Genomic DNA, 143,589 nt, shown 5'->3' with positions numbered 1-143,589 from the left:
CTCCCACAGTCCAAAAAAACACATTGGTAGGTGGATTGGCGACTCAAAAGTGGCGACCCTGAACTGGATAAGGGTTACAGATAATGAATGAATGAATGCCTCTACAATATTTAAATGGAACATGACAAGGTCCACAATGACATACAAGTTAAATCTCAGATCTCTCTTTCTGTCTCTCTCTCTGTGTATGTGGGGGGGTCTAGATATTTATTAAACTGTAGGGATCAAAATCAGTTCACACACTGTGGGGCTTGTCCTTATGGGGGACAAATATCATGTCGAAATAAAATAAATCACTACATGTCAAGGTTAAGTTTAGGGTTAGTGTTAGTAGTAGTTATGGTTAATTTTGCTGTAAGTCTCCATGAAATGAATGGAAGCCTATGTAATGTCTCCTTAAACCATGGAGCCAAGACTGTGTGTGTGTGTGTGTGTGTGTGTGTGTGTGTGTGACTTTACACCAAATTCCTGAATTGCCTGAAAGCAAGTGAATGCTCCGTTTAGTAACAGATACGCACTGATGGTGTTTTATAGGCATCAGTTGGTTCTGCCTGTTTCTGAGCGCACACAGTGATTGGCTGATGGTTTCGCCTGTGGTCACTAATGCCACAGCACACATACGACACAGATGGATAGGGGACGTCCTGAGCATCAGAAGACACTGATGACACATGAAGCACATGCTCCTGGGTCAGAAGGGACGTGTGTAGAGCATCACTTCACAGTTACGCTCATTCACTATGCCGTGTTTTCGGACTTGCGTATTTTACACTTGGAATTGCGTAGATGTCCATGAAGCACTCAGACTCATGTGTGCCCAGAGGCTGCGGCTGATACCAGCTGCGAAATCCGTGCAAAGCTTTCGAATCTTTCAGATCTGATTCTGAAAAGATACTGATTTAATTCACAGATATTTCAGTTTCTCTTCTGCTGCTTCGTAGGTTAAAACAGTCATCAGAACCCTTTATTAGACACAAGTTAATCGTGCTGGATTTGTTTGGCAGAGCGTTCCTGGCTTAGCGATGATACTGATGTGTGTAAAAACCTCAGCACTGTGTCTGATACACCCGTAATCAGAACGTGGGCCTGTGCTCAGAGTGTGATCAGAGATGTAAATGTTAGAGGCAGAGAGGAAGGTCTCATTGGCTCCCAGCGCCGCTCCAACCCTTCGCTCCTGGACCATGAGTGTGTGTGGCACTGGTTTCCTAGTGTGGGGGGCCCTTGAGCAAGGCACCGAACCCACAACTGCTCCCCGGGTGGGTGTGTGGTCACTGATGGGTTAAATGTGGAAGACTCATTAGTTGTACAATGACAAGTACATTTCTTTTCATTACATTTGGACCAAACAGCCCAGATTTCAACATGTAAATTTAATCTAAATAAACTCCATGACTTTAACAGATTTAACAGAAAAAAACACTGTCCGTTTGGCGGAGGTTGGTACATCAGTAAAAGCAAAAGTGATAGAGATTTCCATGTGAGTTGTGTAAATACAAGATTACAGAACCGACTAATCACTGTTTCAGTTTTCAGGTGCAACATTTCAGTGCTGCTGTGGCAGTGGATTGAGAGCTTGTGAGCGGAAGGCGGCTGGATTGATCCCCTCCTCGACTGGCGGAGAGTGAGGCAAGGGGAGTGAAGGAAGAGTGCTGTCTTTTCCCTCAACACTTACGGCTATTTTGGACCAACTAATGTGTACTAAAACATTACAAATACTATTTTAAACTATATTATAATATATATATATATACCACTGGCGGATCTTTCAAGGAGGGGAAGCTCAATTTCGGCCTACATCATAAAATGTGTTGGTTTATTTATACGTAAATTCTACCCTCCGTTCCTTTTCAAGAAAATGGTCTGTGACCCTGTCGTACCAACAAGGCGTCTTTACCAGGGACTTGACTAGTGTCCTCTCAATGGCCAGCAGAGCTAGGCTGCTTAAACGGCCTTGGCCCATGTGAAGTGTGTCCGCCTGTGCTCCCATGGATCTTTACACCAAAGGATCGCTGATTCGCTCATTTCGCTGTCAATCAAAAAGGGATTCAGCCTCAGACAGATCATCCAATCATCATGCAGAAGCTGAGCGTCTGGGCCGGCCGAGGCCAGCCCACTGCCCCATAGACCCCCAGAGACGCTGAGCGTCCGATGTGCGGGACAAAGCCCAGCATTTATCCAATGACTCGTCTCGTTTCACTACACTTTGCTGCTTCGCTATTGAACTCTGTGGACGCTCAGTGTCCTCACTGTTTAAAGCACTGTGAAGCTGCGGGAATGATTGAGAGGAAAGCCGCGTCTTTACCAGTGATAAGAAGCTGATTCTGAACAAAAGTTGAGTGCGTTGTAGTGCATATTTATTCAATGACATGTACACACAACAGTATATATTTGATCACTTATTTTTTTACATTTTAGGGGAAGCTGAGCTTCTCTTGCAGTCTTAGAGCAATCGCCTCTGATATATACTTAATGTACACTGACCCTTTGAATATAATCTAAATATATTTACATGGTTAGAAGTCATAGTCATATAATAAATATTGTGACTTTATTGGTGACTATTTTGACACAGTCTGTTTATTTGTATTAGTGAAATTTATGTTTATTTTATATGTTTTATTTAATTTTCACACACTTTGTGTTTTAGAGCTTTGTCCTTCACCTCAGAGAAATATACTTCAGTTGTAGAGTGGTGAATAATAACACATGACTTGTTCACTCACTGTATATTAAATATGACTTAACATTATTTAAAAAACCTTATTAGTAGTGATTTAATATAAATTAGTGGTTCCAAAATAACATCATTTAAGTGCACTTTGTTTTTCCACAAGGGGCTGTACATTCTGTTTTCATTTCATTTCATGCTCTTTCCAAAGCCTTTTCTTGACAAAGTTGTTTTGTAGAAAGTGGTTGCTGTTAATAAAACAAACAGACGTCAAATGAAGAATCAAAGCAGAGCTCCATGGAGCAGCCAGTTCAGTGTTGTTTCAGATGACAATGAGCTGTTTTGCTAAATATGGCACACTTACCTCACAGAGCTGTAATGCTGATTAGTGTATATTATTCTTATTCATTTAAAAATGAGAGAAACTGAGAAGAGCATGTGCTGACAAACAAATCTGAGGCCCACGATCTACTGGGTGAGTATGTGTGGTTAATTTAGGGGCAATAGGGCCAGTGTTTTCTTAAGTACATGTGTCTGTGAGGAGTGTGTTGTGTTCTCCCTGTGTCTGCGTGGGTTTCCTCCAGGTGACTGTCTGTGAGGAGTGTGTTGTGTTCTCCCTGTATCTGTGTGGGTTTCCTCCAGGTGACTGTCTGTGAGGAGTGTGTTGTGTTCTCCCTGTATCTGTGTGGGTTTCCTCCAGGTGACTGTCTGTGAGGAGCGTGGTGTGTTCTCCCTGTGTCTGTGTGGGTTTCCTCCAGGTGACTGTCTGTGAGGAGTGTGTTGTGTTCTCCCTGTATCTGTGTGGGTTTCCTCCAGGTGACTGTCTGTGAGGAGCGTGGCGTGTTCTCCCTGTGTCTGTGTGGGTTTCCTCCGGGTGACTGTCTGTGAGGAGTGTGTTGTGTTCTCCCTGTGTCTGCGTGGGTTTCCTCCGGGTGACTGTCTGTGAGGAGTGTGGTGTGTTCTCCCTGTGTCTGTGTGGGTTTCCTCCGGGTGACTGTCTGTGAGGAGTGTGTTGTGTTCTCTCTGTGTCTGTGTGGGTTTCCTCCGGGTGACTGTCTGTGAGGAGTGTGGTGTGTTCTCCCTGTGTCTGCGTGGGTTTCCTCCGGGTAACTGTCTGTGAGGAGTGTGGTGTGTTCTCCCTGTGTCTGCGTGGGTTTCCTCCGGGTGACTGTCTGTGAGGAGTGTGGTGTGTTCTCCCTGTGTCTGCGTGGGTTTCCTCCGGGTGACTGTCTGTGAGGAGCGTGGTGTGTTCTCCCTGTGTCTGTGTGGGTTTCCTCCAGGTGACTGTCTGTGAGGAGTGTGTTGTGTTCTCTCTGTGTCTGTGTGGGTTTCCTCCGGGTGACTGTCTGTGAGGAGTGTGGTGTGTTCTCCCTGTGTCTGCGTGGGTTTCCTCCGGGTGACTGTCTGTGAGGAGTGTGTTGTGTTCTCCCTGTGTCTGCGTGGGTTTCCTCCGGGTGACTTTCTGTGAGGAGTGTGGTGTGTTCTCCCTGTGTCTGCGTGGGTTTCCTCCGGGTGACTGTCTGTGAGGAGTGTGTTGTGTTCTCCCTGTGTCTGCGTGGGTTTCCTCCGGGTGACTGTCTGTGAGGAGTGTGTTGTGTTCTCTCTGTGTCTGTGTGGGTTTCCTCCGGGTGACTGTCTGTGAGGAGTGTGGTGTGTTCTCCCTGTGTCTGCGTGGGTTTCCTCCGGGTGACTGTCTGTGAGGAGTGTGGTGTGTTCTCCCTGTGTCTGTGTGGGTTTCCTCCGGGTGACTGTCTGTGAGGAGTGTGGTGTGTTCTCCTTGTGTTTGCGTGGGTTTCCTCCGGGTGCTCCGGTTTCCTCCCACAGTCCAAAAACACACGTTGCTAGGTGGATTGGTGACTCAAAAGTGTCCAGAGGTGTGAGTGTGTGAGTGAATGTGTGTGTGTGTGTGTGTAAGTGTGTGTCACCCTGTGAAGGACTGGCGCCCCCTTCAGGGTGTGTTCCCGCCTTGCGCACAGTGATTCCAGGAAGCCTCCGGACCCACCGCGAACCTGAACTGGATAAGGGTTACAGACAATGAATGAATGAATGAATGAAGTGCGTGTGAATGGCTTTCTTTTGAATGGGTTTCTTTTGAGACTCTGAATGCTGAACAATGCTGTGAGTCTGTCTCCTGGATCCCCCCAGCTTTAGTGTGTGTGTTGGCAGTGGTGGGCTCTCTGAGCAGCAGAGGGTCCTGTTTGATTTGGCTCGGCATTAATAAGTTCTCGCTCATTGGCTGCGGAAATTACAGAAATAGTAATTAAGGAAATGGGATGATTTTATTGGCCGCGTTGTTTATATGTTAGCAGATGTCAGGCAGCTGTGCTACTTATTTTCTGAGTGCACTGCAACATGCATAAAAACACTGGGTGGCAGAAGGCCTGCTGTATGTGAGTGAGAAATATTTAGCATATTAGCATACACGCTTAGCATAGATAAACATATAACTTACATGTGGTCTGTAGACTTTGGTCCATATTTTAAATACATCAGCATCTCCATCTTTCATGGATCCTTAATGGATATTATTCAAACTGTTTTGGGAAATGTAGGGAAGGAATATAAAACACTTCTGTGGCCTGAGCCCATGAAGACTGGATGGAAGGAGCTCTCTAAAGCCAGGGAAGAAGCCAGAGTTTCAGCCTGGAATGTGGACTGGGGTGGGATTGCACTACATGGCCCTTGTTGCTCATCTCCAGCCCTGAGTACCTTCGAGCTCATTGAGAAACTTAGCCTTTCGGCTTGTAAACAAACCAACATTTTATATTTCTCTCCGTCCATCCACGCCCCTATCTCTCTGTCCATTCTTGGGGGCTCGGAAACACAATTCCTTTGTTGGTATGTTGTCTCAGCCAACAGTTAAATTGGGTATACAATACCTCATCATCGTCATCTTCTTTTCCACTTCCCTGTCAGGGTCTTGGTGGCAGAAGGGTGAGCAAAGAAGCCCAGACATCTCTGACCCCTCTGCTTTCATCAGCTCCTCCTGGGGTCTCCCCAGGCGTTCCCAGGCCAGCCAGGATATATAATCCCTCCAGCATGTCCTGGGTCTAATGCGGGGCCTCCTTCCACCTGATCATGCCTGGTATACCTCCAGTGGGATGCGTCCAGGAGGCATCTGTATCAGACACCCAGGCCAACTCAGCTGGCTCCTCTCAAGGTGAAGGAGCAATGACCCTAAAAGGGAGTATGTCTGAAGTGCTGTTCCGAAAATCCACATTCAACTCAAATGTACGCTGGAGGTCAGAAGCTAAGTGTTGTCTTCTAAAACATTACAAATACCAAGAATATAGTTAGTTCAGTTTAAACAGTGTTCAACCTCAATAAAGCGCTAGAGGTTTTTCCCACACAGCTTCAAGCTCTGGCTTTTCCCAAATGTATTAAATATCCCCATGATTTCTTTAACACTTTCCTAACAGTCTGGAATTCATGGCTTACAAGACCCACTCTCGACAAAGTCCACACACACACACACACACCTCAGTTGTCACCTATGTTAGCCTCCGCAGTATAATATGTGGGCACCATTTAAGTCATTTAAGCCTTGTTAGCATGTGTGTGAGGGGGTGTTTAGAAGCTTTAAGAAATATCCTGGGAAAATATGGGGCACAGCACTCCAAACACAGTCGCAAAAATGTGGATTCAGACAGCCAGGACTTTTTACATCACAAACCTATGCAATCAATCCCATCACTTTGCGAGGATGGGCGCTTTTTTTTTTTTTTTTTTTTGTCTCCTAGGGCTCCCCCAAGTGTAATTTGACGTTTACAGCACTGGTTTCCTACCCTCCTTCAAAAGTTACATAGTGCAGTTCCTGCCGTCCCTTTAACAGCTCAGTGAAGTGTCACAATGATTCTGAAGCTGTAATTTTAAGGTAACAAATATTACGCAGTGTTTCTATAACCGATGACCAGAGGAAGACTGTGTGTGTGTGTGTGTGTGTGTGTGTGTCTCACTCTCCTGATCTGGGGTTGTGTGGGGGTTGTTGTGTATTGTTTTGCTATGTTTTTTCGTGCTAAGGCAGTGATGCTCCTGCATCTGGAGTACAGTCAGAGTGCATCAGTCCATTAGCATTGCCTGTGATCTGGAGACTGCTTTAATCTAATGCTGTAAACTCCACTTAATTACATCCTCCGAAACAGCGCTCTTAATTATAACAACAATAATCCTCCAGGAAAAGTGGCCGTTTCTGGCCGGGGCAGTCCGTCAGTGCTGTTGCAGCCACGGAGAGGGTGAGGGGCTCCGTGTTTGAAGTCTTCCAACTGTGTTCATCCTTTCCACTTAGCCATTAACTGAAGTTAATAAACTGTCAAAATCATTTATTCACCACGCTTCATCACAGGGGCGTGGACTAAACTCCTCTGTTTTACTCTGTAAACAACTTAATTTATGGGAAGCTGAAACTGGTAAACCACACTTAAGGCTGAGACTTAAACTACCGCACTGAAACACTTAAGAGCATTCTTCATCCAGACATTTTCCAGCCCAAGACATGAAACAGAGAGTTAGAAACAAAGCTACATTTTTAAGAGAAACAGAAAAAGCTGGAAGTTACAGCTGTTTTAGAAAAATTAAATATTAATATTAATTGTAGTTCAGTACGTAAAGGTATGTGTTTATTGTGTTTTTAATGTATTTACTACAATAATTATTTATAAAACCATAATAATTAAGTTTGGATACTTACTTACACAACAGTTAGTGTCACTGTCACACAGCTGTGAATAAGTGTGAGTTACTGGGTGAGTGTGTGATGACCTGTGATGGAGTGACGGCCCGTCCAGGGTGTGTTCATGCCTTGTGCCCAGTGATTCTGGTGGGCAGTGATTCTGTGCACTGTCAGGCTGCGTGAGCCTCATGAGTGCAGGGTTTTCGGAGCTGTGCAGTTCAGCTCAGCACAGCCCGGCGGTGCACACCGACAAACGTGTTGACAATAATAACACATTTCTGAGAGAACACATTTCAGAGACTGGTGCTGGAGGAACAAAAAAGTTCTACACGGTTGGCCAGCTAACAGGCACACACCACAGCAGATGGTTTTCCAGCAAACTGAGGCTCAAAACATACATATTTAGAGATAAAGCCTTGACCCGTGAGCACAAACTCCAGTGAAAGGTCTTCTGAGTATTTTATCTGTTTTCAGCTTCATTTCTCTCTTTTAACTCAGTGCTAAACTCTGCTGTGGCTCTCTTAGATGCACAAAAATTAACTGTATGGCATTGTACTTAAAGACCCAAGACAGAAATTGGACACATCAACCACGTCATAAACGCCACCCATTAAAGATAACATGCACATTTTTAAATACCACGGTATTACAGTTACACTGCCCAATCCTAATTCATACATTCATCTTCTCTTATTGTTTTACCCTGCTCAGGATCCTGAAATTACTAAGCCTCACTCACTCACCCTGTCACTCACAACTATGGACACTTTCACATACTCATCCATTCACTTCCAGACACGCTCACACCTGTAGAAAACTTCACACAGCCATGTCACCTATCAGCAAGTGTGTTTGGCCTGTGGGAGTAAACCAGAGCACTGGGAGCAAACCCACACAGACACAAGGAAAACACACCACTCATGAGTAAAATAATGATTAAGAAAACTATATGGCAGTGTTTCTGTATGTAGCAGCAATGGTTACATTGTGACCAGGACATGCTATAGTCTCTGAATCTACAAGGTGGACCAGCGAGGTATGAGTGTCTAAAGAATGGACCGTGAATAGACACAGGGTACACACAACATACACACCACCACCACCACCATGTCAGCGTCACTGCTGCACTGAGAATGATCCCCCACCCAAATCACACTCTGTGGAGCTCCTGTAACGGTCCAGATGCCTGGCCATTTAAAAAAAAAAGGGTGAGAAGGGACTAACAAAGTATGTAGATCAATAGATGGACTACAGTCTGTAATTGTAGAACTACAAAATGCACCTGTATGAGTTTAGGAACAAGGAGGTGGTTTTATTGTTGTGCCGATGGGTAGGAACTATGTTTTTGTCCCAGGCGGATTTGAACCGATTTCAGCGGCGCACCGCGGTCTGTTGTGGAGAGCTGCTTTAACATGGCGTCCGGATCAGAGGTAAAAACATCTCACAAAACTCAACAAAACAGCAGTTTAAACCGCTTCAGTTCGATTAGTCTCTTCCGCGTTTACAATTTAAAGCGGTGTACTGTCGAGGAACGGTGTGAGTTGCGTTCTAATCGAATAAGGTCTTTAATATTTTGCTCTGTTTGTGTGTTCAGGACGCGTTAGCATGGAGGCTAAAGCTAGTAATAGCCGTTGGTTATGAAGTCTTTACTCCAGAATTCCTTTAAACGGCATTAAGATATTTAGATACCTCCAGTGATCCTAAATAATATTAATAATGACCACAATGAGAACAACCGACGTTAATTTCTACACTCAATGTTTATTCTCTCAGCTCCACTGACCACACAGGAGCACTTTGTAGTTCTACAATTACACACTGTAATTCATCTGTTGCTCTGCAAACTTTGTTAGCTCCCTTCCCCCCTGTCCCTCAGCGCTCAGGACCCCCACAGAGCAGGTGTGACGTGGTGGTGGATCATTCTCAGCGCTGCAGTGACACTGACGTGGTGGTGGTGTGTTAGTGTGTGTTGTGCTGGTGTAGAGTGGATCAGACACAGCAGTGCTGTCACTTCTCGCCTGAGAACAGTCCACTAACCAAAAATATCCAGGCTGTGTCCACTGATTAAGGACTAGAGGACAACCAACACACACTGTGCCCTATTGATTAATGGATTAGTGATGGGCTTTATGATCAATGCACAACCGTACAATTAAATTTGTCTTCTTAATTTAACTCTTCCATGGCACTAAACACACACACACACACTCATTAGTGATTAGCAGTGGGCTGCCATCGTCACGGCCAAGGGAGCATTTGGGTTTCAGGTGCCTTTCTCAAGGGCACTTCAGCCATGGATGTTCTCAGTGGTCGTGGGGATCCAAACGGCGACCTTCCGGTGCCAAGCACGGTCCTGATTTGTCCAATTAAAAAGGGTTCCTAGGGTCAGAGGAGCTGTAGTGTACAAACAAGGAGGTTGTAATTGTATGGCTGATCTGTGTACATTACTCATCTATAACCCGATCTATGGCTTCATCTTCAAGTGATTTAAAGATCCGTTTCTCTGTCGTGTTTTTTTGTGCAAAGGTATCTGCTCCAGTCAACGATGAGGAGCCCAGCGAAACTGTATCATCCCTGAAGAGAGAGGACAGGCTGAGGAAGTTCAGAGAGCTTCATTTCAAAAGGGTAAGACTAGAAATCACATTTACAGCATTTATCAGACACTCTTATCCAGAGTGACTCACAAAAGTACAAATAGGTTAGAGTCCAGTCTCCCTTTGAGCTCAGACACTGCCCGAACCAGTGCTGATACCTAGAGAGAACTAAACATAGTAAGCACAGTACAAAGCATCTAGTCAGTGCTCAGGCCTAGAAAGAAGTTAATTGCAGTATAAGTGTAGTACCGTCTGCTATAGTGGGTCATAAAGATATGGGTCTTCAGTCCGTGTTTGGAGACCGAGAGAGGGGCCGCTGTTGGCACAGCCAGTGGAAGTTCATTCCACCATCTTTTTTTCATAGTGTTCACAACATTGAAATTATTGCTTAAAGGTGAAATACACAAGGATCAAACTCCTCAGCAGCTGTGGATGTGCAAGAAGGGGAAGTAAGCGTATTACCGTCATCCAGGTTTCTTCTAGAATTCTCTTGTGTTTGCAGAACGAGGCCCGAAAGCTGAATCATCAGGAGGTGGTGGAGGAAGACAAGAGGCTGAAGCTTCCCTCAAACTGGGAGGCTAAGAAAGCCCGCCTCGAGTATGAGCTGATGGTCGACGAGAAGAAAAAAGTAAGTTGATGGCAAACATTCATTCATTATCTGTGACCCTTATCCAGTTCAGGGTCGCGGTGGGTCCAGAGTCTACCTGGAATCATTGGGCACGAGGCGGGAGCACACCCTGGAGGGGGCTTGATGACAAACATCATTAATTTTAGTACAGAAAAGAATGCTTTTTAAAAAAATAACACTGATTAGAGCTGCACCCCTCTGATACACTTGGCAATATTAGCACTGATATTCCGTACTTCTTTGTCCACACACTCAGTACAGACTTTTATATAGAAGAAATAGTGGTGTTTTCCCCTGTGTGGAACCTGCACGACTCAGCTCGGCTCTTTTACTTTTCCTGTGGCCAAATCTGATACCTGGTCCCTGTCACTCTGTACGTTTTAAGTCCCTGTTTACACCTGGTACGAATCGAGCCGTGTAGGCACTAGCTCATAGTGGAAAAATGACCAGATAAAAGCGAGTCGAGCCGTGCCAAGTTGAGTCAAGCCAATCGCATGCAGTGGAAAAGCACCGTAAAATGTCAACAGTTCTGTATAGTAAACAACAGTGGTGCATTATGGTACTAGCCCTGGGGAATCATGATTAGGTATGGCCTTTTTTTTTTTATAAATACCCCCCCCCCCCCCAATACTTGTTTGGCCAACACTTATTAAATATTCCTGATAAGAAATTACAAAACATATAGGCCATATCTCACTGGGTGTGCTGAAATGAATCTGGCTGTCTGTGTAAACAGGTGAGTACATGCAGATCAGCTCCAGTTTGTAATAGCGAATAGAAACGGTTAACGTTAACTCTGTAGTCAGTGCCCTCATGAAAAAAGAAATTCTGTATAAAAATGTTAGACTGGTGACTTATTCAAAATTGCAGCGTCACCTTAAAGGGGATGAGTTCACCCTCTTTTCCACAAGTGAACACAGCTCTGGGTCTTAATGAAGCACCTGTTTTGGTCAAAATATCAAAAGGATCAAACACCACAGCAGGTTTCAGCACCTTTTCCTTTAGTTGATAATGAGTGAGGGTTCGTTTGGTGGTTAGCTGGTGCTCAGATGGGGGTGGAATAATTCGAAAGGTCTTGGCGTAGTGAATAGTGCCATAGCTTAGTTGTGCAAAGTAGCAACAAAACCAGTAGAGCACGGAAGGTGAATGGTGGATCTGGGAATGACATCACACCCAAGCTGAGCGTGTTCCAGTTAAACCCTGTGCCACTTTTATCTTGTTCCCAGTTAGCATTGTTAGTGATACATTTTGATAACAGTGCGTTATATGATGTTCCATGCATTCAAACACCATGGAAACATGTTCACATACAGCAGTTGAACACAACCGTGTGCACGACTGATTTAATGCCACTCTAAACTGTAATAACACTACTGCTTTTGCACACTGTTGATGAGTGGATCCTGGATCCTGAACTCAGGCTGCGGAGGCTTTCTGAGTAGGACATCTGACTTGAGGCTGTTCCCGTTTAAATATTCTACTTGGAACTCTGAAAGTACGACATCCGAGTTCAGCTGGAGCGCAGCAGTAGCAGTTTACGGTGGAGTGGAACGTTTGAATGATCAGCCTCACAGTGAATCATTTACCTGATTTAAGAGCAGTGTTTCACCAGAAAGTTATGAAACCACACCAATCTCACTCAAGCTTATTTTATATGAACATATTTAAAACGTGTTTTTCTTTGTGTTGGTTTACAGTTCGTAGGCTTTAATTTGGAATCAGAATCGGAAATTAGCTGCTTTTACTTAAAACACTAGACTATCAAGGCAGGTTCACAACGTCTCTGCAGGACGTTTCTACGTACAGCTGAGTTCAAATGTTGGAATCAGTGGAGAGAGTGAGAGAGAGAGTGAGTTCCTGCTATTTATTAGTTGCTAAATATTTACTGCCGTGCCTGAGGCCTGTCTCATGAACCACACTGAACATCCAACAAACATGGCTGCGGTTGACTTTTATGATGACGATTTACAGCTCGGTGTTAACCCAGGTTTATCTACTGAAGCTGTGATTAAACACTACGTGAGCACACGGCAGCTTTTATGAAAACAGCAAGCCGTGTGAATTTAGTCGTTTTTTTTGTTTTGTTTTGATTTAAATGCCCAGTACATTTATTATTTATTTATTATATGAATATTTTTAAGCAAAAGTCGCTCCTTTCATAACTTCTGAGAATGCGCTAAATCTGTTTTTTCCATGTGATACTTTCCCATGAAATCCGGGCAGTATTATCCTTTTCATCAAAGGCCCTGTTTCTCTGTAAGCCTTTATTAAGCTGTATTTTACAGTTTAGTCTCATGAGATGAATTGAAATGCAACATTCTGCATGTGTATTTCCTCTTTACTGGTAGGAGAGTGCTTCAGTTGCTGACCTCATACAGCTTTAGGAATGGAGGGAACACTCTGCCTGTAAATGGCTGGATGGTGTTAGTGTAATAGACCACCAAGCATTACTATGCACATTCACTTATTAAAGCTGAAATGTGTGAGGTTTTAGTTAAAAGAAGTAGGATAATTGTGTGTGTGTGTGTGTGTGTGCGCGCGCAACAGCTAAAAAGTGAGAATGAGCTGGGTTCTGGTGTTTGTAAATGTTCAGACCTCGTTGTATATTTTTAAAAGCTAAGAGCTCTGGGTCAATTATTTGTGAGGCTTTGAGAGTATTTTATGAGCTGGTGGCACAGCAGGTAGTGTCACAGTCACACAGCTCCAGGGGCCTCCACACAACTCCACAATTCCCGCTCCGGGTGACTGTCTGTGAGGAGTGTGGTGTGTTCTCTCTGTGTCTGTGTGGGTTTCCTCCAGGTGACTGTCTGTGAGGAGTGTGGTGTGTTGTCCCTGTGTCTGCGTGGGTTTCCTCCGGGTGACTGTCTGTGAGGAGTGTGGTGTGTTTTCCCTGTGTCCGCGTGGGTTTCCTCCGGGTGACTGTCTGTGAGGAGTGTGGTGTGTTCTCTCTGTGTCTGCGTGGGTTTCCTCCAGGTGACTGTCTGTGAGGAGTGTGGTGTGTTGTCCCTGTGTCTGCGTGGGTTTCCTCCGGGTGACTGTCTGTGAGGAGTGTGGTGTGTTTTCCCCGTGTCCGTGTGGGTTTCCTCCCGCAGTCCAAAAACACACGTTGGTAGGTGGATTGGCGACTCAATAGTGTCCGTAGGTGTGAGTGTGTGAGTGAATGTGTGTGAGTGTGTGTGTGTTGCCCTGTGAAGGACTGGCGCCCCCTCTAGGGTGTATTCCCACCTTGCACCCAATGATTCCAGGTAGGCTCTGGACCCACCGCGACCCTGAACTGGATAAGGGTTACAGACAATGAATGAATGAATGAATGACTGAGACTTGATGACAGTAGTTGGTAATTCACTTCTGTCCTCAGAATTCTCGCATTCTTTTATGCCTTTGACTCTTCAATTTCTTGCATTTTTAAAATGTTTCAATTTGCACTTGCAGCGGTCAGACTGATCCGTATTCATTATCAAATTCATCCTCTTGGGGCCCAAACACAACTAGTGTTGTCAAATGTTGTTCCCTGTGCTGGGTGTACTTACACATTTCTACCAGAGAGGTCCCCAAAACTCCAAAAGTTGCTTAAATGCAGCTTTAAGGGCAGTTCATTCAGAGGTTAACAAAAATGTGTTATATTTTGATTTGTGAATGTGTCGTAGCGGTTCAGAACATTTAACTCACTATATTAGCACTGGTTCCCCTTTTAAACAATTTGATGTGTCTACGTTAGGAATGTGCTGCACGTGGGGAGGACTACGATCGCGTGAAACTGTTGGAGATCAGCGCTGAGGATGCTGAGCGATGGGAGAAGAAGAAGAAAAAGAAAAACCCTGACCCTGGCTTCTCAGGTAAAACTGGGTTATTGTGGTGGTCCAACCTCTTAAATTTAAAAGTAGCAATGTAGCCTTCATCCATCTTTTTCAAATGTTGCTGCTGATGTTTCTCTGTTGAGGAAAGGAGGCCATGTTACAGTCCCAGATTCAGAATGTGTCTGTGGTCCTTCACCAACCTCAGGAGCTGAGCTTACTGTAATAGAGCTGGCTCAGGTCACTTCAGTCTTTGAGTTTTCTTATTACTTCTTAAAGCCTTGTCTTTTTTAACAGTCAGAATAATTAATGTGAAATAAATCTGATTAGCAGAGTAAAAAACGGACCCATGTTCCGACTGCAGTCTAAAGTGAAATCATTTTCTTTAAATTAAAGTCCTGTCCTCTGTTTATAACCAAGAAGTCGAAGAAGATCTGGCTTTAATTCTGAGCGCTGGATGTAGAGCGCCAGACTGTTATTCAGTTGTGGTTGTGGTCAAGTGCACAGTGCAGAGTTTGGCCGTCTCTGATTGGTCTAACTCTGAGTATGTAAAAGTGAAATGTCCCCATTTAAACTGAAGACTTTGTTTTTGATAAAGCAGGATAAAAATTAGTGGCAGCTCTTTCACTTTTGAAACTCGAACTCTTTCAAACTGCAATTTCGGTGTAAAAACAATCTTGAGCGAAGATGAAGAATTCCTATTGTTAATATACAGAAAATGTAAATACTCTCTGACTAAATAAAAGCACATGTTTATCCTCAGATAAACGGCTAAAATCGTATCAGATATTGTTTTGAACCGAGACCAGGTGAAAACCAATGCCTTTAAAATGATACGCAGAACCAGCAGTTAAACCTAATCTTATAAAGTTGCAAAAATACAGAAGAATACAATTGAAAACATATTTTAAAATACAAAATCACCCAAAGGAACTCGTCAGTGTTTGTTGTGGGGTGAGAATCGGAGGCCGTCTGTTCTCTGGTACAGCACTAAATAGTGACTTGACACTAATGAGAACATGTTATTCAAAGGTGGACAAAGCTCCAGAATTGAGTCAGGAACACGGATGAATCTTAAAATGGGGCTGAATTCAAACGCTCTGTCGCGTGCACCCAGCTTAAGAGAGGATTAACATGTACTCTGTATAAAAGCCCTTGGTTGAACTGCGAGTTCCCCTTGAGCATGAGTCATTATTTCTCTCTGCAGTATGGCTGCCATGTGGCGAGATTAAAGGATGCAGAAATTAAACCATGCAGAGCTTATTTTTTGACACCTGTTTGTGATCGGTTCTGGTAATTGGGTAATTACAGTCTGCCCTCCATCTCTCACTCCTCTGTCATCTCTCTCTGGCTTTTATGTGATCATTTCATTTCTTCGTTCCTTTTCTTACTTCTCCTTTCTCTCCGCAGGATACGCCGAGGCCCAGCTGAGGCAATACCAGAGGCTCACCAAACAGATCCGGCCCGATATGGAGGAATATGAAAAACAGCGAGAGGAGTAGTAAGCATTAGCATCTGCAGAGTTATGCTGCAGCACTGGCGTTACACAATTCCTTTAGAGCAGAGGTATTCAGACTCTTTCCACTGGTGTTTTGAGAGCTTGGAGTCCTCCTCAACTGAAACAAACTGGTCACTGTGCAAAAACAAACACAGTTCACCTGTACAGGAGGTCCTCGGGTTAGCACGTCAGTCCCGAGTTACGATGTTTCGTGGTTACGATACACATCCCATTTACTGTATAAAGCCCTGTTTCAACTTAAGTGGTTTTGCGTCGTAAACATCGTAACGTGAAATTCGTGTGTGGTGTGCGCGGCGCGGCGGAAGAATACACGGTTACGCGGCTCGGGACCGAGGAGGATAGGTGATAGGAGGAGGATAAGCTCTTACAGTATGTCATTTATGTACAGTACGTACGTATGTTCCGACTTACACTGAAAATCAGTTTACGACGCGACGTAGGAACGGATCAACGTCGTAGTCGAGGACCCCCTGTACATTCACCCCATTTGTCCAGGATTTTTATTCTTTAATAGTAACATTCTACAAACTAAAATAAATTAAACAGACTCACGTGACTAGAAGAGCTTCTCCTCTTTTCTGCTCATGGGAACAGAACACACACTCCTGCTCTGGGGGGGGGGGGGGCTTTCTCTCCTCATCCAGTGGTCCATCAGCTAAAGTCCACGATGCTGCGTTTCTCACCTGACACTAATGATGACTCTCTATTATAAAAATTAAATAAATCACATTTTAAATTAGACCAGAGTATGACTAATGAGTCTTTTAGATATTTATTATTTGCAGTCTTACCCTATGCTCCCCATTGCAGTTTGAGTTGAATACCCCTGCTGTGTTTTGTATTTTATTATAGTGTTAACCTTTAGAAGTCATAGTTTTCACCGTCTTATCGTTGTTCTTAACATGTATTCTTCCCACAGCTGATTAAAGCAAGCTGACATAATCTCTCGGATTGAAATGCAGATTTTTAACCTTCTGTCCACACCAACTTCAGTTTGAGGGTTGAATTTATCGGCCACGTTTGTCTGTTACTGACATTCAAACAGATGGAAAGTCAGACGTCTCAGAACTGGAATACAGATTGAAAATTTAGTCTTAGCACAGTTCCTTATACAAGGAGGCAATTAATTTAATAATTCTATATTAATAAGAATGTTAAACACATACAGTGGAACCTCTACTAACCAGCGCTTACACTAACGAACTTTCCAATATACGAACCGGGCATTTGAAAATATTTTGCCTCCACCAACGAACCACTACTCTAGAAACAAACCCGATCCTCCGCCGAGTCGGCAGGGCAGGAAATGGCCACTGACCCAATAGATGCCCAATAGATTAGCACATTGTAGCTTTAGCAATTTAGCATTAGTGTAAATAGCAGACACTGAAATTCGTGCTAAGTTAAGCCGTATCTACGCTTCGTCTCCCCACATTCACCGCCTACTCTCCGTTATTCCACCCACCCCCCCACCTCCCGTCATACAGCCAGTGCCTGTGTTACTCCTCCAGCCAGTCGTCACGTCTTCAAGGTAGCGATGTGTAACCACTTACAACTTTATTATTTCTTTTTTATTACTGTTTCCACTGTATTTCTCTTTTATTTTTAGTAACGCTACATGTATTTTTACTAATTTGAGAGTGTTGTAAACATATATCAGTGCAGAAAGGGTGACTTTCGGGGGGTGGAACGCATTAATTGTTTTTCCATTATTTTAAATGGGGAAAATTGACTCGAGAAACGAACTTTTCCACTTACGAACCGGGTCACGGAACGGATCAAGTTCGTAAGTAGAGGTTCCACTGTACAAGAATCTTTAAATGGTTTGTCAGTCATTTGTAAAAGGGCATAAAAATATGTATGAAGCTGTGTAAAATCAGTGCCCATCACAATGACAGTAACTCCGCTTCTATGAGGTAATGTAAAGCTGCCCTTCATGCTTTAATTCATCGCTTTTGAAGATGTTTGTTAAACATAAAAGCGTTATTGCTGATTTCCGTCATGCTGTAGAGTAAATAATGAGGTCATGGTGTGATGACAGCGATCAGTGACGATAAACTTGGAGCTTTTATCGTCTAAACACAGCTTTAGACAATAACCTCCGCTCGTCTGTGTGTTTTCTCAGTGGTGAAGACTTCCACCCCACTTCCAACAGTCTGATCCACGGCACTCACGTTCCCTCCAAAGACGCCATCAACCGCATGCAGGAGGACATCGAGAAACAGTAAGGGAGGGAGAGGAGTGGGAAGTGTGTGTGTCTGTCTGTGTCACACAGAAGTGGTTGCGTGTGTGAAGATCTGGGGCATCTCCCATATTTCTTAATGGGCCACAATGGGCTTAATGTGCTGAAAGTTTCCCAGATAAAACCCAATGATCTTATCGGCTGTGAAGGCACTCCAGGCCCCACATATCTCAAACTCCATCACTTCGCTCATTTTCCACACTACTGAGTTGGTTTTTTGTTGTTGTTAATATGTTTCTTGGTGTTTTTTTTAATTATTATTCCTGGGTCTGTATTTGGCTGAATTATGGTTAGGTCTTAAAACAGAGAAGCACTATTCAGATTAGGTTTTCATGGGAAAGTGTAACTAGGGCTCGGCAGTATATCAGCTTATATAAAACGAGACAGCCGTGCCAGTGTTAAAGTCTTTCCTCTGTCACAGTCTGTGCCCAACCGTGGTCTCACTGTCCCTCTGCACGCAACCCCCCCCCCCCAACCCTTAATTATGGCACCGATTCTACTAACACTGCTTCAGGGAGGAACACTGTCTTCCCCATATTCATGCAACAAAAGCCCATTTCACATGTGAATGTTAAAGAAAATCGCTAGAGAAACTGTGGAGTATCGGGTCCGGAAATGTCCCGGAGTTGTCCTTTCACACAAGCAGCGCACAGTGGGAGATTTTCTGTGTGAGACGCATTCTCGCAGCCGGAAATTCTCAGGTGTCTCTTAGGTGCGTGTGCAGCTCTTGCAGGGAATACTCCTGAACATCACCGGCTGTATTCACACATGCGCTCTCTCAGAGCTTCTACTAGGGCAAGAGCAGGATGAAGTCCACGTAAAGTCCAGGACAAATGTTGCAGTCGTCTGTGTTCACAAACTCCGGATGGTTTCTGGGTTACTGTGCATGTGTGAACGGGACTGTGGTCACAGACACTGCTGTCCTCTTCTCACCAGGTCTAAAGTTGTTTCAGAATAAGTTTCCAAAGCCATGTTGCAGACTGTTCTCTTAATAGTAAAAGCAAGTGTACAAAAGTAAAACTAGTCGCCCTGGTTTTCCATAGGTTTTAGTTTTCTTGACACAAGCTTTGAGTAGAAACATCATGTTTCAGGTTTTATTAGACTTTTTTTGAGATTTCTTATTTTCTATTTTGTCAATAATATAACAAAATATACTTCATTTTCTGACAACAACAGAACAGTAATTATTTCTATGATTTACAGTTTGGATTTTAAAACAACAATCAAATAATCGTCCATTTTTCCCCCACACTCTTTTTAAATTAAAAGTAGCATTACCAAAAGAAATGTTTCCTTTAGCATTACCAGAAGAAAGTTTCCTTTATCATTAGCATTAGCTTTACCAAAAGAGGTTTCCTTTAGCATTAGCTTTACCAAAAGAGGTTTCCTTTAGCATTAGCTTTACCAAAAGAGGTTTCCTTTAGCATTAGCATTACCAGAAGAAAGTTTCCTTTAGCATTAGCATTAGCTTTACCAAAAGAGGTTTCCTTTAGCATTAGCTTTACCAAAAGAGGTTTCCTTTAGCATTAGCATTACCAAAAGAAAGTTTCCTTTGGCTTTAGCATAACCAAAAGAAGTTTCCTTTAGCATTAGCATAACCAAAAGAAGTTTCCTTTAGCATTAGCATTAGCTTTACCAAAAGAGGTTTCCTTTAGCATTACCAAAAGAAAGTTTCCTTTGGCTTTAGCATAACCAAAAGAAAGTTTCCTTTGGCTTTAGCATTGCCAAAAGAAAGTTTCCTTTCTTTGCATTTTATTTTGATCACAGTCTTTTGCTTTTAATAAAAGTGCTTGCAACACAATATGTTGTGTATCGACTTTCAGCCTAAACATACTAAGATAAGTTCTTGGGCCCATGTTCCCCAGCCATAGTTGGAGCTATAACTATAGCTGCGTGGTTTTGTTCTGTCCAAATTCACCATCTCTATCATTTTTACAGACTGTACACCCCGGTGTCTAACAGCGTTTACTTACTGTAAAAGAAGCTGTGACCTGGAGTCACGATGATTTATATTAGAATAAGTGTGATTTTAAATGGGTGTGTGTGTGGGTGGGGAGGGACGTGCAGTCAGAAAGGTATGATAATTCCTTCCTTAAGATACACACCACAGTTCCTAGGCACCTCGTCACTTTTCTGGAAAGGCTTTACACTTGAATACACCGGAATAATGCTGTCAGGATTTGAGGGCATTCAGCCACGTAAACATTAGTGAGGTCAACTACTGATGGTGGATGATTAGTTCTGGATCACGAACACCACAGTGGATGTGTGTGGGGGGTTTTTTTTACACTCATTAGTTCAGTTGGAAAGTTTTGAAGCACACGAAGCAATTAAGATAGACATATTTACATTATGGTGCCTCAGTTTCTGGCCAAATCTGTGTGTGCATTGGTCCTCTGTTTTGTATGTGTTTATCTCTAGCTATAGATGTGTAGATTTGTGTGCAAACACTACACTGGTGTGTGTGTGTGTAGTGGAGGGAGGATATGCTCTGCAGTAGATTAGACTCTTTCTGCTCTTCTGTTTTTTGGGGGAGCTGCTTTTAGCTCCTGTGAGAGATTATACAGGGTTGTGGCTGCCAGGGCATGACGCACAACCACACTTTGAAGATGTTCAAACAAACTAAGTCTGTGTTTGTGTGTGTGTGTGTGTGTGGTTAAAGAGGTGTATTTTATTGGGTTTAAAGACTGACACCATTAAAGTCACAAAGTCCAGCATTAGGTTTGTAATCCTCCTAAAACTAAGTGTGTCTGTGGTTAAAGACGTGTACCTTAAACACTTACATTTAAGCAGTACATTTAAACTTGAGTCAGGACCTTTCAGGGCTTCATACTGAGATTGTTTTAATGTCTAAAAGTTTGTAGATGTCCTGTGTAGTGAGTAAACACAGCTGGGCTTTGGGGGACTTGTGGACGGAGATGATTAATGAATATTGAAATCTATAGCCTTTACAGAAGAAAAGGAGATTTTATAGTAGCAAAGAATCTATCAAATGTCAATAACCTATGAGGAGTTTCTATTAGAGTAGGTTAACATTCAGTGATGAGGGCATTAGTGAGAGTCAGACGCTGATGTTGAATGATTAGTTCTGGAGCACTTTCACCACTCCAACTCTTCCCAGAGGTATTGAAGGGTGCAGTGCTCTGGTGTGTTACACCCCTCTTGCCCACACTGAGCATGCCTAAGCTAGGTTCATAAGCAGCCGTTCAAGAACATCCAGTAGAATTTGCTCATTATAATGTGTCTGCAAACATTTGGGCATGTTTTTTCTGTTGGAGCTGAAGCTCTGAATTATAATACTGAATTTCAGGGTGCAGTGTTTAAAAATTTAGATTGAATTAAATATATATATATATATATAGGGTGGCACGGTGGTGCAGCGGGTAGTTGTCGCAGTCACACAGCTCCGGGTGACTGTCTGTGAGAAGTGTGGTGTGTTCTCCCTGTGTCTGCGTGGGTTTCCTCCGGGTGACTGTCTGTGAGGAGTGTGGTGTGTTCTCCCCGTGTCTGCGTGGGTTTCCTCCGGGTGACTGTCTGTGAGGAGTGTGGTGTGTTCTCCCTGTGTCTGTGTGGGTGTCCTCCGGGTGACTGTCTGTGGGGAGTGTGGTGTGTTCTCCCTGTGTCTGCGTGGGTTTCCTCCGGGTGACTGTCTGTGTGGTGTGTTCTCCCTGTGTCTGCGTGGGTGTCCTCCGGGTGACTGTCTGTGAGGAGTGTGGTGTGTTCTCCCTGTGTCTGTGTGGGTTTCCTCCGGGTGACTGTCTGTGAGGAGTGTGGTGTGTTCTCCCCGTGTCTGCGTGGGTTTCCTCCGAGTGACTGTCTTTGAGGAGTGTGGTGTGTTCTCCCTGTGTCTGTGTGGGTTTCCTCTGGGTGACTGTCTGTGAGGAGTGTGGTGTGTTCTCCCTGTGTCTGTGTGGGTTTCCTCCGGGTGACTGTCTGTGAGGAGTGTGGTGTGTTCTCCCTGTGTCTGTGTGGGTTTCCTCCGGGTGACTGTCTGTGAGGAGTGTGGTGTGTTCTCCCCGTGTCTGCGTGGGTTTCCTCCGAGTGACTGTCTTTGAGGAGTGTGGTGTGTTCTCCCTGTGTCTGTGTGGGTTTCCTCCGGGTGACTGTCTGTGGGGAGTGTGGTGTATTCTCCGTGTCTGCGTGGGTTTCCTCCGGGTGACTGTCTGTGAGGAGTGTGGCGTGTTCTCCCCGTGTTCGTGTGGGTTTCCGCCTTTGGTCAAGGGTTAAATTGTGATGGTTATAATGTTTTGGTGGTTGCATCTCTGTGGGCTGTTCCTGGTGTGGAGTGGTTAGCACCATCAACAGTTGTCCAAGATACGCAGTGAACCAGCGACAGGGTCTGTAGTGCCAAACAGGTTTTGTCAGATCTACCAGAAGAGCTGCTGTAGCTTGGTACTGTCTTAACTTCTGAAAGAGTTAGTGCTGCTCTATAGAAATGGGTCAGAACATGTGCCCGGGCCGAGCCCTTGGCTCACTCATGCGTCACAGAACCTTGAGCATCCCTGTCCCTGTTCTCTGGTTGTGTGGTTCCTTGGACCTCACCAGGAACTTTTAAAATCCTAAATATGACTGTCACAGCATGCCTCAGATCCTTATATTTGTCCGTTTCCCCTCCTTCCAGCATTAACCTCTGACCCTTCTGAACTCACAGCATTATATATCCTCCACCATTTTAAAAGGCGCCGCTGCACCCAGATCATCAGTGTTATTCACTTCACCACAGCAGTGGTTTCAATCTTGTGAAATCTTAATTCCTGTGCACTGTACTCTACATAACTATGACCCAACGTCCCGACACTGTGTTAAAACAAGGCCCATCTTTATCCTCCTTCCAGAATCGAGAAGCGTTCCAAATACAGTCGCCGCAGAGCGTACAACGACGACGCCGACATCGACTACATCAACGAGAGGAACGCCAAGTTCAACAAGAAGGCAGAGCGCTTCTACGGCAAATACACGGCGGAGATTAAACAGAACCTGGAGAGAGGAACAGCAGTGTAGCCCCCAGCGCACTGTCATCACGGACCACTCTCTTCTGTCGTTATATAAAAGGGGGTGAACCTCTGTTGTGTGTGTGGCTTTCATTAACGTCGCTCCGTCTAAAAGCTGATGCATAAAAGGACTACGGTCAGTCTGTGTGTCATTTGATTTTTACCGAAGAAGCCTTCTGAAGGCAGGGCTTGTCATTTTCGTACAAATGCTGAACTGGATGCTCATTTCCTCAATTGTTTTCTGTGAACATTTTTATGTCGTCTTTAATAAAATACGATGCCCGTTTTTAACACGAGCCGTCTTTGCGGTCAGGCGTGGGGCAGCGTGGGAGAGAGAGAGAGAGGGAAAGGCTGAGCGTGAGAAGTCGACGCTTTCCTTTTTCTTCAGGGCGTGAAGAGGCTATGAGTTAAAGCATGTAGCCTTTGGAAAAGTGTCAGCGTGTAGGTACAGCGGGAGAAAACAATTCGCCAATTCAATTAGACCATTATCTCGCCTATCTCCCCATCAGGGCTAGATGCCTCCGAGCACCAAGATATCAGAGGGAGAGACTTGTGACCTGAACCAGCTTCAAAGTAGACTACAGCTGTTCCCAGGCTTCCTCGAGTCCCTCATTTCCCGTGTAACACTACCACAGTGTCCAAGCGCCTCCTAAAGGTAGAAGCTGGGGGTAGCAGTTCTCAGACAAGGTCATGGTTTGGTAGATGATCTGCTCGAAGGTGTACATCAGAATCAACCAAGACACGGCTACAGCTTTGATTAGTGTCATTAGGCAAAACATGGAGAACAGAGCTTTGATGTTGTATTAAATAGACAGCCAGTCCTGTTCAAAGATGGCCACCGCCGGTCTAATAACTTTAATTTCTAAGAGGGAAAAATAAATAGCACATTGTTTAGAGGGATGACCCTTCTCTTTGTTTTCTGATGGAACATTTTATATATAATCAACAGTACCTTTTTAAGAAAGTGAGTAAATACCTTTAATAAAAGTAATGTCTGCAGAAGTGTGTCTTCAGAAGTGTTTATTTTGACAAAAGAATACATTAAATATTAAGTGTACAAATGTTCAAAAGCATTATTAGGTAATGTGTAATTCACATTTCAAACATACCATTGCTCATACTTGTTGTCATGGTAACAAGCTTAGCATTAAAAATTACATTGTTCTTGTTTTAATTCAATTGTAAAGTTTTTTTATAAATATTTTTTTGTTTTGGGTTTGGGTTTTTTTGTAGAATAAAGACCAATGTCATTTTTAATGCTGTGCAACAATCGGCATAAAATTACAGCACACAAAAACAATGCTTATACCTTTGTACACTTAATAAAACCAACTGAATCAAGAAAAATGTTTCTTGGTGTTGCTTTTAAAGCAGAGGAAATGTATTGTTGTTTATGACCATTTCCTGTTTCACAGAGTTATAAATATGAGGTGAGACACAGGTAAAATCCCTTCATCATTCAGCAGCAAGCGCAAAACCCACAAACTCTCGGCTCAGATGAGAACAAAAAATCTGCTGAACCACAGAGATTAGAGAATGGCTATAAATACGTGGGCGATTGAACTGACCCCCAATCACAGCCGCAGTAAAGTCCCGAACCCACGGGTCAGGAGCTGGACGTATTGTCCTCTCTCACACCGAGGTGGATGCTGACGGAGCCGAATCGAAAACCAAAGGTCAGTTTCACAGCAGCAAAGTTCAGTTGCATCTTGGGGCTTTGCCATTTGACAGTGATCAACACCTCCTTTGTGACCGTGAGGTTTGGGACATGTTCCACGAAAAGAAGCCCTTCCTGAGACCAACAGTAATCCCAGCGTCTGAATTTAGAAGACCATTGGGATTATATCTGTACTTGTTCTGACCAGATGTGAGAAGAATAAAGTATTTTGGTCATGAACACCACCATCGATATCTTTTAGGAGGTAAGGGCTTCATGGTATGAAGAACAACACCTCAGACTCACTGTAAAAACATGGTGGTGGCCCTTTGATGACAGTGAGTCCAGTCATTACCGTAATGTTTTAACCGTGTTATTAAAGGAAACCTTATTTTGTTACTAAAGTCTTTATTTTTTTATCACGAGGCTTTCCCATTTGTTTAGAGTAACACTAGTTAGTATTTGTACCTTACATTTACAGCTTAAAATTCATTGTGGTGCTCCACTGAGTTGTATTAGGGGAGAATACACCCTCTGCGGTTGCTAGTCTGGGCTCAGCACTGCAGAAAACGCACCGTGTTACATTTGAGGGAGGGTAAGAAATCGCTCTCCTACTCTGGCTCAATTTCAGGACAGGGCTGTAAAAGTGAATTATATTCAGCAGCTGTAGAGGGCGCCCAGGAGCAAAAAGTGCCCAAACTTACCTCAACAAGACCTGTGTTTTTAAGCACGGAATATTCTGCAGTTAATGATTTGTTTTTAAGATTGATATATATATATATGCTAATTTTAGCTTGTGCATCATTGTGGCGCTGAAGGTAAAGTCACAGCTGCACAGCTCCAGGGTGCATTCTCTCTGTGTCTGCATGGGTTTCCTCCCACAGTCCAAAAACACATTGGTAGGTGGACTTAGTGCTGTGATGGACTGGTGCTCTGTCCAGGGTGTGTTCCTGCCTTGTGCCCAGTGATTCCAGGTAGGTGCCAGACCCACCACAACCCTGAATCTGATGAATGAGTTACAGAAAATGAAAGAATGAATGAATAATTTTAGCTAATTTTCAAGAGGCGTGCCAGTATTTCTGGTTTTAACTCTGATGTTTGTCGTCTTTACACCATTTTAAACTCAGTGTAGGCCAATCGCAATCATTGCATTATCAATTTATGGTACAATATATGGCTGTTTTTGCCGTAATGTTTGCTGTTTACATGGTTACAGGCAGTCACCCGGAGGAAACCCACACAGACACAGAGAGAACACACCACACTCCTCACAGGCAGTCACCCAGAGGAAACCCACACAGACACAGAGAGAACACACCACACTCCTCACAGGCAGTCACCCGGAGGAAACCCACACAGACACAGAGAGAACACACCACACTCCTCACAGACAGTCAACCGGAGAAAACCCACACAGACACAGAGAGAACACACCACACTCCTCACAGACAGTCACCCGGAGGAAACCCATGCAGACACAGAGAGAACACACCACACTCCTCACAGACAGTCACCCGGAGGAAACCCACACAGACACAGAGAGAACACACCACACTCCTCACAGACAGTCACCCGGAGGAAACCCACACAGACACAGAGAGAACACACCACACTCCTCACAGGCAGTCACCCAGAGGAAACCCACACAGACACAGAGAGAACACACCACACTCCTCACAGACAGTCACCCGGAGAAAACCCACACAGACACAGAGAGAACACACCACACTCCTCACAGGCAGTCACCCGGAGGAAACCCATGCAGACACAGAGAGAACACACCACACTCCTCACAGGCAGTCACCCGGAGGAAACCCACACAGACACAGAGAGAACACACCACACTCCTCACAGACAGTCACCCGGAGGAAACCCACACAGACACAGAGAGAACACACCACACTCCTCACAGGCAGTCACCCGGAGGAAACCCACACAGACACAGAGAGAACACACCACACTCCTCACAGACAGTCACCCGGAGGAAACCCACACAGACACAGGGAGAACACGCCACACTCCTCACAGACAGTCACCCGGAGAAAACCCACACAGACACAGAGAGAACACACCACACTCCTCACAGACAGTCACCCGGAGAAAACCCACACAGACACAGAGAGAACACACCACACTCCTCACAGACAGTCACCCGGAGGAAACCCACGCAGACACAGGGAGAACACACCACACTCCTCACAAACAGTCACCCGGAGGAAACCCACGCAGACACAGAGAGAACACACCACACTCCTCACAGACAGTCACCCGGAGGAAACCCACACAGACACAGAGAGAACACACCACACTCCTCACAGACAGTCACCCGGAGGAAACCCACGCAGACACAGAGAGAACACACCACACTCCTCACAGACAGTCACCTGGAGGAAACCCACACAGACACAGAGAGAACACGCCACACTCCTCACAGACAGTCACCCGGAGCGGGACTCGAACCCACAACCTCCATCATGCTGCCCCTATAAGTTATATATAAAAATATATTATTTATATAATCTAATATTTCTTTTGTTTATGTTGTAAATGTGATTATTTTTAATATATTTAAGTTTTGCTAACATTCATTTGCTTTTAAAGGGGTGTAATTGCATTATTATATTATCATTATATTTTGCAATTATTTCTGGGACAATATACCAGCCACCACACATTACAACTGTGACAGGCCTAACTCAGTCCTATAATGGTTTCGTTCCCTGTGGAAGTTAATTTATTTAAATGTAGACCCAGACTGTATACTAACACGCTGTAAGTGAAAAACAAAGCTCCACAGCTCAGAAGCTGCCTCCAACTCGCTTCATTAGTCGTAGCATTGGGTGGTATTTCATCCCAAACAGCCCTCATGAGGTTTGAGTTTAGATCCCCCTCCCCGTGCTTTCGCTGTGGGAGTCGAACAAGCAGCACACTGTCCCCATCTGCATAAGAATGAATGTTATGAATTAGGTCTGGTGGGGCTCTGGGTGGGGGATAATTGTTTTTTTTTTTCAGGGGCTGCTTTTAAAGCCCTGGTGTGTTGAGAATTAGAGCCATGCCTTGTTTATGATTTCTCTCTTTTGTTCTCAGAGGCAGTATTGACTGGAGAAGAGAGGGAGGGGGGGTCTTCGCCATTGAATCCCTTTGATATTGCTTCAGGATGAAGGTCAGGGACCTTTGGAGTGTAAGTGTTCGGAGGTAAGACCTGGAGGTTCATCAGTTTTCAACACTCTCGGACATTCTTAGTCTTGTGAGAGACACTTCATAAATCGCTGAAGACACAGGATACATTTCGAATGCAGCTGTCCTTTCCGTTTCTGTTCTCAGGCGAGAGTCACACTTCGCAGCTGTTTGGAGGCTTTTAAAGAAGTCCTCCAGCATTTTTCACCCTCGTCCTCATGCTCCGTACGTAGCACATGAAGAGATTAAGACAAGAAAGCAGCCCCTTGTACGCGTGTAATAACAGTCAGGGACCAGGTGCTAAAGCAGCAGCAGACCACTGGATTTAGTTTTTTAAAAAGCGTGTTTTGAATCAGTATTTCTGTTTGTTGTCTTGCTGATGTTTGTGCTCAGAGGAGAAGCACAAAGGAGTACAGCAGTGTCAACATCTCTCATGGGGAGATGGCCTCACTCTCTCTTCCTTTGCTCCTCCATCGCACGAGCACAGCGCTGGCAAAGTGGTTGGTGATGATCTCTAACGTCATTTATGCGTTTTCTGTGACCGCTTCATCCAGTTCAGGGTCGGGGTTGTCTGGAGCCCACCTGGTACCACTGAGCGCACGACAGGAACACACCGCTAGTCCATCACAGAGCGTCACACACTCACACACACCTGTGGAGTTTACACACACTCACCTTCTCACTCACACTATTTCACCAACTCGTGAGGTTAAACGGAGCAAAACAGACGAGCGAAAACGGCTAAAAACCAGAGCTTCTGCTCCTCGCTCCTCACTGCTGTGCGCTCGGGGTCGGGGTGAACAGCGAGCGGCTCATTATCATTTAAAGGAACAGGTGCTGAAAGCGGGCATTCTGAACAGGGGCTGTTTACACAGGGGGAGAACACTGCTGTGGGGTTTGATCTTTGTGGTGTTTTGACCAAATCAAGTCACAGATGGTTCATGAAGAACCAGAACTGTGTTCACTTGCAGAAAATGGGGGAAATATGTCCCCTTTATGGTTCTGAATATATTACAGATATCTGATGAGATCATTACTTTACACCATTGACTTTCACATGAAGTTACTTTAAAAGTTAGGGAGGATATTGCCTCGTCCTGTACATATGTGTACTGTCGTAAGACAGCAAGATTTTCACTTGTCATTCACCTGTACTGTCCATTAGTGTCTATTCAGCTCTTCTCCATCCACCTGTCATTCCCTCAAACGGAGTTTTGTCCGGGGTTTGTGCGGCTGGACAGGGACAGGGTGTAGACGGATAGACGGATGGGTTTTCTGAAGGTGTTTAACTTCGCAGGGCCCTTAAACGGTGAAGGATAGCTGGAGTGGTACGGACGGATCCCGGCGCTGGGACAGGCGCCTGTGAGAGGAGATTACACTCATGTGACGGGCTCAAATAGCTGCCTGGCATCCGTGGCATTAGGGACAACTAATTAGACATCAAATGGTGTTTGCCTGTGAGGGGAGACTCGTAACATTTTTCTCAAGCCAAATTCAAAAGGCGTCTTGTGTGTCCAGAACAATGGGCTCTTTTATGCGCGTCTGTAAACATGCGGCCGTTTTTTTTTTTCTTCTCCCTTTTTTCCCCCTCCTTCTCTCTTTTCTCTGTGCGATGTGAGGATGTGTCAGGATTCTTCTGTGGCTTTGCCAGGACGTTCCACATTTAGGGATTGTGGAATCTCCCTATGGCTAACTGCAGGCCTGAGAGAAAATAGGGGCCAGAGGATGTGTTTATTGCTGTGTGTTTGTGGGGGGGGCTGTATCTGAGAGTGGTGTCTTCACAGCGCTCCAAAAACAACACCCCAGTGCTTCATGTTTGAATTACAGACCAAATCCATAAATAGATAAATACTTTATCATATGATTAAATATTGCCTTAAAAAACAATAAATATAATTTTTAATAAAATATATTTTGTGACTGATAGCACGGTGGAGCAACTGGTAGTGTCTCTGTCACAGCTCCAGGGTCCTGGAGGTTGTGGGTTCAAGTCCCGCTCCGGGTGACTGTCTGTGAGGAGTGTGGTGTGTTCTCCCTGTGTCTGCGTGGGTTTCCTCCGGGTGACTGTCTGTGAGGAGTGTGGTGTGTTCTCTCTGTGTCTGCGTGGGTTTCCTCCGGGTGATTGTCTGTGAGGAGTGTGGTGTGTTCTCTCTGTGTCTGCGTGGGTTTCCTCCGAGTGACTGTCAGTGAGGAGTGTGGTGTGTTCTCCCTGTGTCTAATAAACATTGAATATATATTATATGCTGTTGTATTCAGTCTTTCTAAAAATATTCTAAAAATGTTTGCATTTACATACATTTTGCATTTTCAGTTTCAACTGTTCAAAAAAGTATATAATAAATTGTCATTTAAGAAAATTAAATACACACTGATCAGCCGTAACATTATCATCACCTGTTCTACACTCACTGACCTTTCTCTTACACAGGAGCACTTTGTAGTTCTACAGTTACAGATTGGAGTCCATTTGTTGCTCTGCATACTTTGTTATCCCCATTTCCCCCTGTTCCACCCTGTTCTTAAATATTCAGGACCCCCACAGAGCTGTGTCCACTCTACATCTACAAGGTGGACCAACGAGGGAGGAGTGTCTCTTAGAGTGGACACAGCTCTGTGGGGGTCCTGAATATTTAAGAACAGGGTGGAAGTATGCAGAGCAACAGTTGGACTACAGTCTGTGATTGAAGAACTACAAAGTGCTCCTGTGTCGTCAGTGCAGCTGAGAGAATGCAAAATAAAAGTAAAAACACGGAGGTGGTCATAATATTATGCCTGGTGTGTGTGTGTGTGTGTGTGTGTGTGTGTGTGTGTGTGTGTGTGGGGAGGTGTGGGGGGGGTTGTTTATAAAGCATTCCCTTATCCATTAAATTAGAAAAAATAGCAGTATGTTATCAGTAACCGCTGAGCCTGGGCCTGAGGTGGTGTGGGGTTCGCGAGGCCAGGGAGAGTGGAGGCACTCAAAGTCCTCATAAATATCTCTCAGTGATGAAGAGAGGCCAGGGGAAACAGGGCAGGGTTTGATCGCTGTGGTTGAAAGCAGTGCCTGAGTCCACGCAGCTGAGGCCTTACAATGGGCTTCATCAATTCCTCTTAAAAATATTTTATTGACTGAAAATAAAACTCTCAGCTGGGAACACTGTGTGAATGTTAGCTTTGACTCGCGTAACTAACACTATTCAAACTAACCTCCTCTGTGCCCCGGAGACCTGACAAGAGGTAAACCTTGTGATCGTAATGAAAAGAAATAAACCATTTCCAACAATCACAGTGTCCCTCACATTATATCAGCGACACTGAGAAAAACACAAGGCACAGTGGCCTTTAAAGGGGACAAATCTGTTTCTACGTGCATTCATGTGGGGATCTGGAGCCTGGAAACTGTGAAACAAGGCCACCCAGGCATTTCTTTTTGTTGTCTACCTACGTCTGAAAGCAGGATAAAATGAGCCGTTCTGATTCTGCTCCTCTTCTGACGTCAATTGCCTTGCATGTCTATGTGAGAGCGCAAAGACGAGGTTAAATGCAGCAAAACAGACACAACAAGCGCGGAGAAATAAGAGCACTGAGTAAAACGGAGAAAACAAGAACGGAAAACAAAGAGAACAGAGCGAAAACTGGTAAAAACCAGAGCTTCTGCTCCTCGCTCCTCACTGCTGTGCACTCGGGGTCGGGGTGAACAGAGAGCGGCTCATTATCATTTAAAGGAACAGGTGCTGAACACCTTATTTTGGTAGGTAACAAATCTGTTTAAAATACACCACCTTTCAAATTTACTTTAATCAGAAACAGCAGTAATATTGATTAATATGAGCTGGTGAACCTTGTGAACTGTGCCATGGAGCTTCTCTGTACTGCACCTGGGAGGAGAAATAGACCTAGAGGAGTGTGGTGTGTTCTCCCTGTGTCTGCGTGGGTTTCCTCCGGGTGGCTGTCTGTGAGGAGTGTGGTGTGTTCTCCCTGTGTCCGCGTGGGTTTCCTCAAATGTGTGAGTGTGTGTTGCCCTCTGAAGGACTGGCGCCCCCTCCAGGGTGTGTTCCTGCCTTGCATCCAGTGATTCTGGGTAGGCTCCGGACCCACCGCTGCCCTGAACTGGATAAGCGCTTACAGACAATGAATCAATTTTTGAATGCACTGTACTTGTAGCCTATTTTTCAGTGAGTGTTTGACAAACACGGCCATAAAACCTCTCCTGGACCTCTTCCTTTCGTACCCAGTGCTGGTTTTCGTTCAGAGAATCCGTTTTTTCTTAAAAGGAAAGTCCATTGGAGAGGCAGCTGAATTTTTGGCACCAGGCAGCACACATTCTCGCCCCACACACTCAGCAAAGTTACTTTTGTGCCTTTAACTCTTCAGACAGGTGAGACTATGGACAAAGACTAATGAGGACTTTAACAGTTTTACCTGCTTTAACCTGAACATCAATAACAAGGACAACAAAGTCATATTCTACAGGTTCTTTACTGCCACATAAACATGGCCTGTGTTTACAGAACCACACAGTAAAAGTAGTTATAAACACACACACACACACACACACACACACTAACACATCTCCAAACGCTGAACACACTGTAGTGTTTAGTAAATTTAATTCATTTAAAGCAACGACCTCTTCCTTGATTTTAAGACACAACTGTAGGGGGAGCCCAGGAGCAAAAATGTCTAATCGTACGCAGTATCCCTTTAAAGTGCAATAATTGTGGACAAATACGTCCAGGTGTCCGCACACTGTGTTTATGACCATATAGAAAAACAAGAAGCAAAATGACATGCTGTGGAGTATCTGCACATGAACCTAGGGGGTCCATGCCCAAAGGTCTGGAGAACACCAGCTAATACCTCTGAGGTGAGCGGAAGGAGTGTGTGTGACTCAAAACTCATCAACCCACAGCAGCACCTGACCTCACTAACCCTCTTACGGCTGAGTGCCATCAAACACATTAACAAATGTTACACCAGCAGCTTTCCCCGCCTTAGCCGTCAGTCATAAGAAGATTGTGAGTTCAGTCCTTAATTAATCCTCCTGAGACGTCTGAGGGCAGGAGAATATGTGGATAGAATGGCCCTCCAGACTCCTCCCATTTCTTTCTATTGGCTAGCACAGATCTGGGATGTTTGCCTTCTTCTCAGAAAACTGTTCATTAAACTGTTCCGTTTAAAACTAGATTTCTGGTTGAACCAGTTCTGTTCAGGATTCTTGGAAACCTGGGACTATTCAGCGAACCGGCCTGTTTCCACCAGCTCTGGGGTTACTCAGTCCCACAGGTGTTAGCTGAATTGAGCGCCAGCGGCTCTGACTGTTCTGGGCCGTCCCGAGGAGCATGAGAACAGTGGAGAAAAGTAGCAAATGCACTTTGTGTTGCTCTGAATACTGCCCCAAGTGGAGCATGTCCATGTTTTATTTGCATTTGTTTATTTCTACAACACTCTGTAAACAACCCGTCCAGCTCCACTGCACAATAACTTTATTTGAGGCTCTGAGCTCTTTCTGGAGCGTCTTCATCTCGTCGCGCCCACAGATGTCAGCACAGTTGACGTTGGGGAACATACTCTTCGTTGGGTGCAGCTGAGAACAAATTTCTGGTTCTCAAGCCAATTTGTTTTTGGAAAACTGTTCCAAATTAGGTTTGTGGACTGGAACCGAACCAGTTGAACATTGGTGTGAAAGGTCTATGTGTGAGATCGGGGGAGCCTTGCTGGCAAATGGAATCGGAGACGACTATAAGTCTAATAATAGAAAATTGGAGACAGAGATACTCAAATGTACCCATCAACCTGTGAAATCCTGCAATGACATTCCTTCTTTACCTCTTCTGCTGAAACAAGTCCATCTCCGACAGATTAGTGGCATGTTCCTTTACCACAAAATCGCACAGAATGTTCACGTGGGCAGTGGCTGTGACCACGGACTGTTCTTTTACTCACAAGTCACTATCCACAGCTTCACAGGCGAGATTTCCGCGTCTGTCAGCGATGTTGTGGAAGCTTCTAACGCCTGTGCGATGTGGTTTACCTCTGACTCCAAGACAGACGGCATGTTCCGATCTTATCTGGGTGTGGAACAGGAGACAGAGAAATGGACTCTGATTCCTCAATGCGATTGTGCTTGTGCTTCCATCTGTTGCTGGGCTCATAAATAAGTCTGGGGTTGGTCTCCAGCGCTCGGGAAGTTCTTGCGCTTTGTGAATGCAAATGAAGAAAGAACACGTGGAAAAAGAAACCCAAACATTGATTGAAGTGAATGCCATAGGCCTGTCACTGTCCTCCACTGGCTCCACTGACTGGCTGCTCCCTGCCAACTCCTGGAACATCTGCATGAACATGCACGCGTCCGTTCCCTGCGTGGAAGCCAGTGTGTGAGGGAACAGCTTGTGAGGAAAGAACAAAGGCGAGTTAAAACGCTGCACACCTGCCAAACCCAGAGCTTCAGTCTGACACATTCACAACTACTGGGTGATGTATTTATTGCATTGGCTTCATATTAGAACAACACCATTAATTAACACCGCCAAACATCAGAGGGAACCTGTTAGAGTTACCGCATTAAGACCGCAAGTGCATGAGCTGCACATCTGACACATCACGTCTCCACATCTCAATAACAAACAGCATACATTCACGCGCCCTGACAGCTTGACATAGGCGTAATCCTGACAAGTACACGGTGATCCGGGAATCACATGACACTGGGTGTTTATGAGTTTAAAACAAAGCCACTTTTGAAGCCACAAAAAAAAACAGTTGTGAATTTTAAGCAGCTACTAACAATGAAGTTATGTGAAGCAGATGCAGATGGGCCCCTCACATGTGCACTTCATCAAACCAATGGGCTATTAAAGGAATAGGACTCTCATACATTCATAGCCCGCCTGGTGTGATCCCACAGAGAAGCTACTGTAGAAAGGTGTCAGAGCAGTCCAGCTGGCTCTGGATGGGGATGCGGCGACCCCTTCGCTCCCCACGTGCAGTGAGCCTTGAGCGCCCATGACCCTGTCTCTAGTTCACGTATGGTCCTCTCTCAGACCACTTACGATACGTACTAACCCCAGGGGGGGGTTAAATCAAGGAAGATTTCTCGGATTCGAGAGATAACAACTAAGTCCAGATGTAAGCCTGTCCAACTGGAAAAGAGCCAAGGGACATTCCTGATTCCTGTTTTTGTGGAATAAGGGCGACACAGTCTGTTATTTTGGAGATGATATGACCTGTAAAGAGTGGTCACAGTCAAAGTGGCTCAGACCCTTACACTCACCCGTTTCTCCTGCTTCAAACATCAAATTCCAGAGCTGGCTGTTCACTTGCTGCCTGCGATATTTCCTTCCCTCAAAAGGTGCAACCGTAACAAAATGTCATCCATGTTTGGCCGCCACTGTGAGGGGTCACCCAGCAGAGCTCTTTAATGTGGATATGGACCCGGGATCCAAGCCTGTTTCCAATTCTGAATTTCACTTGCCCTCACCCACTTCCACTGACCATTCGGACGTACGCACACCTACGGAACTTAAGTGGGGACTCACCGCAAACGCAAACAAGCATCCCGCTGAATTCAGCTACTTGGTGATTTCTCACGTTAATTTTGCGTCTGACTCTACGCTGTGATGTCGAGTAAAAGATGGAGATTTCACTGAGTGATCACGGTATAAAATGTATATCGTCGTTGTCAAATAACAAACACGTATCTCCTCCCAAAACAGTCGAAAGAAAACATCTTCTTAACTTTCAATTGAAGTCAATGTAAAAAGATTTTGGAGCATTTCTATTGGTCCGTTCCTCGTGATGTTTTTACACGATGTGAAGGACTGCTGATGCGTTGAAGTGATGTAGTAATTAAACATCGACAAACATTGAGATACATGTTTTTATTGGACAGTGACAGTACAGCAATGTATTTTGTTTTCTTCTGTGAAGGTTTTTTTATATTTCAGCTTACACTTTTCAACATTGCCATGAAAACTGCCGCAATTAATTCTTTCAGACGTTCTGCTTCTGAAACAGACGTCAGTTTTTGACTTGTTCCCAGGCCCCTCTGAGGGCAGATTTAACACACTTCAACACACAGAGTAATGGAACAACCCTTAAGATGGCGTCAGGGATTCCCCCGAGGGCAAGTGGGTGAGGACATGTTAAAATCCACAAATAGAATCCACACTCAGGGTATGACTGCAACTGCTAATGCACCTCACTGGTCAGGCATAGAGTCATACCGGCCGGACATTTTAAAATCCCAGCCTGGAACCTAGTGGCCTTAGTGACTAATACAATCCACACAGTCCAACTGGCCCAGGTTTAACTCCGGTAGCAACCCTCCCAATCCATCCAGGCTTGAACCAAACAGGAGAATACTGACCAAAACACACCAAACTCCACACGGACTGTAACCCGAGGTAAGGCCTTAACCCCAGGCCCTAGAGCTGTGCAGCAGTGGCATCACCGTCACACCACCACGGGGTTAGGGCCTTACCGCTGTGCCACTGGCTTCAATGGGCCAGCTTCAACATACCATTAGTTCATTACACCAACATTCAATAACCTTTGTATACCTCAGTTTCATGGGAAACAGAACAGAACGCACTGTTACGATTCTGTTCATGGGTGGTGTAAACCTCCATCGCTGGCAGAGGATCGTACGATACATGTCCAAACATCTCTGCTGCAGTAAAACCTCAGGTCTACTTAAAACACTTAACACTAGATGTTGCAACATTGCTGTGAGGATTTAATTGCATTCAGCCACAGGTCTAAGTGCTGAGGTGTTGATGGTAGATGATTTGCTGTAGATCCCAAACACCAAAACACAGCTCCAGCTCGTCCAGAAGGCACAGGCTCGTTCTGATGGGCTTTGTTCCTTTCTAATTGAGGCTTGACATTGGGTATGGTGGAGGAACACACCACACTCCTCACAGGGACCCAAAGGTCCACCTCAGGATCCTGAGACCCTGGAGTTGTGTGGCACCAACATTTCCTGAAGCACCATTGACTCTTCTTAAATAAAGCATCATCGAATGCGGTTTCTGCAAACAGTCACCACTTTAGGCAGTTGAATTTGTGATGTTTATATTGTAATTTACTTTAAACAACTCGTATATCAAGGCTTTTGCTTATATTTTCCACCTTACAGGGCTGTTTTTTTGGTGTTTTATTAATTAGATTTTTATTAAAACAAGTATCATTATAAAATTCTTTGTTCTCGTGGAGTTTTCTAGAGACTTCTTGCGTTTCATTTGTAGAGCAGTGTCGCCCCCTAGCGATTCACATCTGGTCATAATCACAATCCCTAGTACATTTACTGAGGGCTGTGGCGCTGCAGAACTGTGTTCTCCTGAGTGATCCATCACGAAACTTTGAGGTGAGTTGGAGATTTGTGCCTGACTTAAAATGCCATCAAAACCTCATACCAATGTTCCAAAGTTTAGTATAAAGCTGGTGTTACAGCACTAAACAGCCTTGGTTTCAAAGGAAATGTAGAATGTGTTCAAAAACCTTTGGTGCCCAAGTAATAAAATGAATCCATCCAGTCTGTAACTGCATTATCCAGCTCAGTCTACTCAAAATCCTCCTGCAAAAGACAGGGACACACCGTGGGGAGGGTGCCAGTCCACAGGGCATCACATACTCACCCATCCAATCACACCCTTGGACAATTAAAACACTCACCCAGTCACTCTCACCTGCGGAAACTTACGTTTAGATCCTGGGTGGAAACTGGTGCACCTGAAGGAAACCCATGCAGACACATGGAGAACACACCACTCTTCCCAGCTGACCCAAGGTGGGGTTTGAACCCACAACCCCAGGTCCCTGAAGCTGTGACTGTAACACTCCCTGCAGCACCAGTGTTGCCCAAAGTACTTACAAATACGATTGAATGCTAAAATGTGTCATTTAAAACAAAAATGGAAGTCCTCAGTAGGCCAGCTTGTCCAATAAGAGCCGAGGGATAGCCCCCGTCCCAAAACGTTTAACTTATTTGGGTCACTGAGATATCTGGCTTTGGGGAGCAGTCCTCAGATTCACTTGCACGATAATGGAAGGCTAAGTGGTGCTTTCAATTTTCTGAGGAAACTGATCAAAAGACTGCTCTACCACAGCCCTCTAAAAGACAATGGTTTCTCTCTTATGGTTTTACCAGTTTATCTTTGGTCTGACCATCATTGAATATTTATCATCGCTCAACGTCAGTTGAAACAGCTTCAGAGTTGTGTTTAGCTTAAGACCCTTTAGATAAAATAAAGCAAATATCGTTTTTTAAAAAACAAAAACCCAAGACAATCCCTGGGCCAACTGTATTCATCAAGACAGAAAGAGTTCAGTTAGTATCCACTACTTAATGTTTTCTTCTCCTCATATTGCAGTACATTCCTTTCCAGTTCCATTACTGCTTCATCTCCATGTAGAGTATTCGAACAATGATGAACGAAGGGTCTGCACTCTTGGGTTTATAAATAAAGACTCAACACAAAGACTCAAACACTTCGACTGTCAGATTTTATTTTTTATTCAGGAATGTCTTGTTAACCACAAAAAACAACACTATACAACACTAACTCCCACCTGTTTGCAATCCTCTTGTCTTCCTCCAACAAAATCACTTTACATCTGAAAGAAAACACGTCGGATGAAACAAACATCACACCCCCTCCCCGTTTCCCTCTGTACAGACTATTTACAGTATTTACAGAGTCCATAAAGGTTCCGCCCAGAGATGGAGGGAGGGTCAGTGTTTGTTAGGAGAGGATTTCTTGATAGGGACCCACTGTCCGTATGGCTTCCTGTTCCCCACGCTGTCTGCTCTGGATGTTACCTTACTCTCCGCCACATGGAAAGTCGGGCTGCTCGAGGGCTTGGCCACTGTGTTCTGAGGGAGGAGAATAATTATTGATTGATTAGTGGAAAGGACAGGAACACAGTGTATTATTGATGTTTATAAACATAATTCTGTGTCTAAAGACTTACGTTTATGCTGAAGTTGATTGGTTTTCTCGTTGGAGACATTTTAGCATCTTCCTTGTCGTCTTCATTTGCCACGTCTTGGACCTACAGAGACAGGGAGAGGAGGGAAGTTAGATCAACCTCTTGATGCTCCACACGCACACGACATCTCACTCTATCCTTCTCTACATGCACAAAGATACATGGGAACAGGCCGACTTAAAGGTGGCCCTGAGTCTGACACTGTTCTGGTTTCTAACTCCATCAACAGTTTGTGATGTTGACAGAGGAATGATATCAATACAAAAGGCATAAAGTAATAAATGATAAAGCAAAAGAAAATGAGGTCAAAAATCCTTCTCTGAGTAGAATGATGAAGATGCGTGAAAGTAATTTTTCCAAACCCCATCCAGCGCTCGGAGCGCAGACGTGTCTTTGGTAAACGTGAGGCTGCTCTTCTGATTTAAGGGTCAATAAAAGCCAGTCTGTACGCCTGAGTTCCTTCAGACACACGGATTCTGGTGAATAACAACGCACCCAATTCAACAGCAAAGAAACATGATCAAATTCCTGTAGCTATCCTTGTGAAAGATGTATGGATTACCATTAAAAGCCTAAAGAGTGTGTGAAAACAAGTGAAACGCTGTGTTACAAGTTACAGTAGTTTACTGTGTGTTAAAAATATTGTGGAGAAAGTCTAGCACTAGTAACATTTGCACTGAAGTTACTTGACCTTTATGCAACACAAGATTTAAAACCTTCTTGTCACTCAAAAGTTTCCCCCTCTTTCTCCCATTCCAAAGGGTGGAGGAGTGCAGACCACTGTCATGTGATCTACAGGAACAGAAATGATACAGAAACAAAGCAGTTGAAGCGCTCCTGAAGACATTGAGGAAGGTAAAAATAAAAGTGTTACTCTCTCTTGTACGCACAGGGGTGCATACACACACACATTCTCTCACACACACACACACACTTGTACATACTCATGTTTTTACCATTACCTACTCCCGTCATGACAGTATGTAGCTGTTGGTGGTCTATATTTTTGCCTTCATCACGCTTCCATTAAATCCATCAGCCAAAAACAATCACGTCTGAGGAGATAATTTACACGATGACCCGGGTTGGGTTATACACAGCAACATTACACTACTTTCAAAGTTTAAACATCCTCACAACGAGCATGCAACTAAACCACATGCTAAAATAAATCTGAAAATCTGTTCTATTTATTCAAGTCAAGTACCTCTTTGACAAAGGTTCTTATAAATCGTAGAGGAGATGCATCTATCTAACGCTCACCTGCTCAGGTCTCCTCAGTGTCTCCGGCTCTGCTCTCACCCGTTCTTCAGGCTTACGCTCTGGTTTCCTCTCTCGCTCTTCCAAAGTCTTCACACTCTTGGGCAACTCCAGGTTCTGGACGCCGAGAAGTCTCGCTGCGTTCTCTTTAGCAATGTTGAGGAGATTCATTTTTTCTGTTGGAGGACAGAGAGGAAAATCTGTTAAATTCTGTGTTCCTGAGTATGGTCACCAACCCTTGTCCTGGAGATATAGTTATATAAAGAATTTTGCTTTAATGGCCCAGTAAATCAAGTGGAGTAATCATCTGATCTCTCTCTAGAAGAAGGGCTGGCGACCATTTGTTCAACTAAAGCAATAGTTTACCAAAAAAAAAAACCAAATGAATCCACCCTTTTCTGAAAATATCTACCTTTCCGACTCAGTCGAACAGAAGAGCGCTCGGGAGACCTCGACCTACTCCTGTAGTCTCTGTACCTCCTCCTGGGTGAGGGTGAGAACCTGCACCTGTACCGCCCCACAAACATGCCCCCCACCCTCCTGTGGCTGGAGGATCGGGATCGGGACCTGCGCCAGCGTTTGGAGTAGCGGCCACGTGAAGAAGAGCGGCTGCTGGAGCGAGAGTGTGCCCTGTGCCGGGATTCCCGGTGGCGATAGGGAGAGGGGCTGCGTGAGCGAGAGCGAGCCCGGTAGCGGCGTTGGTGGTGGTGGTAACAGCGGGATCGGTCAGAAGCGCGGTGGCATCTTGGGTGAGAGCGGGAACGTGAGCGGGATCGCGAGTCACTGTCGGAGGAAGAAGATGACGACGATGAGGAGGAGGAGGACGGAGATGAGCGGGACCTGCGCCGATGTCGCCTGTGACGTCGACGTGACCCATGAGACCCATAGGAGGAGCAGCTGCTCTGATTGCTGGAGTACGAACTGTCCCGGCTGCTACTGCGGCTGCTTGAGCGAGAGGAGTTGGTCTCCTGGTCGAAAATCAGCCTCATTCCCTCGCTGATGCGAGCCTTTTGGGCCTGGTTGCCGTCCTCGGTCTTCATTGTTAAACCTGTGGAAGGTATAGATTGTTAAAATTTCCCCAAACCTACTTATTTAGGAAAAAACGTATTAGCAAAGAATTTACACTATAACACTATATATAACATTAAATTTAATACACACTTATGCTTATATTATTTCACCCAGCAACAAACCTGTTCTAGTGCGTAACAAAACAACTGTGACCTACAAATAACCATTATTTGTAAAATCAAGAAAATGTAAATATTCAGAGAAAGATGTGGAAATATTAGTTACAGGCATTGACTATTATTTAAAATAACAATACACCAATCGAAAAAGCACGGTGTTCCGCTGAAGGACTGCAGGGCGGTGGGGAATGTTCTAGCAGAGCTCTAACAAAACAGTCCGCTTATGTAACATTCCCTCCCCCCACCGCAGTCTGTTTGCGTAACAACAAACAATGGAAAAACCCCTGGCCTGAGCATCTCACACCTCACACTAATTAAATCATCGGAGATTTCATCAAACGTAGAATACCTGTGTGAACTGCATTCATCTAGGATCAATTTTCCTGAACGGTGATGACATTAAACCAACTAGACCACGTTATACTTGTTTTTCAGAGCGCTATCGCTACATAATGCAATCCCAGTTTCACAACAGCCACTCTGAATAAATGACTCATCTAAATTCACGATTGTTAAAAATGAGCAGAGAATTAAAAAAAATTACACTTGAATCCCCCCTTTAGACCAGTAACCTACTCTCGTTAACGGTACTTTTAACCCTCTACCAACATTTTTCATGGAACTAGCGTTAGTTGTCCAACATAAACCAAATTTATCGTTAGTATACGTTAGACAGTAGTTTAATTATTAACGTTTAAATTGTGATGAAATCTATTTGTATTCGAGGGTTGTTCCCGTTTCCCGTTCCACCTTAAATGCTGTTAAGGTAGAAATCGCTTAGATTAAACGCCGAGTCATTTAATGTGAACTGAATGGTTGGAATAAGACGATATTATAGCCTTAGAGAACATTAAAAAACCAAAAACATCATTAGTAAACAGTCATATGTTATCGTTAGCTAGTGTAGCGTTAGTGCAGAACTACTCTAGTCAAACGAATCGAAACCAAAACATGAAACAAAGCATTAAAAACAGTAATTACTTCAAAAACACGACAAATATACCTCGTAAAACTCTGGAAATTCTCGAAAACCCCAAGATAAACGCTGTTTTCTCGCGATAGGCTGAGAGAGACGAACAGCTGCAGCTCACCAACGGACGTCTTCTCTGGAATCTGACTGAACCGAATTTTCCAGAAGGGTAATGCTACAGAGGGAGGGGCTAAAGGACAGAATAACTGCCAATCATTTAACTGCAGCCAATCAGATACTTGTTCGTTGTTACATCGCTTTGCATTCAACCAATCACCAACCAGAGTTGTTGTTCAGCTGGCTATTATTTTTAAAGGCCAACTCTTCTCGAACTTGCCAGAAGCTCACCCCCCCACCCGTCTGCTACTCCCAAGCTACATAGAGCGTACTTTTAGCCCCTACACACAAACTGTTCATATTTTTCCTGATAGATTACTGTTTTAAATTCTGTCTCGTGTACCAATTTTGGAATTTGAATATACTACGCTATTTGGTTAAGGAAACTAACATTTCATAACGTATTACATAACTCATACATAGTGTACTATAGGGTCGAGGGCTATTTCTGAGTTTAGCAAGTAAAGTCTGTCCCGTAGACAGAGCTAAGAGGAGCTAAAAAACAAAACATGTCAATTGTACAATCTTAAACATTGGGTTCAAGTCATCTCGCTAACTAAATAACCATTCTTTGTGGAATACTCCCCTCTGTTAGCTTGCCAAACAACCACACATATGAAATTATTTGATAAAGACCTGCTCACTACAGTACATGCATTATACAAGAATAATTAACAGGTTGTATGAACACAAAATATATGGTGAAATGTTAAAGTGTTGAGAAGGAACTTTTATCATACAATATTTATTTCCAAAAATCTTTTTATTACATATTTTATCATCTTTGTATCTGAATTTTTGGGCAGTTTTTATGTAAAAATGTCCTCTTCGCTAAAGAAACCTCAGTGTGATAATATTTACAGGAGTGTATCCTATAAAAATTAATACAATGTAAAATGTGCCATAAATATTGCATGGGCCACGTTTAATTTTTTCCAGAATGTTTCTGCGAATCATGAGTAGCGTTAAATCAGATGTGCCGATGTATTTAAAGAATGTTTTTACTTTTTTTCAAATGTATTATTTTTTTCTGTCATTTTATATTTCTTTATTTGGGAGTGACGCATTTATACTTTTAACTCGCTCCTCACTGCTGTGCGCTCAGGGTCCGGGTGAACAGCGGAAGGCTCATTATCATTTAAAGGAACATGTGCTGAAAGCGTTGATTCTGAGCAGGGCTGTTAAAACGGGGAGAACACTGCTTTGGGGTTTGCTAATCCTTGTGTTATTTTGACCACAGATGTTTCGCTAAGACGCTGTGTTCACTTGAATTACAGGTATATGTCCCCTTTAAGGCACCTGATGAAAAGCCTCCAGGTGTGTTTAAATTTTGGTCTTAAAGTTCTTTGTGTATTTTAGTGTATGCAACCTGAGTATACAACGATCAGCCATAACATTACCACCTCTCACACATAATCCACTGTATACAAGCATATTGTAGTTCTACAATTACCTTACCCCTTATCCTTCAATGGTCAGAACCACCAGGGATTTGGATTGTGGATATTTTGTGTTGGTGGACTATTCTCAGTCCAGCAGTGACACTGAGGGGTTTAAAACTCCAGCAGTCTCTGCTGTGTCTGATCCACTCTACACCACCACCACATCAGTGTCACTGCAGCGCTGAGAATGATCCACCACCAAGGGAGCTAACAAAGTTTGCAGAGCAACAGATGAGTTACAGTCTGCAATTGTAGAACTACAAAGTGCTCCTGTAGGTCAGTGGAGCCGAAGGAACAGACAGTGAGTGTAGAAACAAGCAGGTAGCTATAATGTTATGGCTGAGGGGTGTATTCAAGAGGAGGTTTGGGGAAGACGCCTCCGTGTTTACAGTCTCCTCTTAGAGACAGTTATCGCGAGATTTAGCGTCGCAGTAACTTTTAGTCCTGTGCCCTTTTGCACGGAAAACGTGGTTAAAGGCGTGAGTCTGCATTTTTATCTGTGTTTCTAACACACAGTGACCGTGTGCGGCTGAAGAGTGTGTGAAAGAGACTCCTCTGTCTGCAGAAAAATGGAGGTTATCGACATCCTTCCCGCCAATTTCGGCTACGTGATCCTGACCTACCTCTACAGCTGGATCATGCTGTGTTACCTCGCTGTGAAAGTTGGAGCCGCCAGAAAAAAATACAATGTGAAGGTAATGTTTGTGTAAAAGCTTTAACGTGTTGTTAAACAGATTGAGGAAAATCACGTTCATTTCCTGGAATAAAATAAAATAAATAAATAAATAAATCCTGCTGGTGAATGGCCAGTTTGCTCATTTCCAAAGGCAGAGTCTAAAATCGCTCCTGGTTCCGTTTGTAGTGCACTAGTCTGACACGAATAAATAACGGATTCTACACAGAAATAATGTACTGTACGTGTAAAGAAGGCGAAATCAATTTAAACGTAAGCTAAAGCACTTCTTCTCTAAATATTACTGCATTATTTGTGGTATAACGTTAACAGGTTCCTGACCTACAAAGTGCCCTACGTAGGGACCAGACATGCGTTTGAGTCGCGCCCTTAGAGAAAAGTTAGCTAACAGATTTTTTTACAGAAAGCCAACAAAAACAACACATTTCCGCCAGTTTAGCGCAGTTTCTACTGCACAATGTACACAAAATGGACCTTAACGTTTGCATAAGTCCGTTTACCATCAACAAACAGGCTTTCTAAATAAACTAAGCCTTGTGAAAGACCTAATAATTCATGGTGTTTTAGGCTGCAGCCCTGAGAAATATACACCACCCAAATCATCAGTGCTCTGTGGGGGTCCTGACCATTTGAAAGTGTGTTAACGTTTGGACTGCAGTCTGTAATTGTAGAACTACGATGGGCAAATATGTGTGAAATGCTGATAAAGGAGGGGGAGGTTTAATGTTGTTGCTAATTGTTCTTTGCATTCAGATACAGTACTGGAATGTGCTGCTCGTTATCACACATAAAGCGTGCATACCATACCACACCCAGTCAGTTTCGGCCCTGGGCGAGCTGAGACAATGTGAGGAATGAGAGATTTATAGGGTTTCAGTGTTTTTACATAGTTATACATTTATTTATTTGTCTGTTAATTTATGTATCTGCTTGTCTTTTAATCAGGAGAGAATTAGACATAGAATATTAATAATTCTAAGGCATTATACCCAAATGAATATATTTTTTGGCTCAGTTTTATCCACATTTGCAGGAACGCTGTATGAAATAATCAGAATCATTAGGTTTTTCTACGAGGGGCCATTTCACCGGGACCAGTTCCTCTCTCTATTTATTTATTTATTGTTATTTCTTTCTGTAGGTCCTCTCTTGTGCACTATGTACAGTACCGTGACAATGCAGTTTCCTTTGGAATCAATAAAGTGTTGTTTTCCTTGTCTCACAGCCCCCCACCATTGTTTTAAGCCGCGCTCCATGGGCCTCGTTTCATCACGGCACAGGATTTTTACCACATTCTAAATTCTCGGTTTCTGACATAGGCCACTTGGAATAAAGACTTTTCTCACGTCAGAAGCCTGAGACATAAACACTCAGCAGAACACACGATTAATTTTCTGTTCCTGATTCTGCTGCAGTTTTTATTTATTTTTTTATTTTTTTATTTCACTGTCGTTGCACTTTTAAATCTCTCTGAATGGCTTTGTTCTCCACTCAAATTTGTAAATCATTGCGTCTTTATTGGTATAAATCTGATGTTTGAACACCCCTCTGTTTGTGAACTGAGAAAGCGTTAGGAAATCACCCATAGGTGAATCTGTATTTGTTCTTGGGTGTTTTTCCAAGCAGGGAACGTCTGAGGAATCGTGGTAAGCGTAGGCTGTATCTGAATAAAACTCTTGTCTGTTTGCAGTACCCAACCATGTACAGCGATAAGGAGAATGTGTTTAACTGCATCCAGAGAGCTCACCAGAACACACTGGAGGTCTACCCACAGTGGCTTGTTTTCCAGACCATCGCTGCACTCGTGTATCCAGTGAGTAGATCACACAGCGGACTGGGGTTCAATTCCCTGCTTCAGCACCAGCACCACACTGTAGCCATAAGCCCTTGGGGAAAAATCTAACATGATTAAAATTGTTAGTTCGTTAAATATTGTGAGTGTGTTGTTGCTTTTATTATATGTATAAATTTATTCAAAGATGAACAAACAAACTTAAACTAAGGGTCAGTGCCATTGACAGGGATTAAGCCATAGGCCCAATCTCCTTTGTTTATAAATGTCACCGTGCCCCTTGGAAATTAGTTACAAGGTGTAGGGGTTAAAATCTTCCCCTGTGAAACAGAAAGACCCTAAAACGTTATCAGAACACAAATAAAACAGAGCAGCGCTTCATTCCCAAGCGACTAGTGCCGCTCTGTAGCAGCTCTGCACCAGTCTGCAGTGATATCAGAGGAGCTGCTGGACTTTAGTTACATTTAGGGCCTCATTCTCCTTCAGAAGAGTTCCACAATCAGAGATAAACCCCCTCCTCTCTCTTCTGGGATACGGGGCTGAGCTGAAATTAGCTTCTTATTCAAAAGAGTTTTCTTCAGATCTTCCAGTTCCACTATAAACGTTGCAGCAGCACAGCGTTTCTCAAAGTGAGGGGAGTGTAATTATTGCAGGTGGGGCACATTTCTTTATTAATGACCCTGTCTTTATTAATGTCTTTCTTTTTTTCTCCAATAAAACTTAGTAAAAAGCACTCCCTCAGAATGGATTCATTAATAGCCCTTAAACATGTTAAAAGAACATTAAATAGGACCCCAGAAAAATGTAGTTTGCCTAGAACCAAAATGTGCTTTTATTCGCAAACTTTTATTTTGAAAATGTGCCACCGCAGCGAGTCGGACACAGGGTGGTCTTCTTTCAGCCTTCGTTAAGGCCCCTGTTCAAATATAAATCTGCTCCAATCATCAGCTTCACCTCCGCTTCACCGTCAGAGTCTGGTTTATAAAGTTAGTGTCGACCAGCTCTGGTCTGAGGTCAGTGACGAGAGCACAACAGAGAACAGACGGATCATTACAGTTATGAAAGAGGCTTGTATTTAACTGTTAAACAGAGGAGGATCTGAGAGTCAGTGAATGTTAATATCAGCTGTGTTCAGAGCGTGAGGAAGAGCTCTAAACCTGCAGCAGGTTAACGTTAGTCTCTGGCTGTGTCCCAAACCGCACACTGCTGCTCTGAACAGTGCGAATACACACACCGCCCTCAGCAGTGTCTCTGTAGTGTAGTGTGTTAAGGTCCACAGTGTGTTGTTTGGGACACAGCCTCACTCTCTAACGTTAATGTTAATCAAATGCTGTTCCACATCGTTATAAACGCAGTATTTTCCTGCCGTATCTAAGGGAGTCAGCTTATAGCTAATACCTTGTGTATGAAGTGGGCTTTGACTCAGCGAATATGTCCCCCTCAAATATCAAACTCACTCCTACTCCCTGCACTTGCCTTTGCTCATTTTTGATTAAATATCAGGCCAATGTTCTGTATTATTGAATGTTTGAACATCTGTGTTAATGTTATAGCTGGTGTTATAAAGTTAAGCTACTGATTCAGAGACAGAAGCTGATGTTACTGAAATAAATTAGGAAATGTTTATTTTATTACCATTTTTTGGGGCGCTATGGTACAAGTGGGGCATGGAAATTCCCCTTCGTCTGAGGTGGGGAATGGTAGAAACAGTTTGAGAACCACTGCAGTAGCATCAGATGCCAGAATGTAAAGGCTTCACCATTTTAATGTGGAACTGAATGTTTACAGCTAACTACCAAGACATCAGCTGCCACTAGCGGTGCTTTATGCTTGTTGAGTATAAAGGGTCTTAATACATTGAAAATACACTGATTATCATCGGTTTTAAAGGAGACAGTTCTGACATTTGTGGGTCTCTTTAGTCACTTGTGCAGCGTCTTGCTCTTGATTCACTAGGCGTTCGTTATTCTCAGACTGGAGCGTGCCCTTGACCCAGTTCTTGACCCTAAGAATTCGTCCAACACCTCTTTCTCTTTCCACCACGAGTTGAGACATGCTTCACGCGAAGGAAAGAGGTTAGTTTTGAGCAGAGATTTGAAGAGAGTTCCAGAGTTTGTGCGCGGTGACGGTGAAAGACCTACCACCCATTAGTAGAAGGTCTAAGAGAAGGACTTTTTCTTACAAGTCCAGAGTTAGAAGATCTAAGACCCTGTGAGGGACAGTGTGAAGAAATGAGATCAGAGAGGTGTGTAGAGCCTTAAAAGTTAGAAGAAGAATTCCGTATTTAATCCTAGACTCTACAGAACATCAGTGCAGAGGGATGTGAGCTCTACGCTTGGTAAAAGTAAGAGCCCTAGCAGCTAGGAGAATTCTGGATGTAGTGGAGACGACGGATCAGTTTAACTGCTGTCAGTTAAAGTTTAACAGGGCTGTTTAGTTTGCTTTGTCCAAGGCTCTGTTTGCACTCGTCTAACAATATCTCAGACAAACACAACAGACTTTGTCCTGGATTTAATCCGCTTCTTTATCATTCTTCTCTCTCTTTAGACTGTGGCCTCTGTGCTGGGGGTCATCTGGGTGACCAGCAGGTTCTCCTACGCCTGGGGCTACTACACCGGCGGTGAGACTCAGTTTATTCTGTCCTTATTTTGTGTTTGTACCTCATCAGACGTTTGTTCTCCATTCCTAGAAGTGAATAAAAACTCCCACTGCTCTTTACATGGTGTTAAATGGGACATATTATGGAAAAGAAAGAGTGCATTAGCACATTGATTTAGATCTGGAGCTCCTGCCAAACTACACACTGTGGGGAAAAAAACACAGGCACGTCAGAGTAGCACACACACACACACCAGCATTGGTAAGCACTTTTTACACACACACTAAATGTACAGATTCTCACGATAGTGAAAAGCCAAAAACGTGAAAAACAGGAAACTGATTATAGATTAATGTTTGTTTGGTTGAAAGGTGTTATACACATTTTCAGATTTTTATCATTTAAAAATGCAAATGAACTAATGTGTAAAAGCCATAAAGCTGCATTACAATCCACTTCTGTTCATCAGTTAAAGCCCTAAAACATATCTCTGTTCAGAATTACAGATGTAGAAGCACCAAGAAAAGTTTGTTTCCAGTTTGTTGCCCTTAAATAATGCGCAACATTTGGACGGAGAATTTTCTTCACTTGTCTTACCAATGAGGGAAATTGATGACCCAACGTCATTTCCAGTACTTTAAGATGTCCACCACGGCTTTCGATCGCTTGCTTTGCCGCGTCGCCCCTCACATCAGGCGTGAGAACTCACACAGTGCCTGCCTCTTCGTCGTGTCCATATGGAAGTGGTTGTATCTCGTACTGCCCCCACAGTCTTCAGGGGTATTGCTCCGTCTCGTCCGCATCCATAAGCTTTCAGAGAACGTGCAAATTACGTACGATATGAATGTAGAGTACAGACAGAAGGCTCTGTCCGGATCCGTGTTTAACATTGAGCATAAATGAGCCTTAACACCACCCACCCTTCCCTCAGAAACCCTGCACCAGGCTGTTTTCTTGGGTTTGTGTTTTTCAGAATGGAGACCTTAAGTCATGTTTCTGATCAGTGATCACTGTTCTGATCACATGTTTCTGATTCAGCCACATCACGTGCACACGCTAACGCGGCTATACACTGGATCTTCACTGGAGACAGTCTTTAAAGGACAGCCCTTTTGTATTTCACTAGGGCGTGTGTATGTTAAGAGTAGTATGTAAATAGAGCACTGCAAAATGAAAAGGTTAGAAGTGAAAATCATTTGAACCTCACAAGGAAAGTCTGTTATTGCACATGTATCCCACAGGCCGTGAGAGTGGAGAATTCATGCTGTGGCCATGCCCTAACCTTCGCACTTATTAAAGGGTTAATCTACCAGGCAAGGATATAGATAGATAAGGTTTAAAAAACCTAGGTGTTGGCCCTTTTTTATTGTCCTTGTTTACAGCTCTACTTTCAGCCTCCACTCAGGCGTCAGGTGAAGACTGAAGGGTCAGAGTTGTTTATTTAGTGAAAATGACCCTTCGTCATTGACCCTTTTACCATTACTTTTTGAGCCCAAAACTTGTAATGCACTATAAAACCATATGCTCCTGTCTACACGTAATTTTACATACTCTATAGTCTGCAAATCTTCACCACAATGAGGAAACTGCTTGTCTCTGACCCAGACGTTGACTCCAGGTACTCCGAGATCCAGACAGGAACACAGAGAGGTGTGTAAACACAGTAATGAGAAGCTAAAGCTGTCTCACACTAAACCACGTCAGTTGTGAATAGAATCTTTTTCACACGATTAACAGCCAGTGTTTCAGCTTTTGTGAAACGTTTACTGCAGTGAATCCACCTGAAATCCCAGATCAAACAAATATAATAAAGTAGCCATGGGCCGTCTGTATACAGAATGGAAGGAATGGGTTTTATACAGCGGTGGTTCGTAAACTCAGGGGCGCAACCCCTCAGTGGGTCGTCAAATAACGGTAGGAGTCTTGAGATGATTTTCTCTCTAACTGTATTAAATAGGGTATTTTTTTAAATAATGTTTTGACCATGTAAATCTCTCACTTTTAAACGTGTTGAGGCTAGACATGTTTTCTAGAAAATGGGCTGGATGCTCTGTCTACACAAACTCAGATAAATGCTTAAGTTGGTGAAAAGATTGCAATGTCAGCATCCCATCAAGTGGTTTGTGGTGGGTGTAGGGGAGGGTCTGAATGTCTGGCACATGTAGACCACATTCATTCATTCATTATCTGTAACCCTTTTCCAGTTCAGGGTCACGGTGGGTCCAGAGCCTACCTGGAATCATTGGGCACTAGGCGGGAATACACCCTGGAGGGAGCGCCAGTCCTTCACAGGGCAACACACACATTCACTCACACACTCAAACCTACGAACATTTTAGTGTCTCCAATCCACCAACGTGTGTTTTTGGAGTGTGGGAGAAAACCGGAGCACCCGGAGGAAACCCACGCAGACACAGAGAGAACACACCACACTCCTCACAGACAGTCACCCGGAGGAAACCCACGCAGACACAGAGAGAACACACCACACTCCTCACAGACAGTCACCCGGAGGAAACCCACGCAGACACAGGGAGAACAAACCACACTCCTCACAGACAGTCACCCGGAGGAAATCCACGCAGACACAGGGAGAACACACCACACTCCTCACAGACAGTCACCCGGAGGAAACCCACGCAGACACAGGGAGAACAAACCACACTCCTCACAGACAGTCACCCGGAGAAAACCCACGCAGACACAGGGAGAACACACCACACTCCTCACAGACAGTCACCCGGAGGAAACCCACGCAGACACAGAGAGAACACACCACACTCCTCACAGACAGTCACCCGGAGGAAACCCACGCAGACACAGGGAGAACAAACCACACTCCTCACAGACAGTCACCCGGAGGAAACCCACGCAGACACAGGGAGAACAAACCACACTCCTCACAGACAGTCACCCGGAGGAAACCCACGCAGACACAGGGAGAACACACCACACTCCTCACAGTCACCCGGAGGAAACCCACACAGACACAGAGAGAACACACCACACTCCTCACAGACAGTCACCCGGAGGAAACCCACGCAGACACAGGGAGAACACACCACACTCCTCACAGACAGTCACCCTCCAGGACCCTGGAGCTGTGTGACTGCGACACTTCTGCTGCGCCACCGTGCCTCCATGTAGACCACATTTCTTGCTTATTTGCACTTGTTAAAAAAGAAGCCAAATTATCTTAGCTTCTGCTTTCAGTTCTGTGGTGTGGTTAATGATTGAGGGAGATTAGCCGTGATGGTGTGCTGTTAAATCAATGGGTTGGAAAGAGGGGGTCGCAAGATTTTATCTTTTTTTTTTTTTTCTTTTCTTTTTCTTTAGAGGCTTTGACTGGATGTTCAAATGCTTTACCTTCTTTTGGACATGTCAAATAGCTATTTTTGTGGTCGATATATTTTCCCAGAAGTAATAGTGATAAACAAGAATATAATCGTCATTTACAAAAAAACATTTGCCACTGATATCCCGATAATAATGAAGCATAAGAAGCAATTAAACTCCTTAAAAACAATCAACTTTTAACAAAAATATATTGAGAATATTCAGACATTATAATTGGAATATACAAACGTTTAAAGATGTTTAATGCAGGGATCAGACTACACAAATGTAGTCAAAAAAATCGAGTTTTGCACGATTTTGTTGTGTCCGACAAATTTCTCTCGTTTCAACCGAATAAGAGCTCCGGGGACAAGTAACAGTAGTGCGACATAATCAGAGATCAGCGGTGTGGCTCTGGGACGCTCCACGACACTACGACGAAACGTCTTTCACGTTGGTCCGATATTTCCTACGCCATGTTCCTTGACGATGACCAGTTGGAGGACAGAGAGCTGTGTGGCACCCATCTGTAAACACAAGTTCTTATTTTCAAGACAGACCGTCCGTACTGTCCTCTCCAAAACACACGGAAATGGTTCTACTCCTGTGTTTCTTCTTCTTTTTGGAACACAAAAAACCACCAGCATCACACACTGCTTCTGTAGCTGTGATCGACAGTTTCTTAACACACCTCCTGACACCATCTGAACTCGCAGAATAACGCAAACAAAGAATGGTGTCAAACGTGTGGCGCTGCCAGTCTCCTGACCAAGACACGGCACGAATTTATAGCCCTAATCTGTCAGAGTCAACGTCGTGAAAGACAACAAAATGGTGCAGTCTGATCCTGCCATAAATAAACCCATTGTTTTCAGACAAATTCACGTAACATCTTCAGGACAGAGAAAACTAGAGCCTAGAGCGAGCAGCCAAAATACTGGTGGCGTTCATTCTGATTGTCCATATATTGTACAATAAGTCGAGAAAAGTTCGATGCAACCCTTTAGCTATTAGATAGAGAGGAGAAAACACAACACAGATACAGTCCCTGGACATCACAGGGCATCACACACTCACCCAGTCACTCTCCTATGGAGAATGTCATACAGTTAATTCACCTGCCAATGTGTGTGTTTGGACTCTGAGGTGGAACCGTAGAACCTGGAGGAAACCCATGCAGACAAGAAGAAAGCACACCACACTCCCCTCAGAAAGTGACAACATCTCAGTTTCTTTCAGAATGAAGGAACTCAAACGGGAGTTCTTTTCGCGGTACAGCGTCTGCTTTTCTGAGAATGTTTTACACTAGATCTTTAAAAACCATTCTGTTGTCGGAGCAGATAAGACACTTTCAGCCACTCAGACTACGGCTGAGACTGAAAATGGTGATATAAGAGTCGTGCAGCAACATGTTCACTATATTAATGTGGAACTGAGTGTGTTCTGTGTCCTCATTGTTGTCTGTTCTCTTCCCACTCTCTTTTTAGACCCCAGCAAGAGGATGAATGGGAGCTATGGTTACATCGGCCTTTTCGGCGTGATGATTCTGACCATTTCTGTTGCCCTGCAGCTCCTCGGATTCATTTAAAAACCTCAGAGCACTTCGCTTTTAAAGCACTGGACAGGGTTTTTACTTAAACGCATTTTCTTTCCAAGTCTTGTATCCATTTTTATTTCTTCTGCTTTTCCAGAGAATGTGAACATGAAGACCACGCTGTAGACCAGAATTTCACTTTTTGTTTCATTGTTTAAAACGTTCATGTAACATGTTTATCAGTCTAATGTTTCTTATCCAAACCACAATAAAATAAATGTGTGTCTATGATGAAAGATGCTGCATGGTGTTTGTGTCAGTGACATCAAGCTGTCCGGTCAACACGGCCAACGAGTTACGCATTTCTCCAGAGATACTTTTATAAGAGAATCCACATATATACTTTTTGTAAATAGGAGGTTTTCCTTTTGAGGGAGAGAGAGAATATACTTTGGAATAGTCAGACACCATGTTTAATTATTATTCAGTTTACTCAATACAGTGTGTCAATTTTACTTACATTAGTAAAGTTAGTGGGCGGCACAGTGGCGCAGCAGGTAGTGTCTCAGTCACAGCTCCAGGGTCCTGGAGGTTGTAGGTTCGAGTCCCGCTCCGGGTGACTGTCTGTGAGGAGTGCGGTGTGTTCTCCCTGTGTCTGTGTGGGTTTCCTCCGGGTGACTGTCTGTGAGGACTGTGGTGTGTTTTCTCTGTGTCTGCATGGGTTTCCTCCGGGTGACTGTCTGTGAGGACTGTGGTGTGTTCTCTCTGTGTCTGTGTGGGTTTCCTCCGGGTGACTGTCTGTGAGGAGTGTGGTGTGTTCTCTCTGTGTCTGTGTGGGTTTCCTCCGGGTGACTGTCTGTGAGGAGTGTGGTGTGTTCTCTCTGTGTCTGCGTGGGTTTCCTCCGGGTGACTGTCTGTGAGGAGTGTGGTGTGTTCTCTCTGTGTCTGTGTGGGTTTCCTCCGGGTGACTGTCTGTGAGGAGTGTGGTGTGTTCTCTCTGTGTCTGCGTGGGTTTCCTCCGGGTGACTGTCTGTGAGGACTGTGGTGTGTTTTCTCTGTGTCTGCATTGGTTTCTTCCGGGTGACCGTCTGTGAGGAGTGTGGTGTGTTCTCTCTGTGTCTGCGTGGGTTTCCTCCGGGTGACTGTCTGTGAGGAGTGTGGTGTGTTCTCTCTGTGTCTGCGTGGGTTTCTTCCGGGTGACTGTCTGTGAGGAGTGTGGTGTGTTCTCTCTGTGTCTGCGTGGGTTTCCTCCGGGTGACTGTCTGTGAGGAGTGTGGTGTGTTCTGTGTCTGCGTGGGTTTCCTCCGGGTGACTGTCTGTGAGGAGTGTGGTGTGTTCTCCCTGTGTCTGTGTGGGTTTCCTCCGGGTGACTGTCTGTGTGGGATTTTTCAGGAAGGGGAAATCAAAGGGCTGCTTGGTGAAGAAATGTGAATTTCAGAAAATGAAAGTTGACACAAAATTATTCAAGAAAACCTCGTAAGACCTGCTACTGGTTAATTGTCCTTGTGAGATAAACCACACCTAAAGCTGAGTCAAACTCAACTCTCCGTTCAAATCTGAAACTACAGCCGTTTGTGGTCATCCTTCCACTGTAAAGAAAATCTCAACACTATGGGCCTGAACAAATATGGAAGAAATAATGTTATAAACACTATCAGAGTCTTGGAGAGGAGCTCTATAAACTTTTATAGGTTTTCATTTTGCTTCATATGCTGTCAGTCTTTCCACTGAGACTTTATTTCTGTTTTTATTGCATTCTTGAGTATCTCTGCACTTGGGTCCATTTTCATTTGCATTGATAAGATTTCTGCAGTGTCCTTTGGGATCCACAAGTGTTTAATCTTAATTCAGAACGTAAAATGTCAGCACTGCACTGGAGTTACAAAATACATTTGAGGTTGAGCTCACACCGAAAAGCTTAATGCTTCTTTCTGTCCTGAAAATGCTTTTGTTTTGCTTCAGTTCTCCCCCAGGGCTATGACTCCAACTTTTAAACAAAGCCCAGCAACATAAGGGGGGGGGGGGGTCCCTCCTCAGTCGCCTCATCATGGAGCGCCAAGGCATCACCAAAATCTGAGTTCATGATCATTTAGTGATTACATATTTATACCACATTGAGTAAATGATGCTCAGTAACAGCACCATATTGAGTGTGATAACAGCTTTTATACAACACTTACGGAAGCAGCGTTTATTAGGGAACAATAATAACTTACAACCAGTTATGATTGGTTTATTTAATCATGCATTTGGCTCCACCCACAATTCCAAAACCAAGCAACTTTTTCCTGAACGCTAGCTTTTAATCTTGTGACACTAATATTGATCCTTCATTGTCATTGTACAACCATGGAATTTAAAAGTGAAATTAAATTTGACCTCCACATTTAACCCATCAGTGGCAGTGATCACACACACTCACATATTAGTGATTAGAAACAGTGAACACACACAATCTTGGTGCCCAGTGAGCATTGTGGGGGGGAAGACGCCTTGCTGAAGTGCCCCTCTACTGTGTATTGAGGGAGGAGACAGTTGATCCTTCACTCTACTTCCACAGTTTTCCTGCCAGTCGAGGAGATCAAACCTGCAACCTCCTGGTTCCGAGCCCATTTTACTGACCTTTGGGTCAAATCTGCCCCCAGTGTAGGCCTACGCTAATGAAGAAATGGTTGCTAAATGGATTAAAGTTGGAGAGGCCTTTGTGAGGGATGCCATAAACAGAAGTGCGTTGTCTTTGTTTCCATTACGTCAGAAACAGACATGCAGTGACATCCAATACTATGTGGTGGAATACAACAAGAAATGGAAATTTCTTCATACAGAAGCTATGTCATCTGCACCTATAGCAGAGCTGAACCTGAAGGGGCGCCACTGAGGAAGACCTGACCACAAGGCACGTTAATAAAGCAAAACTTGGTAAGATTTCGTGTTTTTGCTCCTGTGCTCCCCCTAGAGGTTCACTCATTATCTGTAAGCGCTTATCCAATTCAGGGTTGTGGGGGGGGGTGTCCAGAGCCTACCTGAAATCATTGGGTGCAAGGTGGGAATACACCCTGGAGGGGGCGCCAGTCCACAGGGCAACACAGACAGACATTTTTGAGTTGCCAATCCACCTACCAACGTGTGTTTTTGGACTGTGGGAGGAAACCGGAGCACCCCCATGCGGACACGGGGAGAACACACCAACTCCTCACAGACAGACACCTGGAGCGGGAATCGAACCCACAACTTCCAGGTCCCTGAAGCTGTGTGACACTACCTGCTGCGCCACCGTGCCGCCCTCCCCCTAGAGGTGCAGAGTGTAATTCACTTTTACAGTACTATCCTTAAATCAAGAGGGGGTGGTGGATAAATATTCCAGACTTGCCATAACAAATACCACTTACTAGGTATATTTGCTGTGGAAAACGTTAAAGGAGCAATACTTTTACATTAACAATACAGCTTCTGTCGTTGCTGCTCCAGACTCTGCACCACAGTATATAGCTTTTGAAGGAGGGCTAAAAAAAACCTGTGCTTAACTATTACTCATTCCCCAACAAAGGGCAAAGGCTATGCTTATGAATAATTGCTTGTGCAGATATATTAACTACATAAAGTCGTGAAAATGTTTTATTTATTTATTGTAACTTTCTGTGTTTCCATGCCTTCAGGGAAGCTATCTAAGTGCCATGAGACAAGAGATCATGAGCCCTTATCCCAATCCTGATAACGATTCAGGCCTCTGCAAACCGCCCCTTGTACTGGTGCTGGGTGATTAGTCCTGTATCAAAACTCATTCCAAAGCTATTGTAGGGCTACATCACTCCAGAGAACACACTTCCTCTGCTGCACAGCCCAGTGTTTGGGGTCTTTATATCTTTCTGTCAGGCGCTTAGCACCAAGCACGGTGACCCTACACTTCTCTATAATCGCTTTAGTTGTGTGCGCACTGAATAAAATATTGAAGTCCGTAAAGACTGAGGCAGCCTGGGAAATGTAGTCCTAGCTGCAGTCTGTGATATGGCAAAGTGCGCATGCGCGGTGTCGAACCATTGTCGAGCTTTGTTTGCGGACGCGAAAAATACCGTAGGGTGAGTAAAACACAGAGAATTACCGTTTAAAAGTAAAGTATCTGAGGGTTATTCATCTCCGAGAATCGAGTATCCGGGGTTACCTCAGTGTTTATGTTCTTATCATCTTTATAGAGCACGACGAGGCTGAAGTTGGGATCTTAATCTTCATCGTCTTATTCGAACCTCTCGGTCCACCTTAAATGGCGCTGTAGTTACTCTAAGGCGCATCCGCTGCCACAGTGTAAGTACTGTGCCATTTAAGGTGGAACGGGAAATCCGAATATGAAACCAACCTTAGCCGCGTCTACAGGATATATCTGTTTAGGGAGTGACAACTGTGTTTACCACAGTGTTGTGTAATGTACGGTGTGGTGTTGTTTTTACCTTTGGGGTTTAAGTTGTACTCTTTTCTTAATTTCAACAAAGCTTTTTTAATGTTTATTTTACTGTTTTCTTCAAAGACGTTTGTAAGGTTGTAATAATATAAACGTATACTAATAACTGACCTATATCCACAGTTAATTTCGGTTTCTGTACACTGAACAGTATAAATATCTTCACCCCAGTGTCTGTGTTGTGTGAGGAGAGTCATAGTTGTGGTGTCTGGATTCTAGAAGAAAATGAACCCATTGTTCTGCTCCTTCCTGGAATCTTTTACTCTCCTCTGTTCTGTCTTGTTTTGGGTTCTAAGGCTGAGCTCACTTTAACAACCGAGGAACCAAGTTCTAGATATTTCAGAGACTGTTAATACTTTATTTAAAAATTTACTTTTTGTTGTATTGATATACACCGAGCCGTAAAAATGAAATGACCTCCATGTTGCGACTGTCATTGTCCTATTTATCAGCTCCAATTTCTGTTTCTACAATTACAGACTGTCATCCATCTGCTGCTCTGCATAAAGTGTTAGGCCCCTGTCACCCTGGTTCTTCAGTGGTCAGAACCCCCACAGAGCATGTGCAAGTGGATCAGACACAGCAGTGCTGCTGCAGATTTTAAACCCCTCAGTTTCACCACTAGTCTGAGAAATATCCAGCGTCCTGTGTCACTGATGAAGGACTAGAGGGCGGTCGACACACACTGTGCGGCGACAGATGAGCTACTGTCTCTGACTTTACATCTACAAGGTGGACCAACGAGGGAGGAGTGTCTAATAGAACGTTAAATGCTTTAGCAGCACTGCTGTGTCTGATCCACTAGACACATTAACACACCACCAATACGTAAGTCTCACAGCAGCACTGAGAATGATCCACCACCCAAATCGTACCTGCTCTGTGGTGGTCTTTTGTGGCTCCTGACCATTCAAGGACAAGGTGAAACAGGGCTGAAGAAATATTCAGAGCAGCAGGTGGATGACGGGTATGGTCAGTGGAGCTGATAAAATGGGCAGTGAGTGGAGAAACAAGGAGGTATGTTGTTGGAGGTATATCTGATATTGTTTACATTTAGAAAAATATCGGACTGTTCTTTCTGTTCCAGGAAAATGTCGGGGTTACTGGATGGGATCAGATGCGGTGACTGTGAGTGTAATGTTGACTGGGGAGAGAAGAGGAACACGATCGCCTCCATAGCCGCTGGCGTCTTGGTACGGTGAACTTAAATCTTATTTCATGAGGCCTGATGAAGTGGCTTTGATTAGCCTTAGAGTAAATGTTGATTTATTTTAAACATTATTTAATATTGATTGGGCGTCGCGGTGGAGCAGCAGGAAGTGTCGCAGTTACACAGCTCCAGGGTCCTGGAGGTTGTGGGTTCGAGTCCCACTCCGGGTGACTGTCTGTGAGGAGTGTGGTGTGTTCTCCCTGTGTCTGCGTGGGTTTCCTCCGGGTGACTGTCTGTGAGGAGTGTGGTGTGTTCTCCCTGTGTCTGCGTGGGTTTCCTCCGGGTGACTGTCTGTGAGGAGTGTGGTGTGTTCTCCCTGTGTCTGCGTGGGTTTCCTCCGGGTGACTGTCTGTGAGGAGTGTGGTGTGTTCTCCCTGTGTCTGCGTGGGTTTCCTCCGGGTGACTGTCTGTGAGGAGTGTGGTGTGTTCTCCCTGTGTCTGCGTGGGTTTCCTCCGGGTGACTGTCGGTGAGGAGTGTGGTGTGTTCTCTCTGTGTCTGTGTGGGTTTCCTCCGGGTGACTGTCTGTGAGGAGTGTAATGTGTTCTCCCTGTGTCTGCGTGGGTTTCCTCCGGGTGACTGTCTGTGAGGAGTGTGGTGTGTTCTCCCTGTGTCTGCGTGGGTTTCCTCCGGGTGACTGTCTCCTACCACTCTCCAAAAACACACGTTGGTATTGGTTGGCGACTCAAATGTGAGTGAGTGACTGGGTGAGTGTGAGATGGAGTGGTCTGTCGAGATCCTAGATATAACAGATGTATCGTGTACAAAAGCACTCATTGTAGAAAAGTGAAACAGAAATATCCAGCATATGCAGTTGTGCTTCTTTATGAAATAGAGCACTCTGTAACTGCTGTGTTCAGTGGCACGTTCCTGTCCATGAAAGTTATTAATGTTCATGTAATGAATAACGTACAATATCCACTCCAGTCGTTTTTGCCTGATTTTAACCCAGTGTTCCTTTGCTTTTTTTTTAGTTTTTTACAGGATGGTGGATCATCATTGATGCTGCAATAATGTACCCCAGAGAGGACCAGTTTCACCATGCTTACCACACCTGCGGTGTCATAGCCACAATAGCATTTCTCATGTAAGTTTCCTGTAGATTTTGAGTCAATGGCACATCACTATGCTCTGACCTTGTTAAGGCAGGGTTTAAAACTAACAGCCAATGCATGCGTTAAACTTTAAGAGCGTTGTAGTTTGCCCCAGATACTTCTGCTTTTAACTGGAAAAGGCAGTATAACACTTTAGCGTGTAGCAGTGTGGTAAATGTTATCTTACGGTTTATCAGTCAGATAAGAGAGCATGGCTCAGTTGGACTGTTTTTATTCTCCTCTGTTGAACGCAGGATAAATGCAGTGTCAAATGGACAGGTGAGGGGTGACAGCTACAGCGAAGGCTGCATGGGGCAGACAGGTATGTTCTGATATAAATGTACTGGCAGAAACCCACAAGAAAATAATGTAGAATTCTGTATGTTGTTTCAGCAGCTTGATTAATAATCTTAACATTAAAAATATGTAAAACAATGCATTATTATTACAACAGGAAAAAAATATTAGTGCAGTAATACCTTGACTGGCGAGTTTAATTCGTTCTGTGACTCATTCTCCTCACTCGGCTCGTATCTTCAGATAGGTTCAGATATGTTGTAAAAATATACATTTCTATCTGCTTTACCAGCTGAACATCTCTTGTTTAAAGTATATTTATTCAGGACATAGGGTGTATTTTGAAGTTTCTTTCACTAAGAACCCACACCAGGAGGAGCTTTTAAATCCACACGTGGTCTGTAACAGTTTTGAAGGGTTAAGCACCACTTAATGGACCTCACATTATTTGGAATCACATTATTGTAGTTACTGACAGATATAAGTATGAATTAAAATGAAAATAGCAGCTTAATTTGCTTTAAAACTGACAATTTTATTAAATTGACGGAAAAACCCGAGCTCTCTACGGAAATTCTTGAACGCGACCGTGACGTCACTGGTGGACAACAGCTGAACAACGCCGCGGTAAAACACCGTTATGACTGACTGTTATGACAGTATCTAGCTAAATAACCAACATTATTCATGACAATAGCCTAGCAATAAGCTAAACTCAAATGTAGAGGTACCGTTATTCTTGTAAATGTGATCGAAGTCCAACTCGAATTCATCCGACGCTATAAACCTCCGTAATGCAGCTACGTAGCCGAGTATAATCTGAGCCACCGAGTTTAGCGAGTCAAGCTAACGTTAACTAACACCAACTAAAACAGGCGAAGTGAGTGTCCTAACCCTGTTTACCTCCATGTTACAGAGGCTCTTGAACACCTTTCGTTGGTGTCCTTACATGCCCATATTGTTGGAAAAGCGCCAGTGAAATGAGCTACAGATAACGGAGTGAGCGGATTGTCATTTCCAAAGTGCCCGTTTAAAGTGGACAAATTTAGTCCATTTTCTGGATATTTTGGGATCTTTGGGCCGTTTGTTCACAGATGTCCCACTGTACATTGAATGATTGCAGCCAAAAACAACACACCTTTTCGTCATTGTGCATTAAATTAAGTGCAGCTTCTAGAGTTGTTGTCCACCATCTACGTCACAGGCAAGACGCCTATTAGAGTTTCCAACGGTCTTTTAAACCTTATTCCTTCAATTAGTAAGAAATAACATGTTTTCTGACTATCAATAAACACAAGTTAAAAGTTTTATTTGTATTTTCTTCGTGATTGTGCTGGGACTTGGTGAACATTGCTGAATGTTGACAGAGGCATTTGAACACATTCCTTCATTAATTTACAACTGTACACAGAATAACAGCTGAACTTTAGTAAGCCGGGCTGAGCAGACAAACCAGTTTGACCTGGTCTGTGGAGTGAATGGATGGAGGAGTTCACATGAGGGGTGTCACCTGACTGAGATCACATGCACACAAACCCACAGAAATGTACATACATACTTTCAGAGTGAAATATTGGGCAGAATTAATCAAGTTCAATGTGTTGTCTGTAGTACTTTTGAATATCAGACGCTATTTAAGCTTGCTTTAATAAAGTTTACAAGTTATTGTTAATAAAGTTAATGCCTGGTTATGTTACTCTGCAAAATGTCTTACAACTCCAATAGATATTAACCAAAAGATGTAACCCTTATCCAGTTCAGTGTCGCGGTGGGTCCGGAGTCTACCTGGAATCATTGGAACAGACCCTGGAAGGGGCACCTGTCCTTCACAGGGCGACACACACACACACACACACATTCACTCTCACAGTGGAGCGTGGGAGGAGACAGGAGCACCAGGAGGAAACCCACGCAGACACAGAGAGAACACACCACACTCCTCACAGACCGTCACCAGGAGGAAACCCACGCGGACACAGGGAGAACACACCACACTCCTCACAGACAGTCACCCGGAGGAAACCCACGCGGACACAGGGAGAACACACCACACTCCTCACAGTACAGAAAATTCATTCTTCTCAATTAGTAAATCAACAGGACAAATGTATTTGACGTTTTCCTTTGTTAAAGACACTGACTGGGACTTTACATGGTGTTGTAACAAGAATGAAACCAAAAGGGCAAGTCCCAAAATATAAATGTAAATGTAAAAATCCAGAACAGAAACCAATGCTGTGTGTTGAAGTATGTACACCGTGGGGCTTTGAGGGAGCTTTGTTTTCCAATCATCTGCAGAATCACTAGAAGATTGTGTGTTGAATGAATGTGTGTGGTGTCCCGGGGTAGAGTTTGTGTTGAGCTTTGTCAGCCTACGTTTCAGCTTGAATGCTTCGACATGATCCTTCCATCAGGACCGTAAAAGAACAGCTGTCCTGAAGACATTTATAGCCTAGCACACATTTCTAGACGTAGGTTTCCCCGGGTATGTTTAATTACACTCTGATTTAAACTTGTAAAGAAACACCTTAAATCCGCATTCACTTTGAGTTTTGTTGCTCACCTTAGCTTCACTGTTTTGACCAAAATGAAGATTTCATGTCATGCTTTAGTCCAGTGGGTTTCTTTTTTTCCTAAAATACCCAGCATCATCTAAATACAACACCCAAACATCGACTCCCTAAAATGCTCAACAAATCTTTCCAGCAGAGAACCGATAAGACGCTGCCTAGTGTGTGGTAATATAAGACTGGACTCATTGGGTTACTTCACATTGTCCACTGCTAGAAGACTTCGGCTCACAGTAAACACAATGGTCATGTATATTGTATTTCAGTTTCCACTGTAGCTCATCGGTAAACTCCCACACCCCACACCCCACCAGGTGATCAGGCTGAGAACAGGCTGTTTTAGTGGGTTTAAAAAGGTGGCCTGTAGAGGAGGTGTTACTGTGTGAGGGGTTCAGAAGCGCTGACCAGAAAGACCAGAATGTTCTATTGAATCTGATGGTATTAACTCAGTAATAATCAACACCTCGGTGCAGTTTTAAGCAGATGATGAAGAAGCACCGTCCCTCTGTGTGCTGCTGTTAAATACATGTTCTTTGTACCACGTGTGTTTCCAGGTGCCAGAGTGTGGCTCTTCATCGGATTCATGTTGGCCTTTGGTTCTCTCATTGCTTCCATGTGGATTCTGTTTGGAGGTTTTGTCGTCCCTGGTGAGCTCCCCTTCCGTCCTGGGACTGTTCTTCTGCATTGTGTTTTCATGAAAGCAGTACATTAGCATATCACTGCATCGCCAGAAGCCACAATCTGTGACTTCACCATCATTATTTAATCGAAGCTGAGCACCTGCTGAATTATTCAGCCGTTTAGTTCACTTTCGTTTTTGTTTTCTTCTGATCAACAGTGAAGGAATCTGTGTACCCTGGAATTGCTGTTTTCTTCCAGAATGCATTCATCTTCTTTGGGTACGTCTTATAAACACTTGATTTGTTTTGATACTTGATTTGTGCATGTGTGAATCTGCAGCCCACCAACCCACACATTGTGAAACAAGACCGCATCTAAACAGACACGAGAGCAGAGAAATAAGAGCGCGGTAAAAACAAGAACGGAGAAGAAAGAGAACAGAGCGAAAACGGCTAAAAACCAGAGCTTCTGCTCCTCGCTCCTCACTGCTGTGCACTCGGGGTCGGGGTGAACAGCGAGCGGCTCATTATCATTTAAAGGAACAGGTGCTGAAAGAGGGCTGTTTACACAGGGGGAGAACACTGCTGTGGGGTTTGATCCTTGTGGTGTTTTGATGCAGTCAGGTCACAGGTTTCATTAAGACCCAACTGTGTTCCCTTTGTTAATAGAGAGGGAGAATTTGTCTCTTTAAAGGGCAGCTACACCCCTCAGCTTCAGCTATTTTTACCTGTTCATGAAAATACACGTCTGATGGTGTTATAAGGCACTGACTGCTACCAGTCTCACCCTCATTTACCCTCATTTTAAAGCTGTGTTTGATATTTCTCTTCCTGTAGGGGCCTGGTGTTCAAGTTTGGACGTACAGAGGACCTTTGGCAGTGAAACGACCGTGTCTCTGACCACAAAAACCCCTTTGTTCTTTGTTCCTCCTCCAGTTCTGTCTTCTCCTTCTTTCCCCTTAGTAATGTACACTCGCTCTTCCCATGTGACCGTCATGTGTCGACAGCTCCACTTTCTGCTGTGCAGCACGCCTGGATGCTCATTGTTCTTTTACACCATATTTAAAGCCTTTGTATTTTTCGAACACAGTGGATTTTAACCATCAGACCCAGGGCCAGAAAAGGAACCAAGACATTGTGATTTTTGTTTTGTTTTTAGTTTGTCAAACCCTCCACAGTTTAGGAGCTTTAGTTCTGCTATTAACACCGCACTGATCTCTCTCATCAGTTCCGTGGCCTACTCTTCCCTCACGTTCTCTTTGGCTTTGTGCAATATTTACTCAAGTCTCACACATCCTTCACAGTGGTTTATTTGGGATGTTTCAGGTGTAGATTTCCCCGGGAGCGAGAGCATGTCCTCGTTTATGTTTTTTCAGGAGGGAGTTTCCTAAAGCAGTCAGAAGGGGAAGCTGATGTGATGAGGTTCGGTTTTAATACTCCTCTATGTTCTGTGTAAGAAGTGTAGCAGTGATTGCGAAGCGGCTTCTAACACAGATTTCTGAAATTAATCGTGCAGCAGGGTTTAATGCTGGCGCTGTGATTTCCTTTCAGTTCTTTGTCAAACTCATTTTTTAATGAACAAAATACACCCAATATTCATAAACAGCATTTTAAGCAGAGAACAGACTTCGGTTCCATTACTGACGTTAATGCTAATGCTAATGCTAACTGACAATAGAATAAATGCAGCCATTTTTCTTTCTTTTCAGATGTCCCCAGTTCTGTTATCAAAGTTAAATATGTGTGTGTATAGTATATAGTCTCTCATGTTGAAATGTGTGACACAGAAAGCTATGTTCACTTTCTGCTGTTTGTAATTCTCTTTTTTGTTCCTTTTGTATTTTTGAGTCAGGTTCTCTAGCTTCTAGCTTTACATTTGCACTCTATTTATGTTAAATGGCTGCTGTACAGAAAAAAAAGACAAGTACAAGCACAATTTCTTAATTCCGGAGACCAGTCAAACGTCAACATCTGTGGAAGGAAGCTACCGTTTCAGCGCCAGTGACTTGGTGTTTGTTACTTAGAGGAACACTAAACGAATGTAAGCTTATGTATTTGTTCTGTACTTTTTTGTCACAAAAATTAAAGATATTTCAGTCGCTAACTGTATCTGTCGAAGCAAATAAAAATATTGGAATTTGGCACACAGCGTTTATGGTTTGATTCTTGTTTTTTTACGGTGGGCGGCAGGGCACGGTGCATCAGTAAAGTCACTGTCACACAGCTCACAGATGTTTGTGGCATGAGTTCAGTACCAAAAGCTCACCGTCTGTGAGGAGTGTGGTGTGTTCTCCCTGTGTCTGCGTGGGTTTCCTCCGGGTGACTGTCTGTGAGGAGTGTGGTGTGTTCTCCCTGTGTCTGTGTGGGTTTCCTCCGGGTGACTGTCTGTGAGGAGTGTGGTGTGTTCTCTCTGTGTCTGCGTGGGTTTCCTCTGGGTGACTGTCTGTGAGGAGTGTGGTGTGTTCTCTCTGTGTCTGCGTGGGTTTCCTCCGGGTGACTGTCTGTGAGGAGTGTGGTGTGTTCTCTCTGTGTCTGCGTGGGTTTCCTCCGGGTGACTGTCTGTGAGGAGTGTGGTGTGTTCTCTCTGTGTCTGCGTGGGTTTCCTCCGGGTGACTGTCTGTGAGGAGTGTGGTGTGTTCTCCCTGTGTCTGCGTGGGTTTCCTCCGAATGACTGTCTGTGAGGAGTGTGGGGTGTTCTCCCTGTGTCTGCGTTTTTGAGTGCTCTGGTTTAGGCTAAACACATGTAGCTAGGTGGCTTGGTGTGTGAAACTATACACAGTTGAGAGCAAATGAATGTAAAAATGTCCAAAGGTGTGAGTGACTGGCCGAGTGATTGAGACTGTCCACAGGTTGAAGAATTACACTGTTGTACACATTTCAGACAGGGTTCAGTGCGTAGATTATATATATATATATATATATATATATATATTTGTCTCACTTAAAGGGAACATCTACGATTGTTGCTAAGCGCAGTTCTCTCAAGTTGTTTACATTCTGATGCTGAACGTCTTTTAAGGCGGAACGGCGTGTTTGAGGGGCGAAATGACTGTTTGTACGCGGCTGAAGTGTAACTTGTCTTTATTCACGGTTTAAGTTTTTATTCACTATTTGAATCACCACAGAAGCGAATTAAAAACTGGAGTTGTTTAGTTTTTTAGCGCCTTCGCTAATGCAGTTAGCCGTTTCCAGAGTTTGAAGATATTCCCACCTTAAGTGATCCACAACAGCACAAATAAGTCAGTGTTAACCTCCTATGGATCAGGAATAGAGCAACATCCTCATCTCGGTTCATGTTTTTCAACGTTCTGAGTTCTCTCCATTGTTTAAAAAATGCTCTGGATATTAGCGGAGAGAGAAAACCTAGCATAAACCGCACCGAGCAAACGGTGAGGAAACATCTTCTGAATTTTATAAAAAAGTGTACTAAGTGTACTAAGTGAACTATGCCTATATTGCCTGGATCCAGCGATTATAATCATAAGATTTGGGTTAAGGCTTAGTGTAAGTGCAATTTTTCTTTAGTTTTTCAATGTTCATATATAAGCTATTTACGGTAGGCTTCGTCTATAGTCGACTAATTTCCTTTACATAACAAAAGAAATATCAGCTATAAACAAATATAACAAACCAGCAGCTTCAGTTGTTCTGAAATATCTTGTATAACATTCATTTGCTGTCCACAAGAGGGCACCATCCCAGACACAGCATATATCAGTCCACTGGTGTAAAAAGACTGTCACACCACTGACTGTAGACCACTGCCATCGGACCACTCAGATTACTGTCCTGTACAGGATAGAACTCATCTATAATCTCCTCAAACAGATTTTACATTCACAGAGACTTTTATTCTGGAAAACATACTAATACAAATATCACCAACTATGAGAGATATAATAATGAGTATAAGCCTGATATACAATGATTAAATAATAACAATGTTGACACTAATATTATTTATAAAGAATAACAAAAAGAACCTAATGAAGGAGAAAAATGTAAATTGGACTGTGAATGGAAAAGTGCTAAAATTCTGTTTAATCAGCAGCGGTCCGCCCAGAAAACACTGTGTAAAACACTAGTGGACCTCCAACTTGGCCCTCAGTGGGTCAACAGTGGTCCGCCGTCTCCATGCTCTCAGGGATTAGACGAATAGATTTTAACGTTTCAGTGCTGTTTATTTACGTATTGTCTGGTGCTCTACTGAACGCTTCAGATACAGATCAGTCACAATGAAAAATGGAGGAATATTACTTTAATGAGTAATCATAAAAAGCCTTGCCACTTCAGCACAGAACATACACAGCACAGACCGCACCATTCCTTTCATAAACCAGTGGGAATAAGGTGCATGAGGACGAGACATGTCTCTGCTCACAAACACCCATTATCCAATAAAACCAAGAGCCGTCCTACACACAGTCAGGGTTTATATAACAATCACGCTTCAGTTTACGCAGCCTTTAGCTTGTTTAGTGAGTGAATGCTTCATCTCAGAGATTACATATTGACTCAGACATCCCACTCCCGCAAACACACTCCAGAACACACACACACACATCTCAAGTCCTTATAGAAATGTTCTCCTCGTCCCTGGTTTGCTTCTGATTGTCCGTTCTGTTGTCTCTCATTTGCGTTCGGCTAAATGTGGAAACTGCGAGAGGAAATAGAAAAACAAGCGTGAATTATCAAGCAGTTTGATTTACAGAAGTTCAATTTTAAAGGTCTGTAATTACATCCAAATAAAACACGATTTACACTGTGATTTAAAACATTTGGAAGGGTTTTATTTGATGATTCTTGATTTAAAATATGGTTCAATTTAGAACAAGGGTGGGACATCTTATCCACAAAGGGTCATGAGGAGGGATCATGTGACTACCCCTGTACCCCTGCTTTAGACCAAGAGTTTATACCTAAACATTTACAACATCAGTTAAAAACAAAAGCTGAGACCTTTCACCAATAAAACCTTTGGTGCATCATTAAACAGACTATTTATTTCTTAATTATTTTAAAGGATATTGAGCAGCTCGAACCCTACATCAGACAAGAATGGGACAACATTCCTGTAATGTTTCCCAGATGTTTACAGACTGTTGTTAAAACACGGCCCTGTCCCAAATTTGAGGAGTGTTGCTGATATCATTCATTTATTCATTGTCTGCAGCAGTGGGTCCTGGGCCTTCCCAGAATCATTGGGCGCAAGTTGGGACACACCCTGGAGGGGGCGCCAGTTCTTCACAGGGCGACACACACTCACACCTACAAACACTTTTGAGTCGCCAATCCACCTACCAACGTGTTTTTGGACAATGGGAGGAAACCCACGTGGACACGGGGAGAACACACCACACTCCTCACAGACAGTCACCCGGAGGAAACCCACGCAGACACAGGGAGAACACACCACACTCCTCACAGACAGTCACCCGGAGGAAACCCACGCAGACACAGGGAGAACACACCACACTCCTCACAGACAGTCACCCGGAGGAAACCCACGCAGACACAGGGAGAACACACCACACTCCTCACAGACAGTCACCCTGAGGAAACCCACACAGACACAGGGAGAACACACCACACTCCTCACAGACAGTCACCCGGAGCAGGACTCGAACCCAAAACCTTCAGGTCCCTGGAGCTGTGTGACTGTGACACCTACCTGCTGCGCCACCGTGCCGCTGCTGAGATCATGATCCTAATAATTTATATTTTTCATGTTATTTTAAAATGTCTCTGATGTTTTCTATTGGGAATAAAATATAGGGTCTATGAGATTTGCCAATCATTGCATTCTGTTTTTACTTCATTTATTTCCTTACGCCTACTCGCGCTTCTCTACGAAACCCATTAGAACCACCGTCTTGTTTAAGAGTGTGGACTGTAGCAGATATTCTATTAAATTATTAGAATAGCCCTTTCAACTTTATGAGTTTCAGTTAAATAAAGAATAAACACCCACACACCTCCCAGAACGCCTGGTCATCAAAGCACTTTCTGTCCTGCTGAGGTTTCCAGAAGCTCCACTTTAGGAGAAGTCCTGTGGAGGAAGAAAAATAATCACGTAAAGAAAGTTTGGGGTAGAACTAGATAATATCTGGATATAATCAGTACCAATATTTCCAGTAAATACATTTATTTATTGTTGTGCTGGTGTAGAGTGGATCAGACACAGCAGTGCTGCTGGAGTTTTTAAACCCCTCAGTGTCTGGACTGAGAACAGTGCACCGACCAAAAACATCCAGCCGACAGCGTCCTGTGTCACTGATGAAGGACTAGAGGACGAGCGACACACACTGTGCAGCGACAGATGAGCTACTGTCTCTGACTCTACATCTACAAGGTGGACCAACGAGGGAGGAGTGTCTCACAGAGTGGACAGAGAGTGGACACAGGGTTTAAAAACTCCAGCAGCACTGCTGTGTCTGATCCACTTTACACCAGCACAACACACACTAACACACCACCACCACGTCAGTGTCACTGCAGCGCTGAGAATGATCCACCACCACATCACACCTGCTCTGTGGGGGTGTAGAAACTGACCATATACAAACAGGGTGGAAAAGGGGGCTACTGGAGTATGCAGAATTGTAGAACGACTAAGTGCATCTGTGTGGTCAGTGGAGCTGATAACGTGGATAATGAGATCTGATAAAAGAAGAGTTTTGGCTCTTAGGTGTGTATTGAGTTTGTATCTTAAAGTTATTTTCCACCACTCCCCACTGCTACAAACTGATTAATGATGAAATGCACTCAAAATGTGGTCATACATTAACAAGACGATCTAAGACGAGTTCTGTAAATATGAACGCACCTGTGATAATTCCCAGCACCAGGCTCACGCTGACTGTGATGAGCAAAATACTGATGTGATGCACTGCAAACCTAACAGCACTGAAAGAAAAGACAACAGAAATGAACACCCCCAGCACTCGCTGTGACAAACACAGACACCACTCTACTATTATTACATTTGTATTCATTCATGGTCGCAGTTCAGGGTCGCGGTGGGTCAGGAGCCTGCCCAGAATCACTGGGCACAAGGCGGGAACATACTCTGGAGGGGGCGCAAATCCTTCACAGGGTGACACACACTCACACATTCACCCCTACGGACACTTTTGAGTCGTCAATCCACCTACCAACGTGTCAGCAGGTAGTGTTGCAGTCACACACCTCCAGGGTCCTGGAGGGTGTGGGTTCGAGTCCCGCTCCGGGTGACTGTCTGTGAGGAGTGTGGTGTGTTCTCTCTGTGTCTGTGTGGGTTTCCTCCGGGTGACTGTCTGTGAGGAGTGTGGTGTGTTCTCCCTGTGTCTGCGTGGGTTTCCTCCGGGTGACTGTCTGTGAGGAGTGTGGTGTGTTCTCCCTGTGTCTGCGTGGGTTTCCTCCGGGTGACTGTCTGTGAGGAGTGTGGTGTGTTCTTTGTGTCTGCGTGGGTTTCCTCCGGGTGACTGTCTGTGAGGAGTGTGGTGTGTTCTCTCTGTGTCTGCGTGGGTTCCCTCCGGGTGACTGTCTGTGAGGAGTGTGGTGTGTTCTCTCTGTGTCTGTGTGGGTTTCCTCCGGGTGACTGTCTGTGAGGAGTGTGGTGTGTTCTCTCTGTGTCTGTGTGGGTTTCCTCCGGGTGACTGTCTGTGAGGAGTGTGGTGTGTTCTCCCTGTGTCTGCGTGGGTTCCCTCCGGGTGACTGTCTGTGAGGAGTGTGGTGTGTTCTCCCTGTGTCTGCGTGGGTTCCCTCCGGGTGACTGTCTGTGAGGAGTGTGGTGTGTTCTTTCTGTGTCTGTGTGGGTTTCCTCCGGGTGACTGTCTGTGAGGAGTGTGGTGTGTTCTTTCTGTGTCTGTGTGGGTTTCCTCCGGGTGACTGTCTGTGAGGAGTGTCGTGTGTTCTTTCTGTGTCTGTGTGGGTTTCCTCCGGGTGACTGTCAGTGTGGTGTGTTCTCCCTGTGTCTGCGTGGGTTTCTTCCGGGTGACTGTCTGTGAGGGGTGTGGTGTGTTCTCCCTGTGTCTGTGTGGGTTTCCTCCGGGTGACTGTCTGTGAGGGGTGTGGTGCGTTCTCCCTGTGTCTGCGTGGGTTTCCTCCTGGTGACTGTCTGTGAGGAGTGTGGTGTGTTCTCCCTGTGTCTGCGTGGGTTTCCTCCGGGTGACTGTCTGTGAGGAGTGTGGTGTGTTCTCCCTGTGTCTACGTGGATTTCCCGCCTTCCACCCAGTGATTCCAGGTAGGCTCATGACCCACTGCGACCCTGAACTGGATAAGGGTTACAGACAATAAATGAACTATGAAGCAGGACTGCTCAGTTAGTTACATGATACACACCAAGTCAAACCTGTCTAGTAGGAAAAGAGAGACATTCGTATTGGAAAATCTTTATTATATATATAAAAGCGATCTTATTACAGGGCTTGTGTTTATTTCATACTTACACTGTGTGGTCTTCAATTCTGACCAGATGAATTACCAGAGAGGCAAACCATCCCAGAATTCCCGGTATGGCATGGACATTGAGGACGCCACAGGTATCTTGGAACTCAAAGGCAAACAGCACATGGCTCTGAGAGACAGAAATGGATACTGATGTTGGAAAACCAAACATTTGTACACACCCTAATAATGAGTGAATCCTCCCACTTTAAAGGACACCCATTACTAACACAGTTTATTTGTGGATGTTCAGTAAGGTGCTCTCAAGCAGCTTCAGATAAACCCAGGTTCACCATGCTCAATGCCAAGCCCTGGCAAGAGGGGTGTAATGGCTGCGTATATGATTCTGAAGAGCCACTTATTCTCACAGCAATGCAAACACACCCCTCCAATTTGTCCACCTACCAACGATGGAGCATCAAAGGCGGCGACGAAGCAGGAACAAGAGCAGAAACGCCCCCCTGTTTCTGATTGGCTGAGAAGCATTTTGATGTTCAGTCTGAGCTGCATTGTTTTTTTCCACATTTACTGAGCCAGGGCTGTGTACAGACACGGGACCTTTTTCCACCTCACAAACAAACTGAAGAGCTAGCTAAAGATGAAGAAACTTTGAGGAATTGATGGCATTTAGCAATGAGAATTGTAGTGAGGTCAGGTACTGATGTGGAGTGATGTGCAGCTGCTTCAGAATGTCCTGTGTCACCCCCAGTGTGACTACAACTGAAGATCTGCATCTACAACAGATTTACCTTGAAGAAGCCATAAGTTACCTTCAAGTATCGAAAACCCAGCGATGACAGAAGAGCAGCACAGAATCCAGTCGTCATGTCCACCCATGGCTCTGTAGTTAATCCAGTACCTATGGCGACGCCTCCGGCCAGGATGGAGCTCTGGACGTGCACCTTGTGGGAGATAGGTCGATGAATACAGCGTCATTTTGGGGAAATCTAGTAAGTATTAGGTGTACAGGACAGTTTTAAAGTGTTTGTGAGTGTGTATAATGTATTTCATTTCAAAAAGACAATTCTAAATATGCTACATTCACAATCACAAACATTGAACCACATATAAATCGTCTAATCCGAAACCCCACACATACTTTTGGAAACGATACCATCACCACTGGATGAGGGACGATGAGGTGGATGTTGGTGCAAGTTATTATTTATTTAAAATCAAACAAAAGCAAAATCAATCAAAATAAATACAAGAAGGACTACGGCTGGGCTAAGACAGGGTTAAGGCTAGGCTACGGCTGGGCTAAGACAGGGTTAAGGCTGGGCTATGGCTGGGTTGAGACAGGGCTACGGCTGGGCTGAGACAAGGCTAAGACTGGGCTAAGACAGGGCTAAGGCTATGCTGAGACAGGGCTAAGGCTGGGCTAAGACAGGGCTAAGGCTGGGCTAAGACAGGGTTAAGGCTATGTTAAGACAGGGCTATAGCTGGGCTAAGACAGGGCTACGGCTGGGCTGAGACAGGGCTAAGGCTGGGCTAAGACAGGGTTAAGGCTATGCTGAGACAGGGCTAAGGCTGGGCTAAGACAGGGTTAAGGCTGAGCTAAGACAGGGCTAAGGCTATGCTAAGACAGGGCTAAGGCTGGGCTAAGACAGAGTTAAGGCAGGGCTAAGACAGGGTTAAGGCTAGGCTAAGACAGGGCTACGGCTGGGCTAAGACAGGGTTAAGGCTATGCTAAGACAGGGTTAAGGCTAGGCTAAGACAGGGCTACGGCTGGGCTAAGACAGGGTTAAGGCTATGCTAAGACAGGGCTAAGGCTATGCTAAGACAGGGCTATGGTTGGGCTGAGACAGGGCTAAGGCTTTGCTAAGACAGGGCTACAGCTGGGCTAACACAGCGCTAAGGCTTTGCTGAGACAGGGCTAAGGCTATGCTGAGACAGGGCTAAGGCTGGGCTAAGACAGGGCTAAGGCTATGCTAAGACATGTTTAAGGCTGGGCTAAGACAGGGTTAAGGCTTTGCTAAGACAGGGCTAAGGCTATGCTAAGACAGGGCTATGGCTGGGCTGAGACAGGGCAAAGGCTTTGCTAAGACAGGGCTACAGCTGGGCTAACACAGCGCTAAGGCTTTGCTAAGACAAGGTTAAGGGTATGCTAAGACAGGGCTATGGCTGGGCTAAGACAGGGCTAAGGCTTTGCTAAGACAGAGTTAAGGCTGAGCTGAGACAGGGCTAAGGCTGGGCTAAGACAGGGCTATGGCTGGGCTAAGACAGGGCTAAGGCTTTGCTAAGACAGGGTTAAGGCTATACTAAGACAGAGCTATGGCTGAGCTGAGACAGGGCTAAGGCTTTGCTAAGACAGAGTTAAGGCTGAGCTGAGACAGGGCTAAGGCTTTGCTAAGACAGAGTTAAGGCTGGGCTGAGACAGGGCTAAGGCTTTGCTAAGACAGAGTTAAGGCTGGGCTGAGACAGGGCTAAGGCTGGGCTATTGCCATTTTTTATACTTTGCAAGAATTACCATAAAATGACAAACGAGTGGGAAATTAATGAGGGGAACTTTTTAATTAATTACATTAACTCTATTCTACAATTATACATTAAACACATAAACTTATTTGTACCTAATATATTCTTCATGAGGGATTTGAAGAGCTCTTGTCGTATGAGGTCACTGCTAGGTCAAACATTAAATTTCATTAATTGTTAACAATTCCTCTCAGGTTTCTTAGAGTACAAGAATGCAATCCTGCTATTCTTAGGTCCTTCTAGTAATTTTATAAGGCTTTTTTAATTTGATCTGATCTGGTTTTGTGAGGTATCTAGCTTAAGACATCACAGAATAGCTCGTGGCACAACATATCCTGAACAGAAGCAGGTCCCATACGACATACAGTAACGTGCAAAAATGAAGAGACCACCCTTCGTGGATTTAAAGGTGCAGTAGGCAGTTTAATCAGAATAACTGTCTGTGTTTTTGTAGTTCCCCTACCTAGCCACCAGAGGTTGCACAACCCAAATCCTAACCCTCGCTAGTGCATTAGTCAGTGCAACAGATATAAATGATTTATCATATTTTGAAAGGGAGATATTATGAAAAAACATGTGAGTAAAAACCAAAGGAAAAAAAAGAGAACCAAGCGAAAACGGATAAAAACCAGAGCTGCTGCTCCTTGGCCCTCACTGCTGTGCACTCGGGCCGGGGTAAACGACTCGTTATACCTTGTGGTGTTTTGACCAAAGCAAATCACAGATGTTTAATTAAGACCTCAGGACTCCATTGTGGAAAAAGTGGAGAATATACCTCTAAATTGGACTGGTTAGAAAATGAAATAAAATTGTTTATTGCACCTTTAATTCCCAGTCGAAAGACTGGAATACACAGCATTAATGTTTCAGCAGAAAGTAAACAGAAACATGCTGTATATGACAGAAGAGGTTTGGGCTCTGGGGCAGTCGGCCTATAGTTCTGGGAGCAGCTGTAGTTTGGATTCTGTTACGCCTGAATTAAATTATTTTATGACCCTGGTATTTGTGGTGGTCTCTGACATTTGCACAATACAAAAAAATATTAGTTTAAAAATCTTTGAGAGAAGATCTTGTGCCTCACCAAGTTGATTTTTCCCTGGGGGCTGGACAGCACAGATATGGCCATGGCTGTGATAGTGCTGACTGCCAACGACAGATATGTGCCATATGCTGCATGTCTGTGCTCAGAGAGGGCTAAGTTAAAACTAGGCCAGAACATCCACAGGAACAAAGTCCCTGAGAGAGAGAGAGAGAGAGAGAGAGAGAAAGAGAACTTAATTAAGTGACATGAAGCATGATTAATGTTGCTGTAAATGTAAAAGTATAGACAGTGCAAGGTGAAATATTTGTGAATATATTAAATTCTTATTAGTATCTTGTGAATGAAATATTCTCGCCTTGTTTCACAAGGGTCTGGGGTTTTTTTGTAGTACAAAAATGCTGGAAATAGACCTCCTGAATGTTGTGCATAAGTCAAATGACCCTCTCTTGGCACTTGATGGGCCACAGTCAAACCAGTGCAGTGGAACAATACGTTTCTGAGCCTCTGAGTACATTTCTGAATGATTCATGAAACATGACGGTGCTGCAGGTGGAGTCACTCCCACACAGCTCCAGGGTCCTGGGGTTGTGGGTTCAAACCTCACCTCGGGTGACTGTTTGTGAGGAGTGTGGTGTGTTCTCTCTGTGTCTGCGTGGGTTTCCTCCGGGTGACTGTCTGTGAGGAGTGTGGTGTGTTCTCTCTGTGTCTGCAAGGGTTTCCTCTGGGTGACTGTCTGTGAGGAGTGTGGTGTGTTCTCCCTGTGTCTGCGTTGGTTTCCTCCGGGTGACTGTCTGTGAGGAGTGTGGTGTGTTCTCTCTGTGTCTGCGTGGGTTTCCTCCGGGTGACTGTCTGTGAGGAGTGTGGTGTGTTCTCCCTGTGTCTGCGTGGGTTTCCTCTGGATGACTGTCTGTGAGGAGTGTGGTGTGTTCTCCCTGTGTCTGCGTTGGTTTCCTCCGGGTGACTGTCTGTGAGGAGTGTGGTGTGTTCTCCCTGTGTCTGTGTTGGTTTCCCCCAGGGTGAGTGTGTGAAATTATCCACAGGTGTTTATGTGTGAGTGACTGGGTGAGTGTGTGAGTGACTGGGTGATTGTGTGAGTGGTGGGGTGAGTGTGTGAGTGACTGGGTGAGTGTGTGAGTGATTGGGTGAGTGTGTGAAACTGTTATCAGGTGTGAGTGTGTGAGTGACTGGGTGATTGTGTGAGTGTCAGGGTGAGTGTGTGAGTGACTGGGTGAGTGTGTGAGTGACTGGGTGAGTGTGTGAGTGACTGGGTGAGTGTTTGAGTGATTGGGTGAGTGTGTGAGTGTCTGGGTGAGTGTGTGAAACTGTCCACAGGTGTGAGTGTGTGAGTGACCTGGTGAGTGTGTGATGCACTGATGCCCTGTCCAGGGTGTGTTCCAGCCTTGTTCTCTGTGATTCCCAGGTCAGTGTACCCACTGCAACCCGGATGACCACAGTGAGGCGTTTCCAGATAATGAATGAATGAATGAATGGATGAATGAATGAATGAATGGATGAATGAATGAATGAATGAATGAATGATGCTTACCGAACATGGCGAACAGGCCGGATTTTCTGTTAAACTTTTCTTTCTCGTGTTGTGGCTCATTCTCTCTGCGGTAGAGCACCCATGATGTCATCACACCAAAGAGAGCTCCAAAGACATGCAGTGTCATGGCGGTGGGCGGTCCCTGGTGCTGAACAAGCGGTTTAAGCTGAGTAAGCAATAAAGTAAATAAGATTTATTCATAGAACACATTTATAATCAAATGCTTTTGCCTAAAGTGCTGTAGGGAAATATTTTCTACATCTGTGATTCTGAAGGGAGGGGGGTTTAGGGGTTTAATCAATGACCAGGGGTTTGAAGAAACCTACAGTAACACTGTTCATACGTCTTCACTGTTCTTCACGTACATAGCCTTTCACTACGACTGACACACACCACCCTACACCTCTATTGGAGCTGTGTAATGAGAAAGTTTTGGGAGCAGGACCGTGCAGGAACCGTGCAAACTGGCCCCCACCTCCGCCCCGTCTCCACCCTCTCTCTTGCATGCATCAGTCCAACAGAGGGATTGCCTTTACACACCGCCCACAGTTCCTGCCCTAATTATTATATCAGCGCTCGCCTCCCTGTGTCAGTCTTCACAGACATGGTCTCTACCAGCAGATAAAGACGTACCGTCGAAAAGACAGATTTAGTCCGTTCTGCTCTGGAACGTGTGGTAGCAGCTGACCCAGTTCGGAACCAGCCTTTATAAATGCTTATGTAGGGGTCACGTCAGGTCTGCGTCAGTTGTCCTGAGAGGCTTATGTGTGTTGTGTAGCCTCATGACCAATGACTTTCAGTGTTAAAGACAGTGACACAAGGGCTGCATCTCAAATGTGTACCACACACTATTCCTGTCCTCTATGTACTGTGTTCTGAGTTTGACAGGCTAGCACACAGCATGCTAACATACTCCACTGTTTCTCACTAACAGGACGTGATGAACTGTTGCTATGACAACACACATTATACCAAGCTGCAGCTGCAAAGCTGTCTACTGTTTTTTTTTTTCTTTACAAACGCTTAAACTCAAATATCTTCCTTCACACTGCATAGTGCACAGTGTACGTCATGAGAGTAACACAACAGTTTCTGTCCAAAAAACTGCACTCATTGTTTGATAATGAAGATGTGAGAAACTCCTCCCTTTCTGTCTGCTGTTGCATTGTGGGACAATAATGTCCATCATTACCGTACTCAGAATCAAACTGGTTATAGGTGCGCACTGTGGATTTTTAGCTGATGCTTTGCACACTATCTTCTCAAACACTAGTTAGGACGAGTATTGAGAACGAAACTGGGACAGAGTTGAGGTTGTGGTTAATAGACTCACATTGATAAGTTCCTTTATGAGCCACTGGTTGATCACAAACCCTGTGACCTCCATCAGGGCCATCAGAAGGAGCTGGACAGGGTTGGTCTTGCCATGGACGGCCCCCATGGCCACGAGGGCTGAGGACGCACAGAGCTCAGCATCAACCAGGCTGACAGAGGAAGGAAAGAAAACGATAAAGTCATGAACGTGCTGAGAAGTGTTCTCTAGTCAGACTACACTTTCCTGTGCATTACACACTGTGACCAACACTGACACACACCTGCGTACCTTCTTGTTGCCTCCTGAAATCAAGACTGTCAGTAGTAAGCTGATTTTTGCTTGTGTGTGCACAGCTGGTATTGTCTTTTTAGAATAGCATATAATTACATGGGGCGCCCTGAAACATTCAAAACATACTCAAGGCCAAGTGTTGACTGGAGGGGTATAAAACCCCTAAGCACTGGGAAGTGGAGCAGCTGTTTTCTGGAGCTACATCCAATAGCTTTGGAATGAGTAAAGAAGGCGTTTGTGATCCAGAACCAATCATTCAGCATCAGAACCTGACCTCACTGAAGTGCTCTTAACGGAATGCTGTCAAATATTCACTGCAATGTTCAAGCAGCAAAGAGGGACAACTCCTTGTTAAAGGGGACATTTTATATCTTTCCCACAAGGGAACACAGTTCTGGGGTCTTAATTAAACGATTGTGAGCAGAAAGAAAAATATATATCCTGTAATCTGATACTTGCATTACACTGACTTAAAAGCCCTGTCCAGAACGGCGAGTTCCAGTGATTGTTTACAATAAGCCTCTGTTTACTTCAAGTCCAAGGTGCCCAGGAGTGAGGTGCATGGAGCAGAAACACTGGTTTTGAGTCATTTTTGCTTTGTTCTCTTTCTTCTCTGTTCTCTTTCTCACCATACGTAGCCAGCACTCACTTCTCCACTCTTGTTGCGTCTGATTGGCTGTATATAACCTCATGTTTGCGCTCTCACATAAACGCGAGTCCAGCTCCGTGATTGGAGAGACTCAGATGAGGAGGCGTGACAAATCTGAAGTGCCTGCACTCTACACTCTCAGGAAAAAAAGGTAAAAGAGGTACATTATCGGTCACTAAATGTACAAACAGTGTAAATATATCTTGAAAGGTACAACAGTGTTTAAAAATCTAGCTGTGTTCTCTAAAGGAACATTACATTCTCTTCTCTTGAAGGAGAGGTGAATATTTGTAAGTTTTCATTATAGAACTGTGTTAAATATAAAAACATAATGAAACTCCTGGAGATGAAATGGAGCATATTAAATCATTCATTCATTCATTCATTATCTGTAACCCTTATCCAGTTCAGGGTCGCGGTGGGTCCAGAGCCTACCTGGAATCATTGGGCACAAGGCGGGAATACACCCTGGAGGGGGCGCCAGTCCTTCACAGGGCAACACACACACACACACATTCACTCACACCTACGGACACTTTTGAGTCTCCAATCCACCTACCAACGTGTGTTTTTGGAGACACAGGGAGAACACACCACACTCCTCACAGACAGTCACCCGGAGGAAACCCACGCAGACACAGAGAGAACACACCACACTCCTCACAGACAGTCACCCGGAGGAAACCCACACAGACACAGGGAGAACACACCACACTCCTCACAGACAGTCACCCAGAGGAAACCCACGCAGACACAGGGAGAACACACCACACTCCTCACAGACAGTCACCCGGAGGAAACCCACGCAGACACAGGGAGAACACACCACACTCCTCACAGACAGTCACCCGGAGGAAACCCACGCAGACACAGGGAGAACACACCACACTCCTCACAGACAGTCACCCGGAGGAAACCCACGCAGACACAGGGAGAACACACCACACTCCTCACAGACAGTCACCCGGAGGAAACCCACGCAGACACAGAGAGAACACACCACACTCCTCACAGACAGTCACCCGGAGGAAACCCACACAGACACAGGGAGAACACATCACACTCCTCACAGACAGTCACCCAGAGGAAACCCACGCAGACACAGGGAGAACACACCACACTCCTCACAGACAGTCACCCGGAGGAAACCCACGCAGACACAGAGAGAACACACCACACTCCTCACAGACAGTCACCCGGAGGAAACCCACACAGACACAGGGAGAACACATCACACTCCTCACAGACAGTCACCCAGAGGAAACCCACGCAGACACAGGGAGAACACACCACACTCCTCACAGACAGTCACCTGGAGGAAACCCACGCAGACACAGGGAGAACACACCACACTCCTCACAGACAGTCACCCGGAGGAAACCCACGCAGACACAGGGAGAACACACCACACTCCTCACAGACAGTCACCCGGAGGAAACCCACGCAGACACAGGGAGAACACACCACACTCCTCACAGACAGTCACCCGGAGCGGGACTCGAACCCAAAACCTCCAGGTCCCTGGAGCTGTGTGACTGAGACACTACCTGCTGCTCCAGCATGTCACGTATATGAAAGCAACACAATTTTAAAATCCACAATTATATTAGAATAAGGTACAATTATGATTCCTTATTAAACGTACAAATATGTTCCCCTGAGGGTACCACCACAGTGACAAATCTTCTGACAGTGTTCCTAAGATGCAGCACAAGATCTGAACAACCCGTTTTCACAGTAAGACAGACCCCAACAACAGAGGTTGTTTTATTTCACAGAGAGTGTGTGGGTAGAAGCTCCAGACCCCCACATTAATGCGCTAATGAACTCAAAAAGAAGTCTTGGCCATACAGTGTACCTCCCAGCATTTACCTTCTCATATTGAGTTTGATCCTCCACCTGTAGAATGAAGTCAGCAGGAAGCCGTTTAACAGAGTGGCCCATTGGACAGCCATGGCGGCTATGAGCAGGCTGAAGCCCACGCTGCTGAAACCATATCGGACCAAGAATGTAGCCAAGAAGCCGAACCCCAAGAACACGATCACATGGACATCCTGGAAGTCTGTGAGGAAAGTGTCATAAGAATCAAGAGTTTAAAGGTAAATTACATGTTCAGTTTATTGTAGAGAGCTTAGTTTCCATTTTCTGTAAGGGCTACTGTGTTGAATCATTGCTGTGAAAATGTTATTTTAACTGATGGTGGATGGTTAGTTCTGGACCACAAACACCACTCCAGCTGGTCTCAAAGGTATTGAATGGAGCTCCACCATTCTACTGCCCAGAATCTACAGCACAAAGTGGGACGGTTTTACAGCCCTCTAACTGACACAGGGTACTGGGTATGGTGAGTGTCATTCATTGTCTGTAAGCACTTATCCAACTCAGGGTCCGGAGCCTACCCGGTATCACTGGGAGCAAGGCGGGAACACACCCTGGAGGGGGCGCCGGTCCTTCACCGTGTGACACTCACTCACATACTCACTCACACCTACGGACACTTTTGAGTTGACTATCCACCTGTTTTTGGACACCAAACTCCTCCCGGAGCAAGACTCGAACCCACAACCTCCAGGTCCCTGGAGACACCACCTGCTGCACTACCGTTCCACCCTAGGTTCTGAACATCCCTCAGGAAACATTACTTCACAATAAATGACCACTAGAGGGTGTTGTTAGTGAGTTATTGTTATTTGGTTCATGAACGTTTAATAATATTATTAAGTTTATCTTAAAGGAACACTAGGTAAAATTTGTTATTCTTGCTGGATAACTGCAACCTACCCTCCTCCAAACGTTACAAAGTGCAGTTTCTGCAGTGCTGAGCCCAGAGTAGCAATGACAGAGGCTCTATTCTCTTCTATTACAGGTCGGTGAAGCATCACAATTATTTTGAAGCTGTGATTTTAAGATAAAAATACATCCTAATGTTCCTTTAAGGCCCCACGAACACGTATCTGAACATCTGTAAACGTGTCTATATTCAAAAAGCTGTAGATATGAACTCTAAATGCCATAGAGAAGGTTTAATTTAATGCTCATTCTGTTTCTACAAAGCCTTTGGGGAACTGAGCCCACTTCAGATATAAAGACGAGCTGAAGGTAATGTGTGAATCTAGTGGTTCATTGTGGGTTTGAGAAAGCATGCAAACGTTGGTGGTGAAGGGGCGGGGGTCAGTCTTATCATGACACAGCAGCGGTGCACACCATCTCCTCCCCAACGGCAAGGCACGCTGCCACTGTAGTGCAAGGTGTCGTAGCTGAAACTGTGAATTTTACAAATTTGTCCATAACCAAAGCACATCTGTATTTAGAGACATGTTTATTAAAATAAATATTTTCATTAATAACACAGCTACCCTGAGCCTTAGAATGAACACAGACTTAGCTTTACACATTGCAGCTGTGTGTGTGTGTGTGTGTGTGTGTGTCAGAGAGAGAGAGAGAGAGAGAGAGAGAGAGAGAGAAGGTGTGATGTATCTTCTCCAAATCCATTCTAAAAGGTCTGTCCCAGTCCGAATGCACACAGTTCCACTGTTAAACAAATGACCACTTACTTGCGTAAGAAGTAACCAGTTCTTTCTTCTTATCCTTCACAACATCCGCAATATCCACAAAAAAGGCAAAAATGACAATAAAGATGATTTGGAGGAGAATGGCCAGAGGCGGCAGCCGTGACCGAAGACTAGGAGCGTAACGCGGAGCCATGAGTGACGGTTTACTTCTCTGTCTCCCGCTGCATATCTGTCTGCGCTTAGGACGTCCCGTCTCTCTGGACTGTCCTGACCAGGGTGGGGAACGCCAGCGAGTTTCCCCTGAAACCAGCAGCAGCACGTAACACACAGAGGACAGACAAGTGTGAGGAGAGAAGTCCCAGAGACCTCACAGATAAGCTTGATCTGTCAGCTACATTAATTGAGCTAATAATTTACTTCATTTATTAGTTTTCATTATCAAAGCTTATATCTTCACAACACAATAGGAGGGTAATAAAACAGTAATTGGCAATAATAATAATAATGGGATTTTTAACTCGTATCACATCTCTTGACTTGGCTAACTGTATGTGAGTGTGTTGAGCTGCTAGGGAGCAATGATGTGAGAAAACCTTGCTGTGAAATCAGTCCACACTTAAGCTGGAACGGACAGCAACACACCAGCCATAACATTAAAATTATTTCATTGTTATAACACTTATTGTTTTATCAGCTCCACTGACCACACAGGAGCTCCACGTAGTTCTGCATTACTGCATACTTTGTTTGCTCTTTTTTATTCTCTTCTTTTTTGGGTCAGGACCCCCACAGAGCAGGTGTGATGTGGTGGTGGATCATTCTCAGCGCTGCAGTGACACTGACGTGGTGGTGGTGTGTTGGTGTGTGTTGTGCTGGTGTAGAGTGGATCAGACACAGCAGTGCTGCTGGAGTTTTTAAACCCTGTGTCCACTCTCTGTCCACTCTGTGAGACACTCCTCCCTCGTTGGTCCACCTTGTAGATGCAGAGTCAGAGACAGTAGTGTTCAGTGTGGGTTTCCTCCGGGTGACTGTCTGTGAGGAGTGTGGTGTGTTCTCCCTGTGTCTGCGTGGGTTTCCTCCGGGTGCTCCGGTTTCCTCCCACAGTCCAAAAACACACGTTGGTAGGTGGATTGGCGACTCAAAAGTGTCCGTAGGTGTGAGTGAATGTGTGAGTGTGTTTTGCCCTGTGAAGGACTGGCGCCCCCTCCAGGGTGTGTTCCCACGTTGTGCCCAATGATTCCAGGTAGGCTCTGGACCCACCGCGACCCTGAACTGGAAAAGGGTTACAGATAATGAATGAATGAATGAATGTATGTATTTGCATGTATATGTGTATACATATTATTTTTGTTATTATTATTACTTTATTGTTATTTGTCAATTTTATTACTTTATAACTTCTTTCTATGTGCATGCCTAGGCTTTTTTTTCTTCGCGAATATACGTGTATTATGTCTGTTATGGGGAGGGTTGGGGATGGGGAACTTGGTATTTCTTTTCTGTGATTATAATACGAAAAATGCAATTAAAAAACATTGATAAAAAATAAATATTTTTTTTAAAAAAAGGAAAAATTAAAAATATAAAAATATGTGGATGAAAAAGAAATTAATTGATCTGTTTGGGACAGAATAAAATAAACTGAAATAAAATAAAATGAGAGTAAAGTAGATTTTACAGTATACAATTTTATAAACATTGTACACTTTTGACTAAGTTTATTTATATCTGGTGTTTTACACAGGCGTGATTACTTAAATGTGTATTAGATATTACACAGTACAAATATAATGATAGAAATATGAATGTGTGTATATTTCTGTAGTAAATCTGTAGTAACACATCAGTAAAAACCTATCTCTGTTTGGAATTACAGATTTACAGGATATTTCCAATCACCGCTCATCTGTGGCTCATAAGCCCTGCCCCATGTGTTGACAGGACTGTTTTCTTGGGTTTGTGAGGTAAGAAGAGCCAGTCTGTGTGAATCCATGTTTTTAAAACGAGTTCTGGAGCACTTTCAGCCGAACCCTTATTTCATTCAGGAAAAGGCTTTCTAACATAAACACCACACAAAAACACTAACAAATTACACACTGGAGATTCACTGAAGGAGTGTTTAAGGTCTGGGTATTAAAACTATGAAGGTTTTTAATTCACAGGAACATAACTCAATATCTTAGGGTAAAAACTGTAAATAAATAATTACGATTATTAATAAACAAATAATCAATAAAGTCTCTCTCCGCCACGCGTGCACATATAAGGCCTCGTTCTAAAACCCCATTGTTGCCAACAACGTCAACGTGCGAAGAGGGCGACGTTACGCAAACAACGTACACAAAAAAAACAACAACGACAAGCTCTCTGATTGGACCGCCGCCGCTACCGTGGCTTCTGATTGGTCGAAAGAAACGTCCGTTGCACAAAAAGGCCGTCTCTTTTGCTGTCAGTCGCCCTATATATCCTTTCTCTTTGGAGCTGTGGCAAAACAGCGCTTTGTTCCTTGTGGCTCTTCCACGCAGAAGATTGGCAACTGATCAATCAATGTGATCGCCTCTGAAATACTTTAACTGTGATCAGTTTCGAGCTGCCAACCGACTGTATGTGTGTGTGTATTTGTGTGTGTGTTGGTGTTAAAACGTGTCTTTGAGCTAGAGCTGTGCTATTCGAGAAATAGCGGAGTCGAATCCCATTCCGATTCACTGAATCAGTTGAGTCGATTCCGCAGAATAATCTTGATTCTACACAAACTCAAAACATAAAGGGACAAAGGAAATGCGAAATTAAAGTTATGTCATAATTAGGAAATTGGAGCGCTAGCAGTAGCTGGGTTAATTGTTATGTTTTTGACTCCTTTTCAACCTCAGCTGGAACTCGAGTTAAACTCTAGTAAAATTAGGTTTTCAATCCTCTCCTTGGGTTAAAGTCAGAGGAGAACGGTGCATTCTCTCTGTGTCTATGTGGGTTTCCTCCCACGGTCCACAATTGTCTGTGAAAATGCTCAGAGGCGTGAATGCGAGTGTGTGATGTCCTTTGATGTGGGGTGTGTTCTTGCCTTCTGCCACGTAGGCTCTGGACACACAGTAACCCTGATCAGGATGAAGTGGTTAGAGATAAATGAATGAATAAACATTTCATAAACCCATGGCTTTGACACTTGTTAATGTTCTAAATGTTAAATAAAGTCACAGGCAAACTCTCGGACTCAGCTCTTAATTAACTTATGAAGATGGATTTTGGACGTCCATTGACGTTTAAAATATGTCCTTGATGGACAGACTACTTTTAGACCTGTTTTGAACATCCAGGGACGTTCCCTGTTTACTGGGACTCCTCTGGCTGTAAGAGGCTTGCGATGTAGACCTGCAGATTGTATTTGTGGAGTATTTCAAAATCCACAGCAAAGTGCATCAGTTCAAAAATAAATAATACATTTAAAGCGCACTCGCAAGAGAGAAAGAGAGAGAGAAATAATTATGTGAATATAGATCATTATGTACTAATGGTTTATTAATTTTAATAACAACACTAATAACAGTGTCATTCATAGTCTGTAACCTGGAATCATTGGGTGCAAGGCGGGAATACACCCTTGAGGTGGCACCAGTCCTTCACAGGGCAACACACACACATTCACTCACACACTCACACTTACGGACACTTTTGAGTCTCCAATCCACCTACCTACTGTGTTTTTGGACTGTGGGAGGAAACCGGAGCACCCGGAGGAAACCCACGCAGACACAGGGAGAACACACCACACTCCTCACGGACAGTCACCCGGAGGAAACCCACGCAGACACAGGGAGAACACACCACACTCCTCACAGACAGTCACCCGGAGGAAACCCACGCAGACACAGGGAGAACACACCACACTCCTCACGGACAGTCACCCGGAGGAAACCCACGCAGACACAGAGAGAACACACCACACTCCTCACGGACAGTCACCCGGAGGAAACCCACGCAGACACAGAGAGAACACACCACACTCCTCACGGACAGTCACCCGGAGGAAACCCACGCAGACACAGAGAGAACACACCACACTCCTCACGGACAGTCACCCGGAGGAAACCCACGCAGACACAGAAAGAACACACCACACTCCTCATGGACAGTCACCCGGAGGAAACCCACGCAGACACAGGGAGAACACACCACACTCCTCACAGACAGTCACCCGGAGGAAACCCACGCAGACACAGGGAGAACACACCACACTCCTCACAGACAGTCACCCGGAGGAAACCCACGCAGATACAGGGAGAACACACCACACTCCCCACAGACAGTCACCCGGAGGAAACCCACACAGACACAGAGAGAACACGCCACACTCCTCACAGACAGTCACCCGGAACAGGACTCGAACAAACAACCTCCAGGACCCTGGATCTGTGACAGAGACACTACCTGCTGCACCACTGCACCGCTCCCTAACAAAAGTGTTCTGTGCAAACAGACCCGAGAGCTTGCAAATGGTGAGGAAACATTATCTGAATATTATTAAGTGTATTGGATTAACTTTTCCCTCCACTGCAGAACTCGTTATTTTTTTGTGTGTGTTCTTATGTCACTGAGTTCTTGAATCTTCAAGTTTCATTCCAATATTCGAGAATACACCAAAAAGGATGGTACCCAGAGGGAGTTCTTGAACAACCCAAATACAGAGAATATGTCATTTGTGACTTGCCAATGAGGACTGGAGAGAATCCTCAGTCAGTGCCATGTCAATCTCAAGAGCATTGACAGCTCTTCTATAGACAAGAAGTCAATTTTGTGTCCTTGCTATTGACAAACTGCTAGTGTTTCATTGACGTACATAAAAAAAATCCTCCAAGAAAGGTAAAGCCTAGCCATGGCTTCTTTTTGAGCTGCTGATGCAATGCCAGTGAACAATTTAACATGTTGCTGAAGAATGCAAACTGTCCAGATCTGTCACATGAGTTGACACACACCCATGCTAGTCAGCACCATCTGCAGGGATGGAGAAGAGGGGGTTATCTTAAGACTTGATAGGGCTAACGCTTGGTCCAGTCCGGAGCCCCTGAGAAAAGTATTCTTCCGGTGTATATAGAAAATGTTATCTTTTTTACTATCAAGATGGATGTCTTGATAAATATATCCTTGGGCAGCTGTGGCATAACAGATAAAGAATTGGGAACCAGAAAACTGCCAGCACCGTCCTCACGACTTCAACAAACAATCAACACCTAAGTGCTCCCCTGTGCTGGGGATGACTGCCTGCCACAGGTGTGTGTTCACTGCAATGGAGGAGTTAAATGTGGAGGGAAAAATGTTGTTAAAGCCTAGATTGTGCATAAACTGTCACAGTAATGTTAAGGTTTGAAAGCATTACTTATTTAGTGCTATACATAACGGAGGAAGCTGTTAGGGCACTGAATAAAGAAACATTTGAGATTCGAGGTGAATCGACTTCAACAGTTTTGGAGTCGACTCTGTTTCAGAATAGACCCAGGGAATCGACTCTTTTTGCCTTTCGTCGAGAAGGGAGGGGGGGAAACACGGAGAGAGCTAGAGAGAGAGAGAGGAGGGTCTTCCACTGAGTCTTTTTATTTATTTCTTTGTTTCCAGTCGGGGGGGGAAGAGGGGAAAAAAATAATAACAGAGATAGCTAGCTAACCCAGCTAGCTGTATCCTTTAGGGAGCTTCCAATGTCGCTCCGCTCGGTCCGGACGGAGAAGGGGACGCCGCTACGGTAACGCTGGGTTGCTGTTGAGAGAGAGACCGGGGAGAAAAGAGGAGAAAACAGGAGGATGAAGCGGCGCAATGCGGACTGCAGCAAACTCCGACGGCCGTTGAAACGGAACCGAATCACCGAGGGTATATACGGCAGGTAACGGCCGAGCTAACGGCGCTTAAACCTAAGTCGGACCACGGCTCCGCGCTCCTGAGCCTTCCACAGCGCTGAAACACCCCCTGCTGGGTCGCTCAGACCTTTCTCTTATGTTGGTCTTGCTAACAGTAGTGTTGTTTATTGTCTAATCTGCTCTTAGAAGTGGTCTCTGCGCTGGTTCGCTCCTTACCTCGCGGTAGCTCATGTTGTTTGGCTAATGTAGCCCTGCTAGCTCTGAACGTTAACGTCAAAGCTGTTCTTCTGCACTTTCACACAACATTAACTAACGTTAGGCTCGTTTGACAGACCACAAAGACACCCCGGATTAAACATCTCCTCCGTGTCGCTCTGTAATCACTCCAACGACCAGCCTGAGTTGGCTTCTGACTCGAATTTTCCGTTCTACCTTAAATGGTGCAGCAGTTAGTCTGGCGCTTGCACCATTTAAGGTGGAACGGAAAATTCGGGTAATAAGCCAACCCCAGGGGCTCTTAGTTTGCTTTGTAGTCTATATTTCTCCACTGTTGTGCTCTAAAGTATTGCACTAGTTTGCGTTCGTGCACCATAAACAGCTGTAGTTCATTGGAGTTTACCATTTCCAACCCGTCTTTATCCCTCAGAATTAAGGAGACTGTACCTTTAAGGGTGATGTACATAAATGACCTGTGTTCTGATTGGCTCAAGCTGACACACACTTTATAGCTTCAGCTGGAGTGGGCGGAGCTAAATTGCTGAAGGTGTTATGACCAAATTAGGAAGTCCCAGTCTAAGCTCAATTTCTCAATGACAGAAATAAAAATTAGTGAAAATTGCTGGTATTTTGTTTATTTTGTGGTCGATAAAAGAAACCTAGCTTAAACAAACTGTGCTTTTACACAACAGCATTCAGTTCTTCTCTGTGTCAATCGTTCTTCAAAGATGTTCTTCAAAATCTGATCGTAAAATGAGCACGATTTTCTCAGTGTGTCTTCGACTGTTCATTTCTGTGTGTATAAATCTGAGTGAAGGCCTTTACACACTGAACTGAATGCTGTAAGTTAATTTCGAAGCATGTGAATCTGATGGTATCACAACAAACGTGAAGGAAAACGTCCACTGGCCGCAAAAACTCACTGACGAATAATCCTTCGTCTCTGGCGTTTGCGTAGCGAGCACCAGCCAATCGTTTCAGACCAAACTGCCCCAAGTACTGAAAACGGGCCTCAGCTTGTGGCTGAACACACATGCCTAAAATATGTCCAAAAGTGTGTGTCGACACACCTTTATAATGCAGGGACTGGCTGCCGTTGTGGGCAGGTTGAATGAACAAATTTGAAAACGCTGTCCAAACTACAGTCCACAGGTCAAGAAGAGGGTAAACATCACGTCAAAAATAACTCATAGATTTGATGTGAGAAAGTATTTCCTGAATGTTGTGTTAAATGAGGGCATTAATCTCTGTTTATTGCATCTAATATCAAAATGACCAATGAAAAGCTGAAAAATCAGTTTCTTTAACAAGTATCTCCATTGGCTGCTAGTCCTGTCAATCAAACCCGCATATCTCCTCCCTCCCCCGTTCTCCCGGCGCTGTCTGAGAGTTTGTGCTAAAGCTAACAGCTGATCTCATGTTTACTCACGTGAAATATTAGAGTAATTAATCACAATAAGGAGTAAATAACTGGTGATACACTCTGCTTTTGCTGTGGTCACTCGGAGGTGGATGTGACCCGTTGAAGTTCACTAAAAGGAATCCGCGTTCGTCAATATTTGCTGTCTTCAATGTGCAAGTCCACTTTACATATGAATCTTTTGAATATTCTCCAGATGTTTTTCCATTTCTGAGCTGTGATGTGTGTATATTGTGTTATCTGGGGTTTATTTGTGTTGTTACTGTCAGAGAAACGTGGTCTTTTCCTGTTCCTGAAAAGTTAGCTGTTGGGAGATAGATGTTTTTGATCGAACAGCGATGATATTGTTGTTATTTTGTTTTTTTCATTCAGTGTGTAGTGGCTTTAAAAGTTTTAACAACATAATGTTTATTGTTTACAATCTGTGTCATATTAAAACGTTGACGTTCGGTCAAATGTTCTCTTAAACTAAGAAGGTAGGCATTGACTCAGACCTCCATCTTTTCATTGGCTCAGTACTGAAACATCTGCTTGTTTTACTCCATGCTTTATGTAAATGAGGCACCGGTAGGCAGCACTTGAGTTCATGCACTGAAGCTGATTCATCAACTGCACTCACATCCCAGTTTGTTTCCATGTGGAATGAGTGTTTCAGAGAGTGAGCCAGTGATCCCACCCATCGATGGTACCCTCCTTGTGATATGTACATGTCCACTAAATAATATTCACACTTAAACAGCACCTTATTTTAGACCCATAGCGTGCTCTTCAGTCTTTGTGAGGTTAGGAAGTTGTTTCAACCACCACCAATGTGCAGCATCCACCTGGGCACAGCGACAGCAGACACACCTCTTTGTACCTCGTTTTTACCTTCCAGCAGCCTCCCTCTCTTTCCTAGGAGGAGATGTCTCATTCAGGTCCTGGCCCAAACCTGTTTTCTGCTTCATTAGGTCTTCAATGTTCTAGTGTTCAGGTGGTACAGCTGCTTTATCTACAAAAGACCTACATAAACAGTGTGAGGAACATTTGGTTTTCCATGATTGGGAGTGTTTAACTTGGATATTTGTTGTAGAGCATCATAGAATGATGCTGGATATCAGGTCCAAAATGGTTCTCAAACATTGGGCAGGTGTCTTGGCGGGTTGTTTCTGACACCAGTGAATGTCTGTGATCAGAAACAAATTGAGGTTTACCACCTCAGGGACAGTAAAGGCGTTAGCTTTAGGACTGATCTCATCCGCACACCGTGTTTAAGTGAGAATCCAAGTACAGTACCCTGCAACAAAGCTGACATTTTAGCATTCATCAGTTGTCAGTTTAGATTTATGAATCACATTGTTAATGTTTATTTGACTTAAGATGGTTTGCATAATTAAGTTGCTGATTTAATGAAATCGTACAGAGAGATTTGTGTCTGCGTGGGTTTCCTCCGGGTGGCTGGCTGTGAGGAGTGTGGTGTGTTCTCCCTGTGTCTGCGTGGGTTTTCTCCGGGTGGCTGGCTGTGAGGAGTGTGGTGTGTTCTCCCTGTGTCTGCGTGGGTTTCCTCCGGGTGACTGTCTGTGAGGAGTGTGGTGTGTTCTCCCTGTGTCTGCGTGGGTTTCCTCCGGGTGACTGTCTGTGAGGAGTGTGGTGTGTTCTCCCTGTGTCTGCGTGGGTTTCCACTGGGTGACTGTCTGTGAGGAGTGTGGTGTGTTCTCCCTGTGTCTGCGTGGGTTTCCTCCGGGTGACTGTCTGTGAGGAGTGTGGTGTGTTCTCTGGCGGATTGGTGGATTGGTGACTCAAAAGTGTACGTAGGTGTGAGTATTTTGTAGGTGTGAGTGTATTTTACACTGCTGGTAATAGGCCGCAGGGAGAGCAGTGTCCACAGTAGAGTTGTTATTATTGCTGTACAGTCTTCCCAGTGAGAGTAATGTTGATTAATATAAAATACTGTGATTGTGATATTCCCATCAGGGCCTGATATGTGTGGCTATTCAGGAAGAGATGACTCCCTCTGTAAATGTGGAAGCGTTTCACTCTTAACAATAAATTACTGTATAATACACATACAGCTGGGTGTATCTTATAATTTTAAACCGTTTTAAAGTTTTATACAGTGTTGTTTAGACATTTAATCCTGGCCTAGGCCTACTATTGTTTGTATTGTGGCTATGAAATTAGTTTTATTTAATGTGTTGTCATATGACATACATTTTAATAAATCATCAGAAAGTCCAAATTTGACGTGAATAAGGACATAAAAAACAAACTATGAACTACGCTTTTGTTTTGTCTCTTTGTTTGTAGCATGTGCAGCATTAAACCTTTTATTTCTCCTCCATGGTTCAGTGGTTCACTGTAGAGTAGGGAACACAGCTGACACTAATTATGTGCACAATGTCATCGGTCTTGATCAGCAAGTGTCTGACAGATTCTTCTGTGTTAACACCACACCTGGAAAGGACACGCCACAGTTGTAGGCTTTAGTGAGTCATTGGCGCTCTTCCCTCATATCTGACACAGAGAGAATTACAGAACTAAGACCTCTGATGAGAGTTTGAAGCTGCTTCAGTGTTTGTCAAACTAAATAGAATCTCTTCTTTATTCTCAATGCCTTTTTTGTCTTTTAAAAAGGGAAGGTAAACGGTGTCTCATATTTTTATAACTTGATATGCGATCAGGGTGACATCAGGTGACTTCTGCAGGAAGTTTACAGGGTCCTGGGGTTGTGTGTTCGAACGACAGATCACTGTCCGAGAGGAGGGTGGTGTGTTCTCTCTGTGTCTGTGTTGGGTTCCTCCAGGTGCTTTGGTTTCCTCACACAGTTTAAAATCATACGGTGGTAGGCCAACTACCAGTTGGAGTCCACCGACCTACACTTGGTGTGTGAGCTGTGTGTGGCTCATTTTCACTTAAAGGAAAAGTCATTCTGAACAGGGATGATTAGAAAGGGTGATGAGGCTGCTGTGGGGTTATATCCTTGTGGCATTTTGACCAAAGCAGGCCACGGAGGTTTCGTTCAGACTCGGATCTGTGTTCACATTTAATAAAGGTGTATAATTACTCTTAAAAACACAGCAGCACTTGGCAACACAAGCTGAAGTGAAAGTGACACAGAAATTAATTTCAGCTGAAAAAGATATATATATTTTGGCAAAAATTCTAGAAGCAGTAATGTGACAATGTTGGAAAGTGCAAAGTTTAAACTGAGTCATTTACCTAAGGTTTGCCCCCTGTGTAACAGACCCCGATGTGTCTCTTAGGTCATATTTGTTTTGAGTGCGTTATGAAATGACCAGCACAGATAACTGTACAGTGAGGCAGCCTCCTGGAGCCTGACATCATATGTTTGCCAAGTCTGCAGTACTCCTGGAAACATTTTCTGCTGCGTTGTGTGGCCACGGTGTGAGGTGCCAGGAATGGTGATGTGGGCTGAAAGAAAACAGCCAGCAGCCATAACACCTGAACCCCAGAACATGCAAAATCCACTGAAGCTAAGCAGGTGTGGACCTGGCCTGTGCTGAGATTGGATACCTCCTAGGAGTTGGTGGGGCATTCCCCCTGTGGTCTGAGTGGATCCCAATGCCTCAGGCAGTGATGGGGACTGAGGGAATGACGCTGTCCTTTGGCTGAGACGTAAAACCAAGGTCCTGAGTCTGCGTTCGTAAAAGATTGTAGGACATTTTCTTGAAAAAAGTCGATGTGTGACGAAACCTGCTCCTGTTGTGGCCTCCTAATCTCCCCATCTTCAAACAACCCTTGATCACTTCCTTTCATCTCCTCTCCATCTAATAACTGATGTGTGGTGAGTGTGCTGGTGTGAATCGGCTGCTGTTGCATCGCCCCAGTGAACGTGTTGGTGGAGGTTGAGGAGACTCTCGAATGTCCCAAAGAACGTAGAGCCCTTTGAGGGTCTAAAAAAGCTCTGCAGATGTGTAACTGTCACTGATTTGTGAATTAAGTACAATTCATTCACTAATTTAGAATGAGTGAAGCATGGCAAAATTGTAACAGCACAGTGCTTGAAAACTGTCTGAAAATATACCTGACAGCTTTGGTGATGCAGAGGTTTCTCTCAAGGTTCTTTAAAAAAGCACATATCCAGTTTATCAGCAAATCAGCCTTGCCATATTTCAAAGAAGACTGTACAGTACTACGAGTACAGACCCCAGTAACTATGCAGTGCCTGCAGTTACTATACACTGTTCTAGTTATTTATAGACTCACTATAATTGGACTCTTCTGTGATACATGAAGTTGCTCGTCTTATACTCGAGGAGCATATTGTGATATCATTGGGCATGTGTAAAGGGCATAAAACCCAAACTTAAAGGGAACATATTATGAAGATTCCCTTCTTCGGTGCATGTGCACACAATGTGAAATAAGACCATGCCATCAGTGTTGTATTGGCTAAGTCAGAAAATGAGCGGTTCTGTGTCTGCTGTGAGACATTAGTAATGCACCGCCCCCTCGTCAGAGTCTGTCCAATCACAGCGCTAGACCCAGGTTTATATGAGAAGGCAAAGATGAGGTGAAACAGCAAATCAGGGCACAACAAGCACGGCGAAATAAGAGCGCTGTGTGATAAAGGAGAAGAAAGAGAACAGAGCAAAAACAGCTAAAAAAATGATTGAAAAAAGGTCAAAAATGTTTTACATGCATTTGCCAGGTCAGTTTATCTGCACCGTTGAAAGTGAACCAGATGTGGTTCTAGATCAACCACAAGTGTGTGACTATGTGAGAATAACCCAAGTTTGTGTTTGTGTCTTTTCACCTATTACAGCCTTCATCTGGTGTCAGACGTGTGACCGCTGCCCTTAATTATTACCCGAGGAGGCGTTAATGTGTCTGGCCTTTTCCCACCTCTTTGCTAAGAGCTATTTTTGGACCAAGTGGTCTTGGTGGTGGTGTATTGTACGTGTTTTGTTCATGACGTGGGTAATTGACGTCGTATTATTGATTAGGATACGCACACGCGAGTCCTATCAGAGATCTGTTCTCACAGTTGACAAGTATGTAATCGGACATTAGTCCTGTTCAGACTGCGTATTAGTTCTGTATGAGGAGGTTTACCACAGGATGTCTGTGAACGTTATGAATAAAAGATGGTGTTAAACACTGAATGAAACTAACGAGTGTAATGCATGATGTAAAAGAGAAAGAGCTAATATTCGTACATTGTTTTCAGTCTCGTTATGAAAGCTGTCTTACTTTGGAGCCTCTGCCAAACCTTGTTCAACACGTGTTTTCAGTGTAGGGCTGGAGTGGGAGGTAGGAGCAGTACTCGTGAACGTCCTGTTCTTGGTTTGATAAATGTAAACATCTAAAAGCGTGGATTTTAATAAAGCCATTGTGCTGCTGAGACTGAACTGAGAGCACAGCGTGATCTCTCTGCTGCGATGTCCCCATTCTCTCGGTAATGCTGTCCAGATGCAAGAGCCACTGGGCCAATTACCAGCCGACCAAACTGACCAATCCTGATTTAGAGTGAGCCTAGGTGCCAATTAATTAACATATACACACAGTTGAAATACAGAAATAAATAAATAAATGTAGAAATGTAATAATACAGAAGTAGTAAGTGTAGAAATGTGTTAATACGTATGTAAATGTATATTGAAATGTGGGAGTGGAGAAATCAATAACATTTTTAATTATTTTATTTATATTTTACATTATTTGTGTCTTTATTCTGATGTAATTTTCTTCCTCCATATTTTAGATAATTATTTACATACATTATTACTGATGTACTTATTTATATATTATACATAGTGAAGCCTCACAAAGGACCTTTTTATGCAATGGTTAAATGAAAACAAATGAATAACCAATGAAATGACATCATGACAGAATATCTGAACAGTGTGTTGTCCCTCCCGCAGTACCTTCCTGTACCTGAAGTTCCTGGTGGTGTGGGCGCTGGTTTTGCTGGCTGACTTTGTGCTGGAGTTCAGGTTTGAGTACCTCTGGCCCTTCTGGCTCTTCATCAGAAGTGTGTACGACTCCTTCAGATACCAGGGCCTGGTAAGCGTCTCTGTTTGTCTCACACACATCTGTTTTTTAGAGGATAGATACGTTTAGTGCACTGCTTTTGAAGGAACAACAATAATTTAATAATTATCGTTAGGGGCTGTGCCATATCGTATTGTTCGCAATAACGTCTTCATAATGATATAAAAACTCAGTATCGTGATATTAGTCATATTCAGCCTTGTTTATGTAATGACGCATATGTTCTTTACATGAGTCATTTAGCATTTAGAGGTGGAGCAGCTCCACAAAAAGTGGGAGTGGCTTGTGTGGTGGGTTGGTTCTAAAATATCAGATGTAAAATGAACCATGGTGTTATGTTAGAAATGAAAGAAGACTTTAATATTATTAATATATGTTAGATATATTTAATTTAATAATAAAACATTGATTTTGTTGCAATAGTCTGTTTTTGAAATGAATACAGGTAATTTTCAGTGGGTTTTTTTCATATCACCAATAATATCGTTATCGCCAAAATACCCTGAAGTATCGTGATGTTATTTTAGGGTCATATCGCCCACCCGTAATAATCATAATACTTTACATTTTTACACTTTACAAAGAACATCAAAATCAAACAACAATTGTACAAGAGCGCAGGGGGCACTTTTTTAATACCATCTCAAGATATCAACACAGTTATTAATTTATAAAAAACTATTATTCAGTCCTGCTCAGCGCAGCTAGATTTGATAAGTGAGTTAACAGGCTAAACGCTGCAGCACAGACCATGTTCCACTGAACTGAAGCTCAAATCACACATGTTTAGAGGGTAAAGCTAGCTTTGCTTAGACTGGATGTTACCTGAACTCGACACTAAACCCACAAGTGCAGTGGGCTACTGGGCTTGAGCCACACACACACACTTTCACAGTGTGATGTCACCAGTCAGTAAGCTTCCACAGCGCCCCCTCCCTGTGGCGCTCTTAAATGCACCTGATTTTGCATGTACTAACCAGACACAGACACAGAACTGAAATGTGACACACCATGATTTTAAAGCTGCCCTTATTTTTGAGATAGTGTCCACATGATTAAATGACATTATGTGTAGTATATATACGCAGTATATGGTATTACCACGGTTGGCTGTCGTGGCAGATCACAGCAGTGACAGCATGCAGCTAGCTGCTGAGTAGGTCTAATTAGTGGCAGTGAAATCGGGTCCCCTCTGTCAGCAGGCACCTCAGCAGATGTGGTGTGGTGATAGATGACAGTTACCCGGTAAAAATGGGCTCCCGCAGTCAGCAGCCACGGCAGAGAGTGGTGGAGGTGCACAAGACACACTCGGATATTTTAACAGGAAGGTTTAAAATAAATCAGAAAGAACTGAACAAAGAGACAAACAAAAGTCAGGTGAGACACGGGGGGCTTTCGGCCGGAGCTGATTTGAGACAAATAAGAGATACAGAGAGAGAGACAGGACACTTGGCTTTGTCAGGTTTAAAACCCCATCTGCCAGTAACAACAGAAAACATCGTAATGTGTTTACAGAAGGGTTACTTCTGTATGGAACAGTGTAATCAGTCAGGACACCATTGCATCACAGGGAACTGAATCCCTGAGCCTGTAAGTGGTCGCACCCTCGTGGCTCATCAGTAAGAGAATGTAATATTGTGTGATGTTGATTGAGCGCTCTTAAAAACGGGAAGTTATTACATCTTCCTGAAACCCATTTGGGATCTGTGTTATTTTCTGTGTGCTGTAAATTGGACACTGATAAACAGATCAGTGATGCATTTCTCCCTCGGTCTCTCTCTGCATCTTCCAGGCGTTCTCAGTGTTCTTTGTGTGTGTGGCGTTCACATCAGATATCATATGCCTGCTCTTCATCCCTGTGCAGTGGCTGTTCTTCGCTGCCAGCACCTACGTGTGGGTGCAGTATGTTTGGCACACAGGTAAGACCTACACATCTCTGTTCCTGCTTCCCACCTGCATTGTCACCATGTTAGATGCCAGATCTTTATTTTGTTATTGTTTTTTTTCCACTTGATATCATGGGTTTAATGTAGATGTGTATAATGTACTTGTTCATAGGTGATAATTATGAACCCGCTCGTGTCCATCTGGGATAGCTCAGCTGCAGCACATAGCAGTTCAGTGTCCTCATGCACCATTCACTGATGTTCAAGCATAGCCAGCAACTGGTTGCCAGATTGGGCTGATCTGCACATCTGATTGCTTAGCCTTATGTTTGAGTTCAGTAATTACAGTTTTTGTAATAATAATAATAGTAGTAGTAGACGTAAAAGCATGAAAAAACCCATATATTATTAATGGTAAAACTAATGAGGTGGCACCCAACCCGGGTCATTGTCTGTGGGGAGTTCAGTGTGTGTTTCTGCCCAACGCGACCCTGAACGAGATTAAGCACTTGAATGAATGCGTACAAACAGTGACATGTTTAAATGTGTATTTTGCTATAGGGGCGGCACGGTGGGTTTCCTCCGGGTGACTGTCTGTGAGGAGTGTGGTGTGTTCTCCCTGTGTCTGCGTGGGTTTCCTCCGGGTGACTGTCTGTGAGGAGTGTGGTGTGTTCTCCCTGTGTCTGCGTGGGTTTCCTCCGGGTGACTGTCTGTGAGGAGTGTGGTGTGTTCTCCCTGTGTCTGCGTGGGTTTCCTCCGGGTGACTGTCTGTGAGGAGTGTGGTGTGTTCTCCCTGTGTCTGCGTGGGTTTCCTCCGGGTGACTGTCTGTGAGGAGTGTGGTGTGTTCTCCCTGTGTCTCCGTGGGTTTCCTCCGGGTGCTCCGGTTTCCTCCCATAGTTCAAAAACACACATTGGTAGGTGGATTGACGACTCAAAAGTGTCCGTATGTGTGAGTGAGTGTGTGTTGCCCAGTGAAGGACTGGCGCCCCCTCCAGGGTGTATTCCCGCCTTGCGCCCAATGATTCCAGGTAGACTCTGGACCCACCACGACCCTGAACTGGATAAGGGTTACAGATAATGAATGAATGAATGAATATTTTGCTATATATTTAATTATAAAACATGATTTACAAGACACCAACAAGGTTTCATTCTGTTTATAAAGCTTTTTCTGTTTTTATAACCAGTTAAATACCTAAAAAGAAAAGCTATAATTTGATGTATTCTGATTGGACGTCATTTTAATCACTGATATGAAAACGTACTCCACTCTGAAAGAGGCTAATTGGAGCTGAGCTCTCCGAAACCCTGATATATAATCATCCACATTAACAGATCTAAACAGCTTTTTTAAAATTGGCTTGTTTTGTAAAAGTAAAATGGGGGGAAAGTGATTTTTGGCCGTTTAAAAGAAGCTGAAAGCTCTCTGACAGCATTAGGCTGAGGAAGGCAGGGTTTCTATAGTGGCCCTTGTTCTCCATCCTTGAGGTTTTTCCCTCACAATGTGACTCTTCATGCATCCCTCTGCAGACAATTAGAACGTCCTACTCTATAAATCCTGCATTTGCACATGATAAACACCGCTCAGACTGAGTTTAGCTTACTTGGCCACCTCTACTGAAGCCGTATGTGAGGGTAAAGACTTGCCAAAAGCCCCTCGTCATCACCCACCGTTGCCAAACCCTCTCTCATGTTCATTTGCCCACTTTAACAGGCAATTCAGCATCTGTTATTCCACACTTCTGCACGGTTGATTGCTACATGGGCCGCATGTTTGTTTATTTTAATATATTTTTAAGGAGACTATAATAATGTGGTGTTTCTAAACGCAGACTAAAACAGGTCTAATGCCTGATGAGCCTTGAAACCGATGAATCATTTCCTACATTTCCATGTCTTATTTAAAACCAGAGGATTATCTTCAGTGAGTTTTATCATTTATTTTGCAACACACACTGTGGCTGTGACAGAGTGAGAGAGAGACAGAGAGAGAGTTAAACTCTTCTCCAAATCGCATGTGACGCTCAGATGCTAGCTGTGTGTCTGTATTGAATGTCAGGCGATATTTAGTAGCAGCCCGTATACACTGCGTGTCAAAGGATTATTCACGCGTGTTGCATCATCATCACACTTCTCTGCCACATGGGCTGAGCCTCTCTTGTGCTTAATGATTTACACAACTGCTTTACAGCCTGGAGACCCTCCCTTTAAACACATTTGATCATAGGTGTGATCGTACGCATTATAAAGAGGATGATCTTTTACGTGGCTAAAGATCTGTGGACGTCTGCTCCTACAAAACCTCCGCTGAAACAAAAGATATTAATATAAGGTTCCTAGTTTAGTTGCACTATAGTTCTACAATAACAGACTGTAGTGGAGTGTAGGTTTTAAACGCCTCGGTGTAAACGCTGACTGATAAATATCCACCAACAAAAATACCCAGCTAAACCAGCTATTAGCCAACGAGGTTAATAGAGTGGACAGTGAGTGGGCAGTGTTTAAAAACTGGTCTCTGCCACTCACACAGTAACACACCACCAGCATTTCCGTGTCCCTGCAGCAATGAACATGACCCACCATCCAACGAGGCCTGATTTTTGGTGGTCCTCTGTGGGTCCTGATCACTGGAGAACACGATGAGAAAGACTAACAAAGCTCCTTTGGTGGACTACGCCCCTGTGTGTGCACCTGTGTGGTCAGTAGAGCTGATAAATGGAGAAGTGTACGGACCATTTCCCTGTTTTGGCTGATGGGCGTATGTTTAAAAAATTAAACTAAACACTGATCACATTGTGGAATGTCTGGGGTTCCCAGAGGACGGGTTTAAGAGGAACTACTGACCAGAAGTCCCAGACTACACTTGTGGCACTCGGTTGTGTGTTGAAACCGAAAAAGGGAAATGTGGATGGGCATGACTAACCACAGGCCATGAGCAGCCTCTCAGATATTGGAATAATTTAAATAAAGCAGCTGGACTGTGCTCGCCTCACCCGTGTTTTTCCAGTGCCATTGTCCCATTTGTATCTAAAAATATTTATATTTAAAAAAGAAGGAAATATATATATATCAGGAATTTCCATAGACATAATGATTATTGTAGATTGTTAACATTCCACTTAAGCCTATCCCTAACTTTAATACACACCACACACACACACACACACACACACTAGGGCTGGGCAATTAATCGAAATCAACATTCTGAACTTCTGAACATTCCACATAATCTTGTCTGTGTTGATTATACCGATTATATTTATTCTGTTATGTCCCCACTGTGTGTTTATGTGCTGTCTCTTTAAAACCACGCTACCAAGCTGTAGTCATGTGACTCTGCCCCCTGTCTGCCACATGGAGGAGAACCTAAACGCTGAGGCCAACTGAGCAACTCGAGCTCGTACCAGAGAAAAACACAGCGTCTGTGGTTTGGACGTGCTGTGTTTGACTATAATTAAGACGACACTGAAGAAAAAGAAGTCAAATATAAACGCTGAGAAAATTTGGCTGAAAACTGTTTCTGCTTTCAGTTTTGTTCTTTTTTTTTTCTTAAAAAAGCTTTGTCAGAGTCAGATGGTTGGGTTGGATTGGATTGGATTTTGAAATTCCAGAAAACACACCTCTTTAGTGTTGTATAAAAACTCAGTGTCATATTTACCATTCTGACTTGTTGAAGCCCTTGACTGTGGTTTTAAGGCGTGTGTGATCTGTTCTACTTTCAGAAAAGAGGCGAGGCTGTAAAGATTGTTCAGTGTCATTTTTTGAATAACTGAGTACAGTGCCATTATCATGGTGACCATGATACGTTTTACTGTCATCCAGCACTTACACAAAGTATTTCCTCCCTACACACACACACACACACACACACACACACAAAGTCCTAGGTGTTAAGCTGTCTGTTACGGTAAGACAAAGCAGTGTTTGATTTATTTTGTTCAGACCTGGCCATGGGCCATGTCTGAAATGGCTCATTCATCTCCCGATTCCTTTTTAGCTAACAGCTGATACTCTGTGTGTGTGTGTGTGTGCAGACACATTTGAACTTATTGCCTCACAGTTAGTAAACAGCTGTCTCCTGCTCCTGAACAGTAAAGTCACATGTAAAACCTTGTACTAATTTGCAGCATTTAATTTGATGTTGAACATGAGTAACTAAAAAAGAAAAAACCAAAACGGACCAAGAGCCGGTTAATTAAATGTGTCAGCCCTAGGGGGTGTGATTTACAAAATCAGTACGGTCAAATCACCTGTACCTGAAAACCTTCCTTCAGTTTGTGTGAAGGACCACGCCCAAAAACCTTTATCTCTCTCTTCAGTTTCTCTATTATCTTTTGCATTCCACCACCACTCCATCTCATCCCTTTCTGACGTGTATGACAGGTGGGTTTTGATTCTGTGCCCACAGCAAAGCCATCCAGAATCACACCCCCCCCCCCCCACCGCCTGCAGCCCGAACTGATAGGCAGATTATCCTTCCTCTGAAACCATCACTTCCTCTGTACCTCACACTTGAGAACTGGAGAGGAAAAGCCCACTGATCACAGACACATGTTACACCAGGACCACTCCAACTGTAACTGTGGATAGTGCTTTATTCTAAAATACTGTAATTTCTCAGTTCTCAAAGCTCTAATAGACCTCTAATAAGAGGTATTTCATAACACCCCACTTTCACATTTTCTTAAACAGCATTTTCTCAAACTGTGGTTCATAAGGAATTTATTCATAACTGAAAATCTAAAGTTTTCATATGTAAAGTACATAATGTTTCACAACTGTGATTTAAAAATAAACAAATAAAACAAGGCAGCACGGTGGCACAGCAGGTAGTGTCACAGTCACACAGCACCAGGGCCCTGGAGGTTGTGGGTTCAATTCCCGCTCCGGGTGTCTGTCTGTGAGGAGTGTGGTGTGTTCTCCCTGTGTCTGTGTGGGTTTCCTCCGGGTGACTGTCTGTGAGGAGTGTGGTGTGTTCTCCCTGTGTCTGCGTGGGTTTCCTTCGGGTGACTGTCTGTGAGGAGTGTGGTGTGTTCTCTCTGTGTCTGCGTGGGTTTCCTCCGGGTGACTGTCTGTGAGGAGTGTGGTGTGTTCTCCCTGTGTCTGTGTGGGTTTCCTCCGGGTGACTGTCTGTGAGGAGTGTGGTGTGTTCTCCCTGTGTCTGCGTGGGTTTCCTTCGGGTGACTGTCTGTGAGGAGTGTGGTGTGTTCTCTCTGTGTCTGCGTGGGTTTCCTCCGGGTGACTGTCTGTGAGGAGTGTGGTGTGTTCTCTCTGTGTCTGCGTGGGTTTCCTCCGGGTGACTGTCTGTGAGGAGTGTGGTGTGTTCTCCCTGTGTCTGCGTGGGTTTCCTTCGGGTGCTCCGGTTTCCTCCCAAAAACACACGTTGGTAGGTGGGTTGGCTGCTCAAATGTGTCCGTAGGTGTGAATTGGTGCGTGTGTCTGTGTTGCCCTGTGAAGGACTGGCGCCCCCTCCAGGGTGTGTTCCCGCCTTGTGCCCAGTGATTCCAGGTAGACTCTGGACCCACCGTGACCCTGAACTGGATAAGCAGTTACAGATAATGAATGAATAAAACATCAGGACAGTGTTCTACCACTTTTTTCCAGGGAGGGACCGCGATCCACCAGTTTTGAAAAATCTGGGTAAAGAAAGCTCAGTTTCAGCTACTTACTGGACGTAAGCAAAGGCTAGAGACGGACGTGAGCAAGGGCGGAAATGAGAAAAACAAGTCAAAACCAAACCTGAGAAACAGAACGGAAAAATAGAAGAAAACACTGAAGGAAAACAATGTGGCAGTTCTTTGCATCGTCAGAGTCCTAACCACACTGTTTAACACAGCACTGCACCTCCTTCACCTACTGCTACAGAGGCAGCCCGGCACTGTTCCTTGTGCATCAAAACAACCAGAACAGAACAGAACAGAAGTCTGGTGCTCTACGTTCAGCACTCATAAAGCATTTTAAATTGCAATCAGAATCAGAATCCAGTTTTCAGTCGTGTATTTTATAATCACTGATAGTAAAATGAACAGATGATGTTTGGAGCTGAATTCAACTTCAGATTTGAAGATTTTAGACATTTGGCAGACGCTGTTACAGTTTAAACCTTTTTACAGATGATGCCAAGGACACTTAAAGGTTAAGCAGAGTCTTCCTGCCTGAGCTGCGACTAAAAGCCTTGACTGCTGTTTGGAGTGCAGTAATGTGACCCACTGCTTTACAGAAATTACCTCTGGGATATGTTTTCAGTGCTGTGAATATACAGGGGTTAGACAGTGAAAGTGAAACACCTGTCATTGTAGTGTGGGAGGTGTCATGGCTAAACTGGAGCAGCCTGGTGGACAATCTTCATTAACTCCACACTGCACCAGTAAGACCATGTGCATCCAATGGTTCAAACACTGTGTCCTGAAGGCGGTGCCGTGTATCAGGACGACAATGCACCAATACACACAGCGAGACTGGTGAAAGACTGGTTTGATGAACATGAAAGTGAAGTTGAACATCTCCCATGGCCTGCACAGTCACCAGATCTAAATATTATTGAGACACTTTGGGGTGTTTTGGAGGAGCGAGTCAGGAAACGTTTCCCTCCACCAGCATCACGTAGAGACCTGGCCACTATCCTGCAAGAAGATTGGCTTCAAATCCCTCTGACCACTGTGCAGGACTTGTGTATGTCATTCCCAAGACGAACTGACGCTGTATCGGCCGCAAAAGGAGGCCCTACACCATACTAATAAATTACTGTGGTCTAAAACCAGGTGTTTCACTTTCATTGTCCAGCCCCTGTACTTTCTCATTTAAATAAATAGTGGTGTGTAGGAAGGACGGCTGGGGAACTAGCAACTTCACTAAATAACGAATAACGGTGTCCATTGACTGTTTATGGCCTGAGTGAAGGTAATGATGGATATCACTCTGTGAGACAGGAGATCTTCTTTAATTTGACAACATCATGTGTGAACAACACAAGTGATGCATGTCAGTGCTCAGTACGTATCACTGTTATTGGTTGCGTAGGGTCTCATACTAACTCCATATCTCTTTGGCTTTCTTTCTCTTTTACAGAAAGAGGGGTGTGTCTCCCCACTGTGTCTCTCTGGATACTCTTTGTTTATATTGAGGCAGCTATAAGATTCAAAGACCTGAAAGACTTCCATGTGGATCTCTGTCGTCCATTCGCAGCGCACTGGTAAGGAGTGGTTTTATAAAATCGGAAATGGTGATCTATATCCACGTAGTCTGTCAAGGGCTTCATGAAATGTTATATTACATTATTATACCGTCTATGATAAAGATGGTAAATAAATAAAACATTATTATTAATGTTTATGATGCGTTATTTATCGGACAGTTGTGGCCATAGACAAAAGTCACAGAATATAATACAGCAATCGCTTCACAGAATTAAGAACGTCAGACTTACTGTGGGCCAACAAACAGGGACCTGAGGTAGATGTAGTTGATGTAGAAAAGAAGAATGGACCGAGCAGTTGCTGGTTCTACACCAGTTGGTCTCTCACAGGTTCCATTGTGTTTAAAAGTTTGTGAGAAATGGACCACATTTATTTATTAATGCGTGCGTTCATTCAGTGTGGTTTAACTGAACTGAAAAACCCAAAACACTGTGGTTGTGTTTGTCGTGTTTTATATTTCCACCTCGCTGGAAGAGTCGCTCCTGTAACTTGAGCAAAGTGGAACTACTCATGCATGGCCCTTTAATCAAAGCTCTTTTAGTAGTTTAGTAGCTGTAGATCATTAAAATGTATCAGGTTTCAGTTTCAGAAGAGAAAAAATAATATTGTCATGATGTAAACCAGGGTTCTCCAATGGGCGGCCCGAAAGCGATAAACCTTTGGCCCGACACCAACACACGCCACAGTCGCATTGGGTTTGTGTCCTCAAATTTTTGCACATAAAATTCTTAATTTTTCTCCACTACTGCTCGAATACCAGCGCTCATCAGATGTGAAACTGCTGAGACACGGCCTCTACATCTGTTGCTCAGTGTGTGTTCTTGTGTGTTCTCACGTTCTTGGGAACCGTCAACAATTGCAGCCCAAGTCCTGTTCTGTTTAAAAGTCCACATCTAGCCAAGTGTGTTCTCCCCGTGTCCGCGTAGGTTTCCTCCGGGTGCTCTGGTTTCCTCCCACAGTCCAAAAACACACGTTGCAGGTGGATTGGCGACTCGAAAGTGTCCGTAGGTGTGAGTGTGTGAGTGAATGTGAGTGTGTCTGTGTTGCCCTGTGAAGGACTGGCGCCCCCTCCAGGGTGTATTCCCGCCTTGCGCCCGATGATTCCAGGTAGGCTCTGGACCCCCCGCAACCCTAAAATTGGATAAGCGGTTACAGATAATGGATGGATGGATGGATGGATCTAGCCAAGTAGAGTCCAAACACCCGGATGTGTTCTTGCTTGGCCCGTTTTATCGAGGACGCACTGGGACGAGACGTCTTTAGACTTGAGAGAGTCAGATATCCCAGAATGCATTTCACACAAACCGCGATGGCTTTTTCCCGCCACGGAGACGGTGACTCATCAAGAACAGAACGACCACGGCATCCTCAGGTCCTCGGAACTTTGTACTTGTGGGTCGCCAAGTTTCAGGTTTCAACTCGCCGCTGTCACTTCTCTCATTGAATTGTGAGTAAAATCAAGTAACTGTAGCTAGTAAGGATTCTACACAGACTTAATAATAATATGATCACCACAATAAAAGCTCTCGTCCCATACTGTATGAAATAGTACGAGAATGACCCCAGGCCCTTGCCTTTGTGATGTTGGTCGGACCCCTGGTATAAACGGTCTCACTCAGTCATTTGCGAAGGTTAATACTAGTCAGTTCCAGGTTTTTAATCCTGGCAATGTACCTTAATTCTGACAGCTTTGCTGTGAGGGCTGATCTTCCAGCTCTGAGGGTACGGTTCTGCTGGGTTACACCAGCGTCTATGTCGGACTATTTAAAGCTCCCAGAAGCACAGAAGACTTGCTGATTCTCACACCTCCTTCAGTCCAACACAGTTCTGTTTCTCTGTTTGTTGAAGATGTGTGAATCATTTCCAGACCTGCAGTGCCAGAACCTTAGTCTTAATACAAGGAGTGTTTATTATTAATGTGCAAAAAAATGGAGATAGATTTAATTTCACTCTTGTCTCACATTTACCTTCACGTAATAATAATAATTTCTAACTATTTACTCAAATACATTCTTCGTATTTATAGTAATCCACTCTAGATGCTCATTCTGTGTTTGAAGAGGGTATATTAAGGGAAAGATTTCTCTTGTTCAGTGCATGGGCAGTTAAATGTGGAGATCTGAAGGGTCCATCAACTCCCATCGTGTGAAACGAGACCATCCAGTTGGTTTTCTGTGAGCTGCATAAGTTTAAAAAAAAGAAGACCTTTTCATATTTATCTCTGCTTCTTACATCAGATAAGAAACTTTAGACATGTCCTGCCCCTCGTCTGAGTCTCTCCAGTCACAGCACTGGACCTGTGTTTATGTGTGAACACCAAGAGGAGGTTAAACGAAGAAAAATGGGCAAAATATGCACGAGAAAATAAGAGCACTGAGTAAAAATGGAGAAGAAAGAGAACCAAGCCAAAGCATCTAAAAACCAGAGCTTCTGCTCCTCGCTCCTCACTGCTGTGCGCTCGGGGGCGGGGTGAACAGAGACTCATTTTAATTTAAAACAAAGAAGGTCACAGACAAGGTTTCCTTGTCAAAAAAATCTCACAAAAAATGAACAAACTTTAAATCTAACATTAAACCTAAATCTACTCATTAATCTCTGAGCGTAATGCTGCTGCTAAAGCAAACATTTTTAACATTAAATATATGAATTCAAAGATGTGATCTGTTCCACTGAGTGAAAATCAGAATAAATTGAGGGTTTTAAAACTGTTTGAATCTGTATATACAGTACCAGTCAAAAGTTTGGACCCACCTCCACATTAGTTCATTCATTCATTATCTGTAACCCTTATTCAATTCAGGGTCGCGCCATTCCTTCACAGGGCAACACACACACACTCCAATCCACCTACCATTGTGTGTTTTTGGAGCGTGGGAGGAAACCCACGCAGACACAGAGAGAACACACCACACTCCTCACAGACAGTCACCTGGAGGAAACCCACGCAGACACAGGGAGAACACACCACACTCCTCACAGACAGTCACCTGGAGGAAACCCACGCAGACACAGGGAGAACACACCACACTCCTCACACACAGTCACCCGGAGGAAACCCACGCAGACACAGGGAGAACACACCACACTCGTCACAGACAGTCACCCGGAGGAAACCCACACAGACACAGAGAGAACACACCACACTCCTCACAGACAGTCACCCGGAGGAAACCCACGCAGACACAGAGAGAACACACCACACTCCTCACAGACAGTCACCCGGAGCGGGACTCGAACCCACAACCTCCAGGACCCTGGAGCTGTGACAGAGACACTACCTGCTGCTCCACCGTGCCGCCCCAATCTGCTCATCAGTGATTGGTGGAGTAGAGCTAGTCATTGTATAGAGCTGTGTACCAGCTCCTACTTCTGCACAACCCAAGTTACGGTCTCAGACACATTCAGAGGAGAGCAATTCCACAAGTTAACTCTCGATGAGGCCACAGCTGTTCACTGAAAACCGTTCCAGGTGACGACCTCATGAAGCCGACTGAGAGAACGGAGAGAGTGTGTGAAGCTGTCGTCAAAGCAACAGGGGGCTACTGTGAAGAGTCTAAAGTATAAAACATATTCTGCTTGTTTAATACTTTGTTGATTACTACATTGTTCCATATGTGTCAAACTTTTGTCTGGTGCTGTACCTTCACAACATGTGGAAAACGGCCCAAAACAAAGGAAACCCTCAGAGTACCCTCCAAAATTTTTGAGTGACGCTGTATGTATGTTTTTATTTGTCCATATCTCTCTATGCATCCTTTTAGTTTCCAACTAATCTGGCCCTTCTCTCTCTCCGTAGTATTGGGTACCCGGTGGTGACGCTGGGCTTTGGCTTTAAGAGCTATGTGAGCTATAAGATGCGTCTGCGGAAACAGAAGGAGGTGCAGAAGGAGAATGAGTTTTACATGCAGCTCCTCCAGCAAGCTCTGCCACCAGAACAGCAGATGTTGCAGAAGCAGGAGAGAGAGGCAGAGGAGGGTAAGGAATGAATGGATATGGCTTGTGTGTTTAGATGTGAGTGCGTTATAAAGGGTTTCAAAAATATAAGTGTATTACGTATATAATATGGTTTATTATGTGTGTAAACCTAAAAAGCTTTATAATAATACACGCTATGGTCTGTGAAGCTGGTGTGTACGTTCAGTGTCCTTCCTCTCGGCTCCACGGATCACACAGGAGCACTGTTTATTTCTAGTTACAGGTTGTAGTCGTCGGTTGCTCTGTATACTTTGTTAGCTACCTTTCAGCACATTCTTCAGCGCTCAGGACCCCCACAGAGCAGGTGTGATGTGGTGGTGGATCATTCTCAGCGCTGCAGTGACACTGACGTGGTGGTGGTGTGTTAGTGTGTGTTGTGCTGGTGTAGAGTGGATCAGACACAGCAGTGCTGCTGGAGTTTTTAAACCCCTCAGTGTCTGGACTGAGAACAGTCCACCGACCAAAAACATCCAGCCGACAGCGTCCTGTGTCACTGATGAAGGACTAGAGGACGAGTGACACACACTGTGCAGCGACAGATGAGCTACTGTCTCTGACTCTACATCTACAAGGTGAACCAACGAGGGAGGAGTGTCTCACAGAGTGGACAGAGAGTGGACACAGGGTTTAAAAACTCCAGCAGCACTGCTGTGTCTGATCCACTCTACACCAGCACAACACACACTAACACACCACCACCACGTCAGTGTCACTGCAGCGCTGAGAATGATCCACCACCACATCACACCTGCTCTGTGGGGGTCCTGAGCGCTGAGGAACAGGGGGGAAGGGGGATTAAATATATGCAGCTCACCAGATGGACTACAGTCTGTAATTGTAGAACTATAAAGTGCTCCTGTGTCGTCAGTGGAGCTGAGAGAATGGACAGTGAGAGGGCTTTACTAGAAGATATGTTTCAAGTGAGAAAACGGCTTTAATGTGTCTCACTCTAAACTCTCCTCTTTTAGCTGCAGCAGCCAAAGGCATCCATGAAGCAGACTCCCCTCCTGTAGCTCAGAACGGCTCGGCCGGTGGCAAAAAGCCTGCGTCCAGTACGTTACCAGAGCTGGAGTACAGAGAGAAAGAGCGAGGCAAGGGAGAGGGCCGGGAGTCCAAGAAACAACACAACCAGAACCAGAACCATCACAGCAGCAGCAGCATCCTGCCAGTAGTGGACTATAAAACACAGGAGCTGGAGTACATGGAGAATCACATGAGCAGCAAGAGACTGAGCAGCTCCGAGCTGCTGGGCAGCACAGAGAATCTGCTCCTGAAAGAGGACAACTCTTCATCCTCATGCTCATCGTCCTCCTCGAACTCCACCTCCTCCAAAAATTACAAAAACGCCAGCGGGGGAGGCGGGGCTGGGGGGAACTCCTCGCCTCGAGGACACGGGACGGCCAATGGCAGCGTGCCCTCTTCCTCCAGTGGGCCTTCATCGTCCTGCTCCTCAGGGAAGGGGGAGAAGAAGCAGAAGTGTGGAGGGAAAGGAGCAGGGTCTCACCGAGATCCAGTGGAGAACTGCATCCCCAATAACCAGCTCAGCAAGCCTGAGGCACTGGTCAGGTAAAACACACACACACACACACGAGGGGTCAGTTTAAACTGTTTTAAGGTGGAGACGAGGAGATGAGGAGCTGAGCTCTAGGGTCTGGGACCAGTTAGGTGTCTAAAGCAGAGATTGGAAATATGATGATCACAGATATTAATTCGTTTATCTTCTATAACCCCTTCATCCTCGGGGTCACGGTGGGTCCACAGCCTGTTCCTAATCATTTGGTACAATGCAGGAACACACCCAGGACAGGGCATCACACACTCGCCTGTGGACAATGTCACACACTCACCCAGTCACTTACACACTCACAACTGTGGACTATTTCTCACACTCAACCAGTCCCTCATCCAATCAGACATTCGGGTGATATGACACACACACCCAGTCACTCAGACACACACACACACACACCCCTGTGAACAATGTCTTTCACACACACACCCACACACACCATGAACAGTGCCTCACACACACACACTGTGAACAGTGTCTCTCTCTCACACACACACACACACACACCATGAACAGTGCCTCACACACACACACCCACACACCCCTGTGAACAGTGTCTCACACACACACACACACACACACACACCATGAACAGTGCCTCACACACACACACACCCACACACCCCTGTGAACAGTGTCTCACACACACACACACACACACTGTGAACAGTGTCTCTCTCACATCCACACACACACACACACCACTGTGAACAGTGTCTCTCTCACACACACACACACACACTGTGAACGGTGCCTCACACACACACACACACACACACTGTGAACAGTGCCTCACACACACACACACACACTGTGAACAGTGTCTCTCTCACATCCACACACACACACACCACTGTGAACAGTGCCTCACACACACACACACACACTGTGAACAGTGTCTCTCTCACATCCACACACACACACACCACTGTGAACAGTGTCTCTCTCACACACACACACACTGTGAACAGTGCCTCACACACACACACACACACTGTGAACAGTGTCTCTCTCACATCCACACACACACACACCACTGTGAACAGTGCCTCACACACACACACACACCACTGTGAACAGTGTCTCTCTCACACACACACACACACACACTGTGAACAGTGCCTCACACACACACACACTGTGAACAGTGCCTCACACTCACCCATTCACTCTCTCTCTCACACACACACTCCCACTTCCCCACAGTTTCACACACTCACACAGGTGGACAAGTCTCACAGACGCCCCGTCTGCCAGTGTGTGTTTGGACTGTGGGAGGAGACCAGAGCACCCAGTGGAAACACATGCAGACCGTTTTTGAGGATGTTTTTTTTTTTTGTTCTTGACACAGCTCTGGACAAAATGTTTAGGGGATGATTTAATTCTACTTTTTCAATTAAAGGATTTTTCATTGATCATTTTTGATCCAATCCAAGCCTTGTTTACTCCACAGCATTACTGACGTTTTTAATAAGTCTGTGATATGACTTTTCTAAAGCCTTTCTTTCTCTGACCATTTCATAGCTGCAGCCTTGAACCACTGTGACCAGGCGTACAATCGTACAGAGTTATTACACGTTACAGGGTTTGGTCCATTGTCATTGTTCAGATGCCACAGGGGCAGCCGTGCTCTAATGGCTTTGGGACTGGAAGGTCATTGGATCAATCCCCACATCCAGAAGGAGAGTGGGGGTGGCAGGGAGTGAAGGAACAGCTCATTTCCTCCCTCCACTTAAGCAAGGCTCATAACACCTAGTTGGTCCTCGGTCACTGGGCATGGCTGCCTGTCGCTCCGTGTGCGTGTGCGTGTGCGTGTGCGTGTGCGTGTGCGTGTGTGTGTGTGTGTGTGTGTGCGTGTGTGTGTGTGTGTGTGTGTGTGTGTTTGGTGGGGGGGGTGTCCACTCACACAGATGGGATCCATTACTACACTAGGTCTGTCAGCTGCTGTTTTAAACTCTTAAAAAAGGAAACACGAATGTTAAGATTAACCAAAGTGTGTGTTGCTGTGTGCCCTCAGGCTGGAACAGGATGTAAAGAAGCTAAAGGCAGACCTGCAGGCAAGCAGGCAGACAGAGCAGGACCTGCGCAGCCAGCTGGGCTCTCTGGGCAGCTCAGAGCGCAACATACGCTCTGAACTCAGCCAGCTCCGCCAGGAGAATGAACTGCTGCAGAACAAGTAAGAAAGCTGTCCGCGTGGTCACTGACAAATCAGTCAGAAAAAGGATTTAATAAGTGTTCCGTTAGTTTGTGTGGACCACAGTAAATAGATCCATGTGATGTGTGTCTCTGTGTTTTTAAGGCTTCATAACGCTGTGCAAGCAAAGCAAAAGGATAAACAGACACTGGGGCAGCTGGAAAAGCGTCTGAAGGCAGAACAGGAGGCACGAGCAGCGGCGGAGCGGCAGCTGGCAGAAGAGAAGAAGCGAAAGAAGCTGGAGGAGGCCACAGCAGCCAGGGCTGTAGCTCTAGCTGCCGCTTCCAGGTACTTTTCAACATAAACATTGAGGCAAAAATAAGACTCTGCCGCACAAAGCAGCCAATTCAGCTACAGCTGTGTGAACGGTTTGCCAGAACGGAGGCTAAACGTTTAGGGATTTTGGGGGAGAAAGCCACAGGCCACCTGTGTAAGCACACCTGGTGTACCGGCTGTTCGTACAGTGACCTCTGGGTTGTGTTTTGAAATGTAAAACTGGTGTGAGTTAGTGCTAATCGTCTCATGTCGTTTCTTAAAAGCTCCAAGTTTGATGAGCTAGGCCTTTCTGAGGACGGAAGCCTCACCTGGTCTTCAGGCTGTTTCTGCCTTAAGCTGGAGTTACACTACACAACTTTCAGCCCGATTCCAACCTTGATTTCTAGCCGGGCTGAGGCTGTGCTGATTGGATTTAAATCGGATTTATCAGCTGGAGGGAATGTCGTGTACTGTGAGAGGTTCAGATACTTTTTTTCTGACCTTTGATTCATTCAACTTTGGATTCAACTGTGTAAAAGGTTTCATCAAAGAGTCCCATCAGCAGTCAATGAAAACAGCACTTTGCCACCAAAAGAACTTGAACAGGTCTCCCAGTGGGTCCCACTTCCAATTTACTTCACTATATTAGAATACATTGGAAATAGGATTCCACTTCCAGGTGCTCTCCCGTTTCCACCAGTGTAGAGGGGAACCAAGAACATGTCATCAGCAGGGGGCGCTGCAGTGTCGCTCTGTTCCTGTGTCCCTGAATACAGGCTCATGGTTTATTCGTTGTTTACCGTGCCGTCACGTCACATCAGCGTGAGATATGACACACATGTGTACGTGTTGCCGAGTTTAGAGCCGTCCTGCTGAGGTTGTGAACAGCGGAGAAAGTAGCCTGTGCTCTTTGTGTCACACTAAACACAGTCAAATATCAGCGCAAACAATAACTGCAGCAAGTTATGTCCATTCTTGTGTCCCCTAGGGAACAGGAGTTTGTGTTTCGTTCTGGAGTCAGGGGTCGTCTAGTGTGTGTCTGACATTTTCCCAGTCCCCATAAAGAATATTGTGCAGTGTGCGATGACCAGTCTGTAATCTGTTCTGACTTTAAAAGTCATATTAGTGTCTAACTCTAGTGCTTTAATGTAGAACTACACTAATCTCACATTTAACTTACATTCTAGTTTTCAACCTGTCCCTAAAACTAATTTTGGTACTAACCCAGATCCTAATCTGAGCCCTGACACCAGCGGTGGGCAAACTACGGCCCGTTAGGCTTTTTATCCAGCCCTCTGGGTATTTACAGAATTGCCCTAAAACATTAATTTCACCTTTTTCCTGTAATCTCACATTCAACTGAGCCCACTAGATGGCGCACTGCTAAAGCCGAGTCTATTAGGTCTTTAGATATTCATTTGTAAATACACACGTTGGTAGGTGGATTGGAGACTCAAAAGTGTCCATAGGTGTGAGTGTGTGAGTGTGTGTCGCCCTGTGAAGGACTGGCGCCCCCTCCAGGGTGTATTCCCGCCTTGCACCCAGTGATTCCGGGTAGACTCTGGACCCACCGCGACCCTGAACTGGATAAGGGTTACAGACAGTGAATGAATGAATGAATGTGCCCATCCCTGCCTTACACCCTCACCCCACACCTCTCATTGTGACTTTTCTTTGTTGCTGACGAATAAAACTGCCACTGTGCGTCTGTCTCTCAGAGGGGAGTGCACAGAGTCTCTGAGGAGGAGGATCTCTGACCTTGAGAGCGAGTGTAAAAAGCTTACACAGGACATAAAAGTCAAGGAGGAGCAGATCCGTGACCTCGAGCTCAAAGTTCAGGTGTGTGTTGCTTTCAAATGGAAATCACACTACAGTTCACGAGTCATTTTAGCTTTTAGACAATCACATTAATACAGAGAGGTTTCTGACACCTAGCACGGCCCAGTTCAGAGGCGCCGCAATGTTTTCTGTAGAATTCAACATTGTAATTCGTAGAGAACTCAGTCATTTTAATTTAACAAAGCAACAAATCACATTCACACAGGAATTATTACAAGTGACATGCATGACGTTTCTCATTCACTGGCCTTGCTGCACCTCCTTCAGCAGCCTGGCCACTGGCCCAGTCACTGGAGTGGTCCGTTTTAAAGCTGACCTCATGGTGCTCTGTCCCCTGCAGGAGCTGCACAAGTATAAAGAGAATGAAAAGGACACGGAGGTGTTGATGTCAGCTTTGTCGGCGATGCAGGATAAAACTCAGCACTTGGAGAACAGTCTGAGTGCAGAGACCAGGATCAAGCTGGATCTCTTCTCTGCTCTCGGAGATGCCAAGAGACAGCTGGAGATCGCACAAGGTCAGTACCGGGCTGGAGGACCAGCAGTGAGTAGCCGGGGAGGATGCTGGTGACGTCAGGCTGTTTAGTCTTTTCACATTTGTGAGGGGGTGTGTGATAAACACGTTATTCTGGAGCTTCTACCAACACACTCAGTTATTAGACAACGTTCTGAAAGCATGTGATAAAACGAGCCGTTCTGATTTTGTGTTTATGTGGATAGTAGGCACTTTTGTGTTTTTCCACCTCCTTTTCCGAGTCTCTCACAGAGCTGCTGCCACAGTTAAATGAGAGCGGAAATATGAGCGTATGGAGAAATAAGTGTGGTGGTAAAACTTGGCAAAAACACGATGGGAGAAGAAAGATAACCAATCGAATATGACTGTTCTCCTGTGACCTTCCTGAGCCTGTTTTCAGTGACTCCAGCTCCACGTGAATGGGTCGTAAAGCCCGTGTTTCTGCTCCTCACACTTGACTCCCGGGCACCATCTTTTGAAGTAAACCGAGGCTCGTTTTCAACAGGCGCTGAAACCGGCCGTTCTTAACAAAGCTGTTCAGACAGGGAAACGCTGCTGTGCTGTTTTATCCTTGTGGTGTTTTTACCAAAGCCGGCCATGGAAGAAAGGTTGTACTGTGTCGTTTTTAAAAGTTTAGAGACTAAATTAATGTTTAAAATGTATTGGAAATTAAATTTAATGATGGCTTGAATTGTTAAAAATATGTACACACGTTTAGAAACAAATAGTGTGCTTTTAAAACGAGCACTCATCCAGCACCAGACTGCATCCAAGATGTGTTCAATAAATATCACTAAGGGACTTTTCTGGTTTAAAGTGGAGGATAAATAAAGCTTTGTAGAGAACTCTTCAGACCTTATAAACGGATCACCGTGGGCTTTTAGGGGTTAAACAGTGTGATACTCTGCCAGTGAACCAGCTCCACTTCTCTGTGACGTTTTCCATCCCACAGCCTCCTTCAGAGTCTTTGTTCTGGTGTTTTAGCCGAGTTCGTTTCTCGTCGTTTGTTCATGAGTCTTCCCCCTGTTCCACTGCTGCTTCCAGGTCAGATCCTGCAGAAAGACCAGGAGATAAAAGACCTGAAACAGAAGATCGCGGAGGTGATGGCCGTCATGCCCAGTATCGCTTATTCAGCAGATACCAGCACCATGAACCCAGTCGCCCCTCACTACTCCTCCAAGTTTATGGACACCAGCCCCTCCGGCCTGGACCCCAACGCGTCCGTCTACCAGCCCCTCAAGAAATGAATGCTCGCTCCAGCTCACAACTCACCATCCATCTCTCTCTCTCTCTCTTTCTCTCTCTCTCTCTCTCTTTCTCTTTCTCTCTCTCCTCTCTCTCTCTCTCTCCTCTCTCTCCCTCCCTCCCTCTCTCTCTCTCTCTCTCCCTCCCTCTCTCTCTCTCTCTCCTCTCTCTTTCCTCTCTCTCCCTCTCTCTCTCTCTCCTCTCTCTCCCTCCCTCTCTCTCTCTCTCTCTCTCCTCTCTCTTTCCTCTCTCTCTCTCTCTCCTCTCTCTTTCCTCTCTCTCCCTCTCTCTCTCTCTCCTCTCTCCTCTCTCTCCCTCCCTCTCTCTCTCTCTCTCTCCTCTCTCTCCCTCCCTCTCTCTCTCTCTCTCTCTCCTCTCTCTTTCCTCTCTCTCTCTCTCCTCTCTCTTTCCTCTCTCTCCCTCTCTCTCTCTCTCCTCTCTCCTCTCTCTCCCTCCCTCTCTCTCTCTCTCTCTCCTCTCTCTTTCCTCTCTCTCTCTCTCTCCTCTCTCTCCCTCTCTCTCTCTCTCCTCTCTCCTCTCTCTCCCTCCCTCTCTCTCTCTCTCTCTCTCCCTGTGACCGGTTTGTTTCTCTTCACAGGCTCAGACCCCGCCCTCCTTCGGCACGTCTGAGGCGCAGAATGTTTTGGGATTTTTTCCTTGGTTTTTTTTCTTCTACTGCTTCTTCTCACCTGGTCAGAAGGATGTTGTATTGTGTGACTGTATTTGTTGTAGTAAAAAAACAAAACAAACAAAAAAAAAAAACCCAAAATACAAAAAAAACAAAAGACAAAAAAAGACTTTTAAGGGACTTCACCTGTCGAGTAGGAAATTGCTGTTGGTTTTTTTTTTCTTGTAAATGTCTAGAAACCTCACAGACGTTGGCGTGCTTTTTTTGTGCAAAACTGGCTCACGATGTTTGGTCCCTCTCTGCATTCATTTTGGCCTCGAGTTCTTTTTATTTCACTCTCTTTAAAGGGAGGAGGGGACGACGCCTCAGGTCTTCAGCATGAGGTCCTTTTGAGCGGTTCTCTGAGACACTGAAGGTACGGGCGATAATAAGTTAACGTTTATTTTGTTCCCCAAGGTGTATGTCGCACTAGAGAGAGTTCTCCAAACTCTTCCCCAACACCTCCTCCGTATAAAGCCTCTGTTAGGACCCCGCTTCGTGAAGCCGAGACGCAAATACACCCTCAAAACTGCCCAAAAGCGCTGCACCAAACCGTTTGGAACACATCAGCAGTCGTAGTGAACCAGTGCCTTTAGACAGGACCTCTGTGGTGGAGCTGAAAGGCCTTGTCCCCTTGTTAAGCCTCAACTTGGCCCCCCCTTAGTGCGCCCACGACGTCGAGATTCAGAGCCATCGTCGTTACAGCGCCACTCTTTCCAAAGTAGGAGCATGTTCATTTGGTTTGGTCTCTTGTTTACATCTATTTATTTGGCCTACATTGCACTGTTGGATTAAACTATGCTTGAACGTAGCTTAGAGGGGAAAAATGGGGTAAATTTAGCTGGATGTCGTGCAATGTACGTGTTCATCGTCAAAACAGAGCATGTGACCCGATGACTCCTGAGATTCGATCACGCTGGCCAGTCGATTTCTACATGATTTTAGTCCGGTGCCAAGTAGCTAGGCCTCTCCTTTTTATGTCACGTCCAGGTTTAGGACGCTAGGATAACGCCCTGCGGCCCAGAGGCAGCGAACTCAGCTGTTGAATTGTATTTTCTAGTTCAGTGTCTTGGTAGCAGAGAGCTATTTGGTGTTGCCACACGATGGCGCCATTGTGCATAGGAAAGTATTGAGACTGGAGTTCTTAGTATTTCTTTCCAAGGACAAAGTGTTAAAGGAAACAATGTGTAAGTCCGGAGCCGACAGTCGACCTTCCACTGGACCTTTCTCCTTTTGTTTCTAGTAATGGATGTTAGGGCTGTGGTTAATTCCACATTTATGAGTATAAACTCTCACATCAGTAGCATGCGCTCGATTGTCACAGACGATGTTTATAACGTCTCTGATCTTAGTAAAAGAGCTGTTGATATGGACCCAGTGGGCCGGTGCTAGGTACACTGGGTAAAAATGATGTGCCACATCTAATAAGCTAATTAGAGCTTGTACAAGGGGCAGGGAGATGCTCAGATGTGTGGCCCCAGGATGGGATCCGTTTTTGAAAGCTTCAAAAGATCCCAAAATAAAACATGCCCTCGCTGTCCAATGAAAAACACGTATCACGTCATTTTGGACACAGCAGCCGTCCTTCACACTGTGTGAAAACGTCATGAGGAATGGACCAATGGGAACGCTTCCTCTGAAAGCTACAAAGGGTTTTCCTTCCTGTGTACAGCTGCTGATTTGCGGATGCATGTTTTTCATTGGACGATGACGATTCTGACTCCGTACCCTGCTCAGTAAAGAGCCGTTAGATCTACAGTACACCCTCATGACCCCAACAGAACATGGAGAAAGGTCCAAAGACAGAAGGTCATTGTTGAGCCCCAGAGGTGACCGCTTGACCCCGTGAAATGACTTTCGTTGGTATTACTGTCTCAGTGCTACAAGTTTGGAATAGCCCGAGTGAGTCCTCCGTGGTGGTGTTATAGTGATCAGCAGTGGGTGTTGTGTTGAGCGTGTGTGTGTGTGTGTGTGAGGGAGGGAGAAGGTTGAGTTTCAGATGCTGTTCGGCCCCCGATGCTGTGTTTTTTTGGAGAATGGTGATGTCACCTAGAGACACTTGGAAAGATGTGGAGAAAGGAGGAGGAGAAGAAAGCACTTGTTTGTGTTCTTTGCCCTACGTCACCTCTCCCTCTCTTCGTTTTTCTCTTCAGACCCCGACCGTGGCTGCATTCTCACTCTGTGAGGTTTTTCGAGGAATTAAAAGGTTTTTTTTCTGGCATCTTTGAAGTCCTTGTGTTGTTTTCTCTGTCTCTCTCTCTCTCTCTCTCTCTCTCTCTGTGTGAAAGAACAGACGTGTGTTCATTTAAAAGACTTATTCTCAGTGGCGTACTGACTCCAAAGCACAGATTCAGACAGACAAGGTTTCACACCTCACACACCTGAGGAGCCAATCCTGGCTTTTTAAGAGTCATAGATGGAGAAAGAGCGGGAGACTGATTGCCATAAATCCCCCTGAATGAAGGTGAAGAGTTGCACTTGAAGACACTTTGAAGGGGTCAGGAGATTAACTTATACATTAAAACAAAACAGAGAGGAGGCTTAATGTGTTTATGTGTAACTCATAATTCATTCATTATCTGTAACCCTTATCCAGTTCAGGGTCGTGGTGGGTCCGGAGCCTACCTGGAATCATTGGGTGCAAGGCAAGAACACATCTTGGAGGGGGCACCAGTCCTTCACAGGGCAACACACACTCACACCTAAGGACACTTTTGAGTCTCCAATCCACTTACCAACGTGTGTTTTTGGACTGTGAGAGGAAACCGGAGCACCCGGAGGAAACCCACACAGACACAGGGAGAACACACCACACTCCTCACAGACAGTCACCCGGAGGAAACCCACACAGACATAGGGAGAACACACCACACTCCTCACAGACAGGCACCCGGAGGAAACCCACACAGACACAGGGAGAACACATCACACTCCTCACAGACAGTCACCCGGAGGAAACCCACGCAGACACGGGGAGAACACACCACACTCCTCACAGACAGTCACCCGGAGGAAACCCACACAGACACAGAGAGAACACACCACACTCCTCACAGACAGTCACCCGGAGGAAACCCACACAGACACAGGGAGAACACATCACACTCCTCACAGACAGTCACCCGGAGGAAACCCACGCAGACACAGAGAGAACACATCACACTCCTCACAGACAGTCACCCAGAGGAAACCCACACAGACACAGGGAGAACACGCCACACTCCTCACAGACAGTCACCCGGAGGAAACCCACGCAGACACAGGGAGAACACACCACACTCCTCACAGACAGTCACCCGGAGGAAACCCACGCAGACACAGAGAGAACACACCACACTCCTCACAGACAGTCACCCGGAGGAAACCCACACAGACACAGGGAGAACACATCACACTCCTCACAGACAGTCACCCGGAGGAAACCCACGCAGACACAGAGAGAACACACCACACTCCTCACAGACAGTCACCCGGAGGAAACCCACACAGACACAGGGAGAACACACCACACTCCTCACAGACAGTCACCCGGAGGAAACCCACGCAGACACAGAGAGAACACACCACACTCCTCACAGACAGTCACCCGGAGGAAACCCACACAGACACAGGGAGAACACACCACACTCCTCACAGACAGTCACCCGGAGGAAACCCACACAGACACAGGGAGAACACACCACACTCCTCACAGACAGTCACCCGGAGGAAACCCATGCAGACACAGAGAGAACACACCACACTCCACACAGACAGTCACCCGGAGGAAACCCACGCAGACACAGAGAGAACACACCACACTCCACACAGACAGTCACCCGGAGGAAACCCATGCAGACACAGAGAGAACACACCACACTCCACACAGACAGTCACCCGGAGGAAACCCACGCAGACACAGGGAGAACACACCACACTCTTCATATAGCCATTTTCTACCAAAGGGGCTCTGGTTCTTCACCTGGTTCCGTTCAGGTTTATAAGAACCTTGATGCTCTTGGCAAACCAGTCGTGCTTAAGTCACAGAATACGTCATCAACAGAGGGCGCTGCAGAGAGGCAGTAAACAGAAGTGAGAAGATGGCGGAGCTTATAGTCGACGTGTGAGCGTTTGTGCTGCTGTTACAGACATTCTTCTCCAAAAAGCAAACATGGATCAAAGTTTGGCGATGAGACGACGTAGAAGACTACAGTGTGCGCTCTTGGTGGGTGCTGCCATTGCTCCTTGCTCCTGTAAAGAGACACGCCCACAGACATCCTTGTACACCCAGTATTATCACAGTCTTCTGTAGCACTTTTTCCTGATGAAAAACATATGCAGCGCCCAGTGAAGTGTGTTGTTCTTAGTTGAATATTTGTGGAACAAAATTACAATTGTCATTTTAATGCTGTGCAAAAGTTACTATAAAATGACAATAGAACAGAAGCATGTTTGAGTATTGAATTACATTTACACACGACATAAAAACACTGAACACAGACCTTGCAGGGCTTGATAGGACCTGTCCACGACCGCTCCTCCTGACTCCACCTGGTGGATCTAATGTTAGAGACGGTAGCCCCCTCATGCTGCAGCTTGTCTAGTCCTTCACATCTGCAGTTCCTGCTGCTCTCTCTCTGTGTTTGACGGACACGTTTCAAAGCCCTGTCTGCCATCCTCAGCTCCATCCTGTTCAGCTTCTTCAGGTCTTTAAACCAGCTGTGGATCAGAGTTTGGGTCTATATAATATATATATATAATAATAATATATAATATCATTATATAGCATTGTGACACCTTATCACCTCCCTGGTTTGCTGTAACCACACGCGCATGTGTGTGTGTGTATTCTCCTGCAGGTTCATGTTGTTTGAGATAATTCATCACATTAATAATCGTTGTTATATTGAGTTTTTGGTGTGAAATGCAGAACTGGACACTAGATGGCGTCACGTTATCAACAAAGAGACCACTTTCCTGAAGAGTTCCTGAGTTCATTGAAGAGTTGAGGCCCACCGTCATCTCATTCCCACAGGAGCAGCTCTGAACAAACCCAGATTATACACCCCACACGGGACAGCGTGCTTACCAAGTATGCAGAGCCACACATGGACAGCAGTCCACTACACAGTGCTCCTGTAAGGGAACGGCGAGGCCCTGCAGGAGGGAGGGGCAGGGGACACAGACTTTGCTCGACACCGCGACCCTGAAATGGATCTAACAGATACGACGGTGATGATACCTCTCTCTCTTTATAAGAGAATGGACAAACCTTAACTTACAGTGGAAGTCAATGAAGCAAGATTTTGTTTCTCAGAGTAAATTTGGAGGGTTTCTATTGGTCCGTTCATCATAAGTTTTTCACACAGTGTGAAGGACAGTCGCTGTTTTCAAATGAGTTTTTTTTATGAAGGCCGACGATATACAGTACAACACACCTACGACGTTTTGGAACAAAATAACTTTGTTGCTCCAGGGTCCTGGAGGTTGTGGGTTCAAGTCCCGCTCCAAGTGACTGTCTGTGAGGAGTGTGGTGTGTTCTCTCTGTGTCTGCGTGGGTTTCCTCCGGGTGACTGTCTGTGAGGAGTGTGGTGTGTTCTCTCTGTGTCTGCGTGGGTTTCCTCCGGGTGAGTGTCTGTGAGGAGTGTGGTGTGTTCTCTCTGTGTCTGCATGGGTTTCCTCAGGGCGACTGTCTGTGAGGAGTTGGTGTGTTCTCCCTGTGTCTGTGTGGGTTTCCTCCGGGCGACTGTCTGTGAGGAGTGTGGTGTGTTCTCCCTGTGTCTGCGTGGGTTTCCTCCGGGCGACTGTCTGTGAGGAGTTGGTGTGTTCTCCCTGTGTCTGCGTGGGTTTCCTCCGGGTGACTGTCTGTGAGGAGTGTGGTGTGTTCTCTCTGTGTCTGCGTGGGTTTCCTCCGGGCGACTGTCTGTGAGGAGTTGGTGTGTTCTCCCTGTGTCTGCGTGGGTTTCCTCCGGGTGACTGTCTGTGAGGAGTGTGGTGTGTTCTCTCTGTGTCTGAGGGGGGTTTCCTCCGGGTGACTGTCTGTGAGGAGTGTGGTGTGTTCTCCCTGTGTCTGAGGGGGGTTTCCTCCGGGTGACTGTCTGTGAGGAGTTGGTGTGTTCTCCCTGTGTCTGCGTGGGTTTCCTCCGGGTGACTGTCTGTGAGGAGTGTGGTGTGTTCTCTCTGTGTCTGCATGGGTTTCCTCCGGGTGACTGTCTCTGAGGAGTGTGGTGTGTTCTCCCTGTGTCTGCGTGGGTTTACTCCGGGTGATGGGGGGGCCCACAGTATATGCTGGGAGCTACTTTGCATAGCCCCACCCCCAAGATCCCCACAGCACCAGGAGCCCATGATGGATGCTGCAGTACAGTATTTCATTGGGCAGTCGTCCAGTCTTCCAGATAAGTTAGTATCAGCACCGGACACAGTGAGGCTTTAGCTGCATGTGTTCTCATGTGCCTGGTCATGAAGATCTATTTATAACCCGCCTTATTATTCCTGCGCTAAGCTACTCTTGACTACGAGGCCTAGGATTTGCTGGAGAGTCGTGGAAGAACGCATCGATGACCTCAATCCAGAGATGTATTTGGGTGTGTGAAGAATATCATCAATCTGAACCTCCCTTCACTAAACACACACGCTAATACACACTCTTACTCAATCTTCCTTCACCTTCCTTCTTTTAAAAACACAGTGATCACGGAGCACATACGAAAGCTGCTCTCTCTGTTGAGCCCTGAGGCCAAATCCTTCCTCACACTGAGTTCAGGAGCCCGAAGAGGAGAAGTGGTGCACTTGCTGAGCGTCTCGATCCTCAGCGCTATTTGCTATGCATAGCAGGCTGTTAGCCACATGAATAAATGACCGCTGCATTTCGAGGCTTTATATCCATCAGCTGGAAGAATGCACCCAATTAACCTGTGTAACCTGGCACCTCTTTCACCTGTCTTCTCTTTCTCTGAAATAGCAGGAGGTTAGAAAGTGTAGAACTGTACGTCTTTTTGTGTCATGTCAGAGGTGAACTGCTGTGTGGCGTTTAAAGTTCAGTGTAGTTCAGGTCTTTAAACACACAACTTCTCAACAGCAAGGAGAGAAAACACTGAGATAATGTCTAATGTAGTAGTCTGTTAGCGCTATGCTAACAACACTGCACTATCTGTAAGCACTTATCCAGTTCAGGGCAGCGGTGGGTCCGGAGTCTACCAGGGAATCACTGGGCGTAAGGTAGGAACACACCCTGGAGGGGACGCCAGTCCTTCACAGGGCGACACACACTCACACACACACACACCTACGGTCACTTTTGAGTCTCCACGCTCCAAAAACACACGTTTGGAGGTGGATTTGTTTAAACTTTTTCTTCTGGCGGTGACAAAATGAAGAGAGGAGACCAGTCTGGACTCAATGATGTCTTTACTGAGCGCTCAGGTTCCAGGCTGAGGTCTAGGAATCTAGAAGGTCTCAAATATCTCAACGGTCTATAAACAGGCATCTACTTAAGTACCCCATTTTACCACCTTACACAGACACAGCCGTGAACCATAGACAAAGACCGGATCTGAAATTGATTCCCCTGTTGTAAGGCACAAGATGTGATGGGAGTGTGTGTCGCCCTGCAAAGGACTGGCGCCCCCTCCAGGGCGTGTACCGCCTTGCGCCCAGTGACCTTGACCCTGAACTGGATAAGCTCTTACAGACAGTGAATGAATATGTTCTCTTGAGGGTACCACCTCAGAGACAATTTTCCTGACAGTGCCGATGAGTCCAGGTTTCAGCTTGATGTCGGTACCAAAGACAAAGAGGTGACCGTTAAGAGCGCTTTCAGTTATAAAATGTGAAACCAATGTCTGTCACAGTGCACAGCAGGTTCTTACAAACCTCTGAAGCGTGGATTCTAGGAGGACCACTGGAATTAAAATGAGAGTAGTGTGAGTTTATTAATAATATGAATGAGGCCCAGAGGAAGAACCCCAGTGGACACTCGGGGACATGAGACACTCGGGGGATGTCTGCGTCTCTAAGCTCCACTAACAGCAGTTCAGATACAAACAGCCCACACGGACGGTTCCACATCGGATCGTGGCGCTCCAGAGCGTCTGTGTTCACAGCATCAGAGCAGCTTTGATTAGCATATGGACGCATTAATAATGTACAGACTCGCTTTGCTTTATACATGCATTCCAAGAGTCCCCAGGAAGGGTGGGATCTGGGATGTTTAAATATTCCCAAAGGTTTGATTCCTCTAAAGCTGCCTGCTCCGCTTCCCTCTCGACCCGTGTGCAGTGGACGCGGGAAAGGAACCGAGTGGACGCTCTGCCTCTCTCTTTGTTGCGCTGGAGCCTCATTTGTATTCGTTACGGAGACCCTACTCTTTATTCAGAGCACTCCTTCTAATTTTACTTTTCATGTTTGCTTCCTTTCCGTAACCATGGAATAATTCCCCACATCAAAGGCTCTCCTTTCAGAGGTCTAACTCATCATATAGTTCTCTGAAAATGTAACTTGCACAGATTTGGCCTTAATGCTTTTAGGGTTTTTTTTTAAACTGCAGCTGTGAGGCTAATGGAACTAAAAATAAAGGGCGCTTATAACTCTCCTAATAGCACCGTGCTAACACAATGCTAACACAATGCTAACACAACCCATATGTGTGTGTGTGTGTGTGTGTGTGTATGTGTGTGTGTCAGCGGCGATAGCTCAGCTTCCCCTAAAGTGTCAAAAAATAAGTGATCAAATATATACTGTTGTGTGTACATGTCACTGAATAAATATACACTACAACGCACTCAACTTTAGTTCAGAATCAGCTTCTTATCACTGGTAAAGACGCGGCTTTCCTCTCAATCATTCCTGCAGCTTCACAGTGCTTTAAACAGTGAGGACGCTGAGCGAAGTGCAGCGAAACTAGACGAGTCATTGGATAAATGCTGGGCTTTGTCCCGCCCATCGGACCCTCAGCGTCTCTGGGGGTCTATGGAGAACTTATTCAGTTCAGGGTCGCGGGGGGTCCAGAGCCTACCTGGAATCATTGGGCGCAAGGCAGGAATACACCCTGGAGGGGGTGCCAGTCCTTCACAGGGCAACACACACACACACACACACACACACCTACGGACACTTTTGAGTCACCAATCCACCTACCAACGTGTGTTTTTGGACTGTGGGAGGAAACCGGAGCACCCGGAGGAAACCCACGCAGACACAGGGAGAACACGCCACACTCCTCACAGACAGTCACCCGGAGGAAACCCACGCAGACACAGAGAGAACACACCACACTCCTCACAGACAGTCACCCGGAGGAAACCCACGCAGACACAGAGAGAACACACCACACTCCTCACAGACAGTCACCCGGAGCGGGAATCGAACCCACAACCTCCTGGTCCCTGGAGCTGTGTGACTGCGACACTTACTGCTGCACCACCGTGCCGCCCAGAAGAGATTATTACAGACTTATAATCGTAGTAACAGAAGTCATTTTATAATAAATGGAAATAACTTTACTCTGTCCCTCAAAAATGCATTTTTCTCCTGTCCCACCATCTTCTTGATGATCACATTACGTGTCAAAATAAACTTCCATTAAGCCGTGCCCCATGTGTCTGTGCTGTGGCCCTGCTACCACCTCCTGTCTCGCCCACGTTGTCCAAGGCCGAGGGTCTTCACCATGCCTTGTAAGGTCTGACACATGCTGCACTGCCTCTGAAGCCTCCGCGGAGAATCCGAGGCCATCCATGTGCTCTCCTCCCCTCTCAGCTTCATCTGCAGACGGGATTATGTGTGGACGCAGTGTGTAGCTGGACAGTTCAGAGCGAGGGTTGATCCTCCAGGGCTGAGAGACAGAGTCCAAAGACGTGGTGAGTGCCACGTGCTGCTGTATTAATCCCCACGGCATACGAGTTCCTCTGGGTTTAAGTGCTTTGCTGAAAGGTCTTGCCAAAGTGAAAACATCTGACCCTTTGGGAGAGACAGGGCAGTGTGTTCATGTTAAATGTAATGTCAGCCACTGCTTATTTTTAAGCTGCCACTATCACATAAGCTGCACCCCTAAAGTCCAGGCTCTAGCCAAACTGGGCTGTTAAAGGGAATGTCTACGATGATGAGTAAACATTCAGAGCGGGACTCGAACCCACAACCTTCAGGACCCTGGAGCTGTGTGACTGCGACTGTGACAGTTCAGGGTCGCGGTGGGTCCAGAGCCTACCTGGAATCATTGGGCACAAGGTGGGAACACACCCTGGAGGGGGCGCCAGTCCTTCACAGGGCAACACACACTCACACATTCACTCACACACTCACACCTACAGACACTTTTTGAGTCTAGGAGTCACCACCTATGGTTTGGTGGGTCGGTCAGGTTGGTTGGGTGCTTGAAGGTTCATCCGAGAGAGACTGTGGTTTTGATGGTACGTGGGGGCTGGGGGCTGTCGTCAACTTATCGTCCGGAGGGTCGCTGTCTTTTCCCGGGTCACTCCCCCCACGTGCTTCAGCCCCCTGGCCTTTCAGCTCGTCATCTTGCCCCTTCCCCCGGTCCTCTTGCAGTCAGAGCACACACGAGACAATACCCGCAAAAGATGGTGAGCTGACCTCCCCCAGGGCACAAAACAAAGGTGAAGGCTGGCCAGGTGGGACCTCCCACAACCCAATCAGGATGGGAGCGCACCACCGGCCTACTCTGCACTGTGTGTTTCCTCCGGGTGCTCGGGTTTCTTCCCACAGTCCAAAACCAAGTGGTGGTAGGTAGATTGGCGACTCAAAAGTGTCCCTTGTGCATGATGATGTTAGGATAATGTTCAGCAGTTTCAGTGAATCGTCTTCTATTACAGTGTCTTTCTGTGGAGATTATTCAAGCTATGAATACACTGTACACTCTGAGCACATGGAAAAGCTGTAGCAGAGGTGTCTATATCCTTCTAAGCATCTGCTGTAGGGCTGGAATTCACAGTCACTAGGAGTGGGTGACACTGTCATGGCTCTGACTTGCACACCCACTCTCTTCATGAGTCAGGAATGCTGGAGAACAGGATTCCACTAGTGTCAGATTCACCCCGGGTGACACCAGGAGGACGGCCGTTCCTTCTCCGTCCCACCCCCTACAGGGAAGGCCTCTTTCTCCCAGAAACGCCTGTCCTCTGTCCCCCTTTGTGTTCAGGTCAGGTGCAGTGCAGCGGCAGACGTAAGAGGCTCTCTGAGTTATTTTCAGGTGAAAATGTTTGAAGCACAGTCTTGAAACAACACCTGTGAATTTCACAAACACAGAAACACACTCTGCTGCAAGACACTTCACATACTCATCCTTCTACACGTAACTACATTCTGAGAAATTACATTTTAGACACAGGACCCACGACACCAACAACTGCATCAGAGATACGGATTAGTTCTGGATCACAAGCACCACTCCAGCTCATCCCACACCTACAGCCTGGATCTCCAACACTCCACAGAACACAGGTCCACTGCCTCACAGCCCAGTGCTGGCGCCTCTAGCCACATCTTGCATTAAACGTGACCTTAAAGCCATGTACCGCGGCTCCAGAGCGTCCGGCTTCATTTGTGGTGTGGGTTCATACGCTCTCCTTCGGGTTCAACAAAGTGTCGTCTTATTTCTTCTTCTTACAACTTGGGAACACTCGTTGGTAGGTGGCTGTATAAGACTGTCTACAGGTGTGTGTGTGTGTGTGTGTGTGTGTGTGTCCTGTCCATGGAGTGTTCCTGCGTTGCGCCCAGTGATTACAGAAGATGAATGAATAAATGAATAAATATATAAAGCACTCGTAGTAAATGTTTGCTTATGACTTAATAAATAACTAATTAATGAGTGCTCCTATTATAACTGGTTTTATTAATTTCTGATGTTTATTACATAATCAATCTTAATAATCTTATCTTATTCATGTTATACCCCCAAATTAAAAATGTTTATTGTTTCTGACATATTAAACATTAATAAGCACTTCTTTTTGTGTTATAAATGCTAATTACCTATTTTTGGATTATATAGATTATAACATATGTTATATAATTTAACAAGCTTCTTATTATTGTGTTATAAAGTCTTATTAATAATGTATATGTATAATGTATACACAAGATTTATAATAAGCTTTACATTTTATGGGCCATAAACCTTATGACTGATTTATGAAGTGTCTGTGACTTAATTAATAACCTTTAATACCCTTTATTATTCATTATTTTTATTATTAGCATCTTATTTATGTTTAATAGCTGCTTATTGCAGATTTATGGGGTGTTTATTTATCCCAGTGTAAGACTGGTGTTATTGAGTGATGTGGTCTGTGGAGGCCCCGCCCACTCCTTCTGCCACGTCAGATCAATACGCACTGGGGTGCATTTGCATTCCGAGCCCCGCCCTCCCCGGGACGAGCGTGTAGATCCGTCCAGAGAGGGGCTCTCCACAGAGAGGGGAAGGCAGGCGGGGAAACACGGTTCAAATTAATAAATTAATAAAAAAGTTTTCAGCCGGGAAGGTGATCGCGAAGAGCGGTCGGAGGCGCTACCGCAGGAGGCTGGAGGTCTGCGGTCTCAGTCCCCCTCCTCAGGACGAACCATGGACGCTTTAAAATCAGCGGGTCGGGCGATTATTCGGAGTCCCAGCCTCGCCAAGCAGAGTTGGACCTCGGGGAAACACAGAAGTGAGTTCTGCCTCTCCAGCACACACGGCGTTCAGCCTTTCACACGGCCAGAGTGGGCTGGACCGGTTCTGTTGACGCCTTTCCGTGAAACACGTTAGTGACGGTGGTCCCTGGACAAGTTTGTGTTCAGCAGGGTCCTCAGCGTATCTTCGAATTTCCCGTTCCACCTTAAACGGTGCAGCAGTGCCGTTCTAGCCCCCGTCAACCGCCGCCGCTTCTGCTCTGTTTAAGGTGGAACGGAAAAGTCGCACAAAGCAAAGTTAAACTTCTTTTGCAGAAGACGTCGGTTCCGTTTTGTGTACGATTTCACGTTACCATTTTAAGTCCTCCCTCCGGACATTGATTTAAACCCTTAAAAACACATTTCCGTGAACGAAATCGATATTTGTACAAGTTATTACCAAGAGAACTATCCATTAAAACGACGTAGATATAACACTACACCCCCCCCCATTCATTCATCACTCGAATATTGAAATGAGATTACTTTTGACAGGACTAGCTCATTAGGTTTGTGATGTCAGAAACCCTGGTCGACTGAATCCGTGTTTTTGAGAGTGTGTTTTTTTTATGCTGTAGTTTGAAAGTGAAAATGCTTAACATCTAAATCAGACACGTTTAAAATGTTCTTTAACTAAAGGTAATGTTAAAGTGTCGATAAACGCCGTATCTGACCCTGTGTGAAATGGCAGCTCAGGTAAGTACTGTGACTGTGGGCCAGGTCCAGGACTGTTGTTATAACAAAGAAACCAGCACCAGGTGTAGACTGAATGTTGACGGTCATTGGGTTGTGGTCATTGTGAGGTGCTGTTGTAGAAAATAAACAGCCTGTTAAAACACACTCTTTCAAACTGCAGTTTCAATATAAGAACGAGTCATGTTTCAGCTCCACTTCTTATCCTCATTAACCTATAGACGCTGGCTTCATTTGGGTGATGATGGTCTTTCATGGTCCTGTTAGTTCGATGACACCAGTCTTGTCGTTCTGGGTCGGCTCATTTGGATACGTCCGGTCTGTGTTCGCACGCGGTTGCGGATTTAGAATGGATCTTGTTTGAATCATGTTTTAGACCCTCTCTTTGTCTCCGTTTGGGATCTTTCAGCGCACCACGTCACCGTCAGGATGCTCCACATCCTCTTGGGGCTTCCTCAGCTGCAGAGGTTAGTTGTGTCCATGAGTGGATGGGTGTTGTCTCCGGCTAGGATTGAAAGATAAGTCTTAAATTGCAGTCAAAATCAGAATCTAGAGCTGGACCTTCATTTATTGAAAAAGGCAAGGTATTCTATGAATTTTCCACAAGGAAACACACTTCTGTGACCTGCTGTGGTCAAAACACCAGCAGTGTCTAAAGAGATGCGTTTCAGCGCCTGTTCCTTTAAATGATAATGAGCCGCTCGCTGTTCACCCCGACCCCGAGCGCACAGCAGTGAGGAGCGAGGAGCAGAAGCTCTGGTTTTTAGCCGTTTTCACTCTGTTCTCTTTCTTCTCCGTTTTTACTCAGTGCTCTTATTTCTCCGCGCTCGTTGTGTCTATTTTGCTGCGTTTAATCTCGTCTTTGTGCCCTCACATAAACACGGTTCCAACGCTGTGATTGGACAGACTCAGACGAGGGGGCGGGGCAGTTGTAAAGTGTCTGTGTTCTACATACGAAGCAGCACATGAACATAATAACTAACTTTATCCCATGTTTTCTGATTTGGCAGCACACAGAAAACTGACTGTATTGTGTGTGGGTTGGTGGGCTTCAGATACACATATTAATGTGCACATCCACCTTTTTTCATAATATATCCCCTTTAAATCACAGCTGTAATGTTGGCTTGAAAAATGACTGCCCCCACATTGTTCAGCACTGCCTTCAACACGACAGGAGGAGACGTGGAAGAGCGCGCAGAGTCATGACTGCAGCCCTTACTGGACATTTCAGATCTTCTGCAACACTTCTTGGCAACCCAGTGTTGCTAGGCAATGGTTTTTTGGCCTTCGTCGTAGGACAGTTACGTGACGTGTCGAACCTTGCTCGCTTCTTATTCACCGTCGTGCAGACAGGCTTCAGTACGCTGCGTGTTACAGGAGAGGGGTTTCAGGGACCGTAAAACACGCCCTGTGCTCACAGCTATGGAGTGTGAATGATGTAATGTGTAAGTACAGTCAAAACCGCGGGGGTAGCTGGCTCGGAAATCGCTGCTTCTCTTGCCCCGTAGGATTCAGCTGAAGCTTTTGATCTCCGGCTCAGTGTGAGAGTGATCCAGACAACCATGCGTGGCCAGTCAGCTGGTCGGCTCGGTTTAGTCACACCGTGCCAGGGTGGTTCTCACAAAAAGCAGCTTAGCTGCCTGGTGACCCTATTGTTTGACTTGCTTAGGCAAATGCCTCCGCCCCTCCCCCCCCATCCTTCACACCGACGGAGAGCTGCGTTCCCTGGGCACACGCTCAGAGCCACGCGTGCCACTTTTGGGTGCCATCGGCTGTTTTGTGTGCTCTCGCCTGCTTTTGGCTCTGAGAGGACATCTGCCTTTTTCAGTGGATGGCTGTCTCTTCCAGGGCTCGTTTGGAAAAGGCAGAGGAATGTGTGGATGGAGGCCAATGACTGGGGCATGTGCCAGCCTTGGAAGCTATAGAAAAAGGTGGTTGGACGTGGTCTCTGTAAGTGTTTTTCAGTGGTGAGCACAGTCTGTCTGTCAGGACAGTGTCAGGGAGCGCTGGGGTTTGGCATGGTGTTGTGGTTAGTTATTTCTCCTCTGGCAGTAGCACATGTCATTGTGGTAAGGTGCCTAAAGTCCTTCACAGGGCTCACACCTACGGATGCTTTTGAGTCGCCAATCCACCTACCAACGTGTGTTTTTGGAGCGTGGGAGGAAACTTGAGCACCCGGAGGAAACCCACGCAGACACAGGGAGAACACACCACACTCCTCACAGACAGTCACCCGGAGGAAACCCACGCAGACACAGGGCGAACACACCACACTCCTCACAGACAGTCACCCGGAGGAAACCCACGCAGACACAGAGAACACACCACACTCTTCACAGACAGTCACCTGGAGGAAACCCACGCAGACACAGGGAGAACACACCACACTCCTCACAGACAGTCACCCGGAGGAAACCCACGCAGACACAGGGAGAACACACCACACTCCTCACAGACAGTCACCCGGAGGAAACCCACGCAGACACAGAGAACACACCACACTCTTCACAGACAGTCACCCGGAGGAAACCCACACAGACACAGAGAACACACCACACTCTTCACAGACAGTCACCTGGAGGAAACCCACGCAGACACAGGGAGAACACACCACACTCCTCACAGACAGTCACCCGGAGGAAACCCACGCAGACACGGGGAGAACACACCACACTCTTCACAGACAGTCACCCGGAGGAAACCCACACAGACACAGGGAGAACACACCACACTCCTCACAGACAGTCACCCGGAGGAAACCCACGCAGACACAGGGAGAACACACCACACTCCTCACAGACAGTCACCCGGAGGAAACCCACACAGACACAGGGAGAACACACCACACCACCTGCTGCAATCAATTATATTACTGTCATAATAAGGCCATTTTATGACACTAATGTAATAATAACAGACATTGGAATTGAAATGTAAACAATGTTAAAATATTCAAATATATAAAAGTTTAAAAGTATATAAAACATACATTAAACGGAGCCACTGTTTTTATCAAATGCACAGAACGGCTCCTGAACAGAAAGATCAGAGAAAACCAGAGAACAGCTGAAATATTTAAAACATTTTTGTTTATTTTTCTGTAAAAGAGCATTCCCCCGTAAACACAGTGGGCGGTACTGAGGTCAGCAGAAATGACAGAGGCGATGTCCGTGTACTGTACGATAAATCAATAATGTAATTATTGTGTAAGGCCTGAGAGGCGGTCCTCTGCTGTAGTGGATGCAGCCACAAAGGCAGGAGTTATAAACATAAACATATTTACTCTAAAAGTGTTCCTAAAGTTAATGTGCGCACACAACGTCTGGGTCCAGAGGTGTCCACAAACACGGACAGTGTGGACAGAAGAGGACAGCATTAGTGAAAGAGTTGTTAGTAACAGCTCCGCTACAGAATCACTCCTCTGTCCACTTTAACATAACGGGACGATTGTTCAGCCGTAGAGAGCGATACCAAGCTGTTCCTCGCTCTGCTCCTCCAGCTGCGCAGGTCTGCGCAGTGTTCCCTGCTCATAAACGGCTGACTCGGCTAATGAAGGATTAAATAACGAGCAGAAACGAGTCTCGAAGAGCAAGAAAAAACAGCTGTGGAACAGTCAGGACCATGATACGCAGTGGTGTGAGGGTCGGCCCGATCACCAGGAGACGGCAGGTTCACACGCAGCCAGCCGAGGACCGGAGGAAGAAGAGAAAGAAGACAACATGGAGAAGAAAGAAAGAAGACATGAAGAAGAAAGGAGAAAAGAAACCAAAACAGAAAAGAAAGAAAGATAGAAAGAAGATGAAGTGATACCTTAGTCATCCCCGTGGGGAACTGGTGTCTCTGAATTTAACCGAAACATGGCAGTGAACACACACACAGTGAACAGTTCAGAGAATACAGTTCCCCCGATCCTTGATTATACCCTTTTATCCAGTGCTTGACGTGGGGCACGGAGACCTCAGGCTCATCTGCAGCTGCTCCAGAGCGTCCAGTGTAATTAGTAAAGCTTTCTGTGGTGAACAGTTAAACAGTGGTGTCCCGAGTGGGGGTCCTTTAAAGCAGGGGTCTACAGACATCGGGCCCCACAGTGTGAGGTGTACTGAGCTGTGCGCTGTATGTCTCGTGTACTGGGCGTTGATGTTTTGACCTGTTTTCCTGTTGCTCGTGTGTGTGTTAGAATTGATTTCCTCTGTGTGCAGTGATGCACCAGCCTTGCTCGTGTTTGCCTGTTGGTCCTGTGTGTGTGTGTGTGTGTGTGTGTGTTGTGTTTGGTTTAGCAGGGCAACAGCTCAGCAGTCAGTAGCAGCCTGCCGTACTCTAACACGTGTCGGCCTGCCTTAACAGGAAGCGTCCCACCACAGGAGTTTCACAGCTCGAAGAACGCCTGAAGCCCAAGCCTCTTTGTTGCATGTTGGATGAACAGATCTAGCCACAAGTTCTGCACGAGGACCGGATATCAGCCCTTTGTCTGAGGCTCTGTCACGTCTGTACGTTATGGTGTAATAATTTCTGAGAGTTTCCGTTTTAATCTCTGTGTCTGGGTCAGTGTACAGTGTTTCCCTCGTGGGCCGCAGCAGTGGACTGCAGTGATGATAGCACCCCAGAGAGTTTAGAGTACAAATGAGGAGAAGTCACTAGTTCTGTGCATTAGTTTGTGGATCTGGTGCCCACCAACTCACACACTGTGAAACAAGACCACACGGGATAAAACGGGCAGTTCTGATCCTGCTCCACTTCTGACGTCAAGTACAGACACTCCAGAATTGCCCCGCCCCTTCAGCTGAGTCTGTCCAATCACAGCGCTGGACCTGTGTTTATGTGAGAGCGCAAACCCAGCAAAATAGACACAAAGAGAACAGAGCGAAAACGGCTAAAAACCAGAGCTGCTGCTCCTCGCTCCTCACTGCTGTGCGCTCGGGGTCGGGGTGAACAGCGAGCGGCTCATTATCATTTAAAGGAAAAGGCGCTGAAAGCGGGCGTTCTGAACAGGGGCTGTTTACACAGCTGTTTAAACGCTGCTGTGGGGCTAGATCTTTGTGGTGTTTTGACCAGACTGTATTTGACCAAATATACACACACCAACTGACTCTATGTTTTTTTATAGTGTGAAGCAAAGCACAAAGGTCCCCATAGTTCAGTAATGTGGAGGCAGTCATTAATGTTGGTATTAAATTTAACATCTTTCACATTAGAATTCCTTGAGGGGGAATGTCTCGTTGGTGACATATTAATAGATGACACGTGGTACTGAGTGTAGAGACCTTAAGATCATTTACAGCTGCTCCAGTGTCCAATATTTTACATTGTATAAATTACACACAGTGAGGGCACTTTAAAATAAATTATTTTTTTTAATTACAGCAGGAGTCTACGAGAATTAGACAGCAGTAAATAATTTGTGAACCAATAAATAAAGAAATAATACAATAGCATCGTCACAGACTATTGTTTGGTTTAGTTTGGGTCTGAATGAGATTCTCCATTCAGTTCCGTGTCACAGCCATCGTTTCTCCTGTGTTTTTATTGCTGAGCAGATGCTACACGCTGCTGCAGTGTTTTACTTCATAATTGTCATGACACAGTAAACAGTTACAGGCTCAAATAAAGAGTTTCAGGTCATAAAACATTCTCTCATCAGCACAGGGTTTATTCTGTTTATCAGCGCTAACAGACTCAACATTCAATCATTCATTCATTCATCTCTAACTGCTTCATCCTGTTTGTAGACAGTTTCACTCACTCACTCACTCACTCACACCTGTGGACAGTTTCACACACTCACCCAGTCATACACACACACACACACACTCACCCAGTCACACACACACACACACACACACCTGTAGACAGTTTCACAAACTCACCTATTTGCTCACACACTCACCCAGTCACTCACACCTGGGAACAGTTTCACACACAGTCACTCACACACACCTGTGGATAGTTTCACACACTCACACCGTCACGCACACACCGATTCACCCAGTCACACACACCTGTGGATAGTTTCACACCGTCACGCACACACCGATTCACCCAGTCACACACACCTGTGGACAGTTTCACACTCTAACCCATTCACACACACCCCCACTCACAGCAGTGGACAGTTTCACACTCACCTAGTCACACACACACACCCATTCACTCACTCACTCACTCACTCACAACTGTGGACAGTTCACACTCTCACCCAGTCACTCAATTACACCTATGGACCGTTTCACACTCTCACCTAGTCACTCACTCACCTAGTCACACACACACTCACTCACTCACTCACACCTGTGGACAGTTTTACACTCTCGCGTGTTTTGACGGTGTGAGGAAGTGGTTATTTATTTATAAAAATGTTTCTAAAACAGTGGATTTACTGTTGGGTTTTTGCAGCAGACGCTCTGCTGTTTTCGCTTCACGATGCCATTTGCTGTTCCACAAGAATGATAAGTAGCAGCTGCAATGTGGAACATATCTCCTCAAGCCTTTAATTTTAATGGTGGGACTGTTAAAAATTCCTGTGTCGCTATATTTCTTTTATTGTTATTGGCTGGGTGACATAACTGTGGACGTGCCCAGTTGCTCTAGACTGAGTTCCAGTCGTTGCCAGATTCAGGGCTCCCCTGGAGCACCGGAGGAACGGGCCCTTAACACTGATCTCAAACCCACTACAGCGTCACAATTTTGACAGCTTGACACCTCCAGGCTTGACAGCACCAGCCTCAGTTGTCATGGTACAGTGGATTTTGTCTTTTCTATTCATTCTAATTCTGTGTTTAAACCAGTGTCTCAGTTTGAGTTGTTTAGCCCAGACATTTATTATCACCAGACTCCGTTACCTGCTCCGGGGTTTACTTCAGATACGTTTCAGGCTTCCTTTGGGTCCTCAAACGGTTAAAGGGGATATAATATGAAAGAAATCACTTGTCCAGTGAATGTGTACATTAATTCGGGGTTCAGGAGCCCACCAAACCACACACAGTGAAACAAGACTTCACAGTCAGTTTGCTTTGCACTGAAAACAAAGCCGTTCTGATTCTGCTCCACTTCTGACGTCAAGTGCAGAGACTTTAGAGTTGCCCCGCCCCCTCGTCTCATTCTGTCCAATCACAGAAGAAAACTGAGAAGAAAGAGAACAGAGCTTCTGCTCCTCGCTTCTCACTGCTGTGCGCTCGGGGTCGGGGTGAACAGCGAGCGGCTCATTATCATTTAAAGGAACAGGTGCTGAAAGCGGGGGGGAGTATGTATCCTTTAAAGCGTCTTCTATTTGATTTAACTAACGCTAGATAGACGTGGATACCCCAGTCAACAGTAATAACTCATCTTTTACCAGAATATATTCCTCCCAGTGAGTTTACTCCAGTTTGCGCTGGTGTTCACCGCCCTGCTGTTGACCTCCACCACTTTCAGCAGAAATGGAAAGAGATGTTCTCTGTAATCACGGTTTCAATGTTTAAAATTTGAGAGGAGCGTTTTAGCCTTCTGCCCTGCTTCCTGTAACTAGTAATTCTCCACAGATCTCTTCCAGCACACGTCACCATCCACCACAGTGGGGTATCGGGAGTCACTCGTTCACTGCCGTCAGCACTTCTCTCAGAGCCGGGCCCAGCCGACTGTGGAGCTCCGTTTCACAGTGTGATGTTGCGCTGAAACTGATTCTATTTTTGATTCAAGGCTTTATAGCAGAAGCCGGGGAGACAGTAGCCTACGTCTCCACACTCCCATGACTTAAACTTGTTAATAGAGGGAGCCATTATTTGTAATAGAGCTTTAAACAACACAGTTTTTAAAATGAAATACAGCACTGGAAAAATTAGTTTTAAAATCAGAGCAGCAAGAGTTCAAGAAAAAAAAACATGGTAAATAACATGATTCTAGAAAGTAGGGATGGCATCATTATTTTACTGATCTGTTACGTCTTTTTTGAGCTCGATCTTAAGTCTGACCCTCTGTTTCCTCTAGGGGGCAACACACACTCCCTCCTCCCCCTCCTCCAGCCGGTTGTGACCAATGTGAATATTCCCCAGTGCCGGTGTTTCTAAAATGTAGCACGCATTGTAAACTTTATTGTGATCTAACTCTGCTGGCCACCGCACTCCGGCGTCAGCAACTCCACTTCCTGTATCCACCGTTTCAAATTAAAAGCCCTCTGCAGAGTTTTCATAAAAGACTTTGCGGGACGGAGCCGGACTGTGGTGTTTATTTGTTGGGACTGAAATGTAAGCGTCTCTAGCACTTCAAGCATTTCACTTGTTTTGAAATGTTCTTTTTTTACTGCTGCACTCGGTAGAATTTAGGTTAAGAGGTAACTCTTATCTACTGGGGTAGTCTGTACTGGGGGCTAGTGGGATAAACTCTGCGTAATGTCCGGGACAAAAGTTGTGGGTGTTTGTTTTCACACATACAGCTCCTCTGGGTAAACTCCGGAACATTTCTGGTTTACTGTGTATGTGTGAAAGGAGCTAAGGCAGAATTAGCTTCGCTCACTGTCTCTGCTCCTGGTGTTAGATCTGACAGATCTGGGCGGTTTGAGCTCTTCCTTTGTGCATTAAACTGTCCTGAAGACTGTGGGTCTATGCTTATGATGTAGTGTATGCTTGGGTTAATCAGAGCTTCTTGGAAGTGAAAAAAATCTTGTTTCTTGCCACAAAAAAAAATCACCGGCCGCCTTTGGCCCTCAGTTGAGAGCCTGATATCTCTCGTTCCTTATCGGCCGGTTCTGACCCTCCTCAAGGTCCGAGTCGACTTTATTTTGGCTCCTGTTTGACGTCTCCAGACTTTGTTTGTGTTCTTTGTTTGGTGCCAGTGGTGAGCACTCAGAGACCAGTTGTTATTGTACTCTTCCTGTTTTACACATTCTCTCGGTAACCCCGAAGCGTATAATATTTTGCAGTTCACGTTTATTGATACGCTACACGTCGTAAAACAACAACAACAACAAATCCAAATAGAAACAAATTCACAAATTTCAAAATAAAAAGTGAAAGCCTACACAGCACATGAATGTTAACAGTCAGACACTGGGTCCAGCCCTACTCTCTGGTTACATAACTCCAGCAGCGGTTTGAAAAGAGGGGGAGACCAGCAGGAAGATGAAATCTGAGGCGGTGGATCGGGTGTTGAACCTGTAGACCTTCTTTGAGTCAGGTTTTCTCTCTGTGGTGTGGCAGTGAAATGCATGCACTGACCAAAGTGCTCCCGGGTTGTTTTATATTTCTCAGAGCGCTCTTTTATATGGCTGTGAAAAGAGGCTGGATTTATGATCTGTCGAGGATATCTTCAGTTTCTTCCAGCTTGGACGAGCAAGTTTGTGTGTGTGTGTGTGTGTGTGTGAAGAGCAAGAGTGCACTTCAGGGTCATGGAGAGATCTCAAGAGAAAATGCTGTCTGACTGCCCTTTGGGAGGACAGTGCTGAGGACACTGAAAACTTTCTTTCTGATTTAAGCTGGAGATTCTGGATATACACAATGTGTAGACACCACTTCATTCATTCATTCATTCATTATCTGTAACCCTTGTCCAATTCAGGGTCGCGGTGGGTCCAGAGCCTACCTGGAATCACTGGGCACAAGGCGGGAACACACCCTGGAGGGGGCACCAGTCCTTCACAGGATGGCACACATTCACTCACACACTCACCTACAGACACTTTTAAGTCGCCAATGTGTGTTTTTGGACTGTGGGAGGAAACCGGAGCACCCGGAGGAAACCCACGCAGACACAGGGAGAACACACCACACTCCTCACAGACAGTCACCCGGAGGAAACCCACGCAGACACAGGGAGAACACACCACACTCCTCGCAGACAGTCACCCGGAGGAAACCCACGCAGACACAGGGAGAACACACCACATTCCTCACAGACTGTCACCCAGAGGAAACCCACGCAGACACAGAGAGAACACACCACACTCCTCACAGACAGTCACCCGGAGGAAACCCACTCAGACACAGGGAGAACACACCACACTCCTCACAGACAGTCACCCGGAGGAAACCCACGCAGACACAGGGAGAACAGACCACACTCCTCAGAGACAGTCACCTGGAGGAAACCCACTCAGACACAGGGAGAACACACCACACTCCTCACAGACAGTCACCTGGAGGAAACCCACATAGACACAGGGAGAACACACCACACTCCTCACAGACAGTCACCCGGAGGAAACCCACGCAGACACAGGGAGAACAGACCACACTCCTCAGAGACAGTCACCTGGAGGAAACCCACTCAGACACAGGGAGAACACACCACACTCCTCACAGACAGTCACCCGGAGGAAACCCACGCAGACACAGAGAGAACACACCACACTCCTCACAGACAGTCACCTGGAGGAAACCCACTCAGACACAGAGAGAACACACCACACTCTTCAGAGACAGTCACCTGGAGGAAACCCACGCAGACACAGGGAGAACACATCACACTCCTCACAGACATTCACCTGGAGGAAACCCACATAGACACAGGGAGAACACACCACACTCTTCAGAGACAGTCACCTGAGACAGTCACCCGGAGCGGGACTTGAACCCACACGCTCCAGGTCCATGGAGCTGTGGCAGAGACACTACCTGCTGCGACCCCAGGCCTAGACACTACTTTATTAAGCTAATTAAATTAGTACTAATTGGCTTATTACATGTCTATATATATATATAGTGCACACAAAACTAAGCTCACGACGCCCAATGCCAAGTGCAGGGCAGAGGGGTATAAAGCCCCTTCACCATTGGGCTGAAGAGTAGAGTAGAGTGATGGCGCTCTGTTCATTACCGTCTGGATGAGTTGGAGGTACGGCTGGACAATAATTCAATACCAGTATACAGCACTGTGCAGAAGTCTTAATGCAGATAATGATCTATATTTAAACTAATGCCTCCTCAGTGAGTGTGGGGCTGGTATAAAGTTATATATCATCACAGTAAACACAAAATAATAATAACATAAAACACATCAGAAATATAAGATCGTTATTTTCTTTAAAGCAGTGGGTGAGAGTGAGTTTGAAGAACAAGGTTTTGTTCAGATTCTCCTTGTTGTTTATTATATTTAACACATTATTTAAAATCATAAATATAATATAAATTATTTACAGTGTCTGTCACTGACTGACACTCGTTTTAAGTTTATAAACATTAATATTGACAAAGCCTGGAGGTTTCTGTTTGCGGGTGATGTCATGTTTTGTGTTTGTTGACAGTTTTTTGTGGTTATTATTTTGTTCATATCGATATCAGAATTAAAACTTAAGAAAGGTATTGTGATATAGATTCTGGCCGTATCGTCCAGCCCAAGATGGAGGTGTTTGGAATCCATCAGCACCTGACCTCACTGATGTGTGTGTGGCTGATATCGGTTGAGCTGGTGCCTACATAATAAAAGCATAAGAAGCTTTGTCAGTCTAGAGCTGCTTCTATGAAATATTATTATTACTGTTTAAAAGAGGTGTTGAAATGCACAGAGCGAAGTGTAAGGATGGCCTTTAGATTGTCCAGGGTATAAATGCTATGTTTGCATTTGATCTTACGCTTATGTGTGTGTGCTTGTTTGTGTGTGTATTTATACTTCTCCATGTAGACTCTATGTGTGTGTCCAAGCACTGCCCACCTGGGGCTATTTACAGCTCCCTAGCCTTCAAATCCCATTAAAGCAGGTTATTTATGGGGACTCACGGCCACAGGTACTGAATTTATTGACTTTCTACTCTCGGTCATAGCTCATTTCTGTGCTCCCTTTCTATCCATCGCCAGACATCAGCTTTGTGGACCCCAGATTACAATTTTAAACAGCCCAAACCTGGAGTACAGTCGATACCATGGAGCTGGGACTTTCTGTCCTACAGTTAGAGCCATTGATTTCAGTTTATTGTAAGTGTCACGTGTGTTTGATAAACATTAAAAATAACTGTGTGATTTACAGCGTCCGTTATCGTCCCTCTCACATCGACAAAAGCACAAAATAAACATAAATAAGGTGGGAGCGGAGGTTCCTACCCTACTCCAGAAGTTACATAGTGTAGTTTCTGCAGTGCTGAGCCCAAAGAAGTAACGACAGAGTGAAACATCACAATGATTTTGAAGCATTAATTTT

General features: G+C 45.0%; 7 protein-coding genes across 7 annotated transcripts in view; 5 read left to right on the top strand and 2 right to left on the bottom strand.

Moving 5' to 3' along the window:
* Window positions 1-8,640: 8,640 nt before the first annotated feature.
* On the top strand, window positions 8,641-24,321 carry syf2 (SYF2 pre-mRNA-splicing factor). Its single transcript, XM_066679060.1, has 7 exons — window positions 8,641-8,767; window positions 9,864-9,962; window positions 10,434-10,559; window positions 14,278-14,395; window positions 15,764-15,854; window positions 17,998-18,096; window positions 22,950-24,321. The coding sequence occupies exons 1-7, from the start codon at window positions 8,750-8,752 to the stop codon at window positions 23,113-23,115; spliced, it is 717 nt and encodes a 238-aa protein (XP_066535157.1). The 5' UTR covers window positions 8,641-8,749; the 3' UTR covers window positions 23,116-24,321.
* A 14,092-nt stretch (window positions 24,322-38,413) lies between these two features.
* Window positions 38,414-42,488, bottom strand: rsrp1 (arginine/serine-rich protein 1). Its single transcript, XM_066679715.1, has 5 exons — window positions 42,364-42,488; window positions 40,583-41,218; window positions 40,174-40,346; window positions 38,893-38,973; window positions 38,414-38,794 (listed from the first exon to the last, which is right to left on the bottom strand). Exons 2-5 carry the CDS (start codon window positions 41,208-41,210, stop codon window positions 38,654-38,656), a joined length of 1,023 nt encoding a protein of 340 aa, XP_066535812.1. The 5' UTR covers window positions 41,211-41,218; window positions 42,364-42,488; the 3' UTR covers window positions 38,414-38,653.
* A 1,752-nt stretch (window positions 42,489-44,240) lies between these two features.
* Window positions 44,241-54,131, top strand: mgst3b (microsomal glutathione S-transferase 3b). Its single transcript, XM_066679190.1, has 4 exons — window positions 44,241-44,584; window positions 46,274-46,396; window positions 48,923-48,995; window positions 53,798-54,131. The coding sequence occupies exons 1-4, from the start codon at window positions 44,459-44,461 to the stop codon at window positions 53,896-53,898; spliced, it is 423 nt and encodes a 140-aa protein (XP_066535287.1). The 5' UTR covers window positions 44,241-44,458; the 3' UTR covers window positions 53,899-54,131.
* A 3,679-nt stretch (window positions 54,132-57,810) lies between these two features.
* tmem50a (transmembrane protein 50A) lies at window positions 57,811-65,824 on the top strand. Its single transcript, XM_066678897.1, has 7 exons — window positions 57,811-57,920; window positions 59,385-59,490; window positions 60,480-60,592; window positions 60,854-60,921; window positions 64,021-64,113; window positions 64,305-64,365; window positions 64,924-65,824. The coding sequence occupies exons 1-7, from the start codon at window positions 57,850-57,852 to the stop codon at window positions 64,967-64,969; spliced, it is 558 nt and encodes a 185-aa protein (XP_066534994.1). The 5' UTR covers window positions 57,811-57,849; the 3' UTR covers window positions 64,970-65,824.
* A 2,275-nt stretch (window positions 65,825-68,099) lies between these two features.
* rhd (Rh blood group, D antigen) lies at window positions 68,100-89,492 on the bottom strand. The gene is made up of 11 exons (XM_066679642.1): window positions 89,403-89,492; window positions 83,389-83,646; window positions 81,707-81,896; window positions 78,913-79,063; window positions 77,580-77,745; window positions 76,073-76,227; window positions 73,284-73,415; window positions 72,516-72,643; window positions 70,913-70,992; window positions 70,062-70,135; window positions 68,100-68,743 (listed from the first exon to the last, which is right to left on the bottom strand). Exons 2-11 carry the CDS (start codon window positions 83,537-83,539, stop codon window positions 68,717-68,719), a joined length of 1,254 nt encoding a protein of 417 aa, XP_066535739.1. The 5' UTR covers window positions 83,540-83,646; window positions 89,403-89,492; the 3' UTR covers window positions 68,100-68,716.
* On the top strand, window positions 88,956-117,550 carry maco1b (macoilin 1b). Its single transcript, XM_066679641.1, has 11 exons — window positions 88,956-89,212; window positions 96,690-96,831; window positions 98,612-98,738; window positions 105,775-105,898; window positions 109,699-109,877; window positions 110,846-111,443; window positions 113,465-113,623; window positions 113,747-113,929; window positions 115,615-115,735; window positions 116,076-116,250; window positions 117,291-117,550. The coding sequence occupies exons 1-11, from the start codon at window positions 89,133-89,135 to the stop codon at window positions 117,491-117,493; spliced, it is 2,091 nt and encodes a 696-aa protein (XP_066535738.1). The 5' UTR covers window positions 88,956-89,132; the 3' UTR covers window positions 117,494-117,550.
* A 12,981-nt stretch (window positions 117,551-130,531) lies between these two features.
* ldlrap1b (low density lipoprotein receptor adaptor protein 1b) overlaps window positions 130,532-143,589 on the top strand; it is an 85,632-nt gene continuing 72,574 nt past the window's right edge. Inside the window, exon 1 of the mRNA XM_066680030.1 lies at window positions 130,532-130,793. Coding sequence (XP_066536127.1) covers window positions 130,709-130,793 — 85 coding nt within the window. The 5' untranslated portion in view covers window positions 130,532-130,708. The remainder of the gene's footprint in view (window positions 130,794-143,589) is intronic.

Source organism: Hoplias malabaricus, chromosome 8 (assembly GCF_029633855.1).
Source record: "Hoplias malabaricus isolate fHopMal1 chromosome 8, fHopMal1.hap1, whole genome shotgun sequence".
NCBI classification, from domain to species: Eukaryota; Metazoa; Chordata; class Actinopteri; order Characiformes; family Erythrinidae; genus Hoplias; species Hoplias malabaricus.
The sequence above is the reverse complement of the archived record's forward strand: the minus strand, read 5'-3'. Positions and strand labels throughout refer to the sequence as shown.

Coding starts and splice junctions, on each gene's coding strand:
- syf2 (XM_066679060.1), top strand. Junction 14,396..15,763: donor CCCTGACCCTGGCTTCTCAG/GTAAAACTGGGT, acceptor TTCTCTCCGCAG/GATACGCCGAGGCCCAGCTG. Junction 18,097..22,949: donor CAGGAGGACATCGAGAAACA/GTAAGGGAGGGA, acceptor TCCTCCTTCCAG/AATCGAGAAGCGTTCCAAAT.
- rsrp1 (XM_066679715.1), bottom strand. CDS start 41,210: ATGAAGACCGAGGACGGCAACCAGGCCCAAAAGGCTCGCATCAGCGAG. Junction 38,974..40,173: donor CACTGAGGAGACCTGAGCAG/GTGAGCGTTAGA, acceptor CTGTCTCTGTAG/GTCCAAGACGTGGCAAATGA. Junction 38,795..38,892: donor CAATCAACTTCAGCATAAAC/GTAAGTCTTTAG, acceptor CTCCTCCCTCAG/AACACAGTGGCCAAGCCCTC.
- mgst3b (XM_066679190.1), top strand. CDS start 44,459: ATGGAGGTTATCGACATCCTTCCCGCCAATTTCGGCTACGTGATCCTG. Junction 44,585..46,273: donor GAAAAAAATACAATGTGAAG/GTAATGTTTGTG, acceptor GTCTGTTTGCAG/TACCCAACCATGTACAGCGA. Junction 46,397..48,922: donor TCGCTGCACTCGTGTATCCA/GTGAGTAGATCA, acceptor CTCTCTCTTTAG/ACTGTGGCCTCTGTGCTGGG.
- tmem50a (XM_066678897.1), top strand. CDS start 57,850: ATGGCAAAGTGCGCATGCGCGGTGTCGAACCATTGTCGAGCTTTGTTT. Junction 60,922..64,020: donor AGGCTGCATGGGGCAGACAG/GTATGTTCTGAT, acceptor GTGTGTTTCCAG/GTGCCAGAGTGTGGCTCTTC. Junction 64,366..64,923: donor AATGCATTCATCTTCTTTGG/GTACGTCTTATA, acceptor CTCTTCCTGTAG/GGGCCTGGTGTTCAAGTTTG.
- rhd (XM_066679642.1), bottom strand. CDS start 83,539: ATGGCTCCGCGTTACGCTCCTAGTCTTCGGTCACGGCTGCCGCCTCTG. Junction 70,136..70,912: donor GGTGCTGGGAATTATCACAG/GTGCGTTCATAT, acceptor CTTCCTCCACAG/GACTTCTCCTAAAGTGGAGC. Junction 68,744..70,061: donor ATGACCAGGCGTTCTGGGAG/GTGTGTGGGTGT, acceptor TTCCTCTCGCAG/TTTCCACATTTAGCCGAACG.
- maco1b (XM_066679641.1), top strand. CDS start 89,133: ATGAAGCGGCGCAATGCGGACTGCAGCAAACTCCGACGGCCGTTGAAA. Junction 98,739..105,774: donor GCAGTATGTTTGGCACACAG/GTAAGACCTACA, acceptor TCTCTTTTACAG/AAAGAGGGGTGTGTCTCCCC. Junction 115,736..116,075: donor ACCTCGAGCTCAAAGTTCAG/GTGTGTGTTGCT, acceptor TGTCCCCTGCAG/GAGCTGCACAAGTATAAAGA.